General features: G+C 36.0%; 4 protein-coding genes across 11 annotated transcripts; 1 reads left to right on the top strand and 3 right to left on the bottom strand.

The window, feature by feature from the left end:
* Positions 1-5,430: 5,430 nt before the first annotated feature.
* On the bottom strand, positions 5,431-49,016 carry LOC120624973 (paired amphipathic helix protein Sin3a). Of its 8 annotated transcripts, none has more exons than XM_039891832.1 (31): positions 48,815-49,016; positions 37,313-37,409; positions 27,641-27,707; positions 26,480-26,616; positions 25,646-25,851; positions 24,748-24,883; positions 24,065-24,228; positions 23,544-23,662; positions 22,815-22,906; positions 22,569-22,697; positions 22,241-22,360; positions 21,422-21,544; positions 20,845-20,935; positions 19,807-20,002; positions 19,114-19,268; positions 18,055-18,237; positions 17,533-17,630; positions 16,804-16,920; positions 16,203-16,379; positions 14,500-14,604; positions 13,716-13,914; positions 12,973-13,140; positions 12,431-12,522; positions 12,099-12,195; positions 11,391-11,503; positions 10,688-10,853; positions 9,977-10,158; positions 9,336-9,473; positions 8,891-8,992; positions 7,930-8,189; positions 5,431-7,371 (listed from the first exon to the last, which is right to left on the bottom strand). In XM_039891832.1, exons 2-31 carry the CDS (start codon positions 37,379-37,381, stop codon positions 7,236-7,238), a joined length of 4,137 nt encoding a protein of 1,378 aa, XP_039747766.1. In that variant the 5' UTR covers positions 37,382-37,409; positions 48,815-49,016; the 3' UTR covers positions 5,431-7,235. The 8 variants fall into 8 exon arrangements, with proteins under 8 accessions (XP_039747766.1, XP_039747760.1, XP_039747762.1 ...); XM_039891826.1 differs by lacking the exon at positions 48,815-49,016 and adding an exon at positions 47,610-47,765; XM_039891828.1 differs by lacking the exon at positions 48,815-49,016 and adding an exon at positions 47,610-47,765 and having other exon boundaries at positions 16,206-16,379.
* A 715-nt stretch (positions 49,017-49,731) lies between these two features.
* Positions 49,732-57,464, top strand: LOC120624975 (protein seele). The gene is made up of 7 exons (XM_039891835.1): positions 49,732-49,929; positions 50,015-50,082; positions 50,499-50,598; positions 54,200-54,354; positions 54,746-54,838; positions 55,028-55,123; positions 56,001-57,464. Exons 1-7 carry the CDS (start codon positions 49,833-49,835, stop codon positions 56,181-56,183), a joined length of 792 nt encoding a protein of 263 aa, XP_039747769.1. The 5' UTR covers positions 49,732-49,832; the 3' UTR covers positions 56,184-57,464.
* Positions 57,465-59,371: 1,907 nt separating this feature from the next.
* Positions 59,372-73,700, bottom strand: LOC120625307 (ras-related protein Rab-31). Its single transcript, XM_039892330.1, has 6 exons — positions 73,469-73,700; positions 68,224-68,351; positions 67,391-67,533; positions 66,685-66,829; positions 64,168-64,285; positions 59,372-62,360 (listed from the first exon to the last, which is right to left on the bottom strand). Exons 1-6 carry the CDS (start codon positions 73,509-73,511, stop codon positions 62,257-62,259), a joined length of 681 nt encoding a protein of 226 aa, XP_039748264.1. The 5' UTR covers positions 73,512-73,700; the 3' UTR covers positions 59,372-62,256.
* Positions 73,701-89,750: 16,050 nt separating this feature from the next.
* LOC120625299 (homeobox protein Hox-A4) lies at positions 89,751-116,986 on the bottom strand. The gene is made up of 4 exons (XM_039892323.1): positions 116,479-116,986; positions 116,172-116,366; positions 92,638-92,795; positions 89,751-90,095 (listed from the first exon to the last, which is right to left on the bottom strand). Exons 1-4 carry the CDS (start codon positions 116,984-116,986, stop codon positions 89,751-89,753), a joined length of 1,206 nt encoding a protein of 401 aa, XP_039748257.1.
* Positions 116,987-126,534: the final 9,548 nt, after the last annotated feature.

Below are 126,534 nucleotides of genomic sequence, written 5' to 3'. Positions count from 1 at the left end.
AATTGGAAATTTCGAAATCCTGAAACATTGGTGCGAGTCTTTAGCCGTGGCTCTGTAGCATCCCTCCGTGTCGTCAAGCGATTTAGTGTTGACAAAACGTTGCGTGGAAAACGATCACGTGTAGTTAGAATTATAACTGTCAGTCTCCAGCAGATTATCCCGTTTATTTTATATATAAAAAACTTAAGGATATGCATTGAAAGCCAACCCCTGAGTTTTGAGTTTTCATAACTCGTACTGGAGATTTAGTTCATTTTATATAATCTGCATAACCTGCGCATACCCTACATGCACGCCACTGCAGTCGAGGGCTTACTTGTAGTTTTGGTATAAAAAAAAGAATTGCCCTTTTTTCTCCTTTACCTCTCCTTCCATAGCTTGCAGCGGATGTGCTGTTTAATCATTATATTAAAATAAGTAGATACTATGTTTGTATTTGTATACGATAACGCGCAGGCAACGAATGAATACTAAAATTATGCGTAGTGCGTAATGTAATAAAATAAACCTTTGTTGCATAACAAAAGAAAACTCGACACGTAAGCATTAGCATATAAAAGATAATGCAGAGCTGCCTCGTTGGTTCAGTGGTAGGCACGTAAGCATTTTCAAGAACTGATGACTAGTCCCTGCAGGTTCTGTTCTCGGATTATAAATAGATCCGGCAGGTTCTATTCCCGGGTCGGTTCATAAATTGTCAAGTATTGTATTTTGGCTTAAAACAGTTAGCTTGCATACCATCTAATATTGGATAGAAGCAGGCGTTAGGAACTTTGCGGAAATCCATGATATATTTTCAAAATTAAGCTTAATTTGCTATACTCCGCGAAAAGCAGGAGAATCTGTGTGGTGTAATTTATAATTTCTTCAATCCTTATACTCCAGACAAAACAGATCTTCGGCAATATACCCTTTACGCACGTTTCGCTCCGAAACCGGAGCATCCTCAGATCACAGATGTTGACTTTACAATGAATAATTGTTACACTTTTGAAACGTCAAGTATGCACGTTTGTGTGACTCTACCACCGGTTCGGAAAGCAGATTCTACAGAGAAGAGCCGGCAAGAAACTTAGTAGTTGCTCCTTTCCAACATCAACATTTACAATCATTTTGCTATCTTGCGGGAGATGAGAGCGAGGCTGGCTGCTTCCATTCTACCTTGTCATTGAGGAATTCATCAAATGTATAGTAACCTCGCTGTACTAGATGCGTTTTTACACATTTTTTAAATGTATGCATTGGTAGGTCAAGAATTTCCTTAGGAATCATGTTGTAAAAGCGTATACTCAACCCCACAAAGGAGTTCTGCACCTTTCGCAGACGATATGCAGATATCACTAATTTATGACCGTTTCGGGTAAGTCGATTGTTAATTTCAGCTTTTGATTTATAAAGAGTAATATTTTGCCTCACAAAGACTATATTATTATAAATGTATTGCGAAGCTACTGTAAGAATACCTATTTGTTAAAATTTTTCACGAAGCGATTCGCGTGATCCAAGTTTATATATTGATCGTACGGCTCTTTTCTGTAGTATAAATAAACTTTTAATATCTGCAGCTTTTCCCCACAGCAAGATCCCATAGGACATAATACTGTGAAAGTATGCGAAATAAACAAGCCTAGCTGTTTCAACATCGGTAAGCTGTCTAATTTTCCTGATTGCATATGCAGCTGAGCTGAGTTTACTCGCTAGGCTTTCTATATGGGTACCCCACTGTAGCTTACAATCTAAGGTCACTCCTAGAAAAACAGTGGAGTTTTCTATTTCAAGTGTTTCTCCATTTATTATGATGTTTTTATCAATTTTTTTTACGTTAGGCAAAACAAATTCCAAACACTTGGTTTTTTTTGCATTTAAAAGTAAGTTATTAACAGTAAACCAGTCTGACACATGTGACAAAGCACGGTTTACGTCGTCAAAATTATCTTTGTTTCTATCAGTCTTAAAAATGAGAGATGTATCATCTGCGAACAGTACAATCTCACAAGTGCCCCTGACATGGTGTGGCAGATCATTTATATACACCAGAAACAATAAGGGACCCAAAATTGAGCCTTGTGGGACACCCATTAAGGCAGATGATAGTTTAGACTTTATGTCTTTTACGCATACCCTTTGAACTCTATCACTTAGATAAGAGGCAATTAAATATACACTCTGGTGCGGTGGTAAGCGCTTTGGTCTTATAAGTTGAGGTCTCGGACTCGATCCGCTGAAGGGCCAATTTGGGAATTAATTATTTTTAAATTCTTAGGTTTGCTCTGAGTGCAGGCTTCGGCCCAAATTCTGGTTAAATAAATATATATACTTACTACGACAATACACACATCTCCATCTAGTAACAAAGTAAGCTTAACATATGTTATGGGTACTAAGATGACTGATGAATATTTTTATGAATAATAAACAAGAATACTTATAATATACAGATAAACACCCAGATACTGAAAAACATTCATGCTCATCACAAAAACATTTTTCCAGTAGCGGGAATCGAACCCACAGCCGTGGACTCAGAAAGCAGGGTCGCTGCCCACTGCGTCAATCGCTCGTCTAAGTTATCACCCTGCTAAATAAATAGGTACTACCAATAGATTTTACTAATAATAACACTTTATTATTTATTAATAATAACACAGAATTAAGAACATACCGATTCCTTATTCAGTCATTATTATATGCAGTGTCCAAAAATTGTGAATTTAAAACGAGCACTTTACACCCACGGAATGTTGTTAGCTCACAGAATTTTTCTCATTTTCCCATTTTATGGTAAACGTTTAGAGCTTTAGAGATAAAAAAATTACTTTCAACTGCTGCTATGGTATAAGGTGACTAACCGTTTGATCGAGAAACAACTCTAAAGTAGAGTGGTTTTGGATGCTTCAATTTTAGTCCGGTACACGGTTTCTGTATATTGTTAATTCTGTGTATAATAATAGTTAAATATAGGATAGACGACGTCGTCAACTATTCAACCATAAACCGGCTCCAGCTAGGTTTCTCTCCAGGCGAGGCTTCCTACGTTTAGTACAGCCTCTATCAGATTTCTGACGCTGTGTCACCCTGTGGAAGTCCTGAAGGAGAGACTAGCCGCCTTAAGGACACAACCTCAGCTGGCCTAGTCTTAATCGATTATCCGTCATGGGGGTAGGGAGGTGCAATGCAAATCTTGCAGTGGGGTTTTATATCGAAACACGATATGCATCTTCGACGCGCACATTACCGGATGTCCCGCGTGCCTGACAACCTGTTTCTATCCGATTAAGTTTTGGAAATATACATGGACAAAAATTTGTGCCAAATTGTTGTACACAAATCCTAAATTGGTGTGGGTTTAGCAGAGCTACTAGTTATTTGGTTGACTGTTCTTTTTGACTAAGTATAGCTTCGTTATAAAGGCACAGCATACAAATATAACTTTTTTTAGTCCAGCCCAAAAGTAATAGTCAGGATTAATTTTGTATCATTTTATTCAAATCACACTATCCCCATGAATAGTGAATAGATATCGCGCAATTTTTTTTAGTAATTATATTGAAATCCCGCTGTACCCGTTAAGATTGACAACTGGGGCAGATGAACTAAATCCTATTTTTAGACCTTAAGAGATTTGTAAAAGGCACCATTGTATATTTGTTTGAATAACATAAAAAAAAAGGCACATTACCTATGAATTTTTAGATGCTTCATTTATATTATATTCTAACTTATTGAATAACCATTTTTGAAATCCAGTGGGGGTGTAAAAATAAAAGTACAATTTTTTATTATAAATATAATAATATTTATTCCTTTCGACAAGTCATCATTTTTTCATACCAATCAACAACATTGGTTCATCAACAAGTAAACTATGAATCACTGTCACACTCACTATTTACAACTGTACTTTTACACAAGAGATCTTTATACTACCAGATTAATTATTTCAGAGGTATTATCATATTTACAAGGGGGGAAGAAGGGGGGTTTGGAGACTCTGAAAAGCATTAATCCTGTAGTTAGGGTCTGAGAGACCCTATTCTGAGCCCCTAAAACGTTGCCCAGAGATTTAAGACCGAGAGCTGCCGGGAGAATTCGTACTTCGTGCTTGAAAAAAGCCTTTACTTTATAGATTACGAAGGTTTCGCAGTAAGACGAACTAAACCTGCCATTAGGAATGTTGCTCTAAAACCGCTGTAATAGTTACAAAAAATAAACTAGAACATTTACATCCTTTCTCATTTCATAAATATACTAGAATAATTACATTCCTTCTGAGCTTACCTCTATTATTGAATTTTATTTAATAGTTTCTGATTCTTTGTGACATGACTGGATTTTAAGTTCCTCCAAATGGGACATACAAAAGCAATTTAAAAAAGATTTAACATCATCTCTCTAAATTAATAATGATTGCCTTATGGAATCGCAAACCAACAAAAACCTTTGATTAATTTTTTTCATGTAACATTTTAGGCACCAATTCACTTGTTTATATTTTTAGTGACAAATATCCTGACTGTTTAACCTAAAAATTCACAAACCCTGCCACCTAATTCATCTCTGCCTAGTGGCAAGTACTAACTTTCTATACTACGGTTAAGTAAGATTTTATCATACCTATCAGCCTTTGTTGAAGCACCTGTCTGAAACTTCCCATGAGCTCTCGGACTATATTTGAGATGAAATCGGTCCAAAATTTTGAGCGGCGCATTCAAAAAATCCTCACAAGACCATTCTTTATTCGAGACTATACAAGTTAAATACCCTGTATTTCCTTTTAGGACCGATCCCATTTATACGCTCCGTTTTCCCACCAAAATACTGTTAACGGCTCTTACAAAACAAAGCGAAAAAAAATACATATTTACAATAACGTTGTCTTACATAATAGAGAATATAGAGAAATAATTGCAATGGCGAACAAATTTAGCAACTTTTGCCTACTGACTTCCCTCGCGTGGCACACACGCATAAACGACTGAAAGTAGTGAAATGAGATTTTTTTACCATAGGTAGATAGATCAAATCTTTGATCAACAAAGGAAACTTTTCCAGGGACAAAATTTTCTCAGACGTTGGTGTAAGTCAATCTATGCGTTAGTCGCAGTATAGTATTTCATATTTTACAGAAAATTGTGTTATTTAAAAAAAAATAAGGTCACAAAATCAATTTTAACGCAGTTACATTTTATGTAACACAAATAAATAATATATTTTATGCATAAATTGGACGAAGTAGTCAAAAAAAATAAAATCAAAGGCAACAATTAACAATTTTCAGTTAAGTTATGAACATAACAAATAGTTTCAATCAAATTGAGTTCACTGAGACAGAAAATTTCTTATCCTATATAATTAAGAAAATATGTTTGTTTCTATATTTATCGAATTAGAATAAATTTATGTATTTTTGGACACAAAGCCAAAATATTTCATATAAAATGTAACAGGGCGAACGAAGCGTATTATATACATATACTATATTTAACCATATAAAAGATATAATATATTATTAAAGGTGACCGTCTATTAAAAACAGAAGCACAACTCATTGTTGACTCATCATAATCGTCAGCCTGTCCCATAGCTGGGGCAAAGATCTCCGATAACAGAAGGAATTAAAAGCTTAGACCCACCGCGCTGCTCAAATGCGGGTTGGCGGGCTACAGCTGACTAGTCACTTATATTAAATCTGACGTCTCTGCTTGTGATCGACGATCAACCTAAACCGTATACATTCTAATACATGCGCGACTGTCCATTCGTACTAAAATTAGCAAACATTTATTTTTTCTATTCTACTCTTATTTATTTCTGGTATCAATTTACTTTATAAATCATAGAGTATTAGTACAGAGCAAATTTAATAATATAATAAATTATATAACTCAAATATGGTTGAAATTTATTATTTCTAGTATTATAACGTACTATTTCGTAAGTTTCTTCTCTACATTTATATAGTTCCATACTAATATAATGTGTCTGTTTATTTGTTAACTATGTTCGACTAAACTAAAGCAGCACTGACCTTGATTAATTTAAGCACATATTCGCTTGCTTATTGGTGGTAGGCATAGAATACTTTTTAATCCCAGAACTACAATATAAGATCATTTATGCAATGGACAGAGACATGACACTACTGACTCTAGTAAACAGTCGCGCAGATATATATAGGTAGGTATTTTAAATTCTTCGATGTATAAACTTTGACCTTACACTTAAAAAAAAAAACCACGCACCACACGTGGCAAACTGACGTATCATTGATAGTTATACAAATCAGAACTTTCATTTGTAACCCACAGTAACTTCTGAGAAATACATCTTCCGCGGATTCTTTAGTTTGCCTTAGATGTGTCAGTAAACGCGGTTTTAATGTCTAAGGCCTATCTATAAACATCGACGACAAAAATCTTAGTTTCGGATATTTAATGTTTTAGCTTGTGCTTAAATAAGTTAAGACTGTATCACTCGAATATCGAAACACTAACGAGTAAAATGGATCTACTATCCCTCCCTTTAAAGTGGATTTATGTACTGATATTCATTACATATAATGTACCGCTAAAAGAGCTGGCTGAAGATTCGTGCAGTTTTTTTTTGTTTTTGGGTTAAGATGGAGGTCTAAGCAGGAAGAGCAATTTTGGGTAAATGATCGCAATCAGTATATAAACATTCTATTTAAATAATTTGTAGTAGTAAATTTTCTTCAAAAAAATTGTTTTATATTAAAACCTTATACTTAGCTGACCTACTTTCTAAATTCTTCACAAGTCACGTAGATTTTGATATTTCGTGTTAAATCAGTCAGTGTCTTTAATGTATTTAATGTACATACATATAATATAGTATATTTTGATCAATGTTAAAAAAATAGATCTATTTTACTCAGCTGCTTGATGCTTACATTCTACTACTGATACATTCTTTATTATAATTATTATTATTGAGATTTCAACGAACTTCTTTTTGGAATTAGTTTGGTCGCGCGACACACGTTCCACAGTCAAATTTGAACGACAATATACGCATTTTTGTTACAAATTTCATGACTTAAAATAGCGCATTTTGCTATATTTTGGCAAACTATACATTCACTGATGACTAATTCGCATAGATACCACGTCTCGCTTCTCTTTGCAGAATCACGTCGGTATCACGAGCGCGCACGTTCCTGAGCAGTACATAACTAACTAACACAGCGGGGCCCTATCGGGGTGCTTCGGTGTCATTTAGGTGCGGTGCGGAGTCCTCGCGAGCCAGGCGCGGAACCTCGCCTGCCGCGCTGCCGATAGGCGCTGGTGGGAGGCACGCGCGCCCGCAAGGCAGCCCGCGCGGTACAGCTGCTGGGGGCGACACGCGACTAACCTGCAATAATGACAATTATTTATGAAAAAAGGCTGCAATTAGGGGGCGGTTAGAGATAAACTTGTTTCCTATGACCTATTACCGAGAATATCCAGAGAGTGACTCTGCCAGAAAAGAGGTGATAGATACCATATGCTAATATGGTATCTATCTATCACCTATCTATCACCTATGGGATGGGAGAAGGGCTTGGGTTAGAAAGTTAAAAGTATATAAGGAGGGACACCGCGTATAATGCGTAATATACCACGTATGACCGACTGACGCGAAAAAGAGAGATCGTTTCTTCACTGCAAACCAAAGTGGGTCGCACAGGCTGGGGGGTCTTTCCGTCTTCGTCAGTAAGCACAGTCACAGGATTGCGTTGGATTTTTTTAATTTTACTATAAGTTAGCCCTTGACTGCAATATCACCTGCTAGTAAGAGATGAAGCAGTCTAAGGTGATAATGGCCTAATCTGTTAGAGGTATATATAGCGTTTAAGAGGTATAGCGTTCATATTCTTTGCCGAGCATTTTGATTTTGCCGGGTTTGATATGGGCGCAGTGCTTCACTCACCGTATGCTGTTAGCGAGCGTACACTCCGAATGGTCGTGCAGGCGCGGTGGCTTACGGCGCCGCACGCTGGGCGCGCAATCTGCGGGCGTGGAGGCCGTGCTAGCGCCCGCCACAGCGCCCGCGCGCCGCACGTTCCGCCGTAGGAACACGGGCTTGTTGCGCGGCGCTAACGCACCCGAGTCCGGCCGCGCGTACTGCTCCGTGTACAATGACCAAGCTGCAAGCCGGGATACCGCCTCGCCGTTGGTCTCGCGGCGCGACTGTAACAACAAAACCGTATGTTAGCTGGCCAAGAGACATGATTTAACAACGAACAGTCGAGGATTCTCAGTCTGTCTTATTTATACTCTTTTTTCGTACATCAAAAAATTAGGAAATTATTTATACTCTTTTTTCAGACACCAAAAAATTAGGAAAACAAAATATAGAAAACAAAGTAGAAGATTGAAGTAGGACACAAAAAGCGGCATTATCACTAAGTAGTGATCTCTCTCCCAGGAAACCTTAGGATTACGTTATGTTAGATAGAAGCAGGCGTTATTTAACATCATTTGTAAAATAAAGTTTGTTTTAACATTTTCGGCACGCAGCACGCCATAAAAGCGGCGACGCTTCCAATGTCAAGTTGCTCTGTCCCCCTGTACGCAGCCATCACGCTTATAGAAGCGTGCGACGGGATGGAGGGACGTGGATTTCAACACCGTTGGCATATTATGACTTCACTTTATAGAGACATATGCCATAAGGCCCATCGTGACGTACAACAACAGATGGTTCCGGTCAACTAAGTATAGAGATAGGCCCAGTATGAAGAAGAAGAAGACTCATCATCTTCAGCCAATTTAACTCACTCCTCTATCAGTTAGTTATTTTGTAAGTTAATCAATGCTTATTAACTATTTCCTCATCCTCATTCCCTTTAGTCGAAGATATTTAATCCTGTTGCGGATTTTATATTTACCTGATTGGTTGGAGATAGTCTCGAGTCGTTGTGCGGTGAAGTCCGACCCTCAGCCGCCGCCTCTAACAGTTCGAACGTTGTCTTCACTTCGTCACCGCCGTACTGCAACAAAAAATAATTTATAATTTTTATGACGTTCCCTGGCGTAGTGGAGGCGAAAATCTTCAGCAGGAGCAATTTAGGAAAATATAATTTGTTTTTTTTTAGTGGGAGGCTTCAGCTGTAGCTAGCTATACCCAACTGTGTCGCAAAGCAAGCGTTCTGGTACAATACCGTTTAGAAACCCATAAAATGTATGGGTCCCTGATCAGACTAAAATATACTCAAGATTGCAGGATTTATATAATTATTTGCAGGATATATTCTACTGCAAGTTAGTCCTTGATATAAGGCATTTGTATGAAACGCGTTGTATATACAATAGAACGCATGTCCGTCCACTCACCAGTTTGACGAGGAACGTGGTGTAATGGCTGAGAGCCCTGAGCGCGCGCCGCACGTACGACGCTGGGCCGCGCATGCCGCCTCGCGCTGCCATTTCCGCCGCGCGCACTGACCAGCTCTCTGACACGCAGCGTTGGAGCTGTTTGAGGAGATATATATATACATTTATTTAGCAATCAACTGACAATCATAAATCAAAAGACACTTAACAATACAAAAAGTATGTCTCAACGAAGCTAAATTGTTATGTTTAACATATTTGTATTGACATTTTCGGCACGCCGCATACCATGGAGGCAACGACGCTTCCAATGTCAATTTGCTTTGTCCCCCTGTACGCAGCCATCACGCTTATAGAAGCGAGCGACGGGATGGGGGGATTTGGATTCCACTCCCATTAAATCCTCATTCGATAATCAGACGTTGACATTAGATCATAAATATTGTCGACCGCGCACTTTTGTATACATGTTACTTTTATGCCAGAAAAACACCAGGATAAAATCAATTGCCTGATGCGATGACTGTTGGAGAAGATAAAATGTTTCTTGTTAGCTGTGCTGTGGGATTACAAAAAATCCGAAACAAAAGTAGTTGTAAGTAGCGTAGCGAGCAACAGCTTTATCCAATATGTGTATTCACCTGTCTGACGGCGATGGACACGAGCTTGTCCAGCGTGTAGGCGGGATAGGCCTTGATGCCCAGCATCTCGCGCGCGGCGTCCTCGTACGCACCCGCCTCCACGTTCCCGTCTAGCACGCCCTTCACCAGCTCCAGAAGCGCGTTGTAGTACTCAGCCGGTGACGACGCGTCGGCCGGCAGGTCTAAGGGTTTTTTAACCTTTAGTATCACCATCATCATCAGCCACAGCTTACCCTTCACAAACATCATAAGCCTACCAAAATTCCAATGCTGCACATAAAAAAAGAGTTTCGAGGGCATTAAGATCCACCAAGTTGCTCCAAAGGGGGTTGGCAGTAAGTTTTACAGAAAAACATCATAAGTTATTGCCCTGACCAGGGAACCCAGTACAGTGATTCATAGTTAAAAACTGCCTACACAAACTTTGTACAGACAGTGATTTCTTTATAATTTTTGGATCTCGAGAATATGCATATTTTTTTCATTACAATAAAAACTGTAACATTCCATCTGGTTTTTTATAGTCCAAAGCAAACTGCATAACTGCCCTCGAAAGTCGTGGGTTTTGATGCGCAGAATTCAATATTTGTTATTGGCCAATCAGCAGGGCGGGCTACACTCGCAGCTTACTGCTGAGACGTTTGAACTATACTCCATTTCCGAAAAGTCATATTGTACGTGTATATATCAATAAATGAATTTAAAACTTACTGTTGGGCCTGAGCCGTAGAGCGGCAGCCACGCTAGCAGGGCGCTGGCGGTCGTCGGCTCGCGCCAACGCCAACGCCGCTCGTCTTGCCGCGCCCAACCGCTGGCACAGGATAGCGTGCAGGCGCAGGAACAGGTACCACGAGTCAGTGCACACAAATCGCGCTTCCTGTCAGGGATTAAACACTCATGATTATTGGTTAAATCTATACTTATATAATAAATACGAAAGTTTCTGTTCGTATGTTTGTAATTTTTTTTTTATTTTTACTATTTTGTACACCACATTCAGTTTAAGTATATAAATATAACAGTAAAGAAAAAAATAGAGTACGCAAGTCTGCCTACCGCTTAGTAGCGATCTCAGTTAGGCAACCTTATCATGAGGAAAAAAAAATGTGCTTCTTTCTTTAAGAAAAATTATGGATTTAGGTGAAATTCAGCACAGAGATAGATTCCACACTGAAACGGACGGTTTAACCCGAAAGATCACACGGATAACCCTTCTAGGGCGATTTTCAAAAGCCATCTTTGCATCAGCTAAAGCGACCTTGGCAAAATTTTGAGAAGAGATAGCTCGCATCCCAGAGACATAATATATAGGATATTTTTTGGCACGGTTGTTAAACAGTTCACGCGATATAAATTACCCGAAAATAAAACGCATTCTAATGCAAATATAAATAAATAAACAACGTCAACTCACATTGGGCGAATGATCTCGGTAGTCATCTTCAAGGTCGTGTTCGCTCTTCACCTCCACCTTCATGCTGAGCGAGTCTTCATTGCTACTGCTGCGCTTTATGGAGTTTGCGCTGTCTGTTGAACGAAAGCAATAAACTATGTTTAAATCTCTCTCATATCACGCAATGTGCGTTTGAACGTACATTAATTATGCCTTAAATGTACGTGTAACAGAATTACGAAGTGCATATTTCATAAAAATATTAAACAAAAAGAAGCTTATTTATTCTTAACTAATTAAAAACATAAATGTTTACATATAAACCCCTTCTATTATTTCATTTAAATGTAGTATAGTCTGAGGGATTATATCAGGATAAATATTAAACTAGATAAGTAAATGATTTTTTCCTCATCTCTTTTTTAAACACAAAATTGTTTCCTATTTATAAAAAACTAACAAGTAATTTTTAGGTTGATGATACCCAAAGTGTTCAGTATCGTCCTGTAATACCATTATTTCCGACTTTTCTGGTGAAAGAATTATTGGGTTTACTATCAAACAAATCTATCCTATACATGTCATTTATATTATATTCCGAGACATCAGAAGGAAGGCAGCATGCTTGTATCAACACTGACATTCTGTTGTATGCACATCGCATTGGTTTCATCACAAGTCTCTCTAGCACAAAGTACAAACAGAATATTGTTGTGGAAGCTAACATACCTTTACTGTCAGTGTTGTTGTTGTTCTTAGGTTTGTTCTCCTTATCGTTTTTGTTGTGACGAATGCTCTTGTCCGATGCGTTGTCAGATTCAGATGACTGCAACGGCAAAAAAAAAAAACTGTTAAAAAGCTAATGATAATAACATATTTCGGTAGCACCCCTTTTAATCCTTATATAAATGAAACATGGGTTACTAAAATGGTAAATCATCGTAACACAGGACGAACCATTTTTGGCCACAAGGCATGTTAATTTTTCCCACGCTCGAATAAATATCGGATGGGCCTTAGATGGAGTTCTACAGGTCAGGGGTCATCAAAGCAAAGTGTACCTCTTGTTTTTCTTGTTTCACAGAGCTGCTCTTCTCCTCCGGTGTTTGGTCAGCACTTGGACTGCCTGGGCTAGTAGGCTCCTCTTTTTCTTCTGTAACAATGCACATACATTTTGAAACTTTTGTACTTTCAACAGTGTCTTATAGTCTTAATAATTATTAATACTAGAATACTCCATCAGCTTAATATCTCCATTACTAGCCTGTGTAAGCATGATAGCCATAATTTGTACAGGATTATTGTCTGTTGTTCTTAGTTAAGAGTATACTAGAGGTAGTAATCGTTTTAATGGTGCCGTAATCTATACTAATTATCAAGCTTGAAGAGTTTTGTAAAGTTGAGAGCGAAAATCAAGAATTATTGAACCGATTTTATTGAAGACGGCCGGTCCAATTTGGGAGAAATTCTTTTGTATGTTTGTGTGGATCTCTAGATGGTTTAGGTTTACAAATAAAACCAGAAAGTGAGCTGAGAGATTTCCCGGTTTTTTTTTCAGGGCCCTTTAACATCTGGCATTGAGTTATAAGAGAAATCTATTTACCTTCATCTCTCTCGTCGTCGGAGAGCGGTTGCCTGGGGTGCGCGAACAGGTCAGGGAGGAAGTGACGCAGCAACTGTTTAATTCTCCTCTTCTCGGCCTTTTGGATGCCGGTCTGGCGCCGAGCGTGATGTATCAACAGCTCGGCCGCGTCACGCACGATTTTGATCGCTGTAGATAAAAAAATGTTATGTGGTAAAGCTGAGATGGTCAACGCAGCGTAGGTTACGTATTAGCTATTTATGCAACTATTACGTATTGAAGTCATTTTAACATGCACTATTTTTTAAATAGAACAGCAACATAAAATCAAATTATTAAGAAAATATTAAAATAAAATTAGAGGTATGGTAAAAATGAATAATTTGCATGAAGCAAGTATTGATGCCAGTTGTAGTTTTTATCAATTTGCTGTCATCACAATGTAGATTTAGACTTTGTTCAAAATAAATCAATACAATAACAGTTTTGTAACTATTTGTATAGAAACAAAAAAAATATATGGGTAAAAACATTAGACCCACACAACTTCCATTATAATAATAAAACTAATACTGTTTTATTGCATAAGGTTGCAGATGAGCTTCTGACGATGGAAGGTATAGATATCGAAACCTTGCCTTTCCTTTCTTTATCTTACTTCCTTACTTACGAACATTCGTATTTCGATATACTGTGAATGCTCAATTGGATAATTAATTGGATTTCTATAGCCAAGTAGTTTCACAATGTCATAGTATAGGTACCTTCGTGCCGTGTGCGCAGCCCGTAGTCGGCCACGAGGTGCGGGCCGGGGCGGCGTGCCGCGTACGCACTCTCTACTTCGTTGAACAGGCACTTGGAGCGCAGCGCCTTGAGATCGTTCTGCTTGAAGTTGATGCCCTGGTGGTCCAGCGACTTTAGGTAGTACTTCTCGTTCTGCTCGCGCCACTGCTTGTTGAAGCCCTTTGGGAGAAAACAATGAATTAATAATCGAATGAATGAAGGAATAGATATACATCAACAATCAATGGACAATAGTAAATAATATAGAACTTCCACACGAAAGGTTCCCTACAAATGGAAATATCAAAATATTTGCGGTATCGTTACGAAAATACTTAAATGATTAAAATTATTAAGATATAAAAAACTAAACGAACTTGCATGGAGATCACTTTTGCGTTTTCTTTCTTTTTTTTTTTTTTTGTTTTATCGCCAAGTCAAATACTCATAAAAAACCCAACTCTCTACCTATATCAGTTTGTGAGAAAGCCCGCTGTCATTCGGTTGACGGGCAAAAAGAGTGATAACTAAAAATTTTGTTTTCCGGTACGCTAGCTATAGCAAGCAATACAATAGATAAAATTAGGTGGACTTAGCGCTACTAAATTTTCGATCTCGATCACTAATCTATGGAATGGATTCGATCAAATTCGATTCTATAGATTAGTGCTTTCAAACGGAATGTCAAGGTCTTCAACATTCTTATAATAATTAGTTATAAGACAGCTGAAGACCTTCAACCATAGCCTAAAAAGGATTAATTACCTTCTGGGCCTCCCTCCACTCCTCTTCCTTGGCCTTTAACCTCCGCAGCACCACGGGAACTGCCACCACTGGGTTCTTCTTTAGTCCAGCTATGATGTCCACCGCCTGACAAGCACAATTGAACATTTGAACATTTGAACATTTTGACGCTTTGTACAAACAATTGGCAAAACTATTTACAAGGATAGTTTGGAGAGTAGTACTAGGACACCCCCCTTAAGTTACTAATATTCGATTTAGAAGAATAATGTTAATTCAAATAACGTTAACTTAACCTACAAAAGTAACCAAAAAAAATTAATTGACAACCCTAACTTATTGTAATTACTTGAAATTTACACATGGAAATGTGTGCATATGATTAAGGGTGTTAATTATTAACTAGGGCCCCTTTACTTTTTGTTGTTGCTTTAGTAATCTGTGTAACCCCTCCCTTTTGACCTTACACGTTGTCACTGCGTAACTTTTTTATAACCCGTTTAGTTATTTCTCTAAGAGTATTGATATAGTAATTTGTAGTTTTCCTTTATTATGAATACTTTAATACCCCATCGGCTACCCTACCCCCTCACCAACTAGTCTGGATATATTTATTTGGCTGTTATTGCAAAAGTCTATATAGACGTGCTACCCATTACTCGTATTTTTTCTATGGAGATTGACGAATAAAACGTGTGCCAAGTCTATTCTATATAGTCTGTACTCTCTCATAGGAGGGGGAGGCCTGTGCCTAGAATTAGGATATTAAGCTGACCATAAAAATAATCTGTTAAACTGTGTACCTATTTTACTGTACAACCACACTAGCACCATTATGCCACTAAAATATTATATATAAACTACTATGCACAATAACTGCGAAAAATACAAGCTTAGACTTTTCCCTTTCAAAGGCACAAGTAAATAGGCATCTTCCAAACAAGCGCGCTGCAAAATAGTCGACATTATCAATTACCACTGGATTTTGTTAAATTGTTGGCCTTTTTTCTTTTACCAAAGAGTAACTTTTTATTTCTTTTATACAGAATACATACCGGACTTTATCCATTTAGAAATTTAAAATTCAATGAGCTCATGATTCGAACCCAGGACTTCTCACTTAAAAGCCGTAGCGCCCACCACTATAAATGTTATTACCCAATAGGATAAAGCCATGCTTGCGAAGGATACATGTCTTTCTACTGTACTATAATTCTAAATTTATTCTACAACTACAGCATGCACAACTGTAGTTTTTTCTGTGTTTTAGGCTTGTGCTGTGTTTGTGTACCTAAGATGCAACTATATGTATATCAGAGTTGTATTTTTTTTTACTTTGAGTAGAATATCAGTGTATTCTTTCAGAGTGTCAAAATATTTTAGTGCAGCATTCTAGGTTTACAGTAGCGCAGTCTGGTGTATAGTATCAGATCATTCTACAGTGATATTTTATTAATCATGTTGGTGTATGGCACAGCGCCTTCTATTGCTGCAGTGGCCTCCTTCAGGTGCTTCAGTGTTGTTGTGTGTATGTGTATTTCTTGTGCCACTATGTTTTAGTATTCAGTGTGTTCTTGCTAGATATGCCCATGTGTACAGTCGCAGCGCTCTGTTTCAGTATAGTGTGGTCATTATAGTTCTGTTATGGCGGTGAATTGTACCACAACGAAGGTGTGTGCAATTGTGTAATGTTGTGCGCATGCGTAGAGCGCGTGGTGCCGTACCACCTTGTCGCCGTAGATGCGCCGCAGAGCCCTCTGGTGTATGGTAGGCGAGTGGCCTCCAAGGCACTCGTCGAGACGATACTTCGCCACGTCCTCTGCGGTCATTCGCGACAGCTTCTTCTGAACGCCTTCCAAGACGCGGATGGTCGCCGCGTTAGTTTCAATGACGACGTCCAGCTGGAAAATTTGGATTCGTTAGATTCTGCCATAAATTAAAAAAATTATATAAATATTGAAAACAAAATAAATATTATAAAGAGGAAAGATTTCTTTGTAGCTGCAAGTACTCGACCGATTTTAACCATTCTTTTACTAAAAGAAAGCTAAGTTATCAAATAGCATATGTTTCTTCTTGCCAACTTAGTACTACGGATGTAATTTATTTAAAAAATAATTAGAGATCTTCAAGAAAAGCATTAATGTAACCCTTGGGTACATGTTATATGGACTCACCAGCACTGTCAACAAGTGTAATAAAAAGTTATTGATCTGCAAAATTTTTAGATTATGTATTAAAAAATCCCAGAATCTTCATTGCACAGGACAGGACGTTCGTGGGAGTCTATAACCTTAAAATAAAGAATATTTGTATTGTACTAACCTCAAATCGTTCGTCTTCACAGCGGTAGATGTACTCTTCATATTGAGTCTTCCGTGACGTCACGAAAGTTGAGTCTTCGCTCCAAGTTGGTATAGATACCCATGTGTCGTTTAGCACCTGTTTTAAACAAATTGAACACTTCTTTATTTAACCTTTCCTGATTCAGTAATTCCTTACTACTTTGTAACTTAGGTGGTTATTTTTATAATATGCAGTTGTGGTATCATCATCATCATTTCAATCCATAACCGGGCCAATACAAGGTACCGATCGCCTCTCAGAATGAGAACGATTTAAGCTGTTTTAGGGATCAATCTCGGTCCCATCGAAAGAGAAGCCGAAGTCCATCGCTTTTTTTTAATACCTGTATGTATGGAATGATATGGAGTTGTTGGAAACTAACACTAGTTATTAGACTTATATATACAATATTTATAAATAAGATATGACACCTATATTCGAGACATCAGAAGGAAGGCAGCATGCTTGTATCAACACAGACATTCTGTTGTATGCACATCGCATGGGTTTCATCACATGTCTCATATATGCATAGTTATTGTAATTAAACATAATATGTACTGACCGCGCAATCTAACTTGGCAGAACTAGCACACTACATAAATAAAATAGTAAAAAAAGCAAGAAAGTCTTTAGAAACAAAGTTCATGCCGGCCAAGTAAGACCGTGATATTAGTAGATTTGACGGTGTATTACACCGTTCCTTACCTCTTTGCACAGCGGCGTGCGACCAGAGCAACGGCGGGCGGCCGCATCCCGGGGCAAGGCGCAATAAGACGTACCCAACCGTTTGCACGTTGTCAAATCTGTGCAGAACATTAAAAAAAACTGTTGTATTTTTATAATAAGACAGTTTTGTACGTCATAATTTTTACACCGTCGTGAGATATTATGGGCTATTATACTTCATTTGCATTCTTTACGATTGATTTTTTGAGTTCAAAGGAGAACATTTTCTATTCGTTGGAATATTTTTTAGTTCTCCTGCATCTGCATTTGAATAAATTAATTAATAGATGACAATTTAATATATTATACGATAAATATAAACTATAAGTAACTAACCCTTTGATTTAATACAATAATCATCTTAATATAACCATTCTTGTGTCCTTTCTTGGAGTACTGTACATAGGATACTTTTATCTCGGAAAAACTAAGGGTTGCTTCCGAAGTTCAAAAAACCGAATATACTTTTATTGTATGAAATCTGCATGGATGATAACTTACCTATATCCATAGCGGTGTCACCAGTCGGGCGGTCATACCGCAACTGAGCAGCCATAGGCGGAAGCGGTTCGTATCGCGCCTCTCCGGTACCGGTGCTGACAGTTGCCGTGCCGGTGCCTAGCCGGGAACGCTCCGTGCTCAGCACCGGAGCAGCGCCGACGGAGCCACCGAAACTGTTGTAACCTGTACAAGTTTAACGCTCAGTTACAACTAAGGCGAACCGTCGCGTCGCGTAAGTATTTTGTGTATGATATTGTTCAAACTGACGCAAATAGCGGGACACCATCTCGCGGGTTCAACTCTTTTTAACGAATGCATACTACTCGTCTCGAATCTTGCGACTCTTCTTTTGCTACTTCTATCAACTGCTGTTTGTAGCTGTATACATCCTGACCACTGAATGTAGCTGTATACATTATGATTTCTGAATGTAGTGTTATACATCACTGTCTGCACAGCTAAATGTATTTATTTTAAAATTTGTACCACCGGCAGTCTATTCTCCTCTTCTTTTTTTTCCTAATTCAAACGTTACCTAGCAGACATCGCTATTAAGCGATAAGGCAGCCTTTTGTATTCTACTTCTTTCTATGAGTCTGTTTTTATTATATTTTGTATATGTTAATGTTGTGGTATACAAATAAAGAGTTTCATCATAATTATCTTTTTATGTATTTATTTTGAACACGGGCGTGAGAGTAAATCTCGAATAATAATAAATGTAGCTGTATGCGTCGTGACCACCAAATGTAGCTACACCTTATGCCCACTTTTTATACATTATACTGCTGAATGTAGTCTTATACAACAAGACCGCTAAAGTTAGCTGTAAAGACCATGATCACTGGATGAAGCCATATACATCATGACCGCTGATGACATGATCTGTATACATCATGACCGATAAATGTCATATATTATGACCTCTGTATATAGCCATATACATTATAATAACTGAATGCAGACGAATACATACATATTCCTGTTTCAAAGTCCTACTTTAGACAGAGTCTGCATGTTTCCTACAGCTTTCAGTGAATCCAATTTTTGCAAGCCTACCTGGATGAGTGCTGGTAGGTGTGTGCGGTGGTGACACAGGGCCTACAAAGTCCTGCAGCCATTTCTGGAGCTCTGGATGCCGGCAGAGGAACGGAGACGTCACACAGAGGAGTTCAGATGAGGATATTATCTCATTGGTGAATAGCATCAGGCATCTGTTGAACAGGTGTGGAGTTAGAAAGATAAGGACTCCTGTAGTAATTGTTGCGACGATTGTAGTCTTTTCATCACTGGTTTGGAATATTATTGGAATAATTTACAGTATACACATATAATGTATGTTTCAGGCCAACCAAGTATGGAGACAGGCCCAGGAAAAGAAAGACAGAAATATATACATAGATTGTTATCACTGCAACTGCAGGGTAAAGTTGTATTCAGAATGTAGTATAAAATATACATAACTTAATTATCTCAAATTAAAATAGTCAATAAAAAAAACTAGACTCAGCTATTGTATTTAATATTACAAAAAAAATGTTAAATCATAAACTTAAATACCCAAAATGTATTTATAATTTTCAGCTATAAATCACGATTGTCCACAATTAATTTCAGCATTAGACGCACGCACTGCAATACATTTTAATTGTTTAATATTAAAAATTTATAAATTTAGTGTGGGTCTTTCGAAAAGAAATATTTCTAGCAATTAAAGTATATTGGTTGAAATAATGACGATGAAGTATTTACCTCAGAAAGTTGTCGTAGACATGTTGCGGACGGAGCTCTTTTCGCGCCCTGTCGAAGAATTTGTAGTCGTGCGCGGTGGCTAGTTTGGCCGCATCGGCGTATGATACGTCGCGGAGGGACGACGGCGGTGGCACCGGCGCAGGAGACGGTACCACCGCTGAGCGGGGTTTCTTCGCCGGGGGGGCTCCGGAGGCTGCTGGAATTATTCTTGTTAATGGAGCTCAACATGTGCTTATTGTTTGTTTCTTTGTGACTCATAGTCATACATATTCGAAAATTTAATGACAAACACATTGTAACTATCAAAATATATATTATTATTATAGCTAAGCTTTTTAATAGTTTTAAGTTACGTGGGATGGTGATGAAAATGAATCTCCAGCTTAGTGTGTTAATAATAATCATATTTATTTATTAGCCAAATTGTGGGTGGGTTGTGAGCTTCTTAGATCTATAGACTAGGTTGCGGTAGAACCCTCGTAAATGCGATAAATATTTGAGACATCAGAAGGAAGGCAGCATGCTTGTATCAACACTGACATTCTGTTGTATGCACAACGCATGGGTTTCATCACATGTCTCAATATTGTTTATAGGCCGATGATTTAATTGGATTGTTCCAATACACATAAATACACGAAATCTGTACATATCTACTTCATAGCGCGGTTTAATTGTGTATGGAAAAGTTGCGGTTACCCTATATGTTAGTTATTTTCAAAAATATATTTTTTTTGCTTCTTTGTCTAACTACGTATCACGAGGTCCCGGGATTGATTTTTTTAAGTCGTTTCAACAATTTGTATTGAGATATTGACGACCGCGTAGAGGTAGCACTGTGGTCTTAAGAGTCAACTCGGCCGACCAACAGCACAATGAATGCATGCAGTGCGGAGATGTGCGCTTCCCTACGCGCGACAATTGCGGTATGCCAAATCGGCACTTGTAGGTACAGGACAGCTGGATACTAAATTATTACCGTAGTAAAACTTGATTCACTGCAATTATGCTGATTACACTTATATTAATAAAACTCACCAATCTGTGTAGAAGATCCGAAACTGGGCGATCTTTTGAGGTGATGATGCTGCGGCGGTTGTACACTAGTGCTAGTGTGCTTCGGCACTTGCTGTTGACAATGAGAAACGTTACCAACTGGTGGAAGACTTCGGCCGTGGCTAGTAACCACCCCGTTGACAGAGACGTGCCGCCAAGTGTACTCTAAGTATAAAACGTATAGTATACTGATATGAATGATATATATATACATATACTATACGTTTTATATATATATTTATATATATATATTGCTTCCAGCAGTTTCCAGAGACGGTGGGGTCTAACCGGGTACGGTGTCTTCATTCTAGAGCCTTGGAACATCAGCATCCATCGGTTCTTCGACCCAAGTATATAGGGCGATTAAAAATTTAAAAAATACATTTTTTTTGTGTGTATATTTCTTTCGATTTATCTCATAAATGGGTCCCACCACTCATCAATTATAAAAGAACTTTCACAGGTAGTTAGAAAATTACATGGGATGACAGGAGGCAACAAAAAAAGGCTATTTTTTATTTTGGTACTCTCAATGGGTATACAAAATGAAATCACGTACCTGTACGTGATGATGGATTGAGTGCGTCGCCGGAGTGGAGTGCGCCGTATGGGAGATCAGCGGCACGTGTGGGGGAGATGCGCTCGGGAACCGCTCCGTCTCGCTCTCTCTCTCCGTGCGGGGCTGTACGGACACAAGAACCTCGTTAGGAATACAGTTCTTTACGCCTTTCATTTAAATCCCCAGACAAATTACTTGATTTTTGTTAATTGTAATTTTCGAGTTGTTTCCCGATATTTCAATTATTTTGCGTGTGGACTATATTCAATGTCTCTTTAGAATAAAGATCATACTATTTATAAATCTCATAAATAGCCCAATCTTATTAATTTTTACCCAACCGCGGCAGTTGTAAACATAAGTCAATAAACCTCTTATATTCTCTTGTTATATTGCATTTTTGGTATTACTCTTTAGCAATAATAATAGTAAATACCAAAAGGTGTATATAAAAAATTATGTTTGCAATGATGGAAAACAAGTTGGTTTCACATCCCACATTTCAGCCGGTCCAAGTCAAGGTCTCTGGAAAAGGGTTAGAAATCCAGTACTATTTATAAATAAGATTACACACTAATACACACACAATTTATAAATAAGATTATACACTTATTTCCAGCGGCTCCCAGCGACTAATTTGATGTCTTTCGACATCGTTTCACTCCTCATAAAAAAATCAGCGTCAGCCTATTAAGAGTCCTGATGAACACTGGCTTTTCTCAGTGGAGATATAGAGCTTTTGATTTAAGCTATGAAGACTAACAAATTAACTGTCCATGAAACCTAGTTTGTTAATTAAAGATAATTAACTAATCTTACCTGTGGCGGCGGAGACCTGGTGTGCGGCATGTGGGTTGGCTTGGTCACCGCCTTGGCGTCTGGCAGGAATTGGCCAAACTCCGCCAACAGATCGTCTTGGTTCTCAAACAGTTTAGCCACCTGGCGGTAATAAAATGGGATTTTAATAAAACTAGCAGTACGTATTAAAACTTGCACGTGGAGGATTGCATACCAAAGTGTAATATGAATTGCCTACATTACATTAACATTATTTTAGATTGAGCAAAAAACTGTTACAAAATGCATTTTTTGTATGGGGACCCCCTTTAGATGATATGACCTGAAGCTGGTTGAATGGATGAGTTACCTGCGAGTAGACCTCTTGTTCGGTCTGCTGTTTAGCTTGTGGTTCCTTGACATCGCGATGTCCGCGTTGGTACGCGTGTAGGATCTCCAGAAATCTCTTGTATTTGTCCGGCTGGCGTGAGAAGCGAGACTGTTTGAAAACAAAACGTTTCATTAGATATTATGCCTTATTTCTTATACAATCGCATTGTTTTCGTGTTTGATTGCGATAATGTTACAGAGTGATAGATTTTTAAATAGGAGTTACCTTTATCTTGTTGACATATTCGATAGCGTGGTTGAACTCAACGGGCTGTCCCGCAGCCGCTGTGTGACCGCCGCCTGTACTTGGTATGCTTCCTGGTGACAACATAATATTATCCTTTAGTTTTGTCATCATCCTTAGAACATTAATGTCCTGCTGGGCACAGGCCTCCTGCCTTAAATTCCAAGGTTTCCCTCCCTCTATGTGATCTAACCCGTAAACGTAGTTAGACAATAATTCTATAGTTTATGTATCTTCCATTTTACCTATATAAATCATAAATTTTTGGACGATACGCAAGTCTGCTTTAACTGGTTCTATCTACTACGAAAAAAAATAAAAAAATATATGTATAATATTTATTAATAATAAACAGGCAATAAATAAAATATTCGTTGGTACCAAAACTACGTAAGTTCTAACTTTTCGCTCGGTTACCGTAGGTCTTTTCACAATTAATTTATTTACGATAAAGCCGTTTTTATGTTCAATTTTACATTATTACTTCTTATCATCGACCGCTGAGACAATTGCAATAGCAGACTTGGGCACCTGAATTTTCTTAAATCTGTTAGTCCTACGATATACGATAAGTATCTTTATACAGCGCAGTTACCGACTGTAATTTCCACATTTTCTCACAGGCCCAATTTTTCCACAATCGCTTATCAACAAAATTATGGGCGGGAAAAGGTGCCGGTATTTTCGGTCGGTATTCCGATCGGAACTTACCTGGTGGATGGTGTATGGCAGCTGCTTCGATTTGTTGGTGCGCCTGTGATATGTGATGCAGCGTATTAGCCGGTGCCGCGTTCACAGAGAGGTTGTGAACGATCGCCGTACTGACGGACCTGCCAGTTGTAAAGGCTATTTGTAAATTTCTTAATGAAGGCAGGTAGATATCCATGCTGGATGTATATAAGTCAGAACTCAAATAGAGCAGCCGTTAAGTTTTTATCACTGGCATATCAATCGGTAATTAATGTCATCATAATGAATAACTATTGTATTAATAAATAATTTCACCGTCGGTCTCGATAAATGGTGTCAGCAGCGTCATACGCAAGTTAGGCATGCATGGCGCATGCGCAAGTTATCCTATTATATTACTTAATAATAGGATGACTTAAAGGGAAACCATTACGACGAGAGTTCAGATTGGTGTTTTACTCCGTTACGAGGGCATGAACAAAAACCCAAAGAAATTGGTATGATATACTATTTTGATATAAATCTGAAAGTAGTAAACTCACGGAGGCACCGGCAACAAGTGCACCATTTGAGACTGCTGGGGGGGATGATGGACACCCATCATGACGCCACCGCCACCCACGCCGCCTACGCCTGAACCCATGCTGCTCACAACGCCTACGCCTGCGCAACCGGCGCCCGTTGGTGATGGCATGGATACTGACACCTGTGTACATAAATATTCTTATTTTATCTGGTGTTATGAGTGAGTATTTTACTATATTTTATCGTTTCTCTCTTGTATTTTTAATATATTCGTATGTATATATATGTATTGAATTTATTATTTATGGTTGTATAATATGTACTATATTATTATAACAATTAAAATAAGCAGTATACGCGTACACTTATAGTTACTAGCGACTCGGTCCGGCTTTACACGGTTCCAATGTAGATACTTATTGTAGGGCAGCTTGGAGTGATTAATAATATAATGATTATGATTAGTCTATACTGTGCAATGCAGGCGCACAAAACTACGTTTGTTGCGACATCACATAACTATTCTTCGGTTTTCTCTCATATAATATGCATACAACTAACTATGAATTAAAATTCCTCGTAATCACTATCCATAGCTGAAAACTGCATTAAAATACGTGGCGTAGTTTTAAAGATCTAAGCGTACTAAAGGCGGGAGCCATTTTGTTTATAAGATGTAAAGATAAAGAACTTTTCTCACCTGCCCGTTACTCTGCACCTCAATCTTATACCCTGGTGGCAGGAATGTGTTGAATCCGACGATCAACTCCGGGTGCCCCTTGAACAGGTTCGATACCCGGGTGATGACACCCGGTGTGTCGATCCTGTAACCGACACTGTTGTTCAATGAGGGGCTATGCGTTGGCGTCTGCTGCTTGCGATGTTCACATGACATCAGTTAAAAATACAGCCATTGTTGTTTTTCATTTGTCTCAAACGGTAATTAATATCATCATTTAGAAATAGGAGCCTTTAATCGTAATTAACATTCACAAGTCTCGTTTAATTAAGGGATAATTCAAAAACTATAACAGTCAGTGTTGCAACTAAATCTAAAGAATGGTATGAAATGCTCTAACTTCATAACTTATTATTATTAGACTAAGAAAGATGGTGATAGAAAAAAAAAACCGGCTAAGTTTGTTGTTGGCTCTTAGACCAGGGCGCGTAGGGTAGAGCCCTCCTAGCTTTATTTTCAAGTTAACAAGTGCATTTATCACCATCATCCCACAATAATGGTTACATATATTACGTATGAACGCTACATCAGGTCCTATGATAGGGTCTACCTGAATAAAAAAATTTTGAATTTAAATTTTAATCAATAAATTCCGATTCGGAATCTACAGTGATTACCAACCTACCTATTATTGTGATTACAGGCAAACTGGTCTTTATGGGCAAAATAATGCAGCAGTGAACTGTTACAGACTATTAATTACTTATTTTTTTTTTATACCTAACACTAGAAAGGGCTGACAAGATCGTTTACATAATAAGACATGTTCCGATAAAAATGATACGATAAGACCTTCATTGAGGAATATTTTTGTAACGGACAAAGTGGACAAATAGTATGAAACTTGTGTGAAACTCACGTCTGACTCTTGAACTCCTTCATGATGTCCAGGAAGTCGTTGTAGACTTGTGGCATCGTGTTGAACTTGTATTTGACCTGGTCGAGATACGATAAAGCATCTTCCACCTTCAGTCGCTGGAATTGGCCGGCTGGAGGTGCGGCCAGGGGTGCTGCTAGCCCTGGGGACTGGCGCCCCGACATGGGTAGTGTTGGCTGGCTTACAATCTGTAACAATTTGACTTTGAAAATATCTCTTTACTTCTCTTTAGTGATAATTTAACTTCCTGCCAGCCAGACAGAGCAGCCCAAATTTTGTAGTGGCAACTTCTTCAGGCACTTTGAGCACTTTTTGGGTTAACAAAAAGCGTCACCGAACACTTCCCATGAGCTATAATCATCATGATATCAACTCACTACTGGCCTACTACAGGGCACGGGTTGCCTCCCACAAAGAGAAGGGGTTAAGGCTGTGGCACTTCATACATGCGCAAAAGCACTGCCTACCCTAAAATTAATTATATAACCGTATAGAAGGAGATTTTTTGCCGTTTTATGCAGTTTTCCTGCTGCATGCATACCCTAGTAAGAAACCCAGTGCACGTCACTGGGTTAAGGTTGTTGTCCACCCTACACAACTTTGAGAACATTATGAAGAACATCTCAGGCATGCAGGTTTTCCTTCACCTTTGAAGCAAGTTATATTTTAATTGCTTAAAACGCACATAAGCAATTAGCAAAGTCGAACTCGGCCCCCCGAAATTGAAGTCGAAGTCCTACCCACTGGGCTCTCACTGCTTTTGTATGAGCTATGTGTATAGTCAAAAGGACTATATTAGTATAGAAAGATATATACCTTAAGCCTCGGCGGCACGTTGGGCGGTTGTTTCGCCGAGTACGGCACCGGATTACTCTTCAAATAGTTGATGACGGCGGGCGTGCTGGCGCGGGCGGGGCCGCGACCGAATCCACCACCCATCATTGTTGTCGTTCCTAATACACAAAATGGTGAAGATTAGAGCTTGTATATCAACGATAAGGACATTGCAGGGTCGCCTTGCTTATCTGCATTCTAATGGTGGTAAAATGGTGGAAATTTTTGATTTTAAAGTTAAAAATATGTTTGGTTTGGACGTCGTCCCAACAAAGCCTAAGCCTTTGGGCTGAACTTCAATAACTCATATAAGGTTAATAAGAGGAACTATTCTAAAAGTAAGACATTCCTTTTTTATTTGTACAGATGTAGATGAATTATTGTTTTAATGCCTAAAAATACAAGCTGAGACATCAGAAGGAAGGCAGCATGCTTGTATCAACACTGACATTCTGTTGTATGCACATCGCATGGGTTTCATCACGTGTCTCATATGGCGCATATTTCTTGACATAAAACTCAATAACCTCCTAACCTAACAATTTTTGTCCTTTACAGTAATATTTAAGTCTTTTAATATACCAGAACATCTCAGTATATAACTGCATATAATACGACAGGTTCATTGTACACAAAAAATTAACCACAGATTGGTGCTGAAACGTAAAAAGACCACTAAGCGGGCGCATGTGATATTATAATACGAGGTATTGCCGATTTGACTGCACGATTAAACAAACTATTTTCGTACAACTGTTCTAACAAGGATAAGCCAGACTAAAATATGACTCAGTTATATGGTCCAGAGCACTTTATCAGTATTATTGAGATGGCACTGATATTATGAGGTGGCACTGGTTTATTTGTGGGTCGAATTAGTGTTACATATTTGTCCGCAAGACAATATCGGCACATTTGATATAGATGTTAATATTACTGCCATAATAATAACACGTGAGCGCGCTACCTTTTCACGACTGCAACACTTCTTATCACCAGGTTATATTGCAGCTCAACACCTTGTAAAGAAAGATAAAAAAAAGTATCCAAAAATCACTTATTGAGTGGAACAACTCCTTTAAGTGTTTTCTATGAAATAAACAAGTTAATAATTAGAAATATTTCTTAGATTATTGTACTTACCTAACATTTGTGGCTGTGATGACTGCTGGGCTAGTGTGTGCATGTTGCTAGACCCTTGCTGCTGGATCTACGACAAAAACAAAACAATTTGTGTCAAGAGTACGGATAGTCTGAGTTCAACGACTCAATGAACGTGGAGCCTTACCATTTTTTTATCGAGCGACCATTTTGTAAAAACGGTTCAATGTTCACACTTAATTTGCTATAAAAGCCCTCTGCTATGAGAGAGCACATCAGTGGGACGTTAAATCTCATGAAGTAGGTTCAAAAATGCTTAAAATAGTTGGGATAGGTTTTCTAGCGTATAGCGTAGGTGCTCAAGTAGATATTTCTTCAATTCTGTCAACGTTCGCAATTAAACTGAGTTATGGCCCCATTACTAGTGGAGTGATGCACTCACTAGAGGTCCCGGCACGCCCACCCCTTAAACAATACCAAAATATCGTGTAGTGTAATAAGGGTCGACCTACTGTATCTCTTTATACTGTCGTTATACGTACCGGTCCTTTGTTCCGATCTACAAGTCCTATAAATGGGACGTCTATGAAAATCAATAGATAGACATTTCGTTTCGGAGTGTAAAATTCATATATTGATTGCGGGGCGGCGCCGGTTGTTACACGCTTTTTTAATATTATAGATGCCCGTCCTTTGCTCCGGCCAGGGTTACATTTTTAATTTATTTATTGAGCAATGAAGCGAGGTCTCTGAGATAACTGACGATGGAATCGCAAGGAACTTAAGCTAAGCTTTCTCATCCAGCCGCTTCCAGCTACCTTTTGAAGGTCATCTCGACTGGAGATCGTCCCACATTGCTCCTACCGGTCCGCGGTCTCCACTCCACAACACATCTGCCCCAACGGCCATCGGTTCTACGACAGACATAAATCGCCCACTGTCACTTCAGCCTGGTTATTGTTTGGGCTATTGCGGTGACTTTAATTCTCCTACGTATTTCTCCATTACGAATTCTGTCCCACAAAGGGCAACGCTTAGTGACAAGAAATAAGTATTTAACATATTTTTAACTTATTTTCTAATTGTTTTATTAGAATCCTATTCCATAATATGCAATTAACGTAATCAATTGTTGTTTGTTCTACAGTGTTTTCATTGCAATTTACAGTGACCAATAAATACTTATTGTAATGAACATCCACGTAACATGTTTCGTGCAAAATAAACATATGCAATGTTTCTATGTATTTATTTTAACTTTGCTTATACATTCAAGTTTATTTAAAAAAAGTTCAGAAGGGAAACTATAATCATTGAATAGAGATTTCTCCTTCAATGATAGTGGTATAGGTCTAGGACAGATAATAAAGGTTGCACAGATATCAATGCACGCCCAACGTGAACTATGCATGAAATAATTTATCCGATGAAGCTTAGTTTGCTATAATCCGCGTACACAAAACAAACAAACACGCTAACTAATATACCAACGAGGCATTTTAAAAATTTATTTCAGTCAATATAAACAACATCATCATCATTTCAACCCATTACCGGTCCACTACAGAACAGCGGTCTCCTCCCACTATGAGAAGGGGTTAAGCACCTCGCTGGCCCACGCGGAATAGTGGAATCTACACACCTTTAGTACGAAAGAATTATTGAGAGCTGATCTGGTTTCCTCTCGATGTTTTCCTTCACCGTTGAAGCATGTGATATTTTATTTGCTTAAAACGCAAATAACTTAAAAAAGTTAGAGGTACGTGCTGGCATTCAATCTCCGCCCCCCAAAAGTGAAGTCCTACCCACTGAGCTATCACAGCTTCATAAATAAGATATTCTTTCTTAATCATAGTCGTTAACTTTAAAGTCACTTTCTATTCCATAGCATAAATATAATTGCTATTTGTTATCATTTCAAAAAGTCAACAACCTATAAACAACGAACAATGTAAATTAAGCCATTTTTATTTTTAAAAAAAATGTATTGACATTTTCGGCACGCCGCAAGCCATAGAGGCGGCGACGCTTCCAATGTCAAGTTGCTCTGTCCCCCTGTACGCAGCCATCACGCTTATAGAAGCGAGCGACGGGATGGGGGGAAGTGGGGTTCGATTCCCACAGATTATTCGTACATCCTTCCGGTATCGATATTATATAATTTTTTTCACATGACCGGTTGAGATAGCTGTCGCTTTGTTTTTTTGTTCTCCTAAAGGTTGAAATGATTAATTGCTATAACGAATGCATGGCGATAACAAAAAAATATATATTAAAGAATATCATCCTAAATAAAATAATGGAAAAATTCAATAGGTGAAAATTATACAAGAATTAAGGCCGACTGGCAAGTGGGCAGCGACCCTGCTTTCGGAGTCCAAGGCCCAAAGAAAATGTTTGTGTGATGAACATGAATGTTTTTCAGTGTCTGGGTATATCTGTATGTTATAAGTATTTATGTGTATTATTCATAAAAATACTCATCAGTCATCTTAGTACCCATAATACAAGCTACGCTTACTTTGGCGATGTGTGTATTGTCGTAGTATATTTATTAATTTCCATTATTATTTGCTACAGGCTACAGAAGAATTTGACAACCTACAAAAACAAACATCTAAAACCGTATGATTTTTGCTCTGCCTTAAGACCGGTAAAAAACTTTTGTATGCTCACTATGGTCGACCGAATTAAAATAGAGGAGGGGAACGACTAGTCGGTAGGGACAAGTTTGTGTGGACGATGGCAAACCAGTTCGCGTGAGTCAGCCTAGCGGACTTGCAATATGAAGGGCCCAAATTAAATGGCGATCCGTAGCAGCGACCGGTTGCACGCACATCGTAAGGATCCATCAGTTCAAAATTACCGTCCACACTTCATCAATCCATTAACGGCCCACTACAAGTCATGAGAATGGTTTAGGCCATAGTCCACCACGCTGGCCAAGCTATGACCCGACCAAGAAGTTACTTACGCAAACTTCATGTGCATATATACCGTTTACATCTGTAACTTGTGTAACTGATCAGTAACACTTCTATAAGTTACTGATGCAAACCATTTATGTAGCTTGCACCAGTAGCTTGTGCGAGTAACTCGGGCCAGTAGCCAGAGCCTGTGTTTGCACGACTTAAGCTAAGCGCGTGTTAGGAAATAGGGAATTGCAGCACTTTATCTAAGATAAACCCCATGGATTATATTAAATATATCAACAAATCATAGTTTGTATATTCATTGATAATGTATTGAAAATAGAATAATGGACTTTAGTAGACTGTCAAATAAAAGTATAGTATCTATGGCGGGAGACGCGAGTTTGACAAGATAGTAAGCGGGAAAGAAATGTTAGCACGGATTTAGATTAATGAATTGAGAAAAGAAGAAAAAATAAAGTATTGTTGATAGAACGTTACAAATTGTGAATAGGTGATTTATAATGGAAACGATAAACGTAACGAAATATTGTTGTGGCGGAACAAGAGTCGTATATACTGGTGATGGTGTTGAGATAAGTTGTTAAAAGTTGTTGGTACTATGGTTGTACCTGATGTTGCATCAGATAAGTATATCTCTTATATCCTTTGGGTTATTTAGGTATCATAAATGGAGCCCTAGCATTATTTAATACAGATAGCTTATGTGGCAAAGGTTGCTCTATAAAAACAATTTGTTCCAGTCCTGATGTTATGAGTGATAATAGTAGTTATGTTTGACCTGTCTTAAAATATGTCTTGTATCAAAGGGCCTAGCGTTATTACATAGGACAATGTTGTAATCGTGTTTATAAGTTGTTTTAATTGATTGAATAAAAGAGCAACGGTAGAGTTTCTTGCCAGTGGTCTTCTCTGCCTAAGACAGCATTCCGAACTGGTAGTAGAGTCATTTGAAGGTAAAAAGTAATATGAATTATAGAGAAGCTTAATATAGAGTATTAGAGTCAGTCCAGTTGTTTTATTTCACTCCTGGGGAAGTCAGGTTTATAGTGTACAGACCCACAACACTGCTCTAATACAGGTTGGTGGGCTTTAATTATGTCTTTTATAAAATGAATACTTTAATAGGAAGGAAGAATAATAGTCATGAGAATAAATGATTACTGCTAAGAAACTAGGTATTTAGCTTCAATAATACTGTTAATTAATGAAAGATTTAAGTGCCATCCTGAACATTGTGGGTATTGCAGTGAATATCTGAATACCATGTCTACGCGCACCACGATTTATTTTCGCATCACCAAAGACGGGGCCGAAATCAGTGAATACTGTACAACTACGAAGTGAATACTGGTACCACTATGAAAACCAGACGTTGGACGAACATTTAATAAATTATGTCAAATAGATTGAACATTTAAATATGGAATCAAAAAAGAAATTATACATACTTTACTACTTAATATTACATAAAAGAAATTTGAAGGAAATACATGCAACGTGTCTGAGTCCATCCTATAACGGCAGTAAGACCTCTAAAACGCTTTTTTTTACCTACGATGTAAAGATCTTCGTGCTTATAACATAACAGGAAGTTCTTTGATTATTATCGGATGAGTATTCAAAACTATTTGGTAATCTTCGCACCGCAATTGCGAATATTAATTAAAATCTAGTTTTATTTTAAGGAAAATATATGTAAAACTAACAGAGTAATAGAAGAGACACTGCTTTTCGCTTTTATCTAAAAAGAATCACTTCTACTCTATTTCGAGAAATAATCATTATTTCAAGTAACTTAATATATCCATTTGAAAATAAATATTTGACAACCCTAACGAATTGCAATGTATCGAAATAGCACGTGTATGTGCGTGTGTGAATTATTATTATATAGGACCTTATCCTTTTTTTTGTTGCCATAGTGATCCGTGACCCCATTTGACCTTAATTGTAAACACAGCTGATGTTATGGTTGTCAGCGGGTATTTCATAATGAAAACGTATGTAGGCACAGTTTTTATAATAACTAAGATTATTGCAACAGCAAAGTTACTCATTTTCAACTAGCTTTGTATATTGCACACTCGACTAATCTTACTTATTTTGTCTGAAGAAGAAAATCTTACAATTTAAAGTTTTATCAGTAGTCTATGCTTTAGACTTCTCAACTTGTGGGGCGTAGAGAGATCTTAAGGGTGGCATTAAGTGTTCGTATATTATAATTTAAGTTGCTTGTCATTGTTTTGGATTTTCAGCATTGGTGCAGATTTTATGATAACTATCAAAAAATTAACCAGATATCGACTAACTGTTTCATCAAATGCAGGCGCAAACATCGCATGTACATACATACACCAAACAAATAATAAATTTTATTTTCCTGTGAAAATGTCGTTAGATAATTTGTGTTTTTTACTAAAGCAATAAAATTTTTTTTTTTTTAAATCCGTCCGGCACTATGAAAATAAGGTTGATAAACCCTGCTTGTATAATATGCAAAAGAGACTCCTAAATTGCGGGCAAATCTTTAACTAAGGCCACAGGATGAGAGACGCAAGATAGGTAATAATACCACATTAAATCGAAATCAGTTCAACAATTTAGGTATGAAGAGGTATAATCCCTAAAAAAAATAATTTATTAGCTATAGCTATCTAGATACTCATATTAATTTACATTTACCGGATTTAATGTAATCCCCAACCAAGGACGTATTAGTGTGTACGGAAAAGCTTTTTTTACGCCGCGTGGCGCGCCTATAAATAGCTCGAAGTTGAATCACTGTTGGCACAGTGCAGCGTGGTGTCCATTATACATACATCCACCTGTAAATCTTTGTTGAGCACATCAAAGGTGTGGTTTTTTTAGTTACTGCCATACAGAACGTCGCAAATGTATTATATAAATTGTCCCTTTGTTGTGTTGTCAGTATCCGTTATAAATGAGTGAAATTGTCGTTGCCTATATTATAAAAAGTGTTCGGTGGTCCTTCTTTCACGCAGACATGGATTGAGGTTATGTTTTTTGTATTGAGATTTGAGATATTATGTTAATGAGCAAGAGAACTGCTAAAGTTACTTATTAAATCTATAATTTAAAGAAATGGGAACACTATTTTTTTGTGTTTTTTCTCAGGCCGGGATTGCCAGAGAGTTGCAGTGAACCTGCAGTTTCGAAATTTGTTATGTTTTTTGTATTGAGATTTGAGATATTATGTTAATGAGCAAGAGAACTGCTAAAGTTACTTATTAAATCTATAATTTAAAGAAATGGGAACACTATTTTTTTGTGTTTTTTCTCAGGCCGGGATTGCCAGAGAGTTGCAGTGAACCTGCAGTTTTGAATTTTTTTTATGCATTTTATATTTATAAAAATGGGAATACTATTTCAAACTGCTCTATAACCGGTTCTAATTTTATGTGGGATCGAACACGAGCGGTCAGTTAACCCTCTCAACCCAAGAAAGCCACAAATTTGCTGGTTATTACATTTCATTCCCTGATTCCGTTATCAAACACCCGGTTAGAGATTTTTTCATGAACGACACTTATTTTTTTTTAACATATACTCACCCTTACTAGTGCAAAAACCGAAACCATTGATAACAATATAAGACAAAACCACGGGCAAGAAAGTGTATCTGTCTATTTTGACACCAATAAGTCTCACAACCGCTGATAACTATTCGATAACCCGTTGTTGTTTACAGAACGTGATATCTCTATAATTGCAATTGTAATTATTTATCAATGTATTTACGTATAGGTAAGTACTTATTCTTGTTTACATATAGTATGTACTTATCGGAGCGGTGGACAGAACAGTTACATAGGGGCTGATGGAAAGAACTACATGTTTAAATTTGGCAAAACTTGTGAAAGATTAAAGCTACTTACTATGCCTTTCACAGGAATCAATTATCATTCTTCTTATCATGCAATATGCAATTTGACCTGACCTCGCATCGGTCGGTCAATTATTTCAGTGAGCGTTTGAATTGTTTATTTATTTTCACAAATCTTACAATATCACGACAAGGCTGGGTTTTTGGGCGACAACAATTACTTTCTAATAATAATAATGGATGGGACCGAGAAGATGGTCCACCATAACGGCTAGCATAGGCAGGAGAGAATAATCTCCCTGAAGAAAGAAGGAGAGAATAATCTCCCCGAGGAAAGAATAAAAAATTATCTTCTTCCACAGCTTTAGCAACTCTTTAGAGGACTGGGGCACAAGTGGAAATAATATGCAAATAGTATGTGTATTAATAAACGGGGGTAAAAATTCCATGTTCCCGTGCTTTAGCAGGTGGACATGTTAATCATATACCTTGTCAGGGGATATAATCCCTGCCTGCTAATGGCAAGTGAAAAACCATCTCCCAAAACCAGAGCAACACTTAGCAGGGCGTGCAAGGAACACGTCCTTCATCATAGTAACATTTTAAATCAATGTCATACATAGTGTAGATGCCACCCCATCAACGTGAGGTTTATTTATTTCAAATAGGCCTAATATAAGCACTACTAACGTCAAGTCTGCCTGTGTGTAGTGACTACCACCGGTTCCGAAGGCAGATTCTACCAAGAAGAAGCCGGCAAGAAACTCAGCATTTGCTCTTTTCCAATATCAACTATTTACATTTTAATTCATTTTTCTTTCTTATGAGAGATGAAAGCGGAGCTTCCAAGCAACCTTGTCATTAAGAAATTAATCAATTGTATAATAACCTTGCTGTAATAAATGTGTTTAACTTCTTTAAACTTATGTGTTGGTAGGTCCAAAATTACCTTAGGAATCATATAATAAAAGCGTATATACTCAATCCCGCAAATGACTTCTTCACCTTTCACAGACAATATGCAGATTGCACTAATTTATGACCATTTCTTGTAAGTCAACTGTTTATATCCAATTTTTGTTTATATTGACTAATATGTTGTCTTACAAATACTATATTGTTATAAATATATTGTGAGGCTACCGTAAGTATACGTAAGCCCCATATGCGTGGAATTAAACTGCCAACCACACCCTTCAGACTGGAACACAGCATTGCAACAATGCTGATTGGTGACAAAATTAGCATGGTGGTAAGTAGAACAAATACAATTAAGTTACCAATATAATCCTTTTTAGAATTCAATGGTGTCCATATGCATTAGTAACCAACTAAGTATGTATCTCCAAGAGCAAACATAGGACCAGTAAAGTAAGACCGTGAGATCCGTAAGTGTAACTTCATTGATTGTTGATACGTAAGGAGTATTACTTCCTTTGCATTATGACAGAGTGTCATTGCACTCACTTGAGCGCTGGCCAAAGGATGCATCATACGCCCGCGTTCAAACTCTGTATGCGTGAATTGGTGATTTTCCAATATATTATCTACACCATCCATACATAGTATTAATAATCCGAAAGGATGTTTTTTTGTTTCTTAATTTGGTTACAAGGCGCAGTGGGATCGCGGGGTTTTATCCACGGTAGGGTAATTTGGGAATTTGTATTTTCCGATTTTTTTTGGTCAGGTCTAGACAAAGACTAGTGGGTTAGTGCCCGCCAGGTTTTTAAACGTTCCGGTGCGATGCCACCGCACAGATCTTTATTAAATTATGCATAGAGATAACTTGTATAATGAAGACATTAATAAATACTTCTTATCTCGAGAAAACGGTTTCAGAGTTTAAAAAATAACACATTGCGGGCATCAGCTAGTTCTATAATAAAATTAAATATGTGGCTCCTTTTTTTCAATTTAGTTATTTATTTTTTATGGTATTAATGCAAATTTCTTGTTTTTTCTCACACACCCATTTCCGTGAACATAATAATTCGTTTTAAACATATTGAAAAAAGAATGTGGGAAAAATTAATTGTGAATGGAATTGCATGAAAATTCTTTTTCCAATCGACCTGTCATTCGAGTTTCAGCAGAATCATAGCAGATGTTTAAAGCCAAATTTTTTTTCCTTAAAGAACATTAATTTTAATGATCTTTGTTATTTATTTCTTGATTGTGGTTATTCTTGATGTAAAATATTTTTGTTAAGCGTTTCCTAGGTTTAGTGAAAACGGGCATAAACCAGCAAAGTACATTTTATTTATTTTATCCAGTCAGGCCTTTATAAGTCTTCTTTTCCAGACTTTTTATAGGGTATTTTTAAGACTGACTGCTTGCCTTATGTGAACCTTTCTTGGCAAATCTTTTTAGTAAACTTATTTCAACAGTTTGCATTGTACTGCAACACACGAACAAGATCATGAATAATGAACCATAACAGGTTCAGAAATTCAAATATTCTATTTTATGGAGCAGTGGATGTCCACATCTGGACATTAAGTATTTTGAAGAGAAATCCACTTGTTGAGTATTAAGTCCAGTGCCATAACAGAATTGGCAGCATTTATACATTGTTTATGTTATCACAAATCCTTTGTGCAGACAAAGGATTTGTGATATAAGATCTTATTTGTCTTCATCTTATAATTTATAGGCATTTTATGTCACTATCCATACTGATATTATATAATGTGAAAGTGCTGGTTGTTTCTTTAATTTGTAGTCTATTATCAAACTTCAGCTTAAAAACATATTACTGATATTTATAAGCGTTTATTGAAGAGGGTGTTTTGTTTCACTTATTGGTGTAATATAATTAATCATTTACATTTTATTGTTACATTAAGATTCACAAATCAACTGTAAAATAAATATCCTGTCGAACTGGAAAGCCAATTCAATGTCAAATTTGCACAATATATGGACACTTACCTGAGCAGGATTGGGGGGCAGCGGCGAGGGCTCCTCAGGCCCCAGACGAGGACCGGAGCGTTTCATCATGGTGCTCAGCCGCCCATTACACACCAACCTGGAATTACAACGAGAATAACATCAATAGAGAAATTAGGCTTGATGTTCACTGTTTATATCATGGCCTTCAGCAAATTCATAGCAAACATATAATTAAATATGGATAAGACTTGTGCAACTCATAATATAAAAGACTATTTTAAAACTATAGCAAACCTAAAAAAATGATTGGCTAGTCTATATACAGGGAGTTGAAGTAAAACATTGTTTTAGAACATTAATGTTTATGTATTATTGTATTATTGTTATATATAGTAGATGTAGTTTATGTTATATATTTTTAAAATTGCACTATCCCGTTTCCATACTCCTGTTCTTCTTTCATTAAGGGTTGTCTGGAGGAGATCGCTTAAAGCGATAAGACCGCCTTTGCGCATTGTTATTCTTCTTGTATTTATGTTTTCAATTTATATTATAAATTGTGTGCAATAAACAATTTATCTATCTATCTATCTATCTATTAATCACAGTGAATATGTTTATTCAAGTAGGCCCATAGGTGGCACTTTTGATACATACATAAGAATTACACGGGAGTGAGATGATGGCGATAACCACATTCGTAAACTTAAAACCAAAGAGGGTTCCAAACACGTCCTGGTCTAAGAAGAAGCCCACAACAAACTTAGCCGGTTGTTTTTTTTTTGTTATCATCATCTCACAAGAGCAACCTGGTTAGAGTAATAATTCACACCCAAGCTTTTATATCGCTTACGTTTAATACAAACTTTGAACTTTTTAAGAGACATCTCCAAGATGTCAATGGGTAGTTTATTGTAGAATTATATGCAATTTCCTTTAAACGAATTATGAATTTTATGTAACCTAGTATATTGCACTGTAAGATTATTCTTACTTCTAATGTTTAAATTATTGCAGTCACATTTTTTCCAGTAACATTTTTTCTTAAATTTAGAATTTTTTTTATGAACTTACATTAAATCTTCAAACATGTACCGACTGTACACTGTCATTATTTTAAAATCTTTAAATTTATCCCTCAAAGAATTTATTTTTCTTTAAACATTCAGTATAGTACCCCCCTTATCAATTATTATTTTTGTACGTATATCCATTTTGAGAAGCAAATCCAGAGTATGTGTATGAAGTTTTTAAATAAGAGTGTTAAATTAAATTAAAACAGTACTGAAGATCCATCAATAACTTGTGGCATGTGACACCCCCAGTCACGCGGTCCTTACTTGACCGCATGGTTCAGAATGTGGAACGACAAAATACTACCTACAATGATGAAACTTACATTGATAACGCGAATAAAGCAATACATTTTATCAATATACTTCCCAATATGGTCAAAAACGTGGTCAATTTTCTGTCAAGTCTGCTTTATTGAGACTAATGACAGTGCAAAGCAGATAACTCTTACCAATGTTATATTGTTACGTAATACGAGTAGTTAGGTAGAAAAGACGCTTTGTATCAAAGCAACGTACCTACACAACAAAACCTCTATTTATCGACTATTTTCCCGGGATGACGTCACCCCCAGATGCGTGGGTAGGCAATGCTAAATAAAGGAACAAAACTGTCAATGCACGGTGCATTCACTTAAGTCATTTGCCCAAGCTTACAAACATATTTAGGTATATTACGCAACTAAATATCGAAATCTACAAGGTTCGTGCACTCGATACCACTTAGAAAATTCCGAGCGGCCCGCGGCACTCACACATTTAGACAAAACCGGTCCCCAGTCCCAACGGCAAAGGCGATGACACAAACTCGCACTTATTTATAGCGGAAAACGTATACAAATCGATAACACTCCGTATACATCCACAATTACTATGGAGTCACAACGCAAAGTACTTTTTCAGTTTAATTAACTTTCGCGTTTTCCAATTAAATTAATATTACACATGTAATTACGATTTTAACAAAGAGCCCCAATAAACAATTGACATACGACATAGACATATATCCCGCCTTATATTAACATTTCGTAATGGCGCGCAACGTTCAGAAATCGAAATTATAAAATGTCTTTCACTGTACGTATGCCGCGGAGCACGTAAGAAAATTTTATTATTTCTACAATGAATCATTGCATAGTGGTGTTGTTGTAGATTGTTAACTGTAATAGACTTTCGGAATAGAGCGGTAAAGTCCGGTTTACTGTGGGCTGAAGGAAACGAGGACGGCGCGGTGGTATTCGTCACCGACGTAGAAAATGGCGATTAAATACCAACAATAATTACAAAGCGCTACCTGAACGCGAATGTCGATTTTGGTAGATTACATGATCACTGAAGTTGATTCGATTAGTTTAGAAATCAAGATGTTGGTAGTTTGGTATCAATCTACATCGGCAGCAGAGATAACGCGTCGCCTTGGGACGATACATGAATTCAATCAAATATTTATACATACCGATTGATTTTCTTCTAGATATCGTTGAAATCTTCAATATTCCGCTGAATTCACTTTGAATAACTCAAAAATTGTTTTTAAGACAAGGGTTTATGATAATAACGCGTCACTGAACGCTCGGAGCGGGTACATTCGTGCGCCTCCAAATAGCGCAACGGCGCAACTTTTTCGAGCGCGGCCGCGGCGTCAACACGGTCAGGTGGGCGAGGTTGCGACACTGCCATAGCGTTGTCTCACTCTATCACCGTCTCCTCTCTCTGCGAGGTGCCGTCCCGCTCACTCTCGCGGCTAGGTCGGGCCGAGGTCGTGATGGACGCAAACGAGACCCTCCGCGCACGAACGTCGCGCACCGAGCTGCGCGGCCGACTGACTAGCCAGGCCCGCGGTCGACCGAGCGATCGAGCCGGAGTACTGCCCGGAGCGGCAACGCCGCACCACTTCGAATAATAGCAAGCGAAACGGACGTGCTCCGCCGCGGTATGAAATGCCACGATCAACGAATCTCTACGAAGGTGGTGGACCAAAACAAATCTCCTTTCTCTAAAATTATACAACATACGGCTGCAATCGAGGGCGCTGCCGTATCTATTTCCCGCCAAATGTTAATTTTCAATATGAAAGTTTAAATAAATAATAACCTAAAAATAATCTATATAATAAATAACATGACAGTACAATGATAAATAAAAAGCAAACAGGTAATAAGTTTAGATATTTTTGTTAGGTTTAAAATTTGCTATGACATCTTTGAAGGGGACAAGATTGCAATAAAGCTACGGAGAAAATAAAAGCAAATAGATAGCAGTTGCAAAAAAAAGTCCACTGACACGAAAAGAAAATTTTTCATGTTTTACTTACCTACGTTCAAAAAAAACAAAGGAAATTAGATTTCGTAAGAGGAGCTCTTTTTATTGAAACTGTGAATCTATAACTTATTAAGCTATTAACTAAGTGATTATTAACTCTCAGAAAACAAAACAAAATATACCCTCAGATGGATATGGACTTATATTACAAGTCCATTTATAATGTCTTATTTTGTTTTGTTCAGACTTTAGTACTTCAGCCTTAAATGCCCTTTATTGGAGTCTGTATACAAATATATTTTCAAAATCTTGGTGTACTTCTCGAAACTGTACAATATTTAACTATTTAATCAGCATGTGCTTATTTTTAAACAAAAATATAATAGTTCTACATTTTGTTCAAATGACTAAATGAAGATCTTTAATTCAGCATTCCATTTATAAAAAAATGTATACATGCTTACCATTTATGTATTTTGGCTAATTATAACATAACAAAATATTTAAAAAAGTAATATTCATTTTTTAAACAAACTTTAGTTGAAGGCCTTGAAAAAGGTTGCGATAACCTCGATCGCTTACAATAGTACTTAGGTGGCGCTGCTTATAACATGCTTGCATTAAATAAGGACAAGGAAAAACCAAACAAGCGTTAATCGTTTCTTTTATATTTTTTGTAATACAACCACTTATAAGCTAATATACTTTAATAAGATGAAATCAGAGCTCGATTATGATCAAAACTTAAGTATGACTATATGTATTTCCGTATTATAAGTATTCCCTATACGTAACGCCTACTTGATTAGTGCTTTAAACAAAAAAACCTTCAATACCTCCATGGATATGGAAAAACTTGAAACAAACAACAGAAAAAAAACTTCGTCAATTAAACAATTGACGAAGTTTTGGCAACTCTAGTTATGAAAATGCACAAAAAATAGTTTGACAGTTATTTGATGGCAAGTTTTTAGTTACTTTTATTATCAGGGTAATGCTGAAAAATAATGCGAAACCATTTATCTCCGTTCAATCAGGGATGGGGGAATTTGTACGCGGTAGTTTACAGCAAAGCATGCTCGACCTTTATTGTAACTGAGCATGTCCGTGCTGATCGATTTTTAGACACCTTGGAAGATGCAAAACACAAACTATGTAAACTCCAAAATAAAAACACAGAGGCCAAATTCAATTTGAAGAGGGATAACTTTCAAGTTTGCGGTAAGTCGTATATATAAAAGACACCTTACTTGATATTTCTGAAGACGCATTAGCAGGACTGACGTTGTAATTTTTTCCACAAAATGACATTGCAAAATGTGTGGTACAAAAAAATGACTTAAATACTATATAAGAAAGAGGGAATATTCGGCTATCATATACAAATATTTCCATGGATTGTAACTGATAGGAAACTAATTTTTTTTTACAGCCAGAAGAAAAATTACAATGGAAAAGATATGAAAACTTTCTATCGATGTCTGTAAGCTGCTGAATATCTTGCTGTAAAGCAATATACTTCGTCATTCAAATTAAACGATCATCATTTTGTTAACAATGAGAAAAATAAATAAACTGCATAATAAAATAATGTTTTTTATAAAAATAATTACATTAATTTTTTTGGTCAAAATTAATACAATCTAAAAAATTTCAATCTGTACATTAAAACAATTTAAAAAGGAATACTTATTATTTCAAAGATACCACAATTAGAAAACTTAAAGCAAAACCAACCGATACATAAAAAGGTTCCTTAATTGATTATTGTTATGCATGGTTTTAAATTCAAACATACAAAATGTACAGTAAAATGCTAGGTAGCGATTGTAAAATGCAATGACTAGATACATCTTTTAATCGGCAATAAACAAATTAGTTAATTAACAAATAAGTTCTGTGAAGCAACTATATTATTAATCGCAGATAAAAATTTTGTATGATCGTTCCTACAACTGCCAAAATTGGCAACGTTACACACCAAATTAGACTTTAAAATAAATAAATTTTCAGTAGGCCTACTTTTGAAATGTCAAAATCAATTTACATACCATTACTTAAATTTATTTATTTGTATAGAATATAGTTATAACTTAATTCAAGGCACTGGATGGGAATGAATCCTTCAACCTACTCTCAGTTAAACGAAAGAATCAAGAAACCATGTAAATGTTTTTTTCCATCCTAAAAAAGGTTATATGCGAAATTTCCGAGCCGTTCCGCAAACCGATAAATCCGACACTCCTGGAAGACTACGGTTTTACATGAAATCATTGAAAAATCATTTAAATAAATAATTATGCATACTCCACTTCAAACTACACTTGGATCAATTTAAAAAGAATTGACCATGGCACCTGCGCAACGTTTGTACAGTTTTAGGTAATTATGAGTTTAAGATGACAACTAAATTTCTTTTAAGATTAAATTACGAGCTATGGTCTCGAGAAGCGCACAAAAAATTTAGGACAGTTTTTCGCTGTGTTTTGTGTCACTTTATATTTAGTTCAATTCATACATAAGTTTTTTGGTCGTTTGTGTAATTATTTGTTTTTAAACTTTTTCGCAAGAAATACTAAGCAAAATTTCATTGTGCATTAGAATATGAAATTACAAGAAAGATTGAACCCAAGAAGATTCCAAAATTGTAAATTGTTTGTCGGGTGCCCATCACAGGAGATCAATTCATTTAGACTTTTCAAATGGCAGGGCTCAGGATTACTTTTTTTGCAGGGAAAAGCAGAATGAAGGGTACTCGATGATTCTATCAAATCATATTTACACTCAGACAACGAATAAGTGGCTTACAAGCTAAGTTATAAAGTTTGTTATATAACAACAATGGTCTGAAACCTAACAACTATGTTTAGCTATTTTAGTCCTCATTACGTGATACAAATTAGTTCTTTTAACAAATATTTATAAGTAGTTATTATTAATCAGAGAAGTTATTGAGCTTAGATCATCGTGAACAGAAAGCAATTAGATTTGTTGTAAACTGGAATGCCTCCAGACAGTCATCATCAACATCGTCTTACCAACTAATGGACGAGCTTGATGTCGTCTGTCTGCGTAATTGGGGGACTAACAAACTTTTGTATTCATGATAAATTGGTACCCTTGAAATGTTTGATCGTAGATCTCCATTACAAAAGGTAACGGATTTTTTAACGTATTGTAAATACGACAACTATTTTTTTTAAATGATTTGGATGCAAACAATCTTCGTAACTCTTTAGTTATACGACAAACTAACAATCAAGACTAGTAAAAGGACTAGCGGTTGAAAGTATAGTTTAAGCACCCAGAACTACGACCATTTCCCAACTCCAGGATTATACCGATATACCTAACCACTCTTGGCTTGATTAGGGAATTAAACCCAGGAACTCCATATCTGGACCCACCAAACAGTACAGTATGAAAAAATCATGCACATCCAATTTATGGCCTCGTAAGTATTCCATTGCTGCTATACTTGCCTACCTATTTAAAAATTGTATTTCATCATGTACTACCTTGTTAACTTCATCAGCGAAGTCATTTTTTTTCAAAATATATAAAAAATAAATGATGTATAAAATCACGTAAATAACATTTCTATGAGGTGATGTGACTCGGGCCAATCATGTTCGAGCCTTTTTTGCGGCATCTTGTGAAAGTAGCCTTCAAGATTGCTACTCCAAGGCCAAATGTTACTTTAGTAGTTTTAATAGTATACTAAAAATGTTATTTCATTATTTTTAAAGCTCCTTTGTTTAGTCAAGTCTGTATCCATACTTCCATGCTAAAATAATAAATTCATAAGACTTATGAATAGTAGTTACTTATTAGTAACTGTTTGTCTTTCACATTTTCGCGCATAGCTTTAAACAGATTTCAATAAAATTAGGAAAGAATTTAAATTATATCTTAAGAATGGATATTGGTTTACTTTGTTGCCTGGAAAAACAGATGTGAACGGAATTGAATAAGAATTAACAAAATGTCTATTTATCTATCAAGAACAAGTATCTGATTATTAAGATTGGTTAAACAAGAATATTTTAAACAGAAAATGATTAAATTATTTATTTCATTTATCGTGATTGAATAAAATGGAAAATAAAGAAAATTCTAGTACTTCATCCAGTGCATTGAATAACAATAATTTTAGTTACATTCTGAAAAAGTGTATCGTGAATGCACTCTTATTTGAGTAAACTTACAATGCAGTTTGATATTACAAGCTAGAAAAATCAAAATGATCACACCATGAAAATTACTTTTCACAATTTATGCAATTTTAGACCTTGTTAGATTACACTAATATGACTTAATTTGCTCTTATAAGTCTTGTCATAAGTAATCTCAAATATATATAGCTTTAGAAACATCTCATTTTGTCATAGATTTGATGTTCGTGGTTTTACGTCATTTGAACGAAGTTGGCACAAGGTGGCATTTCAATATTGTACCTTTTCAAGATTACCATTTTTTAGAAAGTTCTATGCCTATTTTGATTTTATTTCTTCCACTATGCAGATATATTCGCAGAGCAGATTATTTAATATGTTTTAAGGTTAAAGGGTAATAGAGGGCGCTATGAGTTAAGTCCCTATTCACCTTGGATTTTGGTACAAAAAGTAGTATTAGACCCGTTTTCACAAACGACGGATGGACAAGGAAATTGCTCAAGTAGCGCTTAATCAAAGAAGATTCGTAAGGCATACATTTTCCTTTCACTAGGCAACTTAAATAAACTAACATGTCTATGGTTCTTGCCGCATACTGTAGTGGTATTTTGTGTTTATATTATCATAGTTTTCATTTTTCTGAAACTCCAGGGGTCAATTTTTAACTCTGGAATTTCTTTTAAAAAAAACTTCGTGATCTAAGCTTAGTAAAATATAATATTAGCATTCAGAAAACGTTAGCTATTTGTTTGTATTTACTTATATAAAATAAAAAAAAACATCTACAAAAATATCTGCTGAATAATGTCCGTCCTCTATATTCAGTTTATCTGTATCTGTTGACAATAATTGAATGGATATTTATTGACAATAACAATTAACAACGTTGCTAAATAATAGAAAAGATTATGGATAGATTGAATATTGAAAGTGGACATAAGACTCCCTAACATGCTTTTTTTTACACATTACATTACAACATTATTTTTAAAGTTCTTGTTTTGAATTAATTAGAAATAATGTTCTTTTATTTATTTTAGCAGATCGGCAAACGATTTCTCAATATAGCCAACTAGCCAAACCTTCCTATTTATGCGTTGGTAATTTAAAATAGCAACAGTTATGGATTGCTATAACTGTTGAACATAATTAAGGTATGAATGGGGATGTGAAATTTTAAACAATGGATCCGAAATATAATTTTAAAAAATAGGCTATGAGCTCTGAATTACTGAAGAGCTTAGAGTTACTGAAGCGATGGAGAGCTCAGTTTTTCTTACGTGAGGATATCTGTAAACAACCAGAGTTACCGAAATAACTCTTTCGAGAGAATTTCGAAACAGAAGTTAGTGGGCGGGACACAAAGTTTGGAGGATTGATAAGACGATAGGGTCCCAAGTTGCAGTAATGGTGACCAGGCACCGGAAAGCGTAGCGTATCTTATGGGAGAGTACCCATAAGGTTGACACGCGATAAAAATAAGACTTAGATACATTAGCAGCATAAAACCGTTACGGTAGAAATCCCTACAAAAGGAGTACTATGTCCTACTGTGGACGATCTGCGGTTGAGATGATGATGGCTAAGATTCACATTGAGGTCTGTCGTCTGTTTGGTGTTCAGCTAGTGTATAATATGTCATAGCTGTAATTTTTGATAGCGCACTTAAGGTTTTCTGTGAACGTAGGACTTCGTTTAAATTCCAATATCAGTGAAACGTATATACATAGTGCCTATCAGTGACATGTAAATTTTGAGTCATTCGTTTTGAACTTACTTCGTCACTTTATATGGCAATGCCAGCAAAGCAAGAGCAAATTCACGGAGCAAACGGATAACATTAGGTATAACTTTTGCTAGACTTCAAAAGATATTTTCAACTTTCGCATTGGTATTTTAATGCATTTTTAAATATTTTTATCAGTAGTAACTTTAAGACTATAGTGTTAAATTGGTACAAAATTGTTATTTCCAGTTCTTTAAAAGCTTAATTAAATTGTTTCGCTATCTTAACAAAAAAAAGTCGATAACTGGCCTAGCCTAGACAAATATAAAAACGCCGAAAGATATCCTGACAAACACGAAGTACCTACCCATAATGTTTACAAGCGAAATTCTAATGACGTAATAGCCAGAGATAATAATATAGTATTAGGTATATGCAGCTTCGATGTTTATATGTGTGCGACTTGAAGTATTAGAGTGAGAGTTGGTTATAACGTACCTATATGTTTTTGTGTCCAAGACCTAGCTATAGAGTATTAAAAAAATGATTGCATCGAAACGTTTTAGAAAATACTTCACTATAAATATAGAGAGCCCCAATTTGTTTATCACGCATATTTTATCCATTGTTATTATGAATGTAGGATACGAAACTGTTAGCCTTGAAACGTTGTTATCGGGTAGCACAAGTGACTGTGCGACGTTGCCAGCGTTCCGAGCGCGCAACTGCGTCTTAATTTTACAATTACGCCCGCCATCTTGTCAAGATTTATCAGATGCAACTTTACATGATGAGTTGTTTTTTTATGTTAAATTGGATGACGTTCTTTAGTTGTTTTGCTAGTGTAAGTACGCCTTGACTTAGTCAAAAAAAGGCTAGGAATTTTGTACGTGTGTAGCTACTTAAGAGCGAAAAAGTTGTTACGTAACACCTGAAAAAAAGACGCATCCGATATTTCATTTAACATATTAACATTTTCAATTTGAGTGTTAGTTATGGATAAGCGAGCGGGGCGTCTTCGGTCTAGACTATGTTACTCGAGGGACGCTGAGCGTATCCATAGCTCTAAGTGTCGGCGCAATATGGTTGGAGATACGTACATTGAGGTCGGACACCGGCTTGCGGGGCGCTGGCCCCGCGGTCACAGGGCACAGTTCGGGCCGACCAACAACCAAAAACATCACAAATACGGACATTTTTAACCAGAATAACACGGTATCGATCACGCACAGCCGCCATTTTGAACCGACACTGAGCGCACCGCGGCGGTGTTGCCACGTCGCTCGTTTCCAATCCGCGCTTCTATTTCGAGCGCTCCCCCTTCCCCCTCCCTCCGCGCGACGCTCCGCAAACAGAGCGGCCGCTCGACAAAACATTCACGACTATCACCCACTTCAAGCCAACTATACCATGTATAAATATGAAATCGAGTTGGCCGCGAGCGGACAAAGCGAGCTCTGTAACAGCGTCCAACGTGATAAGATAGTAGTAGGTACATATAGTATACATGAGAGCGTGATACATAGGTATTGCCGGCTTTCACCGGGGCGGGCGAGGCACGGCCGCGCAGGACATGTGCCATTGGCCACCGCACTGATCGATAGACAAACATCGACGAGGACGCCGACCTACATACCATTATGCGCCTTGCGCACCACCCATACGAGTTACATCCGCGTAGCCGGCACTATAAACAAACTACCGCACGCGCACACCGATGTACTTTGCGTAGGTACACACTAACACAACTGGCGTGGAAACGACGCGGGGAACGGCAGAACGCGGCCCAACGATGAATGTATACCATCATGTATTATGGCACTTTTCTAGAGTCGAAATTCCTATAGCCCGGCGCACCCAACGCTGTGTGAAGGACAAAGGGCCGATTTCACACGGAAAACAAAGGGAAACGCCGGCAGGACTCTAGTACTTGCTTGTTTACGATGATTAAATTTTTTCTACGCAATCAACTGTACTAGCGAACGTCTCACTGCCAAGTCGTCTGAGCGCGAGGTGTATCATTATGAAATTAACCATTCTTTTAAACAGTACTTTCGATTCGTGGTTACGTTTGCACGAAATTTCACGGACTTTTGTGAGATTCAGTTGAAATTCACGTTATAATAGCTAGACCGTATGGGAAGGGCACAGGTGTGAAAATAAACTAGCAACAATATGGCACTAAAATATTACTTTCTGACTACAGCAGTGTTGTTTTTGGTGGAAAAAGCAATTAGTATCGATCCAAAATGTAATTAATAAGCATTCAATGGGATGAGACGCAGTGTGACTACTATTCACTTACCTGTATTTTTACTTGAAACAGTCTTCTTTCTTCGTAATATTCACGCGAACGTCACTTCTCGACGAAATAAACGCGTTGACTATGGTATTTTGAGATTTTGTGAGGATTTTATATGCACAAAAAATATATACATTCCGTCAAGCAAACGTCCTACGCGCATAGAGACTAACTGCGAACTGTTGGTTTTTTAGTTTGGGTCGGTTGATGATGGAGGGCGGCGGGCGGAAAACGGAGAATGGGTGAGTGAGGGAGCAAGTAAGAACAGCTTCTTTTTTGATATTACGCGATAAACATGATTTCTAATGGCCAAATTCTATAAAAAAAAATCAAATACTATATTTATAAATCACTTTCTACTTATTTTTTGCGTCAGCAAATGTAATATAACGTTTATTCGATAAAATAGTTTTTCTTTTGACGTCCGTTTACATTTTGATTGACGGCTGAGCTACGCACACTATCATCTTATTAAGGACTTGACAATTACAGACTTTTTATTCGCAGCAAGATTGTTAAATCAATGGAATCACATATTATTATTAGATATTCAATTTTACAGATAACTTCTATATTGAATAATAAAACAAAATTGAATGAATACAAAATATAAAAGAGTTTGTAAATATGGCATACAACACAATGACAAAATCAAATTGGCAATAGTCGTTGCTACTGTGTATTTGGACTAAAATATCTGAAAATGTTGCATGTCTTTTCTGTCTGATAATGGATACAATCAACATAAGTCTGTTCAGTATACTTAATTAGTTAGAAGTTATGGAATCTATTTCTTACATGCTTCTTGTAATTTTATTCGTGCGAATAATTCCAATTATTGTGTATGGTAAGGAATTCCACCGCTGCTAAAGCCAAATCTTGTAGATTTAAAAAAGTAAAAAAGGGACCAATCAGAAACGGGTGCGTGGTTTTGACAGATTGATAAACCATTTTCCACGTATATTAAATTGTTAGATCTCATTTTCAGAATTTTCCTTGAATACGCACAATAATAGTGAAAATGCTAAACATAAATATTCAAACGGCAATTTTTACCTTTGCGCTTTTGATGGTTGGAGTTTCAGCGAAGATAGATGCCAAGAATTTGAAATGTTTAGGTTTGTTTATGTAAAGTTTTGTTCGGATTTTTACTCAAATTTCTTAAATTAAAATTAATTTCATAAATTTAATTGCTGTTTCTAGTATGCCGTCAGACCTTCGAGGAGTTAAATAAAGCAATAAAAGGGGTCGAAAAATGGAAAAAAGTCGATGTAAGTTTTTGTAACTATTTTCCTCAAAACGTACTTAGAGGTCACAAAAAAGTGATTTATTGCAATTAATATAATCATCATCCATAGCTAATAAACATGCCACTGCTGAGCACCTACCTGCTCATGGGAAAGACAAATTTAAAATTTATAGCCTCCATGCTGCTCCAGTGAGGATTGGGTCGGATTAATATTTTTACTTTTAATTTAGTTAAATTATTTTTTTACAACCGGAATCAAAAAATCTTGAATGCAAACAGCATTCAAGATTTTTTGATAACTGTATTCGGACCTGCTGTGATAACTGTATTCGGACTAGACAATTTTTTGTGACATTGTTAGTGACCATGCAGTATATTTTATAAAATAAATCAAACATTCACATCAATGGCAATGTAATATTTTGATGATTTGCTTAGGTTGGAAATTTCCGAATGGACGCAGATGGCAACACTATGCAAGATAAGGTTCCAGCTCATCGCTCTGCTGTGTACATATCTGAAGTTATTGATGATATATGTGAGTACACTCTGATCCATCAGACATTGCACAGATGGTTCTGCCACTAAAACACAATATTTTAAGTATGGTTTAGTGTGATTCCTAGGTTTAGTGAAAATAAACATAAATCTATTATTTAAATTGATGGATATTTAAAAAAAAAAAACAATAATTTGTTACACCAGTGCGTTTAGTAATCCATCCTGTGCCATCCTCTTGGCAGGTTGCCCTCACATGTTTTTTTGGCTGTCCTTTTTTCCTCCTCCCAATTCTGGGGTACCAAGATATGATCTCTTTTGTCAGTTTTTCTTTCAAAGATCTAATCACATGGCCAGTCCAGCACCATTTTAGCCTTTAAATCTTACTGGGGACATCTGTGACTCCTGTGGCTTTCTATTCTGCTTTTTATTATACTACAAGTTAGCCCTTGACTGCAATCACACCTGGTGGCAGGTGATGATGCAGTCTAAGATCGAAGAGGGCGAATCTGTAATCATATTGTCATAACCCTAATTGTTTTTTATGCAACATCACACTGGTTTTTCAGCCTAATATTCAACATGCTCCTTTCCATTCCATTCTACGTAGGCATACCTTGAGCTTCTGTTGGTCAGCTTTTGTCAGTTCCCAGGTTTAACACCCACAAATAAAGATTAAGAGAATGCACATGCTACATACCTAGCATTTGGTCGGCATTGGAATATCTTTGCTTTTTAGTATTTCTTTAAGTGACTAGTAACAAGCCCAGCTGTTGTTTACTTGCCTTTGCCCATATGCATGTTTGGTATAATTATTTGTCTTATAGAGTTATGTATCCTATCACTTTTGCTTGTTTAATTTTATAGCTTGTTTATGTCCATTTGTTGGTTTAACCTTGGATATTAACATCAATAAACATCTTCTGGTTTAATATATTGGCCATATCCTTTACCCTTAACAGGCTAGACAGATCAAGATGCTAGGATCTTATACTGCATCATTAATTGACACCTTGTACTGGAATAAAAACAACTATTCTGTTTTGAAACTTTGACAAGTATGTAAAAAATCCTTGTTTAGGCCATAGACCTTGAAACCCTGATTCTGGTGCAACCCAAATTTTTCGAACGAAATAGCATCGAGACAATTTGTTTTGGAGTTTTTTTATGTTTGCGTTCTTAAACCCACCTTTAAGGCAGCTAATTTCGAAGAGACTAGATACCTTAAGGGTTGTAACAGCGGCATCGGGGGTGAGGGCGACTGGGAAAGTTCGCCAGGTGCTGGGCTCTGAGGCACGACAGCTTATTGGCGGAAGAAAGATACATCATCTGCAAGCGTGCTTCCTGTGCATCTTGGCTTGGGGTGACGTGTGGACAGTGTGGGAGTTTGGACTAGTGGTTTGTAGTCTGAAGGCCTCCTGACTTTGACTCAGATCCACGTTTGTATGTCGTTAGAAATCAGGAACTTCTTCATGGCCGTTAGTCATTATTTGAGCATCGGGGTCATGACTGAAATATTTGGCGCATCTTCTGATGAAATTAATGTTAAGATCACTATTAGCATATTAGTTGTAATCCTTAAAAAATCCTTCAAATCAATCAAATAAAATATCTTGCAAATATCGAGTTATTCTCACCAAATATTTTATTATTTACCTTTACAAAATAACTGAAACATAGATAAAGCCATGCGGGTATGACCTACATAAAAAAGTTTATCGATTTTAAATGCTATATTTAAATGCATTCTGTTTTCGACCGAATGAAAAAACGGAGGAGGTTCTCAATTCAACTACATGTTTTATTGTCCGCGTGTACCTTTGACGTGTAAAAAGTCTACCTATGTCATACAATAGTCCCTACAAAAGTCTACCTATGCTCACGGCTACATTTTGTAGGAAGTTCCAATATCCGCGGTCCTACTGATGCCATTTTCACTCCATATGCAATCTTACCTGGTGGTAATTTGTAATGCAGTCAAAGATGATAGCAGACTAACCTGTTAGGAGTATGGCAGTTTTATCAAACCATAAACCTAGTCGCTAGGTCGCTAAATCCCTTAGCGGAACGTTTTTTCTACACAAAAGCTAGATATAGCCTGCGTCAAATCATAATCATCATCATCATATCAGTAGGGAGTTCCAAAGTAGATGGTCTTAGGCCGCTGGTTTCCAACGACTAGTTTGGTATTTTCTACCTCGTTGGGTGTCGAGTCCGCCATTCCGGCACAATGTCCATCACTTCTCCAAGCTGTGTACCTCGCCCATTACCACTTATTCTCCTACTGATCTTCTTATATCTCGATTTGATCACGGACTCCAAGAATAGGTCTATCAAACATTACATGTCTTAATTATCCCGCCCATTACCACTTCACACAAGTTCGCCTCGTTAAGATATGATGGTAACTCTTGTTCTTCTACTGATCTTCTTATATCTCGATTTGATCACGTACTCCAAGAATAGGTCTATCAAACATTACATGTCTTGTTTATGCTAAATGATGAAAACAGTACATCAAAAGTTAGGTGGTGGGATTTAAATATACGTCGTCATTTCAGTTTACATGTTATAAATTGTTTATTTCTTTTTGGGTTTGTATAAGAGTACATAAGTCAAATGTAATCTCCATAAATGATGTAAATATTATATGAATCTTACCATTTATACTCGTATGTCCCTAAACTATAATCTTATCTTGGAACAATATATATAATTTTTTTGTAATCAGATAGATTCTTAATCCCTTCTTAGTGGTAAGCAGTATTCCGACGGTAATTTTGGGCCTGCCAATGTTTAAATAATTTGTTTTAAATTTATTATCACGTATTTAAAATATAGTTACTTTGCAATCGATAAATGGAATAGAAACCAGTAACCTACTATTATAGCATCGTGGCTTTTAACCTGCACCCACACACTAGTTGATAGCCGTCCATCCTTTGATAGCTCCGTCACCCTATTTTTTTCTTACTATTTTTTTCCGCGCTGGGAAATGAGTTTATGCATCCTTCCCGGAAATTAAGTAGGCACAATATCCCGAGTCAATTCTAAGATGTTACGTGGGATGTTATGTAGGATGTCTGCACTGATCTCATAGAAGCGGTTGGAATACCAAAAGTTTATTAGCAGAATTCTTATATCTATTAAATAGTCTTATTTCTGCAGCCAAGTAACATTTCTGTGTTGCGGTCTGTATTGGCGGTGTTATGATAGGCACATGAGGTTTAACACCTACGCCTTAGGTTGATGGCGACATGACAGCCCTTTGAAGGAATGTATGAATGAATTCCTCGTATGCTCTGTGAAGTATTGCTTTGGCTATAGGCGATACGTTTGGTTTACCATCGGGTGGGTCATAGTTCGTCACTTTACATAATAATAAAAAAAGAACTAAAACCCAGCGCAACACTGCGTTGTATGCCAAGTAACAACGGACCGGTTGTGGCAGTCGATAATTGCGTAATTTATATTCTTCACCTAACTTTAGTTTTTAGTATAAAACTACAGAAAGTAATGCAAAATCTTTCTTACTTTCCAAGTTATCTTTCCCACGTTTTCCGTTAACACCTGAGCAACATCAAGAATTATTCCAGCAATATTAAGCTGGTAGAGTTAATCCTTAAAATCTTTCTTTCCAGGTAAGAAAATGGATGATTACGTCCGTGTGCACTATAAGTCTACAGGTAAACTGGCCATAATGCTTCTAGTAACCCGGGAGGGACACATGAATCCAGAATTTTCCAAGACCAAGTTTGTCACAGATGATGATCTTAACAAGAGCTTGGAGTACTATGTGAGTATATTTTAATATTATAATAAAGCTGAAGATTTTGTTATTTTGTTTGAACGCGCTCATCTCAGTATACAATGCACATTTGCATCTCCTAAAGATGCTTTGGTATCGTAGCTAAACGTGCGTAGATACTGCATTTTGGAAGATATTTGTTTTTTGTTATAGAGAAGTTTGGGCGCGCTTGACTATAAATTGCCTATTGAAACCTGAGTGCCTTGAAGGCTTCAATAGGCAGTAAAACCTAATTACTGGGCGGAAACACTGGAAAAAAGTTTTCTGTAGTGGTGTAAGAATTTATAAATTGCAAGATGTAAATTTGCCTGATTTTCGCTGATTGAAGCCAATTTATCTCGATGTTCTTTGTTGCTAAAAACATTTTTAATTATTCCAGTGCGAGCGGATGTTCGAAGACAATGAGGACGAAATCACGGATCTGTATAAGACGAGGCCCGATGACGATATCATGCCTGACGCAGAGAGAGAGGTATACATATTTTTCTAACACAGTAAAAGAAAGCCGGAAGTTTAATTTTGTAAGACGGGGTTCAATTAATATTATTCGCGGTCAGAATGACTTTTGTTGAAGGATAGAAAATAATGATAATGGTATGGTAATAGAAATGATAGTCTTTTGAACCCGTGTGTTGTGTGATGACGATGTTATCGTTTGCAGATCTGTTTCAACCACGCGAAATACTGCGAGGAGTGGATGTTGCCCGACGAGAAAGACACCACGTGGACGCCTGAGATGGAAGCCGAATATGTGAAGGTGAGCAAAAGCAATAAGAAATTCATAGTTTCAGGGTTTTTTTTTGTCAGGTCTGTTGGGAGACTTCGGCCGTGGCCAGTAACAAACCTGCCCATAAAAACTAAACGTCCAGCGATTTAGCGCTGCGGTACGACGCCGCGTAGGAACCGATTTGGGCAGTTAACTAAAACCCATGTTTAATAAAACTGCTAACTTTTCAGTCTTATATGCATTTGTTCATTATGCAATACATTGTCAGTTGCTTGAATGGTCAAAGAAAACAACGTAAGGAAACCTGCACACCTGACACCTGATATATTCCATAATATACACAAAAGCGTGTGAAGTCCACCAATCCGTACTTTTTTTATTCCGCTACAAGTTAGCTTGACTGCAATCTCACCTGGTGGTAAGTTGTGGTGCAGTCTAAGATGGTAGCGGGCCAGCCTGTTACGGAGTATGGTAGTCATACCCCTAATAGGTTTCTAAGGGACATCTCACCGGAACACTAAATCGCTTAGCGGCATGTCTTTGTCGCTAGGGTGGTAACAAGCCACGGCCAAAGCCTACCACTGGCGTGCCCTTCATACATGCACAAAAGCACTGCATACCCAAATTATTTTATATAACTAGTATTGAAGGGGAAATTTTTCCATTTTATGCCATCTAGCTGCATTATGCAAACCCTGTGCACGCCACCGCTACCACCTGACCGGACCAGAGAAAAATCAGAAAGAAATTGTAAATTCCCAAATGCCGGGAATCGGACCCGGTACCGCCTTCTTAAATTCATAGCGCTCAATATTTGTCCAACGTGCTATACTAGGGCACTTCTCATTCTGATGGAAGTTTCGTGCCCTGTAGGCCGGTAATTGTGTAATGATGATGATGTTTGCAGGTCCACGGTCCAGATCCCTACGGCTTCGGGGGTGGAATGCAACAGCAAATGCACTCCGAAGTGGCCGATTCCGAGGGCTATGATGACTCTGATGACGTCGACGAAGATGTTGAGGAGTTGGCTGCCGAGGAGGAGGGTAAACCTGACGAGGATTATGTCGACCGGGGTAAAGATGAGTTGTAAACTAGGTAAGTATAAAGCTAAAGCTCTTGACCATTCCCACAAGATTTCGTATCTGATGAGATCAAGTTTACCCTCATCAGGATTACCTAATGTAAAAATTAAACGTAATATAGGTTTAAGTTGTTGAAGCTTCTCACAGATTTTTTTTAATGTTGTCATATTTTTTTAAACATTATTGTATCTATCAGAGGTAATTTTACTTAAATGAACTGGAAGATGAAATGTATACAGTAATTGATATTGGCGCCTACTACAACTGTGATTGAACAAATCTATTGTCTAGACAATGAAGATGTACTTAAATTGTAAAGAAAGATTTACCTTATATATCTGTGCCTTTAATAAAAGTTATCCTAGGAATTGTGGTAAACATGACTCTGTATATGAAGGTAGAATAGATTTGAATACACGTAAATATGACTCGTATATTAGTATTTTAAATTTCATATTTATTTACTAATTGTCGAAAATGTTAACCACATGATTAACAAAAAAAAGAAAGTTTTCGAAAATACTCTCACTTTTTAATACGTACATAACCTCAAATACTCAGGAACATGAAAAATCTGTGAGGATCAAATGTTTAATAGTAACTAGTATGGTTAAAAACCAAGATGACATTAAGCTTGGGACTATGGAAATTTCTATGTCTCGGGATGCTTTAAGAAATTACAGTGGGTTGACCTATTGAAATTACAAATAACATTGGTTAAGATTTGACTGAGAAATAGATATTTTTCACCAACAGAGTCAACAAGCATAATTTTTTGTCCTTTGCACACCATGTCAACTCAAAAATTCCACACTGACTCTGCTGAATGAAATTAAAGAACAGAAATGTGAGCTTTATGGTGTGGGACATAAATCAAATCACTCTTTACCCACCTGTAGCACGCTTCAAACAGCAATTTATGTCATATGACGTAAAAGCTTACATTTCCATGGTTTGTTGTAAGTTGATACAGTGTGCTAAAGCCGTATTTAGACCTGCCAAGTTTCTCGTCACAGAGTTTTGTGTTTTAATTCTGTTTGTGTCTATTTCTGATATTGTCAAGACTTGACAAGATTGTCTTTAACCAAATGTATAAGGTGGTGATTAAATCTTTAAAAACTATATGTGTAGATTATGTTGTGAATTTTTGTATATCAGATTTTATATTAATTAAAATGTATTTTATTTTTATATATTTCTATTGTATAGAATTGCTTAATATATAATTTGACAATTTTAGTCAATAAATAGTGCCTTACCGTAATTTAATAATTTTTTATGCTGTACTTATATTCATACATTAAATTTATAAATTTTAAAATGCATATAAAAAGGCCGCAATTACAGAGAGTATCAGGTTCAAATCCTGTCTGTTCCGAAATTTATATAAATAAAGAATATGCATTAAAACTTCGTATATTTTATATTTCCTTCAAGTGTACATACACTTGACAAAACACATTAATGAAAATGATAAAAATATAATTTGAAATTCGGAAACATTCTGCCTAATGTAAGTGCAAGAAAACTAGAACTAATAATGAAATGGTTATAGGACAATCATTTATAGTTAAATTTAAAAGTGTGCCAATTATTTGAAATTAAAATGAATTTTCAATAAATTATTGATACTAATTTCACCTGTTATTAATACAATCAATAACTAAATATTTTTACAGAACCAAGTATATATTTTAATGGAATTTATTATATAAAACTATAAGCAGACTGTATATGTATAAACGATAGTTATATCTCATTTCTAAAACGCATCAGAATTTATTTTTAGTCATTGCGGATTATCTCGGTATTATTTATTTATTTCAATAGATTATTTTTTTAACTTAAAGTGCCAATGTTTTTTCAATACACAAAGAGAAAGGCCATTACGGTTATTCTATAGTGTGAATGATTCTTTTACAATTTGATAACGAGATTCTTTCCATGAAATTCTATAGATAAACTTTTTTGTAGTTGTGTGATAATAATTAATTATGTTAGTAATGAAATACAATGGTTGTTATTTTATTTAGTGTTTTATTTCATACTATAAGAAATTATGTTTGTTTAGTGGTAACTCGTGAGCAATATTTACTTAAGATCCGAAAGTCCTAGGTTCGATTCCTAAGTCGGGTTAAAATAGTTCAGTATTGGTATTACATAAAGATATTTTAATACCAGTCAGGTTTGTGGCGTGGGCCAGCCTCGTGCCTCGAGAGCAAGGTTTAGCTGACGATTATTTATTATTTTTATTTTATAACTAACACGTGAAAATATTCGCTACCTATGTACCTACATTCGTTAATAAAACCAACCTACGCGTATTAAAAAAGTAAAGTGTGGTAGACCTAGATCTTAATCTATTCTTTTTTACATGATATTACCCGGAGTGTTCTCAAGAACGCTTTGACAGAATTTCTCTCCATTCCTTTACCATTTTACTAACAATTTGCTTCGTCGACGCATCGTAAACATCTGCAATGACCTTCTGGCTTCCGACTTCCGTTTTCCCCACTGTAAGTCAACATTCAAGTTCAAATCGCGACTTCTAGGCAAGAGCGCTTCATCTTAGGTTGTAAATCGAAGGTTTTTTTTACATATTATGTAAAAAATACATTGCACACACACACACACACAAATGTGGGGGGAGCCAAGGCGACTGCCGATAGAAGTGAAAACTTACATATTTATACACATAGCTACAAGCGCACGGTGACGATAACGGGTTCCATGATTTTTGTTGACTATAACAAGTGCTCAACAGCCCCAAGAAGTTTTCACTTAAAAAATGTATGTATGTATTTGTGAGTGTGAACGCTGTATTAGTTTTTGTCTTAATTGATATTATTTTTACTATACATCCGCAACCCACTCATGATGAGTGACAAGTGGTTAAGTAAAACTCAATAGTTAAAAATATAATTTTATTCCTTTATTATCACATGGTATCCAAGAAATGTAAAAATGTAATCAATATTATTAAAAAATATTATTAATAAACAAGACATTATGCAATTAAAAACAAATAAATTCGATGTATCGAACGAGAGATTTCGCTAATAATAATAATGACATAAAATAAAACTAGATTATTCCGCTCGAATAAAACTATAATACATTTTTTTCTAATTGTAAACACTCTTTTCATTACTAGTTCAAAAAATATAAAAAAATAAACATTCAAAAAACCTTTCAATTTACTTGATTTATTATTATATTTATTGATATTTGGAAGAAAAACTAAAACATCGAAAAGACTGTTTACATTACAAGACAATATGTGTACCGAAAAGAAAAAAAAAGCGGTCAAGTGCGTGTAAGACCACGCAGAGTCGGGTTCCGTAATAATAAATTTCACACCCACTTAAAACACGCAATATTTTTGCAAGATTTATTTTTGAACAGAAACAATAAGCATGCTGGATGACGTTTCGCCAACTGGTAAAAAATAATACAAGATTTTAATTTACCAGTTGGCGTGCTTCATATGTACCCCAATTACAGTTTTTTAGTACTTCGTCTCTGGACTAAGACGCTGACGGACGGACAGACGGTCATGGCGAAACTTTAGGCCGCTCATACGTGGTATTAGTATAGAATAATAATGCAGTATTTTGACAGGTTCTGTCATTTAAAAAGCGCTGTCAGTTGAAGTGTGACAAAACACCGCACAACTATTCAGACGTTACGCCACGTTTATAGATAAGGGGGCAAGGGTTCTTTATTGACTACGGAACCCTAAAAAGTTGAAGAGTTACTGTCCTAATGTCTAAAATAAAGTATTTATGAGTATTTATAATCAAAAAGTTACTAAATAAAATTTTTTCAACAAATTCACAATGCATCCTATTTTAAATGAATAATCAATATTTCAATTAAACTATTGTAAATGACAAAAAAAAATTGCAAGAGGAGATGCAGATCAAGATATAATATCAACCACTTAAATATCAACGTTAAAATTAAAGATAAAAAAGGTTTAAAAACAATTAATTAAAATCTTCAGTTAGTATAAAAATGGCGTAAGGGTGAGCGCGGAGGTCTGAGGTTCGATTCCCGTCAGGTGCAATTTGTGAATTTATAATTTCTTCTGGTCTTTTCTGGTATGTTTACCCACCTATTCACGCGGACCGGATTAATCAGGAAGCCTTTAATAAGTGACCATTTGCTGAAGGCGCTTTAAACGAAATTGCTGTCCTGTCATTGCTAGTTAGCCGTTCACTGCACAGAATTGTTCGCACTAAGCCGCTTCCAGCGACGCCAATTTCCGAATTGCCACTAGTGGGTTGGTAAATGCTAAACCAGTCTAGGATGGACGGTAAGTAAGTATAACCTGTTGTGTGGCAGTTATATTTAACCTATACGCCTAATCGGCTTCTACGCGGCATTGAACCGGATGCATAAATCTTTTATTGGCCTAAATTAAAATATATAAAAAAGAATCCTCACCTATTCTTACATGTAAAATACATCATTGAAAACAAGAATGGAACAATGCACTTTGGTGTATCTACAACTAATCAAACAAATAAAGGAATGAGGCTTACTACCGTAAAAAGATACAGTTTATTTTCAAACAAGTCAACAATATTATTATAATACTGATTTAAGCGGTGGTAGTAACGGAAACAGAAAACAGAGAAACAATCACGAAGCAGCTAGAGAAAATTCATGGCTAAGAAAGAAGAATATTTTACAAAGTTATTAAGTAAATACAATTTTAAAAATAAATACAGTTAATAATCTTTAACTGTATTTATTTTATATATTGTTTTACTGATTACATTGGCATTAATTAATAACTATATTATAATTTGAGATAATAAGATTGATTTGTCTATCGACTAAACTTAATCATTTGTGATATATAAATTTTACTCTTCTGTTAATAAACCTTTACCCTACAGTTACTATAATTTAAGCCGAATAGTCTTTAGGTATAACTGGACCCGCCTTTAAGTGTTTATTACATTAAATATAATAATTGAATAAAGCGAAAAATTAACAAATAAGTTATTAACAATCCGTTGCATAATGTCCACTTAAATTATAAAAACTGTAAAAAAAACAAAGAATATCTAGCAATCTCTATATATATTCTTTAAATTTAGCTTAGAATATCTAAAAAGGAATGTTTTAAATTTTTTTTTTGTTAACTACACTAAGGCAAGTTCTTTAGGGATCCTTAGTCAAACAGGGAACTGTTTGACTAAGGATTTTGTCAGTCTGTGTGTCACTTCCATTTTCTTTAGAAAATATTATAAAAATCACCTCGTTGGTCCAGTGCGATTTGGTAGTTTGGTAGATTACGAGTGCCATTGGTTTGATTTCCGCGTCAGGCACACAATTTCTGGATATTGCGTTTTTATTTCAAAAAGTTGTCAGTGCCATCCCGGAGTTAGGAAATTGGTGTCGTTTGTACCCGTGCCTTGGAGAGCACGTTGAGCTGGTCACCGTAATTATCACTCGAAGCCTCACCGCATTTGGGCATCGAGGTGGGTCTATGCTCTACAACTTACTCTGCCTAGACCGTTAGACGTTAATAAGGCTAACGATGATGAAAGTTTCAAGTAATTGAGTGAAATTCAATGCAAGAAATTGTGATATCAAAAATAATACCCTTGGAACCCTCGTAACTTTATCTTAATAATATAATAACGCTTTAAAATTGTCTGTAAATTGACCGGTTACAATAAGGCACTTTGTAAAGGAATATCGCAGCAAGCATCAGAAAATCACTGATGCACTCGCAGCACTCAAAGATTTACATAAAGGAACTTTAATATTGTAGTCCGAAAAAGGTTACATAATAGACAATATTCCCACGTTTAGGGGACTATTGTCTAGCAACATATTATATTTTAGGTATACTCCGTTTTTTCTAAACTGTGCAATGTATATTTAAACATAATTTAAACAAAACATACACACGTTAGAAAATCTCTTTCTATTACTTTAAAATATTTGTATTATATATATTTACACTTGTTTTTTTTTGTAACATACTTTAGTTTAGAAATAATGGAGTATTATAGGTGTTAAGATTATTTTCCCACCGTTTAGGGAGTTTTATTTTTCGCGCTAGCAACACATACTCTTCTGTAATTCACCAAGTTTGACATCAGCGTTCCACGCAGGCAGTTCCACTTTTCCTGTATGAGTCGCTTTTTCCTCGGTGGGTGTTCCTGAAATACAGAGTTAAGAAATTATTTACTTGTTTGAATGAGCATGGGCAATAATATGAATCTACACTCTTACATGTCTTATTATGTAAACAATCTTTCCATTTATTTTTAGTGTAAAGATAGATATAGCGAAGAAAGTAATAAATATACATGCATACATTCATAAAGATCATCTCTTTTTATTTATTTCAACATATAACACTTTCTTCTATTTTTAAAACATACTTTACACTAAAAAGTAATGAAATGATTGATTACATAATAAGACACGTTAGAAAACACAGAGTACTTATATTATAAATATTGCTATCACAGAGTAGGGATATTCCAGAGGTACGACGAAGCTTACCAGCCATCAGGTGACTTTGGGAGTTTCATTTTTAACTTTGTATGTGTATACAAATTAAAATATTTATATTTATAGTTTACATAAAGAAGGAGTGCAGAATGCTAATATTTTTTTTTAAATTACGCATATAACATACAAAACATTACACACGCTACCATATATTTGACACATACAAACATAAACACTCTTTTAAAGTAAATCTTAGAATGAGTTCAATAAGTTTAGGCTTGTTCTTAAATAAGTATGTTTTTAGACAAGAGAATCTCATTCATGTTAAACTAATATAAAATAATTATGGTAGAATTTCGACTAGTAGGCGACCACTCGTATATTATAGATTGATATCGCAGAGTAAGGATAGTACAGAGGTACGACGAAGTTTACTATCCACGAGGTGACCTTAGGAATTTTATTTTAATATACACCTTTAAAAGAAACCCTAAATAATACTTCAGAGGTTTTAGATGTACATTATGTACTGTCTCTGAGACTTATCTGTGAAACTAAAACGCTAATAGTTTTTGAGTAAACTATTGCAATAGTGCTTAATGCAGAAGTAAAATCAAGTGACTCATGTCACTTTATTAGGTATGTCGCGTAGCATAGTGCACGTGTCAGTCTTTCATCTCCAATAGGGTTGTCATAAGCAAACATTGAGAATGTTTTGAATTAGTTTGTATGGAAAAATAAATATGTCAAAGTCAAAGTCAAATATTTCTTTATTGAAATAGGCTCATAGATGGCACTTTTGATGCGTTATTATATACAAAATGTGTACATAGCAGTGAGTAGTGATGGCGATAACTACAATCGTAAACTTAAAACTAAAGCTACGAGGGTTCCAATCGCGCCCTGGTCTAAGAAGAAGCCCACAACAAACTTAGCCGGGTGTTCTTTTTGTTATCACCATCTCACATTGTCATTATAAAATATTTAAGAAGCAACCTGGTTAGAGCAATTGTTTACACCCAAGCTTTTTTATCGTTTACGTAATCCTTTATACTATAATAGGACTTTTTTATAAGCTTTCGCTTAATACAAACTTTGAACTTCTTTAGTGACATCCCCAAGATATCAACCGGTAATTTATTGTAAAATTGTATACAATTTCCTTTAAATGAATTGCTTATTTTGTGTAGTCTAGTGTACTGCACTGCAAGTTTATTTTTGCTTCTAACGTTCAAATCATTGCAGTCACATTTTCTTTTAAATTTTGATATATTTTTGTGAACATACATTAAATTTTCAAATATGTATTGGCTATAGAGTGTCATTATTTTAACATCTTTATGCTTCTTTTGATTTAATGTTTTAACAGGGTGACTCCTTATGAAATAAACTTATGCACCCTTCAACAGTATTTCATAATTCCGTTACACGTTGTATAAAAGTGTCATATCTGGTTCAAAAATTAAAGATGTCTTGGTTATCTGGTTATCTTGGAGTTTTTATTCTTACCTATGGGTAGCCTTTCATCCGCATCCGTAGAGTCGTAAGATCTGAGAGAGGAGACCAGGCTAGATGTAGACATTTTCAACAGTTCCGTTGCTGTGTTCAGGAAAACTTGGTCTATGCCCTGGGAAAATGGGGAACGTCAATGATTTAATGAAATGCAATGTTTATTTCATCAATTTATATCTATCTTAATATATATAAATCTCCTGTCACGATGTTTGTCCGTGATGGACTACTAAACTACTTAACCGATTTAAAATTAAATTGGTACACCGTGAGCAGTCTGGTCCAACTTAAGAGATAGGATAGCTTAGATCTTTAATTATAGTCGCAATTTTATTTTATTTCAAATTATTTGTCTATAATTAATTGGCAGTCACATGTTATATATATATATACTACTATAATCATTTAAAGCTTAGCGATACTGAATACTTTAAAAACAAAATCAAACGCAGACGAAGTCGCGGGCAACAGCTAGTATATATATAAAAGAAAGTTATGTTAGTTACACTATTTATAGCTCAAGATCGGCTGGACCAATTTTTATGATATTTGTTTTTTGGATTCCTCTTAGACCGGAATAGGATAATAAGTATTAAAATATAACATTCATAAAAAAAAAAATATCCGCGGTACGAAGTTTAATATTATGAAGAGGTTTTTTTGTTTGTTTTGCCTAATAGGCTTCGAAAGTACTGCACCGATTTAACCATTTCTTCGCCAAAAGCAAAGCTAAACTATCACGAAGTAGCTGAGGCTAAAATTTGTTTTCAAGAAAATTGGAGATCCTTAAGAAAATAGCAACAATGTAACCCAAAGTAGCAAAATTATGCCTATGAAATTCATTACTTGGCGTGCGCTGACAAAACTATTGACGATACATAAAAAATATGTATTTATTATGTTTTATTATGTATTTATTTTATTATGTTTTTACATGGTAAAAGTTCTCATTATTACCTATGTAACTAAACCAACTGGCTCTTCACAAAGATCTCTCCGTAAGGTTTCATAATTTGTTAAATAATACTGGCACATGATCATCCAGAGGGTAAGACCCCCAATCTTGCTGTACCATAATAACTCAAGACTTCTAGAACGTCAGAAGCAACGAGTTCACTAGACTAGATTTCCTTAAATGGCATAAAAATAGGACCTAGATAACCACTAGATCCCATTATCAACATAATGTCTTCTTCACCTCATCATAGCATATTCTACTTCATTTCTTCATTCTCCCTACTCCAGGCATTCATATATCCGTTAAACGGCATAGTGGATTCACTATGTATCACTCCTTCCTCTTAGTAAAGGAAGAAGTCTTTATGGTACCATTCTCTCTTTTTGAAATAATGGTAGTTGCGAGCGCACTCATGCATCGCAACGGTGGACTCCTACCCGAGCTCGGACTAGAAACAAGTCGATTGTGAGTTTGAGAATGAGAAATGAACTGTAACATTTTTTTAACAACGGTTACATTAATATTGCGATATTAATGTATGTATTCTTATTGATATAAATAGTTTTATCAAGATTGTTAATATGGCAGTAAACTACTTTTTAATTCATTCATATCGGACATTTAATGTAGAATTTATAGCGAGTTAACAAAAATTAAGGAGTACACCCCAAAACGGTTCTTTTTAGAGAAAGCTTAGAAGAAAGTTACTTTTAAAAACCACACATTTTTGTTTACAAGAATATACAACTTAAAAATATGCTTTAAAACAATCGCGTTGAAAGTCGTGGGCAACAGCTAGTCACCATAAGATACCATATGATAAGGAAGAGGAATAGATTATTTATCATAATAAAAAGTGACATTGTATATGCAAATGTAAAAAAAAAGAATATATATTTATAGAATAATAACATATTATGACTCTATGTACAATTTATGGAAACAAACCAAAAAATACGATGTATATAATATATGGGTTGTCACACTTTAAATAATCAAAAAATGTAATGTAATATTATATTAACGAATATTTTTGTGAGATTTCTTAGTTAGTGGCTAAAGTTTAAAATTTTAAGTGTTTACAGTAATTTGTAATATAAACTCTAAATATGTAAGAAAATTGCACGCCAGAAAGTGGCAAACTGTTGGAACTATTCCCACTTACGACACCAAAAAAATGTACACAGTTAAAAAACGCAACAGTACACGACAAACGTACGCAATAAAATTTATTCTATTCTATTCTAATGTTATCACCAAGTTAAACTTAATTCATGAACATAATTCAAAGTTACCTGTAACGTTGATGTTTCACAATTATTGGGATAAAATATAAAAATATATATAACAATGTGATATGTACAGCACTAATTGGTATTTTGCTTGTATACGGTTAATATGCTGATGATTATGCAGATTATTTTAAATTTGCGTGCAATTGTGAACTTCTTCTTACTTAATAGGTTTCTACGCGGCACCGGTTCAACTCAAAATATATATATATAAAATATAAACGTTATTTTATATATATATATATTTTAATCTCTCGACTTTACCTGATCGTGCAGCGCGGACGTTTCGCAGTACGCAGCGCCAATAGACGCCGCAAACTGGGCAGCCTCGCTTTGTGCCACCGCCCGGCTCTCCTCGAGGTCGCACTTATTACCCACTAGGGAGAGCACCATTGGCTCTGGGACATTACTGGAAATAAACATTAGATGGAAGCAGACGTTATAAGCATAATCAAAACTTCAATACTTATATTAATAATGCGAAAGTATGATAGTTTGTTTGTCCTTCCTTCACGCCCTAACCAAGCAATCAATCAACTTGATTTTAAGCAAACACTTTGTTAAAAGGACGGAAAGTAACAGGCTTTTCATCCTTGCAAAATAAACAGTTCCCAAGGGATTAGTAAAAAAACCGTTATGAACGCGTAACGCGTAACACGCAGGTCACAGTTATTTTGTTATAATTTTCGTCGGAGCCGCCAAGTAGCATTGCTGTGTGAAGGGCACAGTTCAGTTGAGCTAACTGTTTGGTTTGGCAATTATTGCTGTTTAAAGAAGAAACCGAAAAACTCTGGCACATCTGTATGTTACGATTTATATTTTTCAAAATATTCTCCACGCATATTTCCCGTGATCATCCCATGATGTCACATACTTTAGAATGCACAATTACTAACAAAGTAATTGACGTTTTCGTCGACTCATGAATCGGTCAAAGACAAATTTGGGCATCATCAATCTAGATGCTCACCTCTGCAGTTCTTTGACCCAGCCCTTGATGGCCGCGAAGCTGCCAGCGCTGGTGATGTCGTACACTAGCAGAGCAGCGTTGGCGTTCCTGTAGTACATGGGCGCCATCGACCGGAACCTCTCCTGCCCAGCTGTGTCCCATACCTGGTAAATACATGGGGAACTCTGACAAACGTTAGAAATAAATCTCGATAGTTTGGTCAACAGAACTTTACAGCAGACAACTAGGAATAAACGGTCGCACATGTCAAATATTGCGATATTTTTTAGTCTTGTGACTCTTTGATAAACCAGACATCATTACCAGTAGCCTCGGCCCATTAATCTACCACTGCTGAGCAGTACAGGTATATTTATAATGGGTACTGAACAGTTTTACGTCCAGTAAAGGAACTGCTGCTGTTCTTGGCGGCAACCAATACTTGCCAGGAGATATAAGCGGTGTCACAAAAGATCGCAACCTCGGTCGACATCACACCAGGTTCAAGCAGACGAAGAACGACGAAGAAAGGTTACAGTGAGTCTACTCGCAATGAACCTCCTCTGCCCACCGCGACGCCTGCGGTTGTTCGGTTCGGTTTTGCTTGCGAACCGGTACTGTCCATGAGTATACAAAGTTGATTTACTACACAGGCTACCTCTCCGTTCTGCTCTAGCGTTACGGAACGATCCCGTGTAGAAACCGATTAGGAGAATAAACGATTAGGAGGTTTAATATAACTGCTATACCTCTAACATGTTAGCACTATAGTTAGCTTAGACTGCATCATCGTCAGGTGAGATTGTAGTCAAGGGCTAACTTGTAGTGGAATAACAAAAAAAGATGGTTCTAACCTGGAGTTTAATCCTAGCGTCCTCGAGGTTGATGTTGCAGGTAAAAAAGGACGCACCTATGGTGGGGGAGATGTGCTTTGAAAACATCTTGCCGATGTAGCGCACTACCAGGCTGGTTTTGCCTACACCTGGAACAAAATGCACACACTTTAAAGTCTTGTGACTTGGAGAGATGTTTTGGTGCGTTGTGAGGTGGTGCGTCGCGAAGTGTTGCTTTTTTAAGAAGTCAGATGTGGATTGGTGCGTTGTGAAGTTGTGCGGTGTTAATCATCGGTTGTGTAGTTTTGCGTTGTTAAAAATAACGTAATAGAATATTGATAAAAGTAGTTTGAGAAATTTATGCTTAGGGAACGGGGCCGTCAAGGTTTTGTCGGTAGGATGATATCAGATTTAATTTAATTCTAAATAAAAACGAATCCCGATAAATTCGAAAGTTACCTTCAGGAACTACAATTAAATTCATTCCTATAAACTTAAGAGGAAAGTATTGGTGGGATTCTCCACACAAATGTGTTTCACTATTTTCTCTAGTCTAGAGCAATAAAAATAAAATCAAAACAAACAAACAAAAAACACAACAACACACACATGTCGCTATCATTTCTTTTTTTTGAAAACAAACACTTTGAATGACCAATAATTCACCTTTTTTCCGTGACTTTTAGACAAATTGAAAAAAATAGTTTCTTCAAATTGCTTCATTCGATTTATCACATTTGCCCCAACTATACCCATGTCTTAACTCCACGCTTGCTTGCACGTGGAAGCTTGTATGCTAATAACAATACATATTTACTAGTATTAAAAGTCTAAGAAATACATCGATCATCCCGCATCCGTCAGCGTGTTATCAAAGCGCTGTATCAATTTTGATGTAATAAATCACAATAAAACATTAGGATTATGAATTATGACATATGTTATCTCCAAACTATGTTCTAGCTGACGTTAGATAAAACCACATTAAGACACTATTGATAAATAGAGATTTATTACAGTTTTATTGCTTTAGATTACAATGTACGAAACGGAAAAATAAATTGAAAAGTAGGTGTTCAAAAAAGTGTCTGTTATCCATACGAATGTTATAAATGCGAGAGTCTGATTGTTACTTATGTTCTGCTCAAAATTTCCTGCTACATTTTATAAATACTAAATGATTTGGATGAATTCAAAGGCAACAGTTATGCCCGTTTTCACTAACGACGATACCTTATCTACGCAGATTCCTGAGCATACATAAGACAGTTCACCAATAGTTGTCACAAAAGGGTTGGTGAAATGTTTTTTTTCTATAGACATAGCCTAAATCATAAGGCATTCATTAATTCAATTTTTATACCCTTCTTCATAATTTCTTCATCATACATGTTTCTTTCTATATGGATAACATCATCATCAGCATATTTACGCCCAACTGCTGGCTAAAGGCATACTTTCGTATAGGAAGGAAATTTGTAGAGCATGGATCCACCATTCTGTTTCAATACAGATTAACTATTATTATCATTGTAAGTGATAATAATAACCGGGACCGACCGAGGCAAGGAGACGGACATATTTTAAAGCTCAATACTGAATTATTTTGAGACTGACTCAGGAATCGAACCAGGGACGTCGTGATCCGTAGTTGTACACTTTAACCGATCAACGAGGCAGTTATATCAATAGGCCACTCATATAGATGACTCACAAGAACCCTTAAAATGCAGGCGAAACCACTAAACAATAGCAGGCATACTGTTTACGTGTGAATCAGAGCACATAGAGCCGGTTTACATTACAAAGTGTTCGTTGGAGCATGAACAGCAAAGTATAAAACGAATAATTTACTAATTTTCCGAATAATTTTTTAATTTACGGGCCCACAGCTCAGCAAAGCTGGGCAAAGCAGCCCAATACTGGGCTCGTTGTATCAAATGGGGGAAATAATAAATGCATGATTACATTTATTATTTCTACGACTTCCCTGGCGCAGTGCTAAACGCTGTGGTTTTGGGTCCGTGGGAAAGTAAAAGGTTTCAGGTCCGTTCCCCAGCCGTGGCAGTTTGGAAATTTATAATTTCTGAATCTAGTCTCGTCTCAGGGCTACTCCGAAAAAGACGTGGGCGGGGGCAAGCGTTCCGCTACGATGTCTGAAACCGATTAGGGTTAAGAGTTTAATATAATTGCCATACCCATAGCACGTTAGCCCGCTACTGTACTGCATCATCATTTACCATAAGGTGAGATTACAATCAAGGGCTAACTTAGTGGTTGAATAAAAACTTCTGAGGTACGAGTACGTATAAAAAACCTCTGAGGTTACTCGAAATTGATAAATTTCTTAACAAGTTTGCTTGGAAACGTCCTGCTTCGCTTACACCTGTTAAAAGATACCAAAATGAATGTTAAATAGTAAATTGTTGATGTTGGAAAAGAGCAGTTTCTTGCCGGCTACTTTTCGGTAGAATCTGACTTCCGAACCGGTGCGCGGTGGTAGAATCTCTACAAACAGACAATTGACGTTTCGGGGGCGGAAAAATTCGATTCCCGACATGCACCTGTTGAGTTCAGTTCAAATTACTTATGAAGGAAAGCATCATGAGGAAACATGCATACCTGAAAGTTTTCTATAGTGTTCTCATAAATGTGTTAAGTCTATCAATCCGCCTCAGCGTGGTGACGACTACCATATTTTTGTTTCTATGATTACGAAAATATAATTAATGTTTTCATTTTTAAACTACATTTTATCAAGTTAAAACTTCTACGCAGAATTTGTTTCAAGAGAAACGGCCAAATTTGGTCATCAAAACATACTTTACTATTACTGAGTTATTAAAACCTTGAAAACTACAACTATCAAAAAAACCTGTAGGTAGCTAATACAATTGTAGTCGTCAACCTATATTTAATGAATTATATCTATACAAAAATATTAAATTGATTTGTCTGTTTGTAATGTTAAAATAACAGCTTAGTTTTAGCATTTGTAATTAAAAAAAAATTAAAACCAAGAAATGGAATACATAATCAGATTTAAGCAGGGAAGTATGTAATGTACTCAATCCATAGTACTGGCCCTATTTTAACCATGTCTTCGCTAAAAGAGATCTCAACTATCGCAAAGTAACAAAGGCTATAACTATTTTTCAAGAAATTTGGAGATCCTTAAAAAAATTACAATAATGGGTTAGATTAATAAAGTAGGAAAATTTTGCCTACAAAATTTATACTTGGCGTGCGCTGAGTAAACTACTGACGGGCATAAAAGGTATCTACTACATGATTAAAGTACTCATTATTACCTACAAAAAGTCCATGAGGGAGTATATCTAACTATTACAGTGAGTCATAGCTTATGTGTTCTAAAATATTATTACATCACAGGTTTGTACCAAAGGAGAGTAACATTAGTTGATACAGTATTTATTCTTATTCGAAAAACTAGATACGATTAGTAAAGCATAACCCAAACACAAATATTGAAAAACTTTGCCTTTCTGAAAGGAAAGGTCAAGGCCAAGATTATGCGTCCAAAGATTCATTTGCCCAGATTTTGTCTTAGGTAAACCTTTCCAATTTCCTACCCAATGCAAAAGATTGATTTTTGTTATTGCATCAAAAATGTAACATATATGTATTTTTTTTAACCTTAAGAAAATATAACATAATTTTTTTTATTAATTATAAATTCTAAAATTAACTTCTATGTTTCTCATCTGCCAGCCTTCCAGTGATGACTTAATTAATATTTTAGATGCAAAAGTATGTTTCTTTGTTGGTCTTTCCTTCTAGCACAAACAAAGCAACCAATCAACTTGATTTTTGGCATAGACTTAGTTGAACGGAAGGATACACTCCTTCCGTTCAACGAAGGCTAACTAAGGCTACTTTTTAACCTGGGAAAACAAACGGTTCCCAATAGATATGTGGAAAACCGTAATAAACACAGGGAACCAGGGAGGATGGCTTGTGAAATTATAAATGTGAGAAATTGTTTGTCATTTCAGCATTCTTTCACAGGTATGGGTTAATATTATGAGTTTGCATTGAGCTACGTTAGAGCTCTAGAAGTAACATATCTGTCACCCACAAATAACATTGGTGCCTTTCACTAATGATAGCCAGATTTGACTGGTTTATAACTGTTTCACTGTTTTTTCTGCTACTATCACCTATGCAAACAATATACCTATCAATTATAGACCAAAACGGCTAAACATGTAAATTGACAAATTACATGCTTCATCTCCCTGCTGATCAACATCCATGGGCAATATATTGGTATTCAATTTCATGGTTTTAGGCCAAGTTATGGGCCATACAATTTCTTTTTAATTAATCCTTATTATCCTTACTAATACTATAAATGCGAAAGTGTGTTTGTTTGTCCTTGCTTAGCGCTCTTATTTTGCAACCAATCTATTTGATTTTTATATGATTGGCATATACTTAGTTGAAAGGACGGAGAGTAACATAGGTTTTTTATCCCTGGCAAACGGTTCCCACAGGATTTAAAATAGCAGTAGAAATAGCAATAGAAATTTTTATAAAATAATCGTGGATGGAGAAGAATACAAAGAACATGGGCAAATGCTAGTATGTTTATAATTGTATGTAATTGTTTGTTTGTTTAATTAATTTATTTGTTATGCACAAATCAAATCACTGGGAAAACATTGACTAGCTGTTCCAGCAGGATTTAAATAATAATTTTATAAACAGTGTAAATTTTAAACAAGCCTGCGTTTGGAGACATGAAAAGGATATTTCTTAAGGCTAGAAAACCAATGCATTCACTTGGATTTAGAAAATCAGAAACAAACAAACTCGCAAGCAAAGCTAGTATAAAAAGAAAATAAGGGTTAAAATTAGTGTAAGGTAATAAAGCAAAAATAAATGAATCATGTGTAGCAAGTATTTACTAACCCAGAATTTTTTCTAATGTTAATTATAGTAATCATTAATTAAATTTGTCTTACTTTCTAAACTAAAAGAATTAGGTATATTTAATTTTTTTTCAATACTAGTCAGGTATACAGCTTTTTAAGTTTTTTAAAAAATAATATAAAACTATGGTAACTTAGATTTGTTAGTTTGAAAGAAATATGATATCATGTTTACATAATTACATTCCTTACTATTGCTATATGATTTCATAATGTTGTTCATCGCAAAAACTAGTTTAAGGTACTTGTAAACCGTTGTACATACTTTTCAATATAAATAAGTGATTAATTGTATATTCAAATTCTTTTACCTTGCGAACCTAATACAACAATTTTTGCTTCAACAACTTTCATTTTATAGCACCTGTACTACACTAAAACAACAATATTTATTAAATATCGAAAGTTTACATTCTTTTGTTTAGTTTCAATCGATTTTCAAAGAGAAAAACATTTTACAACCTCCTATCCATACTCCTATCACAACCAAATAAAATACAATCCACAGATAGAATATGAAAAGATACAATCAGCCAACCGTCCGTCAACCACTGTATTTGGCTTATGGAGGGTAGAGGTAAGGAGAGTCATCTGTGTATATGAAAAAGTGTCGTCAAAATGTATTAAATTAGGATGGCGCCACATTTGCATCAGGGTAACTCTTAAAAGAAGCGCCAAATATAAATATTGTTAGAGTAGGCTTGAAAAATAAACAAGGAAGTATGGAGATACAAGGAAGTAAGGTTATATTTACCACAATATTTTGTACAACGTAAGTTGTTGAAATTCTCAATAATGAACTACTTTAGTCGATAATGACATTAAATTTTTTAACTCGGCATACTTCAATTCATCTACGATTGCTACATTCATACCATACCCTGTGCATCCACCAGCGCCATTGTGGAGGATTTTTGAACTGTTATTTAGCGCAACAACTGGACACTTTTTCAACTTTTCTCCCATATTAGATGACTCTCCTTACCTCTACCCTCCATAATTTGGCTTTTATAGGCCTTTGACATTGATTCGTTTTTTTCTTTATTCATTCCCTTAGGGAAAAGGCAAAGGTATATCACCGTAAAGCCATGTCTTCAAACTTGACGTTGGTTCAATTAATTTTCTAAGGTTTCAATGGTTCTTAGGTTTGCATCAATGACTACACGAGGGGCTGCTTTATAAAATTAAATGTTAGTCAAAAGCATTCTAATCATTTAATCATAAAATAATTCCGACCTATTTTTGAGCTATTTTGTCAGAGTGGTGAAAGCTATTTTTCTAATTTTGCCAACACGATTGCAATTTTACTTATTCATTTTTCTTATCTGAATTAAATTCATGTGGTTTTAAATCTTTGGAAGTATTTTGTTAATTTGTGACTAGCGCCATCTCTGGTACGTAGTGTGGGCTACGCAGTGCCCCAGACTTGAACAGCACGTCATATAGTTTTAACACTAATTGTTGTAAGATGGCAGCACTTAATTTAAAGATGATCTAAAAAAAAGCTTTGGTTATTTGTAAATATTTCAATCTTAAATTATTGTTCACATAAAATTTAGATTTATGGATTATTTTTTAATATTTTGCAACTTTATATGAAACACTATACATCCATATCAAATTAAAATGGTGATCATTAATCGTCAATCACTATTAAATGTTGCCATAAACCATAGTTATGTTCCGCACTTATGAGCTATTAATGCGTTTTATGAGAAGCTATAAATTGGATATCAATATTTCATTACAATAAAATCGATAGTGAGGTTATTGCATAACAATTTAAATGCAACATGAGTACCAAAACCGCTTTAAAGAGTGATATTTTAAATGTATGCTTAAAGAACGGTTTGCATTTTGAATGAAAATAATAATTCAAATGATAGGTACCCATACAAACAAACAACGATAGGTTATTTGCAAATTTGAAAATCAATACAGATAAGGCGGGAAAGTAATCCAAATAGCCGATTTTCTCCCGCTTTGGCTGGGATTCGGGACGCCAAATTACAATATTTGAGAAAACTGATTTACAAAGTTGTAAATGCAGCTTAAATACCTTTATCAATGGGAGCTAAAGTTTGTTTTCGTTTGAAACCCGTTGCAAACAGAATGGTGAATGTAAAAACATCCAGCCACAAGTCAAGTTCCGAATCGAAAACATTATACAGATTAAATTCTAAAGGATTATCATAGAGTTGTTAGTTTTCAAGGCAAAACTTTCAACCTCTAACGCAGAGGGTGTAAAAGATTATTGTGCGTGTCATCGTAGCCTTCAAAAGGTTGTGCAGGTCTATATATACTTTGGAGCTTTAAGCTCTAACAATAGCGGCTCCGTAGATGAAGCTTATGGTGATCATAAGACAATGGATAGTTTATAAAAAATGGAATAACAGAAAAATTACCATAGCAAACAAAGAGCCGGCTCGTACTATTCTTGGGTTTCATTGATGCTTCCCTCCTATTGTTTATAGCGCTATGACATATTATAGGCTATAGGCTTCCTCAATAAATCCAACAAAAAAAAATCAATTAGAACCAGGTTTCCTGAGATTAGCGTGTTCAACTAAAGCAAACTCTTCAGCTCTATAATATTAGTTTAGTTTTTAATTAAATTTGAAACTAGATTGTAGTTACAACATTTTCAGTGCCGAATTTTGAAATGCGGTTATAACAACTCTAGATAAATACTTCAGAAAACGTACCCCCACAAATAGCTCTTTGTATCTACACAGTACATAGGCACTTTCACGATCACAAAATGCGATTCGTTTACATAAAAAAGCAATTCAGCTAACATATATCGCAGTTACAGAGACCAAATGGCTGTTCACCGTAAATTAACTATTTGGGCGAATCCCGAATCTGATTTAATCTTACTTACTGGTAACTTTTTAAATAGTGATTTTTACTACAAAAGATTTCACTATCAAAAATACAAAATGTACATAAATGTGATCTGAATGGATTTTGTTGAAGTGAACTCTGTGTCGATATTTATATATTTATTGTAATTTTTTTAAGTTTACTGCTCAAAATTAATAGTGTTCCGCTCTCCTTCACTATTGTTTGAACAAATAGTACCTACATTCATTCGATTTTTAAATTAGACAACCGACATTCAAACCAATTTTTTTGCAGAAAAGCTTAAAACCTCGTGTTCGCTATGAAATGGCGCATATTTTGTTATATTTAGGTTTCATCTAATTAACAAGAAAGTGAAAATACCTTTTACAGGTTTACGTAGTTACGCCAAACCAACCCAATAGTTACGCCAGGAAAAAAAATAAAAACGTTGGCTAGGAATGTCTGCATTTTCTGTAGGCATCCTACTTTCGATTAGTGTTTATTCGTTAACATTAAATCAAAAGTTCCTTTTCAACTTTTAAATAATTTTAACCTGGCCAGGAATTTTTTAGCCCATAAACTAGCGATACATTTTTAATTTGCGATACATACTAAATTTTGGTGAAGAAAACTCATCATCAACAAAACAGATGATCGTTTTTAATTCGGTACCTCTACTATTTTTACAGCATATTTATTACAGACTACGAAGATCACTTCATCAGGCCAAAATGTATGGCAGTAATTCATAGTTTGCCATAAGATTATATAGCTTTCTCGTGTCCATTGAATAATATATTAATCGCCCAAAGACCGAGTAACAAAGAAATTGCTGTAATTTAGGTAAGTGCCTGCGAAAATCGGGCAAAGTGGTCGTAACAATAAACTGGGCAATAAATTCCGCGCAGCGCCATCTGTTAGGCGGGTATTCATGTTGAATTCATGAGAATTGCTAATAGGTGGCGTTAGTGGTGATTTAATTCTGGAATTACAATTTTGCCTTCCTCTGGCTTTGATTATCTATTCTTTGCTTCTTTTAAGATGCTTGAGTATTCAAAAAATGAGGTTTTGGGTTTTATTAAACAAAACTATCATGATATAAGTAGAAGAAGAAGAATTAAAAACTTAGTATAATCTTGATCATAAAAAAGTGATATACCTAGTGTAGGTTAAGTACAACTTTTTCGATGGAAAAAGTTTAAGTTTAACGTAAATTTGCGGTAAGGTTTCCTTAGATGTTTAGTTTCGGGATGAAATAAAATATAGGTACTATGTGTTAAATTTTGTTAAGGTTAATCATCACAAAAAATAAATTAGATAATAGAAAATATGTTTCTAAAGTGGCAATAGAAATACGTACTTATTTTGTTAGAATTTCAAATCTCTGACTCTTACGTTCTATAAAATACAGACCGCTGACAGATAAACGGACGGACCGGACGGTCGGACGGACGTTCGGGCAGACGGCGATGGAAGATGGGCCTCTCTGTTCTAGCTATATGAATTTTGCTGGCCAGTTCTACTTTGACGATATTTTAACAATCTGGCATAGTTACTGGCGTAGTTTTTATTTCCCAAATAAAAAGTAGCCTAGGCAACCTAGGCTAGGCAACCTAGGCTACTTTTTTCTACACGGGTGAAAGTGCAGTAATAAGACTTCGTTAGAATGTTCTGCTTGAACATGGTAGGCTTTTAACACTTTTTGATCACTGACATTACGGTAGATCCATATTATTTATTGAAGTAAAATCGCCACAATCTTGAAGTGCAAATCTAAATAGAAATCCAATACTTATTCTATAATGTAACTCTTCTTCTGGAGTAATAAAAATGGTTTTTGTAAAGTCCATCGCAATTTTCACGCCAGTAAATTTAAGTTTAGTTTAAAGTTTGTGTAGGTGCCTACAACAGAATCTGCAACACCATATTAGACTGCATTATTACTTACCACTTGGTAAAATTACAGTGAAGTTGAAACTAACTAATAGTTGAAAAAGAAAACTAAGTATCGGTATAAGTTTCAAAAATTGTTTCAATATGTTGTTATATGTACCAACCCACGCTACCTAAAGATCTATGTAATGTGAGTACATAAAGTATGTGTGTTTGTGTTGCGGTATAATTTTGTCTTTGTCTGTCGTTGTACGGTGATTGTCGCGCACAATGCGGTGTTGCTCGCCTCGTCACACTGGCAACACTGGCCTGTATCATAACATGGATATACCAACTTTATGAGAAACACTTACATGAAACTGGCGCAGTATCTAGTGCTTGTTGGCACACATAAAGCGGAGTGCTGAGTTTCTTGCAGGCTCCTCTCAGTAATCTGCCTTCTAAACCGGTAGAGATACTACAAACAGACCGACTTGACGTTTGAAAACGGCTTATAAACTAGCGCTACTTGAAATAAACGAATTTCAAATTTAAATTTGAATAAAAGTCGTAGAAAATAATTGAATTGAGAATCATTCTCTCTCTGGCCTATACTTAATATTAACACACTGAATTGGCTGCCCATGTACAATTGGTTACGGTTTAAACACGATTCATTGTGCAATTAAGGAACACGCAAGTGCTGCTGGTACAGTTGAAAATAGTAGTATATATAAGTTAAAAAGAAAACTCCCACAGTTAAGTAGTCTTAATAGCCTTAACAAGTTAATGAGTAATTGACTAACTTTTAAAATGTTAGTACTCGGAGCCGGTACAGGGTAACTCTTATAATTAGCCAATCGAATTCACACGCAGCAACGACGCGACGGGCCGCAACGTAGCTTACACATTTCGCTGTAAATGTAATTAGGTAACCTCGTGCCACAGAAGTGAGAACACACAGAACCCTCATGCAGCAGTTTTCAAGCAGTTCATTGTGCCAAAAACAGTGAAAATGCACCGGGCACGTCTTACCTCACTCGCGGAATGTTGCTCTCTCAGAAACCTTTTCCCATTTCCCCATTTTATGGTAAACATTTAGAACATTAAAGGTAAAATAATTACTGTCAAGTGCTAAATGGAATAAAATAACTAACCGCCTGTTCGAGGAACACTATAACTAAGTGGAGTGGTTTTTGATGATTCAATATTAGTCGTGTAGGTACATCGTGTCTGTATGTTCTGAATTATGTGCCTCGTGCACAGATTTATTTGTAAGGATTGTTATACCGATATACCTCGCCCAGTTTTGAGCTATGTCGGTAGCCTTGGTAATTCTGTGGAGGAAATTGAAATGAAATTTATTGTTATACCTACTTAGTTATTTAATGTAATAAATTCCGAAAAACAATAGAATATTGGCTTTTTTGCTTTTTCGGAAGGACACTTGCCGATAACCACCTAAGGGGTTGCTACGGCGTCACCGGGGGAGTGGGGCGAGCGCGAAAGCTCGCCATGAGAAGAGCCCCAGGGCTCGACGACATCGGGGGGAGTATGGGAGACGTCGACCCGAGGGTGCCTCCTGCGAGGACTCGGACCTCGGCTCGGTTCGACGTTAATCTGACTGTTGGTGGACTTTTGGACTAATCATTGTTTAGTCCGAACGAGTCCCCCGTGACCGTGGTAAGGATCCACGTCCGGATGACGTCAGAAATCGCGGCCCTCGTCTTCGCCGGCGAAGACGCTGTGTATGTTGCGTGTGTGTGTGTTGTTGGGACACGTTGTCGGTAGTTATTTTGTCGTCAGGGTCGTCAAGGACATGCTACGGACGTCGCCGCTTTGGTTCGACGTCGGGGACGGGGGTATAAGTGGACGCCTCGACCACTAGGGGGTTGGGGTGTCGGACTGCATTTTCAAAGTAGGTCTTTGATAATGTTTTCATGTACTGGGCTATGGTGGGAAGATCGAGGTCTCGGTGGAGATCTACGTTGCGCATGAACCACGGACTGTCCGTGGTCATACGCATAAATTTGAAAAACAATAGAATATTGGGCGGCTATTTAAAATAATATTGGTCGTATCCACATAAAGCCCGTCGCACCACAAACGAGCAATCAGCCAGCGATCGCCAACACGACAATACCCCCCTTCCCGCTTCCAAATTCAATTTGCACCAATCAACGGGCGCCGTCTTCCCGCCTTCTGCGCTGTTAGTCCGGACGTGAGCGTTCCTTTTTTAAATTACATCTTTATTCTTTTTAAATTGTTCGCTTTGTTTGTTTTAGCTTCTCTTTTTTTTGGTTGTTTTTGTAATTCGGGACAGACTGTATTTTTAAGCAGCGCGGCGGATGGATACGAAAGTCACCTTCGTCAAAGATTTTTACTTGAATGGAATAAAATAAAAATGTTTTATTGGAATGATACACATTTGAATTTATCTACTCACTGAGTATCATGTGTGCTCTATGGTAAGTAGTTATTTTCCGGTTTTTTTTTTAATGGACTAGACTATACCTACAGTGATAAAAATTTACCTAGATATCATTTTTATACCTAGTATTAAAATTATCTTTTTAAACCATGTTTTGTAAAAGGATAGTTTTTGACCAACTTTCAAGTAACTAGGAAATTCAAAGTAAAATATTTGTCTTCACCGACACATTTTTGGCCAGGTTTTTTGGAAATAATTTAATGTGTACATTAGGTAGAAAAAGTAGGTGCCCCTATTTTGGTAACTTTATATTTTTATAGTTGATTTTGAAGCCATTTCTTAGATAATCAAATCCATGATAAATATAATTATGTAATGTCAATGGATTATTTATGTATTAACTAGGTAGGTATACAGATAACAAAATAACTCATAGCTAAACCGCCATATTGGTCGGTACGAGGTGTCAATTTTATATGCAAATAGTTTATTCACAAGAATAACAATGAACAGGGACATCGAAACGCGAAATTGCAAATAGTATCTCGAACACCTCAAACAGAATACAGAATCGGGAATATCAATATTTGATATTTGATTTTGTAACGAAAGCGCCGCCATGTTGTTTCCCTTCCCGCGTTAACTTTTACTTTTTTCTTTTTTTATTAGTTGCAAGTAGAGGATAAAATGGATATATTTTAAACAGTTTATTAAAGTAGTACACTTCAAAGTTTCAATTGGAGCACACGGCATTGTGCCGCAATAAGTTCTGGCTAAACGCACGCAGAGTGATCTTGATCTCACCAGATTGCTCTTCTAATAACTTTAAAATAACAATGTGAGGTGGTGATAACGAAAAAAAACCAGCAGGTTCTTTTTGTTGTCAGTTTTTTCGTAGCTTGAGTAATTTTTTATGTTTACGAATGAGGTTTTAACCATCATCTCACTCAGTGGCGTGCACAGGGTCTTCGGACCTATAAGCAGATATATAGCGTAAAATAAAAATATTCCCCTCCAGTACGAACTATATAAAATAATTTGGCTATGCAGTGCTTTTGTGCATGTATGAAATGCACGTCACTGATCTCACTGCCATTTTCACATAATGTACGCATCAAAAGTGCAATCTATGGGTCTATTTGAATAATAATTTTTGACTTTGACTATAGGGTAGGGTAGTGGCGTGCATTTCATACATACACAAAAGCACTGCATACCCTAAAATTGAAATATAGCTCGTATAGAAAGGGGTTTTTTCTATTTTATGCAATTATATTTTACTACTGAATGCATACCCTGGTAGGAAACCCAGTGCACGCCACTGAGGGTACCCAATAGCATTGGCAAACGTGTAGAGGATTGTAATGATATAAGTACACATACAATGGCTTTGTTTAAGACCTATAATAAAAAAAGTGAAAAAAAACGAAAATTACAAAATTAATTAATTTAACTTTATATTTCTATACCACATCATAAACATATACAAAAAAAACACTAACATGAAGAAAGATGAAGAATACAAGAAGCGGCCTTACCGCTTAATATTAATTTATATCTTTAAATTATATACTTAAATAACCTTTCCCAAAAATTTAACTTCCCTTTTATGCCAATAACTCAACACTGGACTTGAACTAATAGTTTTTTAAAACTTTGAAAATCAACAAGGGGTTTAACGCCGAAGTAAGTACTATTTGAAAGTCAAAAATAATAGCAACAAATTGTAAGGTTCCTTCTATAGACGACAAAAAAGAAACGATTTGTTGTGAATCTTGGCAAATGTTAAAAGAAATCGTAATTCAAATCGACTCTATCAATATTTCGGGATCGCTGTGTCCGTCTGTGTGTTGATTCTTGAGCGGATCGCAACGGAACGCGCTGCGAGTTGTTTAAACAAAGGGCATCAATCACGACGGGCGCCGCCCCGCGCCGGTATCTATAGTCTGAGATCATTGTCTTTGGGTTTTCGTGAGTGTAATTCTATGTTTTGTGGATAAAAATTGTTTAGTTGCTTCGCGGGGTGTTTGGACGGACGGATGGACCGACAAAACTTGAAGATCCTGCTTTGGTAGGTAAAAAAGTACTCTTTGTTAATTGAATCTAAGGCCGTCTACCAAGGCAGCAGGGAAGTATGTTTTGTGACCATTCAGCACGCACTGTTGATGTCAGCGACTTATTAGATACCTAATTCGGCTGTTGCCGAGACGTCCCCTGGTTGGCCGAGAGCCAGCACTCACCAGAAACGATAGGCCGGCGCGGCAGGCGACTTTGCCGCGGCATACGCTGCCAACTAGCATACGCTTGCCAATAGTAACGCTTGCAGTATACCATCATGATCGAGTGGATTCCAGAGCGTACCTTCACCATGCTTTGGTGTCCCTGAGCATGTCGTAGCATGCCTTCGCGACCGCAAGCATACTGCTGACAGTTGCCGTTACCTCGACGTGAAGCATACCGCTGAAGCATACCGCTGAAGCATACCGCTGAAGCATCCTCTATGGCGCCTTGGTGTCGATCTCTAAACACTTGAATTTGTATACGATTGGTAGTATAGAAAAACTGCTTCTTGCTTTCTTCGGTGTACACTGGTATCTAGTGTTTATGTTGGTATGTAGTGCTTTCCTAAGGCAGTTTAAAAACTTATATGGTGAGAAGTTAGTCAAAATATCCTATATCTATAGGGAGGTTTCTTCAGATATTTTGTTTTAAATATATAATTTCCATCTACCTAAATGCAAAAACTGCTGCTTGAAAGAAAGACTAACTCTTTTTTCACATTGTCCCTCGCTAAGTGAAGACGGCAAAATATGTGTTCCCCTTCTACTCACTTCTATTTACCCGTCATCTCAATCTCTACTTCTTTTACTCGCATATTCTTTTTCACACAATACTGAATGTATTTATTATATCTCTTCCTTGGTCTTCTTCTACGTCTTTCACAAAATTGAAATATGCTCTTCTAATAATCTTAAATGACTACTAAGTACTTACTGCGCGATCATTTCAAAAAATGTATATTAGTTCTGATAATTAATGTAAGGATTCTTACACCACCTAGGATTCTCGCAATCGCTTAACTGATCGATGACAATAGTGAAATAAAGAGAAGTGGAGTAGAACCTTCAAAAGATTGCTGTTTTGGACAAAAGATGAAGAAGAGTTAAACATATTAACGGTTCTATGAATACAGCACATCAAGTAACAAGATACTGACGGAGAGGTCGGATCGCCCGTCCCACTCGCGGACGCGCCGCGAATGCTAACGGCGGAGTTTTTCCTACGTAATTTATACCCCCGCGAATATGCGTGGTGACTACGACTTGGGGAAAATTGGGGACAGCCTTCTAAGGATTTTTGGGACAACTGCAACAGCATGCTTCCATCTTCACCAAAGTAATGTCCTTGCCTTCAACAACTACTTCTTTTGGATTTCGTATACTTTTACGACCTGCGTGACTTTTACCTTTCACACACTTTCGTCTTAGTTAATGTTGAGAGGCACACTAGCCACACCAAGTAGAGTGAGAATCAAAAGGCATCCCAACTTGTACGTACATATTTGTTTTTATCAGACTGGTGTGCATACCATTCGTTCAAAGGTCGATAGGACAATGTCTTAAGTCATAGCTCTTATATCTTTTGCATGAGTGCAAATAATTTTTAAAGCCGTACAATTTGCATCATCATCACTAACCTACTTTCCATATATACATTCATTAGTGTACAACTAACTATCGCTATAATAACACGCTTGTCACTCATAAATTTACCATAGGACTTATACATTTTTGTACGGGAACATACCATACAAAAATTTAAAGTTGGAAAGTGAAACTTAGGGTAGGTATATATATAAGGTTAAATAATGACGGACATTAATTTTGGGTGCACTAGCTTCACATTCAATCTAAAGATGTAAGAACGAAAGAAATAAAGTATAAGGTAGGTAAGTACTGTACACCAGTAAATACATATCTACAACATTTAATAAAACAATAATGTACAATTATATGCGGCCTAATCGCACAAAAGCGATCTCTGTGAGACAACAACAAGCAAACAAACTGCAGTGGTTGAGATGAGTGGAAAGTGGCTAATAGGTGTTGTATTAGATGTGATACATAAAAACTGAAAAAAGAATAGTCACCCTACATATCGGTGGCTTCTTCCCCTTAATTTTCCCTTGTAAACGATCGCTTGCCGCTGGATTTCCTGCCATCTTGATATTTAACGTTGTACTGTACTTGACGCGCTTTATTTCTAACTAGCGGTTACGTGCGACAATCGTTTGCGTATAACTGGTCATCATCATTTTCCTGAGCCTTATAATATCCTGCTGGGCAAAAGTCTGCTCTCTCACAGGAGAGATGGTTTGCGACCAGAGACCTACCAAGCTGCTTCAATGCGGCTTGGTGGGCTTAACCGATTGTTATCATATTATGATCATCACACGACCTTAACGTCCCATTAACGTCCTACTGGTGGGTACAGGCCTCCTCTTTTATAGGAAAGAGGTTTTGAGAGCATAGACCCACCTTACCATTTCAGGCCGGCTTGGTCGATCTTATTATTATCATTTTAGTTAGTGTGACATACCGGGGCCGACGGTTTAACCTGCTTTCCGAGGCACAGCAGCTATTACCGCACACACTGATAAATACTTACGACTAACCTCATGGTCTGTACATGTGTACAGACATAGGATAACTAGATCCATAGACCGATACCGAAACTGAACTGAATATTATAAAGTATTTATGAACTGCGCCATTAAAGAATAGGTTTATAAAGGCTTCTCATACCGTGATTATATCTGATACGCACAATGTACCGTTATTGTGCTACCCAATCTTTTTTCTGTCATTATCTTCGGCTTGGAGTGCTAGTCCGGTATTTCGAAATTGGTGCTGGGGTTGGCCCTTGCGTCGTGGAATAGGTATGCACAAGAATATTAACTACGAGAATCGACTCAGTTGTCATTAGAAAGGATCACAAATACACTTGGTTTCGTAGGCAGACAGCGCGTTCCGTTTGTTACCAACTACTAAACAGTACTAAATTATTAAAACAGCTGCACCGGTCATGATGATTTGGTATATTGTATAGCTGGTATTTCGGAGACGGGCAAAGGATGCTTTTAAACTTATGTATTTTAAATAATGATCAATGGCCCGCGGTCCCACCGATTAACCTAGCCTTTGTTAAGGTTTTAAAAACTATTCTGTCTTTCATATCCCAATTTTTGAGGCTTTTAAAGCTACGATCTCGAGGATAGGGCGAGAGATGTGATACAGTGGGTCATACGAAGAAAATTTTTCACCATAAGTAAGTAGGACCTATATTAGGTAGTAAATAAAGGTTACTAAGTAAAACAACAACATCGGAACATACTTATATTTTACATGTTTACATTATTTTTTTATCGTTGTAAATTATGTGTTGATAGTTATTTTACGTTAGGAGAACTTTACAATACAAATTCTTAAGGTTATAATCTATTTTTTACAATCATAGTGTAGCAGTAACCGCCATTTATCAGTAAATATATTTTCTATTTACAGTAATAAAAATAAGCTTACCTTCAACTACTTCGAGTTATCGCTGGTAATGCGTAGATAGATCTTATTATTCTGTTAGAGATAGGGATACTTTGTATGATAGTTTCTTACATCCATGACTCAGAATTAAGAACATACAAAAAAGACTAAAGCATCAAAAACCACGCGTCTTAGTAGTTTTTCTCTAACAGTCACTTCATGCCATTTATCAGTTGACAATAATTATTTTACCTTTAATGTTCTAAACGTTTACCATAACATGGGAAAATGGGAAAAAGTTTGTGATGAAATATTTCATTTAGGGTTCTTAATGTTCTTAATTCTGCGATCCATAGCTCACAACCAGTTCTGGTTGAAAAAGAACTGGTTCCCAACCAGTTATATTTCAGAAAACTTTTAGAGAAATCTTTTATAAGTATACACTAAAATCATTCTCATGAGTCACGTTGCCTATTAGTAAAATACCGTATAAAATCCGTTCGGTAAAATTTCAGTTTTTCGCGCCCATACCGATAGACAAACGCGGAGGGGGACTTTGTTTTATAAAGTGTAAAAAAAAAAGGTAGAGAAGATAGATACTTGTGCAAGCTAAATGCACAAGCCGACAACATGTCGATGTTATAAGATTTATTATTTACCCATAAACATGGTTGTCATCGGCACCAATGAGGATACAAAATCACATCAAATCTTGCTACATCGGTACCAGAATTAGGTCAAACCGTGCCTACTGATAGTTAGTTTAGTAGGAAAATAAGAAAAAAAATTTAATCGAGCATACTAAAAACTACATTATAATACTGACTTAAGATGTCGACAACTTATTATTAAAAAAAAAAACGCATAAATATTTTTATACTAATTACATAATAGGACTACTACCGTTTAGGAATAACTTTTTACATATTTTTGTATTGTAAATTATCAATTAATCTACTTTGTTTTTTTTTTATATACCTACGTATGTCCTTATAATCTAAGGCATAAATTACATTTCTTACATATCATATTAATATTACACTATATTTGGCCTGCATCAGTTCGTATTAATTATGGAGACAATAAACATAAAACTAAGTAACTAACTATATACCTATTTAATTAAAAAAATATAGCTTAAATTTGTGAAAATTGAGGTAAGCTAACTAATGATATCGTAAGTGAAAATTAAAATTAAACCATAAAAATTAATCACTGTATTTTTAATGAATACATTGATCTAACTTCTTATATAATATCTAAAGGCCTACACGGTAGGTGTATAGCCTGAGTTTAAATGCGCTATTGCGCATGCACGCGTGTTGTTTTGATTTCTGCTCTCTTTCTCAGTTTCTCTATGTTATATCTTTCTTCTCAGTCATGTATCTGCCCTTGACGCGGCCTTTAATTTTCACTCTTAATTCTCGTAAAACAAGAATCACCGACTCGCCGCTTTAGAAGTTAAGTTACGAGTAGTACAAGTAATTTCAAAAACACGACACTTTTAAAATCATGAACATATTTTTATTGGTATAACGCATCAGACCATGAACACCACATATTAAACAAACCACGAGCCCAAACCAAAGTTTAATCAGATGGCAGCAAGTATTAAATATAAAAATGGATTATTTCAACAGGGATTTAAGTTAGCCTGTATGGTATACAGGCTGCATAAAAAAAATACCAGAAAGCTCTCGGCCTTAACGTTCCTATTATTATTAATATATAAAATAATATATTTATTTTGATAAATAAATATATTATTCAACAGGGTTGAATAAAAAAATCCAGAAAGTTCTCGGCATGTAGTTGTTTTCATTACAACTAATAACTTTTAATCTACGATTTTTCAAAATTTAGTATTAATTTATTTCAACAAAAAAAGTCATGATGTATCTGTAAAGTGACATTACACCGTGAAATCGAATACCTACATGTCATAAAAGTTATGGTTCGCGCGCTGTTGTCGAGTTTATTTACAGAGCAGTAAAACGTAGATTATGTATTTAAAATAATGAATATTGAATATTTCACAAACTATAGAGTTGGAACAACAACAACAACAAAAGCATAATACCTTCCTATGTAGTACCAGTAGTCTGAGTCTTAATCTAACTGCTCGTGAGATGTCGCGTAGTTCACAATTAAGTTATAAAAACAGCGTCATTGAATTCCAGCGAGATGGTTAACGGAAAAATTGTGCCAAAATAATGAGATACTAGCGTTCGCCTCGACCGCCGACCCCGGCGCCGCGAGGATGGCGAGCGAAGAGGTGCCTGGGAGTGGAGTTGTGAAACGAGTGTAAATATTAGAGCTAAGTGTTTATAACGCCGAGACCGCTCGCCGCGTGTATCGGGATCAGTATTATATAATGTATTAGTTTTTTCTATCTATTTAAAATATTGAATATTTCACAAACTATAGAGTTGGAAATAGTCGTAGAAGAAAAAAATTTGTTAGTTTTAATGTAAACAACTACAGGCCGAGAGCATTCATTTATTTTATTCAGCCCTGTATATAAAAATATATTTATTTTTAAATGATCCCTTTGTGGATCCTCTAACACAAGTGACATTGGCAAACTACAAAATGCTGATTTGTCCTAAAAGCCAAAAAAGCAAGAGAAGAATAATATAACACAAAACTAAAATTACAGCCATGAAAAGTAGTAAATCCTTCTTGATCAAAGAAACATCATTAAATGTTTAAGGATTTCATTTTGGGCTTATTTTTAAATCACTAATGAATCAAACTGAAATAAAGAGAAGTACCATCCCTGTCCGCAAAAACTGCAGTCGTTAATAAAAGAACCTCATTATCCAGAACTACTGTGTCTAAATTAAAGTTGGCAAATTGATTGCCGTCATACATTAGAACCGGTTCTTTAAACATAAAAGTTTAGTTTAGTTTAAAGTCTGTTGTGGCTCAGAATCGTGGAGTGGAAGTCCTTGGGACTTGTTTTACTGGGATTACATTGTGTAGGATACTCTAGCCCACAGAAGATTTTCATCGCAATATTTTTAGGTTTATTCAATTGAAATCGAATATGTGGACGCAAATCCATGTAGCTATTGCTGAATTTCGAATGAAGTTTGCTCAGTTGGGTCCGTACTCTTATATCATATAATGCATACATGAATTTAGTCTATACTCTATAGAAGACAAAAGACCAAATATTGTCTTGAAGTGGGCATGCATAAACATCAATTGAAATTAGCTTTTTATGCATTTACTCTATTGTCATAACTGAATAGACCAAAAGTGTTTATTTACATTCATAATAATTATTAACCTCAGAGCTGATTTTGAAGGCGTCTCTTCGATCACAACTTGTGATAGGTATTCTAAAAGCAGAAGTATAAGAATGTTGTTATTGGCACTTTTGCTCAAAGTGCGAATGTAGCAAGGATAGAGGGTCTTTTATCAGTCAATCAGAGAACATTGCGATCTAGACAATGTCGCTGGCATTTACAAACCATGTTTCCTGCCCTACATTGTTCTTAGGTCCTGCCTAAAGAATAATTTTGGCAGATTTCTTAAGTAAAAACAGCCAGTTATAAATTTTACTCCTAGGTGAAATATTATTTGGTGGTTGAAAAATCGGCCTTTTATTGTGTCTTAATAGATCCTAATAACTATTTAGTATAAATATTTAACGACTAATTGTAACGCACTATATATTATTGCAGTAGCAAATCTAAAGATTCCTATTGTCTGTTTATAAAAACTAAGGATTTCATGTTTAATATTTTTACATTATTTAAACAATTTGTTTCTTTTTAACTAAGACTAGATATTTAAAAGGCTTTGGGTATTTGAAATCAATCTAAATCTGTTAATTTCAGTATCTTTGCTAAAATCCTGTAGGAAATGCTTTAAGAAATAAAAATAAATTTACTTTCATACTACATACGGCCTGAACATATCTGATCGGCCATCTTGGCCCATGATCAATCCGCGTCGATTGTTTTCCAAATTTGAATTAAAGTTTGCCGCCGCCATAGCTCTTTCTCTTTCTAGTGCGATAATTCGATCCCTGTCCAACAGCGGGGCTGGTTTAACAGATGTCAGATCCGCCGCCATGTTTTGCTGGGTAGGTTGTTTATCGTGGTCAGGCACCGGTATGTCTTTGGGCTTTTTCTCGTCGCTGGAATGGGTGATATGAGGTTCTTTGCTCTTTGTGTCCTGTTGAGCCTTTTTTGAACGTTTCCACTTCATTCTTCTATTTTGAAACCATATTTTAACCTGTGGACAATAGAACATCCTTTTTTAAGAAATGTTGTCATAATCATCAAGCTAATTAATGTCCTAATGCTGCGAAACGGCCTACTTCTTCTATTACCACACTATACATACGAGTAAACCAAATTCGATATGGAGTTTTTACCAAAAAAACGCTGCTCAGCAACAAATGACATGCAGATGTTATGAACCAATTGAAAATTTTGACATTATTTTTAAGAATACCTGAAATAAATAAATCAGACTTAGAAATATTTAAAAAACATTTTCTACCATTATCTTTATTTTTTAAATTCAAGCTTATTCGTGTTAATTAAGGAAGTTTTAAGTCGAATTCATCGCAGATTTAGGGGTTCTCTCTTTTCCTTTGCTAAGAAGATTTCAATACGCTTCCAAACCCACTCGAGCCGTATAAATTAGGATTTCTCATCGTTGTCAAGTTCGTGAATCGACAAAAAAATATCATCATTTCATACGGTAGTCAATTTGACGATTGGTCATAAAAATCCAAATGTTACTAATCCGCGATATTCTATGACGAGTACTATAATATAGGGTCGTTAGACATTTACTTAGTGGGAATTAAAAATAAGCAAATTTAACTTTTAAGACTTTTTTTCTTACGCACTGGGCGGTTATGTTATTTTTCAGAAAACGGTGTTAAACTAAAAGAAATACGAGTATGTTACACTTGGAAATTGTGATAAAAAATTAATTATTGTTCAATAAAAGTGTGACAACCCTATATATCTATCTAATAAACATCGCGATTTTTGGTTTGTTTACATAAATTCCACATCGAGTTTGGCTATAGTATAGGCTGCTTATTGTTTTGGCAGCCCCAAAATGGCGTCTATCAAGTGAAATCCTTCACGCTGCTCCATGTCGTGTATGCATAACGATTATCCTCTGGGTGTGTGTCAGTGGTGAAGTAGGTACAATGTGCTGATTTGGCACACCTTAAAAGTAAAAAAGAGAAAAAGAAGATCATCTGGGGAAGTTAAGCCACTTCCTACCTACCTACTTGAAAGCCTTTTCGGCTTTCGTTTTATCCGCTAAAATTTTGTTTGGCGTTGCCTTTAAATAGCCTTTTATTAAAACTAAATTTTCTTAGTTTTGTAGGTACCAAGTTGAGTTCCTAGATAAACTATTAAAAACTTTTATTATATATTATTATAGACTTATGGTAGCACTTTGTTTTTAAACAAATGCATAGTTCAGCTATCGATTCTGTTCTCATTCGTGCCATCTAGTGGCAAATTGTAAAAACTAGATCTGTTACAAAAGTTAATTACTTTTGGTACGTCCAATCCAGGTGGACGGTATCCTCCAGAGGCTGGCATTGCAATACTAGGGATGTACTTGTAGATAACAATCAAGTGCGTTGCAATGCTACAAAAAAATGAATGTTCGAAAACGCACTCCCCATGTTTCAGTTGATTGAAATCGGCCAAATAACAAAAAAAAGGGGTGAAATTAAAATGGCAGGCCTCAAACCGAAAACTGAGTACATATACAAGCTTAACATGAAGATTAGCACGGATGTTATTATTACGGAGTTAAGTTTGGAAACTTCCGTTATTTTTGAAAGAGTATGTCATCACAATACTATTAAAAATCTTTTCTAATGTAAATCGAAAAAATAGTTACAGATTCAAAGAACTCAGAGCCGTAAAGCTCCGTTAAAAACCCCTGTTTTAAGTAATTCCTATGAAGATACAAACATTGAAACTTAAGAATAGATAATTTACATTATGAAAAAATAGAATAACGTTGTTGTGTTGATGGAAAAAATAAGGACATAAAGGTTAGATTATAAAACATCTAGTTATATTTGTTAAAAAAAACATACTTTTTCTTAGATTAATCTAGGTAAACAACACCACCATATATCATAACCTGACACGGGCGCAGAGATTAATCTTTAAACCCACATAAAACGCCCCAAGCAATAACGTTTATTGCGTACGTTTTACCGCCCCCATAATCTTGTTCCAAGCATTTGTAAGCTCAAATCCGGGCATCGTTCAACTTGACAGCCGGTTCGCGCCATTTCACAACTGTCAAAATAGGGTTGTTTTTGGTGTCGCGATCGTAGTGCCGTAAAAAGGTTTCCTTGCGAAGTGTTTTCAATGGAGTAAAGCTGTGATGTTTGGGTTATGAATCTAAGAATGTTTTAGTGCAGTCCCAAGATAATATTAATATTGAAAACGTTTGCATCACACTATTTACTGTCATAAGTAGGTGTGAGAATTACCAAATTTTTGTTTACTTACATTTTAATGGGTGTTTATCTCATGCATATTTATATGAAGAAATAAATTAAAGAATACCACAAAAGTAATCTATAAAACCACCGTATTTTTTTCTTACTTAAGTACGATTACCAACTTTGTAGTTAGTAAGAAAGAAAAAAATAATAAGTAGGTAGATACCTAATTTATTATATACAGCAAGAAAAACAAAAAATGTATATGCGGTTTAATTGAGCCAAATTCTAACTATATCATTTAAACTAAGGTTTTTAAGTCGCAAACAGCCTCACCTGTGTCTCAGTGAGCATCAGACTGGTGGCGACTTCGAACCTCTTGGGCCTGGACAGGTATTTGTTCATTCGGAACTGCTTCTCTAGTTCCAACAGTTGCTGGGAGGTGAATGCCGTGCGCGGACGCCGGGTCTTCCCAAGCAAAGGATGTGGCGCTCCTGAGGACAACATTATGACAATTATTATATTGTTAACTATTATTATAAAAAATTACACCAAGATTGATTTAGCAAATAGGTAACAAAGGTATTTTTTTTTAATTTCGATCGTACTTTTCCTGGTCCACGTGATAAAAGCAATCGTTAAGCCGAACATATACAACAATTAAACCATAACTTTTCTGCCGAATTAGCGCATTCGACAAATAATTCGAATTTTAGAAAAGGAGATTTATTTGTATAATTTAATAAAGCTTCTTTACGAAATAATATTTATTATTTGGTTACGCTAATTCAACGGTAAAACATATACTCGATTTACATTTATAATATTATTTTGGATCTTTTCTTATTGTATTAAAATGAAACCTTTATCCATAAGTGAAGCAACAACTTTGTACCCCTTTTTACGAATATTTGGCAGACTATATAAATGATGAAATTTCCACACTTATAGTTCACATAGAGGCGTTCAGAATGTTATTTTTTTAAAATAAATACACGAAATCAATAATTATATTCTCCTAAAATAATCCGGTATGAAAAATATTTTATTTTCAGTTCGTTGCTTTTGTTTTGTGTACAATAAAGTAAGTAATTAGTTGATTGATGAATATCTACCTTCCGCGTGTTTAGATACGCACTATCCAGTCAGTTATTTTAATTAATATAATTCGCCTATGTTTCTCTATCGTCAAGATAAGCAGTAGGCAATTTTACTGCACCAATTAGTGAGATAATCAAATCAAATATTTTTTATCTGTTCGTTAATAATTGAAACGCCTCTCTTGTCATACCTATCAAGATTTTGACTTCTAGCTAAATAATATTAACTGACTAGTGATTAGGATAGTTTACGGTAGATTAGAATTTGTTAATTGTTACTAAGTTAGCTGTCGTATTTACAAGCCTAGTTCAAAAAGAGTACTAGGAAACCATACATTAAAAGGGTCACTGTATTATAATGAAAAAAAAAATAATAATACAAAAGTAACATAAAATATAGTTTTGAAATTATATTCGTATGTGTGTGTATGAATATTTGTGTTATTATTGACGTTGAAATAGCTAGGCTTGTTTATTTTGCGTACTTTCGTATTGTGATGTCCTACGGCATCTTGTTATGGGGCAAACCTACTGATGTCGACACTATATTTAAAGTACAGAAAAGAGCTATATGATCAATGTATGAAGTTAAATCACGCGACTCCCTTCGTGACATATTTCAATAAATAAGTATACCTGCTGTAGCTATTGTTTCTTTAAAATATAAATATAACCTAAAATAAACTATTTAAAACTAAATAAAATCTAAAACGTCCTCGAAACCACCGCAGCGAGGCACAGTTCCTAAGATGCTGGCAGCATTGCCCCTTTGGATGGCCAAACTAATTCGTTGGCCAAGGTTACTGCCCGCTCTAGGATCACCGGTAGACTCGATAACCCTCTTCGATAATTCTTTGAAAAGGGCTCTTGCTTCCGGACCCCACGGTCCCAAAGTCTCTACTCCAAAAGGCACAAAAATGAAGCTGCTATCCAGGTTTTCATATTTACGCCTCTTGGCCTGCTTGGCACTGGAAGCAGCCGCACCTACCATTGACGAGGTGGCCTGGATGTGTGATGCAGCTAGGGTATCAACACAAGTTGCATCCCACAGAAGTGACCTTCCAAGCCTCTAAGGTATGAGCGTCATACCATCAGGTCTCTTGCCATCGCTCCGCGCCAAACCAATAGGTTCAAATACAGCTGTAGCTTGATAATATATTTATAATAATATCGTATTTGTATGACAAAATGTTAGTTCTTTTTAACAAAAAATGGCTATAAACAATCGATTTACAAGAAATGTGCATATGTATCGTTCATATCGTTTGAAGAAGACATTTGTGTGATTGAGTATCCCTACGCTTTTATAATATGATTCCTAAGCTAATTTTGGACCTTACAATGCATAAGTTTAAACATTATGTTAAAACACAATAATTACAGCGAGGTTAATATACAAAAGATGAATTCCGGAATGACAAGTTTGCTTGGAAGCATCTATCTACGCTTTCGCTTCTCTTACTAAATAAAAAGTAACTGCTAAGCTGCTTGCCGGCTTCTGTCGGTAGAATCTGCTTTCCGAACCTGAAGTAGAGTCACTACAAACAGACTTGACGTTTCAAAAGTGCTTATAGAGTAGCCTACTTGAAATAATTGAATTTTGAATTTTAATAAGCAAGTAACTGCTGCCTTTCTTCCTCGGTAGAGTCTGCCTTTTGAACAGACTTGTCATAGTAATCCGTGATTACAAAATTACAATGCAAATTTTACTTTGCGCCGGCTATCACTGCATTTTTATTTTTAATCATTCTAAAGTTAGTTCTCTAAAATTATTTGTCAGAAAATAGGTGCGGAAAAAAGATTTTTATTAATATGTATTTATTAATACTCTACAAACATTTGATGTTAGAAAAACGTGTGACACTCTGTGGGAACACGATAATGTTGCTCCGTATAAGGGCGGACGTTTTCCACTTAACATCAGGTGGGCCTTTTAGACATGATTCCCACTACTGGGTCAAGACCCTGACCGAGGTAGTTGGAGTTTACACCGGCAATATTTCAACACTGGGTTGGCACGGACAGTTTTTTCAGTAAAACCCCGTATAATTATTTAAAAGTATTTATATTGTAGGGTATAGGGCCCCAATTGAATTTGTGCCCCAGAGCTCTTATAGCTCTTATTACATAGTTACGTCATTGATCACAGCCGTGGCTGGGATTAAGGGCCTTACGCGCTCTCCGAAGCATGAGGTTTGATAACGCCGATTTCCAAACTACAAGCTCCTACTGAGAATTTCTTCAACATAATGGTACAACCATGTCCACCTCATTGTCGTCTCTATCCATTCTCGGGATAATATCCTAGTTGTTAGGACTTCGGCTTCACCTTTGGGGAGCCAAGTTCGAATCATATAACGCACCTATAACTTTTCTGAATTATGTGCGTTTGAAGCGAAAAATTACTTGCTTTAACGGTGAAGGAAAACATAGTTAGTAAACCTGCATGCCTGAGAGTTCGCCAGCATCGTGGACTACGGCCTAAACCCATCCCATTATGGGAGGAGATCGGAGACATGTAATGGTGCTCCGAAGGGGACCAACGCGACCTAAATCTCATAGTAAGCCTAAATTGTCCGTCTGTCTTTCAGCGGGCAATAAGAAATATATATTATTACTAGCCGTTTCCCGCCCGCTTCGCTGGGCGAATTGAAAAAGGAAATAAATTACATTTTATGTTTCATTTTTATTTATTTTTTTCATATTTTTATTATTCTCCTTTTTTTTTATTTTTGTATGAACATAAATAGGCCCCGCGGATAGAACTGTAAGCATCGATATTGTTTAGACTTACTCAAATTCCAAATTCCATCGATTTAGCCTGTATCTTTCATCCAGGTGATTTTTCTCACTAATATTCATTGTAACTTTCAATGTGCAATCATTATAACATTTCCGTGCCTTTCTTCCAAAAATTAATAATAATTGACATGAAGAAAAAAATTTGAAATGAGCATTGAAAGTTTAAGTTAAAGTCATTGCAAGTCTCATATGTGAAGTTGAAATCTGTCTAGGTTCAAGTGCGACGAATTTTCTGTTAACTAAAATTTTCTCCGTGACATCAATTTTTTATAGAAAATTAATTGTGCATGTTTTTTATGAATTCTATTGGAATAAGTAACTAAATTTCTTTTCCACATCTCATGTGCTTGGAAAATGCATTCATTTTAATCTGTTACATTTCCGCGATCCCGCAATAAAAGAATTCGTCGGTTATGTAGTCTGCAAAAGTAAAATGAATGTAAAATTCTTAGTCCGTTGATGGGATAGCTACATGTAAAGTTAAGTTTTTGAAACCTCTCAATGACTTTTTCTCCGCTGCCAAAAAGACGATTGTTGTAAGGAAATACACGAATATCCCTACATACACGAAGATCCCCACCAAATTTGGAGTCTGTAGAAGTTACAGGTTAGAAATAAAAATTTTAGATTTTAACACCCACCCCCGCAATTCCTGTCGGAAGTAGACTTTATTGAAATCCATTTTGAGATGTTCTTTATGTGAATAATAAAAGATTCATACCATATTTAGAATTTTTAGAAGCTATATTTCGAAATTGAAATTTTTTATTGTTAACACCCACCCCCGCGAAACTTATTGGAGGTGATTCATTGTAAAATCCGCTCGAAGATCATTTTTATATTACATAATATAGAACACTCTCACTAAATTTGGAGTCTATAGGAGCTATCGCTTGGAAATTGAAAATTGTCATTGTTAACGCCCAATCTTCTTTGGGGTGGGATATCGTAACATTTGTTCATAAATCATTTTTACATCACTTATAGAAAATTCCTACAAAATTTGGAGCCTGTAGGAGCTTTAGCTGGAAAATTAAAAATATTAATTGTTAATACCCACCCCCGCAACCCCCTGTGGGGTGAGCTATCGTAAAATTCGTTCATAGCCTATTTCTACACCTCTTACAGAAGATTCCTACCAAATTTGAAGTCTATAGGAGCTATAGTTTAAAAACGGGAATTGTTCATTGTTAACGCCCCCGCAATCCCCTTTGGGGAAATCTATTCATAGCTGACCTCTACATAGCAAAAGTAATATTCCTACCAAGTTTCACGTTTCTAAGTCTTATGGTTCCCGAGATTACGTGGTGAGTGACTATATAGATGGGAATTCTTCGATTATCATCGAAATTTTTAACTTTTTATCGGGCTTTTTTAAAATTTTCTTACATACAAAACTTTCTCCTGACAATTCTGAAGATAAAAAAAAAGCCCAATTGGTCCAGCCGTTCTCCACTACCGTGAATAGATTCTTAGCTGAATGTAAAAAACCATAATCCCTTTAATACACTCTGTTGAAATCCATGAAAACAAAAGAATCAAGAGAAAATGCGTATCTTTTGTTTTTATTAGCGGGATAAATGTTCATAAAAGTAAAACAGCAATAAAAAAATGAAGGAATGTTGGAATTCAAAAAATAGATAGCCATAAACCATCTAGGAAAAATTTCGCATCGAATGGTGGTAGTTTCATGTCGATACGATCAGTGGTTGAGTGATTGAGCCTCAAACGAAGACCATTTTCATTATATATATATACTAGCTGTTGCCCGCGACTTCGTCTGCGTTTGATTTTGTTTTTATAGTATATATCGCTAAGCTTTAAATGAGTATAGTAGTATATATATATAACATGTGACTGCCAATTAATTATAGACAAATAATTTGAAATAAAATAAAATTGCGACTATAATTAAAGATCTAAGCTATCCTATCTCTTAAGTTGGACCAGACTGCTCACGGTGTACCAATTTAATTTTAAATCGGTTGAGTAGTTTAGGAGTCCATCGCGGACAAACATCGTGACAGGAGATTTATATATATTAAAGATTGCGGCCTTAACAACAAATAATATAAAGTAAAAAAATATAGGTTTCCTTTACTCGATCGTAAAAATGTTAATAATATAAAGTATTTCATATTGCATCTTGGTACGAAACCGTTCCTTTACAACTCAAACTCTGTTAATATTTATATTTCGTAATTTCGAAAGCTTGTCCACAGCAAATTAAACATTCGAAAGATATTTAAAAGTAAATTAAACATGGCGCGCGTTGGAAAATAAACATGCGATCGTGCTTAAGGGTCGAAGTTACGAATCCATAACAGAAATAGAGTTATTGACTGTACGTGACCTCTCTATCACGTGAATGGGTCCAGAATAGGACAGTTTATTTGTTGAAGGTACATTAAAATTACGATAAATTATGCCTTTAAATGTATATTTTTGAAGTTATACTTCTTTTGGCGCGTTAGGGAAAAGTTATGAGAGTAAATTTTTAAGATGCGCGCGCACACCGTCACGAAAAACCGACACCCTGAATTTAGCTATAGTCAACAATTTTGTTTTACAATAAAAGGTTTGTCACTGTACACTTTGAATTGTCAAAGTCTGCGGGCTTATTCCGGCGATTTAATTGATTCAATTACACAAACAAAAATCGGAACATTTAGACGGCTTATATTTATTGTATTTATTAATTTTAGTTTGTAATTATTATTACCCTACAAAAATATATTTATCGTTGATTTAATCAAAAATTGCCACTTTTAACAAAAATCTCATATTTTAATGATGAAACTTGGTTTTCCGATAATGACATAACTAGATAATGCGTTATAATAAATCTTTCAATGTATTAAATACCTTTTGCTATTGTTATAGTAGTTTTTTACAAACACAGAATAAGGCAAAAGATAAAATTTATTAAACGATTTGTATCCTGTTACGCCAAAGAAGTATAACGTCTCTTACGTGTACATAAGTACACACACGTTTTTTTTTGTTTTATTGCTCCTTTGGCACAACTATGGAGGGTAGAGGTAAGGAGAGTCATCTTATATGGGAGAAAAGTTGAAAAAGTGTCCAGTTGTTGCGCTAAATAACAGTTCAAAAATCCTCCACAATGGCGTTGGTGGATGCACAGTGTATGGTATGAATGTAGCAATCGTAGATGACTTGAAGTATGCCGAGTTAAAAAATTTAATGTCATTATCGACTAAAGTAGTTAATTATTGAGAATTTCAACAACTTACGTTGTACAAAATATTGTGGTAAATATAACCTTACTTCCTTGTATCTCCATACTTCCTTGTTTATTTTTCAAGCCTACTCTAACAATATTTATATTTCGCTTCTTTTAATAGTTACCCTGATGCAAATGTGGCGCCATCCTAATTTAATACATTTTGACGACACTTTTTCATATACACAGATGACTCTCCTTACCTCTACCCTCCATAGGCACAACATTTACTTAAGCACAAATGCTAAATGTCACTGTCATTTAAAGATCTTTGCAGTAAAAATTATAAGAAAATGAGAATGGGCTAGTTTATTTCATGAAGGGGCTTTTAAATAACGAAAAATAATGCCCTTGAAATTAATACCTATTTGAGTTTATTATTGCTCGACTCTAAAAAGTAGTAACGGTTAAAATCTCCCACCATACCAGACCAGAGAAAATACAGAAATCTTTAATTTTCTGGTATATAACTTTGTTTCTTAATAATAGCTAGCTGCGCCCCGCGGTTTTACTTGCGGTAAATAAGTGGCTTAATTGCTTTGTCATGACGTGAAGGAAACTCGATATTTGTCGTAAAAATAGGAATGTTCCAGGTCCCTTGTTGTATGTCCAGGACCAAAAATACCTGTATGTTTCTCTCCGTCTTTTCAAAATTCTTGCCGAAAAATCAAGTCGATTGGTTGTTTTGTTAGGGTTTGAAGTAAGGACAAACAAACAAATTTCCGCATTTTAATATAATTACCAAAACCTGGGACTTCAAAAGTTTGTTTTTAGGAGTTTTAACCCATCTAGATATTAACATGGGTAAATGGTTGATTACCCGGTGCAATTGTGCTGATTTGTGCTATTTCAGCTAAGCCAGAGTCTCCACCCTCACTCAGAAAATTATAGCGTTTAATCTAAACTGTACACAAAAAGAACCTCGCAGTCACAATGACATTTTCGCCCGGTCTCCCGCGCAAACTTTGACAGATGCGTTCAGGAATTACATCGCCATTTATCGGTTGTGCAAACACGGCCAAATGTCGCTTGGCGCTTCAATCCTGTTACACTAATTGATAATTATCATTTTTATGGAATTATCGTTGCTCTTTAGTCGTAGAAATAATTTATGTTATTGCTAATTTATCAATAAAGGTAATTGGATTCATTTCTGAAAGGTTTCTGTTTGTTTTTTTTTTACGCAATGAAAGTAGGTTAGGTTTGCGGTTTAACAAGAAAAACCTAAGACAAATTGTTTGACGATAAATATTTTCCAGACTAGCACTTTAAGACGGAGTGCGATAAGGGTATAATCATTATTATTACCGGCCTACTTCACGGCACTTGTCTCCTCTCAACATTAGAAGAGTTGAGGTTTAGTCCGTCATCCTGGCCAAGTGCGTATTGGTACTTGGTAGACATCACACACCTAAGCGATTATTATGGAGAATGGCACTGGCACGTAGGTTTCCTCATGTTTTCCTTCATCGTTTAAGGCAGATGAAAATCGTTTAAAATAAACTCCGAAAAGTTAGAGATACGTGCCGGGGCTCGAACTCGGTCCCGCCGAGGAGACTGAAGCCCTAACCTACTAACTATCGCTTATAAAGGTAGCTTTGACATTATTTTGCAGATAAAAATCCTTTCATAGTCAGACTTAAAAGACGCCGGTACAGACTACGTAATGTTATATCGCCCGTTATAACTAGAGGCAGGGATCGTCTTGATGGCTGGAGGCGTAAATCGAATCAGGTTGATTGGGAGCCCCGTTCAGCCGAGCGTCTTAACGCCGTTGTTACGGAACCCTAATCAAACTCTCTGTATATTATATTGTAGACTAGATGATCAGGGGAACTTTGTACTTCGATTTGAATGTAACTATTATTATCATTCATAACTAACGCTTGAATGCTTTAACCTAAATGATAAGCAACCTACAGCCTGTGCAGCTGAATATAGGTCCTACTTTGATATTTTGAAAGAAGATTCTTTCTCACCCCTTGGACAGAACCGATACTAAAAAAGGATTTTTGAGATAGGTAACCTGATAGTTAGTGAAAAATCATCCTATAAATATTACAACACTTCACAGAGCATGCAAGGATCACATACTACCTCCGACGTGTCGCCCTGTTTCCATCAAAACAGGACTTACACGGGCATGTAGAGTTAAATACGGAATGAGTTACGGACAGCAAAACTTAGAAGGTAGTTAGGTTCTTAGGAAAAAATTTTTTTTAATCTACCACTAAAGGGTCGAAAGAGGGTTTGGAAGTTTGCAAAAGTCCCACGTATTTGAAGAAAATCGTTAGGTTTTTCATCATAGGTACAGCACAGAAAAGGTCGCGACCTACCGGGTCCAATTGTGATTACAACCAATCCAGGAATCCGTTGAAATATACACACAAATCATCCCAATCGGTCGAGCCGATTAGGAGGAGCTGGGTTAGGTTAGGTATTATTTTAAATTAAATTACTATTAAATCATATTTTTAAATAAAAATAACCCGCAAGGGCGTTGAATATGAGATAAGATGTTGGTATTCCAAAATATTACGTTTTACAATTTGTACGCAGGCGAAGTCGCGGTAAACCGCTATTACCGGTAGCCTAAGACAATGATAAGTTTCGAGGGATCAAGAGTTAAGGTATACAAACAAACTAAAACTGCTGAAATCAAAACCATTTTGCAGTTGGATAAAAAAACCGTAGGGGTGAAATTGGATTACTATCGGGAAATAGAAAGAATTCTAATCCCTACCCCCTGAATGAATCTATTCGACCGTATAATTAGCAAAACCACCCCCTAAGCAATAAACATATGACAACTAATACTTATGTCACTTTTTCAACCAGCACTTTAGATTATAGATCTTATAACTACTGCAATAGATTATGAAATCGCTTGCGTTTTCTTAAAAGCTTACTCTACGATTATTCATTTAGTTAATATAAACTTTGTCATATGTAGCAATAAGGTATAATATGGATTGTTTTTTTTTCTATTCTTCAATATTTCATTTTATTAATACAAACTTTATGACTAATGTAAATAAGGAACAGAATTGATTGTTTTTTCGTTGTTGATTACTTTGATAGGGGACGAAAGCAAGAGTAATTTATATGTATTTATCGTTTATTTGTTTGTTTATTGTTTAAATGTGTTGATCGTTGGAATGGGGCTCAAATTAGATCGACTTTAAAGGGAGGGTAGGTTAAAATTAATTTTATTGTTTAATTTCATTCATGTTGTATATCTGACGAGCTTCCCGGTGAGCGCAGAGGTTTTAAATGCCCCGGGTTCGATTCCAGGCAAGGGCAATTTGGGAGCGTATATTTTCTGAATTTTCTATACGGTTGGTTTGTAATTTTTTTTAATTCCGCTACAAGTTAGCATCTCTCATCTGCAACCTCACCTGACGGTAAGTGATGAATAACTGAAAGAATTGAATCGCTTAGCGGCACTTCTTTGTTTTTAGGGTGGTTACTAGCCACAGCAGAAGCCCACCTGACAAGACCAGATTAAATTCAGAAATTATTAATTCTAAAATTGCCCTTGCAAGCCATCGAATCCGGGACCGCCCACTTAAAACCTCAGTGCTCACCGCTGCGCCAGGCAGGTCTTAAACGCATTCAGTAGTAAACTGTAATTTTGAAATTGCAAAATGGACACTTGTTTATTTATTTGTTCCTATAGATGAATAGATATGAATGTACGGACCGGTAGCAATTTATCACAGTAACATCGCACCGCTACTGTATAAATATATTCTTTACTGAAAATCCACTGAAAATCCACCCTTTTTCGGCCAACACACAACCGTAGGAGACTAGAGATGCGACTTTGTTATATTTATTGACCTGATTTATCGATAAAATATAGGTTTCTTGCAATCGTTCCTGATCAAGTGACAGTTATTCAAAATTCTATTTAGTAGTATATTGTATTCTATCTAGTATTTTTATAAAAATAAAATCTTGTTTCAAAGGCGGAGGAAATCGTCGAGAGGAAACCTGCATGCCTGAGAGTTCTCCATAATGTTCATATTAGTTTTTGAAGTCCACCTATCTGTACTTGGCTAGCGTGGTGGCATAATGCCTTAACCCCTTCTCACTGTGGAAGGAGACCCGTGCCCTGTAATGGGCCGGTAATGGGTTGATATGATGATGATGATTTAAGTAGTAGTATTCTTAAACAAGGAGTGCACTGCTTAGGTTAATAAACAATTAGGTTAATATCAATAACGCCTGCTTAAAATAAACCAATACATGTCGTAGTTCGTTACTATAGTCTGCCAATCATTGAGAGTTGGAATAGCCTGGAAGATTCTAAATTCCCCCCCTCCCAAATAATTTTGGACCACATAGACCTTCGCCTAATAAGTACTAAAAGACTGAGAATAAAACTTTGTAATTTGACCCTGATCTTACTTTAATGATTGACTTGAATCTAACTTTAAATATCAATAACAATATCAAAATGTATTATCGACAATAAATTTCTCGACATTCGGCTACCCTATGCGTGGATCTAATTTGTCAAGGACCGACCCTTTGTTTGCGCGAACAAATTGCTGCTCATAATTGGCTTAGGGCTCTTTAGGGAGTACGGCCTCAGTGCTAGCGGGCCGACAATTTAATTATTTATAAAAATATTTTGTTCCAAATGAACCATAATAGAACATATTATAAAAAACGCCAAATGTGTCTTCTACCTAGTAAATAATTTTCCCCGCTACTTTTTTGCATACAACTTAGTAAAAAAACTATTAGCCGCTATTCTTTGTAATATAACCCTAGACATCGCCCACTCGCGCTATTCCTACTCGGCCCGAACGGTCGCAGCGTGTTGTTAAATAGCCTATAGTTCTCCTAAACAATCGGGCTATCCATTTGATAGCCTTATTGAAAGAGATTTTCCAAATTCGACGGTTAGTTTCAGAGAATACGCTTACGCTTACATGGCTGAACAGATTTTGATTATATTTAGTACTAAGCCGTTTTAAAGTCTTGATGACTAGATTATAAATGCAAAAATGAGTTTTTGGTTGGTCCATCTTCCACGCAGCAACGTTCACTTCGTAATACTAAGAAGAGAAGTGATCCTACTTAAGAATTTGTACGCATGAAAATAGAACGTGAGGGCTGAATTTGTAAATTATAAATATAATGAAAGTGTGCTTTGTTTACCGTTCATGCAGAAAAGAAGCCAAATATTGACTTTATCATGGAAGAACACGGAACAAGTCACGGATATAATAAATATAATATAAATCTCGCTATCAGACACACCACGACGTACCTATTTACAAAATGTCGTTTCGCTAATTTTTAAATCAAGTTTCCACGCGCGCTCAAATGTTACTAATTATTTTATTAAGTTGCTAATTTACTTATTTCTTAAAATTTATGGGACCCCTGTCTAGAGCGGACATAGTAAATACACATTTATATCATTGGCTGAGTACGACACGTGAAAAAAAAGATGTATCTAATTTTCTTGGGCGGCTTTTTTTTTTCGATTCGTATTCAGATTGAAACTTCATGTTTACTTTATAATTGCACGACTCATGATGCGAAGCATCAGAGAGTGCTTTACGATCGAAAAATTTTTTTCGCTTCATTTCGGCTGCTATTTTTATTATTATAGCCTTGTTAGTTCACGGAATCAAGATATTTTGCATACTGTTGTCGAGATAATTTAATGGAGATTAATTCCATACTTTTAAAAAATTGATTTACTGCAATAGAATTGGAAAAAAACACCAAAATAGGTCAAAAAAATTTCCTGTCCGTCATGTGTGAAACCCGAAAACACTCTAACTTGTGAAAAAATCCATTATTTGAGTTAAATTTTTTTTTTAAATTCTAATCGACAATTGTAGGTCACTGAATGCGCATGATTAATTAATTCAGTGTAGTTTAATAAAAAACGAAAACTGCAAGACTGTATTTTTTTTTTCTATATTTGATAATTAAATGAGCATTATTATGAGTCGTGCACTTTTGGATTTTCCAAATTTTTTCATTTTCTTAAATGAGAGAACAGCAAAGAGAAGGAAATAAAGAGCTATACATTTTTACTGAATCTGCTACACACAATTTCCTTTACCTAAATGGCGGATCTAAAAGCTCACTCTATTATGTTATTTGTGGAAAACCATATTATTATTTTAGACTTGCCAATTTAGTTAAGATTAAACTTTTAGATACACATAGACGGCCGAGTGGAGCAGTGGGCAGCGACCCTGCTTTCTGAGAGTGTGGGAATCGAGCCCACGACCTCGTGGGTTCGATTCCCACAATTGGCAAATGTTTGTGTGATGAACATGAATGTTTTTCAGTGTCTGGCTGTTTATCTGTATATGATAAGTATTTATGTGTATTATATTCATAAAAAAATATTCATCAGCTATCTTAGTACCCATAACACAAGCTACGCTTACTTTGGGGCTAGATGGCGATGTGTGTATTGTCGTAGTATATTTATTATTATTTATTATATAGCAGCCAGTGGTGTGCATAGAGGGTATGCACAGGGTATGCAGATGAAACAAAATGTAGAAAATCTCCAGTAAGAATAATGAAAAACTTAAGAATAGGCATTGTAAGAGTTATAAAAGCCTACCCTTAAGTATTTATTACTCTTGCTGGAGATTTCCTTCATTATATATCATCTGCATACCCTGTGCATACCCTCTATGCGTGCCACTGATAGCAGCATTGGGACAGTTGCATATCTAATACAAATCGCACTTTTCAGCGTAAGAAGATGTTCTATACATCTTTCTTTGAAAAGTGCGATATGTGTGTGATGCAGAATTTTTTTGTTTCCTTTATGGTCATGATGTCATGATGATCAACGCATTGCCTGCCCGCAGAACACGGGTCTCCTCTTAGATTAAGAAGGGTTTATACATTATTATGAGATCTCTCAGGCATGTCGGTTTCCTCGCGATGTATTCCTCCACTGTTAAAGCAAGTGATATTCAATTGCTTGAATAAAATAAATTGTCTTACTGTAAGACCGTGAAAAAAAGGTTATACAATAGCTAAGCACAGCGTTGGTCGATCCCCGACGAGGTGGACAAACGATATCAAACGATCACAAGCCGCTGGAAACAAGTGGGCCATGGATTTTTGTAGTTGAGGTGACGATGATGATGAGACTATAATTGATATCTTCTTTTACTAGCCCTTATCCCACCTTAAATGGAGTAAGCACGACGTGTCTTCTTCAAACTCGATGGCAAACTTGAGGTTTTAACTTTGACAGATTTTAAACGACCGACCGCCGGTCTGACTTTAATTTCCCTCGGAATTCCTAATTATTTATACTATTTATTATTTATATACTACGACAACGCACACATCGCCATCTAGCCCCAAAGTAAGCGTAGCTTGTGTTATGGGTACTTAGATGACTGATGAATCTTTTTATGATTGATATACATAAATACTTATAATATACATATAAACAACCAGACACTGAAAAACATTCATGCTCATCACAAAAACATTTTCCAGTTGTGGGAATCGAACCCACGGCCTTTGACTCAGAAAGCAGGGTCGCTGCAAACTGCGCCAATCGGCCGTCGCCTAATAATTGACATCATTCATAAAAATAGCAGAAGCTCAGATAAATATACGTCGTAATAATAAATAGCTAAGATCACTCCCGACTCCTGACGACTAGATCCCGATGCCACGGAAAGACCCTAAGCCCCGATGCCACAGACAGACCCTAAGTCCCGATGCCACAGACAGACAGACAGACGTACACACACACATACAAACAAATAAAACTGATACCACCCCGTAGTTTTTGCGTCGGGGGTTAAAAACTGATCACACATAGGCATGGTGAGGCAGACGCTGGTGTTATTGCATTTTTCTACGCTTACAGCCATACATAGAAAATGGACCAGTTTTGTGTTACATAGAAAATTAAAACTGTGATGGTTACACACATCACAGTTTTAATTTCTTCTATGACTGATAACCATGGCCCCAATATCTCAATCTCATGTGCCTTTAATTCATACCCTATGCTATCGTTTCGATACTAAAAGTGCAGCGTCTAAGCTTTGAATCAAGATATTTCTGCAATTTTTTTTATCAACACTTTTAGGGAAACACTTAAAAACTTAAGGAATAACTTTGAGTGTACATTTGTAAAATAAACTAAATATTATTGCATAAACCAATAATTAAGAGACAACTTTATCCACATAAAAGTTAACCACAATAAGACACTACAAAGTCATAACAATTTTGGCACTAGGTATTGGACTAGCTATAAATGTTTCTAAAACCACTATTTTAAGACTGAAAACACAATATTTACAGTTCTAAGTTGCTAGAATGCGAATGGTTCTTACGAAATATTCATTTCTTGAGATATCGATAAAAGAAAACTTGTTCTAAAGACATCACAAATCACTCATAATGATGCGTCGTGATTTCGACACCAAATAGAGCATAAAATTACATTTTAAAATTGAAATATTGCTATAAAATCATTACCAAATTACCCTAAAACACATAAATTCACGCTAGATTTGCACCCATTCGCACCCTACTAAACGTTTGCACCCTACAATAAAACGGGCGATATAACAGGTGGCGTGCGGCGACATACGGTGCGGCAATAACCCTCAACACAAAGTAGTTAGGACTATCCCCATTCATTTGAATGGCGTGCTCATCGGTAAAAGTGGCTTTGGATGAGTTGCACGCGATAAAAATTATATTTGCATTTAAAACTTTTTAAACACAAGCAAAAGTCACAAGTCAAAACTTTTCTATGTCTATACTTATACTACTTCTATATTTCTATTTCTACAAAACCATAGCAATGGTATTAAAGCGAAAGTCTGCCTATTTTCGACCGATTATCAGCTTAGCCACATCATGGGCATTTATCTCAGAAACACACCAAGAACCATCTTGGCAGTTTTAAAAACAGCGTTTTTTAATTATGCACGGATCTCGGATGCGATCTTTGCGAATCTTGCATATTGATAGATATCATCCTAGCAAAGGATTAGATACTTTAGCTCAGGAAAATTTTTAAGAAAATATTACAAAAGCGGACAAAGGTACAGGCAACGGATGTAGACTCTTCCTAGACACTTTTAATGCACACTTACGAATTTCACAACAAATATATCTTTAAATAAAATATTAAACACTGTGTTAAATAACTTTCACATTTGAAAATGGTGCCATACAGCCGTCCTATTGAATTTTTGAGAAAACCACAAGCAATGGCGGCCACCGGGTTCCTTACCAGGGTATGCATTCAGCTGGTCAATTGCATAAAAAAGGCAAAATTTCTCCTTTTATACGAGTTATATTTCAATTTTAGGGTAGGCAGTGCTTTCGTGCATGTATGAAGTGCACGCCACTAACCACAAGCATATGAAGCTGAAGCCACTCGCCATGATGTAAGGATCCTAACTATACCCATAAACAGGAATAAAGAAACTCACATACATACCTAATACATGAACTTTGAAAACATTACGCTCCTTTTTGGGCACTCTCAATATTGCATGCACGATGGATATGCTGTTATTTCATTTTTTTAAGAGCACACAAGTTTCCAAAATAGTTAGTAGCACGTTTATTTAAGAAGGCTATATTATAACCAGGCCGCGCAACCAGTGATAACTTACCAGTAAATTTTGGTTACTAACCGGTGAATAAAAGTTATTTGTTTCATTGATTAATTGACGGAACAATTTATAAGAAACCGAAACGTTTCAATGTTGATTAACCTAATTTAACGGATTTTTATATTTAGATTTATCTATGCCGCGATTTAAAAAATAAAATAATGGAGTTGCTCGTGTAGAAGCAGTTAATTAAGCGAACTCTATTTAGAAACGGTATATTTATTTCAGTTTTTAAATAAACAAAACAAAAACCATGACCTAAATGATGTTGAGAAAAACCGGCTGAGTTTGTTGTAGGCTTCATAGTCCAGGGCGCGTTTGGAACCTTTTAGTTTTAAGTTAACGAATGTAGTTATCGCCATTAACTCACTTTTATGTACATATTTTACATGTAATGTACGCATCAAAAGTGCCATCTATGTGACTATTTGAATAAATAAATATTTGGCTTGGACTTAGATACCAGGTTACCGAAACCGGTTTGAAAACTTAACCGGCAAGATTTATTGTATCACAAAATCAGCGCATGTGATCAAATGTACTTTTTTTTTTACACAAATTTTATTAATTATGACATAATAAATTATTATACCTCTAAAATATTATTATTCCATAAGCTGGAATTAACTTTCAATTTTTCTTTGGAAGCGGGAATTTCGTTTACATTAGATAAACCTAAAAAAATACGCGAATGATTTAATTATCGTGGGCCTCGGTTAGTAACAATTGCAGGGCGAGTGGTATAACTGTAACTTAGTTGTTGCTTAATAAGACCACGCGCGCGCGTTCACGCGCGTGAACGTTTTGAGCAATCATTGAAAAAGGGCCAGATGTCACCCGCTGCGGTGTTGCGCTTTATATTTATCGATATCGATTACTCATTACACCACTAGTGGTTGTGATAACTTTAAATGCACTTAGTTTGTCGACCTCCATGGCGCAGTGAAGAGTGCTGTGGCCTTATGAGTGGGAAGGCAGGCATTTGGGTAATTGGACGTGGCGCCTAGCGATCTAGCGTTCCGAGACAATGCCGCGTAGAAACCGATTAATGGTAATACAAGTAGCGATCGATAGCAATAGTAGAGGTTGGGGGTGATGTTTATATTCAAAATTCTTTTTGAATATACACATCACACCTTTTCTTTAATGAGTCTTAGTTTATAAGCAGTTTTAGAAAGTTCAAGTCTGTTTGTCTGTAATAACTCTCCCACCACCAGTTCGGAAGACATATTATACTGACAAGAAGCAGATAGTAAAATCAGCAGTTGCTCTTTTCCAGCATAAACAATTCACATTTTAACATTCATTATTCCATCTTGTGATAGATGAAAGCGGAGTCTGCTGGTTCAAGCAACGATATTTATCAATTGCATAGTAACCGCTTAACAGAAAAGGCCTATAACAACTGAGTATATTGTTATTTCAATTTTAAGGAAATAAATGTGTACTGAGCTACTGACTTACTTCTTCATCAAATTTGTATCTTATATAAAAGGATTAAGGATGAAAGACTTTTTAATTATTTCACTCAATTTTATTTGTTCTTTATACCCCTTACAGGTCAGCCCGCTGCCGTCGTAGACTGCATAATAATTATCAGGCATAAATACAAAATTACGAGACGCGTCTAACATAGACAAATCTATAGACAAAGGCGCTCCATAGAATACTCATTAACAAATAAAGATCACGAATAAACTATCTCACTTTTGACAGTAACTAAAAATGGCATAACCTTGTTTAGAACGGCTATACCGAAATATCTACCGTCAGGTCATGGATTGCTTGTACTGTCTGTCAAGTCGTTAAAACAACTTTATCTCGCGCGCCTGCCGACTGCCTGGTGCACTTTTGTTGTGTTTAATGACCCAGCCCATAAGCAGGAGTAAATTCTAACAATCGAATGTTCAATGAAATTGGTATAACGCGTTCTAAATCCATTTGGAATTGAGCCTTATGAGGGAACCTTGTCCGTATGGTTAACGGTGAAGGAAAACATAGGAATGTTGCTTGCCTTATATTCTCAAAGGCTTATGGAGTCTACCAATTGGCTTTTGGTGATAAAGCTTTCTCATTTTTAGAGGAGACCCGTGCCCTATAGACATTTTGAAATATTGTGTGTTTGTTATGCCTCTGCCAGGGGAATTCCCGACGACAAAGAAAATCATTTTTCACCATATTTGTTTGTGCCTATTTTTAAACATAAATCTTAGAGAGGGACGCACAATGCACTTGCCATTTGTTTCGGCTCGGAAAAATCGTATGTGTGGTATCTATGATATCTGTGACTAAACATGTCAGGCGAAGGAAAATCGTTTCGCAACACAAAAATACCCAGTTGAAAAATACCAATTTGCGCTTATCGGGGCGAGGTTTTATTGACTATTGAGTTTGACAGATCATATTAGCGCGATAACCGCACGACTGATTTATCATCTGTCTGAACCAAAGAGATTTAATAACAAATAATATGCTTAATAGCCATACTTAGTCCACAGGCTATTTTAATAACATTCCTGAATACATGGCTTTATATATATAATAATAAAAAATAAAAAAAAATTATGAACAATTACTTTATATTATTACCTTATATAATTCATACCTTAATAAAGCTGAAATATCTTTTCAAGCCTACATTACATAGATACATGATGATGATGATGACGATTTAATATCTTTTAAGGCTTAAGATTTTTGATTTTTTCTCAATTTATTATTTGTTTGTATTTTTGTATAATAAACATAGTTCTGATTTCATTTAATGTTTATTTTAGCTTATAAAAAAATTGTTGCATTGTCCTTTCTACCAGTAATACAATGTTTAAATATCCTCTATACGTAGATACCTATTTCGAAATCCCTCGTATCGGAAATATTTTTCAGATGGGAAAAACAGTTTATTCATAACAATTTGAGATAAATTTTGCGTTCCTGACAGGTACAAGCACGTACAAGGTAGGTATAATTTATTTTCTTAATGATGTTTATCTTTAAAGATCCAAAAACAAATTTGTATGCTGTGTTTTTGTTTGTGGTATACGATTTTTCATTCCACTGCACGTTAGCCCTTGAGTGCAATCTCAACTGTGATGATGCAGTCTTAGACGGTAGCGAGCTAACTTGTTAAAGGTATGGCAGTTATATTAAACCCCTAATCGGTTTCTATTCGGCATCGAACCGCAATATCCAATCGCTTGCCGTTAGGGTGGTAACTAGCCGTAAGCGTCATCGTCGTCTTTGATTTTCGTCGCATAGGATAATTACTTATAATTTTATGTTCAGCTTCTGGGTAGACAGTTAGGAAAATTATTATTTCTTCCAAACTGTAGAATTTAGTCGCTTGTGGTGGAGAAAACACAATAAGAACACTATTTAGAGAATCAATATTTTACTCGGAAAGTATTAAGTAACATGGTTGCAATAAAGACAAGTTGACAGTAGGATGAACAAGCACAAAAAGAGAGCAGATTACGGAAGGAAGAAATGATTGTCATATAGTAATACAGTTAATGTCTGTGCCATAGACAAATCACCATACATGGGCTGCGTTCAATTACAACACAAACAATACCTTGCTTTGTTTGATCAATAAAAAATATAAACAACGAGTCAACAACAACAAAAAAATTGATTTTTTAAACCAATAAACTGTCTCACCCGTTGCAGACCCAGATCATATTTTCTTATCTTATTTTTGAACAATACGTTTTAGTATCTAACTTAAAATTAGATAAAGCTATCTCATCTTCGTATATCCAGATATGGCGGCTATAACATGATCGATTATGTTTCTATTTGCAAAGAATTGACAGATTTAGTTGTATTTTATCTTTTTATTATTCATAATTTTTCAGGAGATAAGTCTGTAAATGGTCGATACCTGGGGATTTCGTTTATATATTATCTGTACAAGCCTTGGAACGTCAGGTAGTAAACTTTTCTGGCAATAAATTATCTGTAAGCACCAGCGTGGAGTTAGAAAATTTGGATACGAAGGCCTTGCTTCGGGGAGCACGCTACGAACCCGTGGTAGAAGTCTTAAGTCCGTATTAATTGGTTATTTAAACGCGAAAATCGTTTTTTTTCATCGTGAAAGCATCCTACAATGAAATCTATTCTCATACCAGATCATACTCAAATCTATTTAATAGGTTTGTGTGTAAAATACAAAGATAATACATTGTGTGGATTAAGCTTGCGTATAGTAGAATTCGACGAACTCAAGAAGTAGAAGATGTGATGGTTCAAAATGTTTGGACTACGTTTCATTCATATTTTTGAGTGACTGGTTTTTGTCTTGAAGTTCTCATGGGAATGGGAATTAATTTGAGGCTGAGACAAACTATCTACGGAATCGTTTTAAAACCTTTTCGTTTGGACATTCAATAATATAAGAAAAACAAAAATTTAGTCTGGTATGTTTTGTTTCTTATCTTTATTTAAGAGATAAACCATTTTTAATTAATTAAATCGTTATTTATTCAAATTTCAGTAGGTATTCCGGTTTTCCTCGAATTTCTGTTACAAACGATTTTATGTTAATAAAGTCCTCCACTTATCAACTAAGAGACAAGTTTTTACAAATTGCCCTTGTTAGTGTAAGTTATTTATTTGCGAGGGGCGCGGGGGTGTTTATTATAAATATTGGGGTGGCTGAACGGGGGTGGATAATCGCTCGTCCGCACATGTACGTATTGGCTCAATTACTTAATGACAGGTTTTTCACTTGTTGTAAGCCATTAACGTTTTTATGGTTTATGGTTTGGGGTGATTAGTTTAGAGTGTATTTTTTTATTGCCAATTAGTTTTTAGGGTTCCCTCAGGGTGCCAACGGGACCGTGTTACTACGCCTCCGCTGTTCGTCTACCTATCTGTGATCGAGCCGTATCTCATGAACTGTCATAGGTAGAGAGTTAAAATTTACACGGAATGTCTATTTATCAAAAACTCATAAATTGAAACAATGGGGAGGTACACGAATCTTTTATTGGTGTTTTGTGCTCGACCTTAGTAATATTAATAGTAGTGTTTCATATTGCACCTTGGAACACGTTGGGGTATTGGTGAATTAGTATGTTCGACTACACATCAGGAGGTCCAATGTTCGATGAACGGCTAGGCATCGAAAGAGTCTGCATTATAAATTACCATTAAGTAACTTATACGTTCCAATCTAGTGCGTGTCTGCTGCCAATGCGCGCGAGAATAAGTTAAAGCTAGGTGAGTAAGTTGTAAGACGCGAGGGATGTGATGGGCGCACAAAACCCCTTGAATTCAAAGGCTAACTGCTCCTCAAGTAGTAAAATATCACCAACAAATGCTTCGTACGTGTTGATGACTTTGCTTCCTCGTTTCTCGCAACGCAAAATCTCTGGATTGCCCTTCCGGCTCCCGACTTCCCGATACCTATGATTTGTATACCTTTAAATCAAAAGTGAAGGCATCTTCTACGCAAGCATGCTATATCTTATGCCGCATCATTGTTTCCCATCAGCAGACGGTTCTGTATCTCAGTTGACACCAACTTTTGCTAGCCGCTGTGGAAAGTTGCCATGAAATAACACTCAAATCATTTTTATACATTACGGAGTTGAATATGCCAACCGACTTGAACTGAAAGTTGGAAACTCACGTTTCAGAAGCTTTCCACAGCTAGTTTGCTTACAGAGTTTGAGATACAGAACCACCCTACAGCGCATTCCAGCGCTGGGCTATATACTAGTATTTAGGAAAAAGAGTTGTTCCAATTATTAACGCAGCATTAAAAATATTAACCCATTTATGCAGATTCCGGCGTAGTAAGTATTTTGTTAGTATGTCAATTCAATTCTTCCAAGTAGGCCTACACTGTCTGTTTTTAGCGACTCTATTTCTAACGCGGCGGTCAATAGAGTCGCATTCTACAGTGAAGAGTCCACCAAGAAACTAAACAGTTGCTCTTTTTCAAGATCAGGCGTTAAATAGAGTTACATTCGACAGTAATATCAGTACCTATTAGTTATTCAGGAATGCCACATTATTATTTATATTGTTAGAAAAATTTTATAAATGACTTAGAAAAAAACACCCTTTAAATTTTCTCACTGTCATTTTTTTGCAGATTTCATCATCATAATCATCGCATCAAGCCATTACCGGCCCACTACAAGTAACGGGTCTCCTCCAAAAATGAGAATGGGTTAAGGCCGTAGTCCTTCACGCTGGCCCAGAGCGGATTGGTGGACTCCACACGCTTTTGAGAATATTAAGGAGAGATTCTCAGGCATGTAGGTTTCCTCGCAATGTTTTCCTTCACCGTTGAATTTTAATAGCTTGAAACGCACATAACTTAGGAAAATTAGAGGTGCGTGTTGGGGTTCAATACACTTATATAGAGGGTACAATTTGGTAGCCTTATTAGATAAGTTTGCACTATTGACTTATTTTAGTTCTCTAGACTAACTAGTTATTTGATAACAGGCTAGTACAACTTGCGCTAATCCCTCATAGCTCACAGATTTCCGCACCCCCAAAAACCGGGTAGTCCATATTCAGAGTGACATGTGTGGACAGCAAATAAGGGTGCACATTGTATGGGGGTAGTTGTGTAAATACTGACACTTTGTCAATGCGTTGGTTAAACTTAGCCGTTGATTTTTAGGGTTCCGTGCTTGAAGCATTTCGGATTTTCGATTACGGATCATAATGACCCGGGTTCGATATCCAGTTCGGGCAAAACTACGTCAAAGAAAAGTTTTGAATTTTTAAACTACTATGAATACACTTTTATTGTTCGCCATTGAGTTAATTAAGAGAAATATTGGGAATATTGGAAATATTCCCTGCTTTGTAAATACAATAGTCTGAGGCAGTTTTTTTAGACTAAATTAAAAAAAGAAAATCTGCCGTTCGATTGAAGCTAAGTAACAAGGTGAAATAAAAGAATGGCTCAGCGTCCCGTCGGGAGAGGCTTTTAGTCCAGCTGTGGGAAGTGGGCTTTTGATAATCAGTAACAAATTCTAACATGCAAACTATTGAGCCTAAAACTTAACCTTTTGATAAGTTTCAGTTTGTACTTACCGCCAAGCTCGGGTATCCGATGGTAAAACATCCCGGATCTGGCGAGCCATTCAAGCTGCATCTGATGAAGTACTCTGTCTCCAGGGTGGTGGAAAGCAGAAGCCTGGGGCATAGGTAGCCCGGGAGGTGGGTAGTTGAATAGTGCGGACTGGGCTACCATCGGTGGCTGGAGCAGTCCAGGTTTTGGGATTATTCCTGTGGAAAAGACTTTTCTTAAATAAGTAAAATAAAAAAAAAATACTAATACAAGGTTATCAAAGATATTCAAAGGTCACCAAGAAACAAATGAAACCTTCAAAGTCCTCACCTGGTCTATAGCTGTCGTACTCCTCGCTCCCGCCCTCAACCCCTGGAGAAATCGGTGGACTGTAGCACTCAGACCGGTTTCCATCATCAGACCCTGGGGACACACTCCTGGGCGAACTTCTCCCAGACCTCGGACTATCAAAACCCGTGCTGCTAGGTCGATTTTGACACCTCTCTATCGTATTCTGTTCGATTTGCGTGTCATAATTCTCATTTTGGTATCTAGTGATATAATTCTTGTTCTGGATTAACGCTAAGTACTTTTGCTGCGCCATTTTCTCTTGTATAGTCTGATCTGGCTCTATATGTTTGGATAGTAAAGCGTCGATACAAAAAGACTTCTTCTGCTGGTTTAATACGGTTTTTTCTTCGTCCAATTGTTTGTAGAACTTCATGTTTTTTGGACTGTTAGATCGGGAGGGATCCGGGTTCGATTCCTGGTCTATTTCTAATGGTTTTTCTGTGTCCGAGTTGCGTCGGTACATCGCTTGGCTTAGAAGTGTTGACATTTTCTGGTTTTGGATGACAGGTTACATCGTCTACCTGTAAAGTAAACTTATATTAGTTAACTGATCTGATTATCCCTATCCCTACTAATATTATAAATGTCAATGTAAGTTTGTTTGTTACGCTTTCACGCAAAAACTACTTAACCGATCCTCATGAAACTTTGTACACATATTCTTGGAAGTATTAGAATTAATATAGGATACTTTTTATCCCGACATTAAGCTCGGTTCCTTTGGGAGAGGGGATGAATGTGTTTGACGATTTTACACCATAGCTCCGACAAATTATAACCGCTTTAAGTAGTTAGGTTATAATATGTGTTTAATTTTACCCAAACTTTGTGTAGATCTGAATGTGGTCGGAGATAGAGGACAGAACTCCTCAGCAGACAGCAGCAAACCCCTCATTTACGGCTTAGCGATACTGACTACTTTAATTTTTTTTAGAACTACAACTAAATTGAATGCCACATCAAAATCAAACGCAGACGAAGTCGCGGGCAACAGCTAGTCTTAATATTCTATTATATGTGTTATATAAGTATATATATATATACTTATATTATATATAACACAAAACTTTTTTCTTATTATGTACGTTATAGATTTTGTAACCATACAACCGATGTGCCCCAAACCAGTTTCATTTTTAAGGCAATGTCGTCCATTCCAGCACATCGGGATCCTAACATCCATCGGTTTTTCCGAGCTATGTGCCCCGCGTATTGATATTTCAGCTACGCGACTCTTTTTATACATTTTTGATAATATAGAGACACTCATAGCATAGCTCGATTCGTTATAAGCTGCTGGAAACAAGCAGCTTAGGACCGTGGATTGTGGAACTCCCTACAAAATACCTAATCAGACTTGGTTGTAAGGCGTAATCTCTGGATCTATGGAACCGATTTCAATTTTTTTTCACACATATTTGTGTTTCACTTTATTTGTGAGTAACACTGGCCTGAAAGCAAAAAAGACTTTTTCGTGGTCAAAATTTTGACCACACACAAATGCAAATAGATTTTTTTTATCCCGGAAAACCACCAGGGTATCTGTTTTGGAAGCCTTTGTTACCTTTTCATGCTTTAACAAATAAACCAATCTTGGCGACATGCTGGAGATTGACAAAGGATAATATTGATCCCAGTTAATCTAACAGTTTCCACGGGTATAAAAGTGGTTACGTGGGCAATATAGCTTGTATACAAATAAATAAAATTGAAATATCTGGCAGTGATTTACTAAAATCTGCATATTATATAAATAATAGTTTTCCGCGATTGATTTGTTCAAGTTTTGGGGGAAAATAAGTCCTATTAGGTTTTATGTAAATCTTATTAGGAGGCTGGAGTTAGGAAATTGGCTTTCTCTACGCCTGTGCCTGGGAGAGCACGATAAGCCGTCGGCCCTGGTTATTTATTATCATAGCACGAAATCTATGTAAGTAAATAATTGTAACCCCCATCGACAAGCCCCATTCGAGCAGCGTGGTGGGTGTATGCTCTAAATATCTCCTTTCGTTTAAGGGCAAAGGCCTGTGCTCATCTGTGGGACATAAAAGGCTGAGAATTATGGTATCCCGAACATACAAACAAATAAGGTTCTGATACGCTTTACACGCGTTGAACTCTTTTCACGAAACCATATTTGAAATTCAAATTCATTACTCTATAGTGTAAAGTTTTTTTTAAATACTTATAAGAATAATTACGCTAAAGAGTTCGCTCTTGTCTTAATTTGAACGCTCTTATCTCTATCTGTCTGTGGTTTTGAAAAACCCAAATTTTAAAGAAAGTCACTTAGGTGATTTATATAACTTTTGAAAGATCCTTCTATTATAATTTTAAAAAGAAAAAAATCCATTATTATTTTTTGGTTTTTGATCCATGACTGAGACACAATGATTGCAATGGCACTCTTTAGACACAGACCGCTCCTCTTTCATCCTCCACAAGGTATAAAAATTAGAATGTTGGAAAAAACCAACTGCTGGGTTTTATGCTGGCTTCTTATCTTATCTCATTGCCTTGACATTACAAAAGCTCTTATAAATTAAGCCCTTTAAATAAATGAATTTGTTTGGTTCAAATTTGATTGAAGCTATGCAAGACTAAGAAGCTGTGATAGCGCATTTGGTAGGAGCTCAACTTCACTTTCGGAGGGCCGAGTTCGAATCCCAGCACGCACCGCTACCTAAGTTATGTCCGTTTCTATTAATTAAAATATCACTTGCATCACTACGTAGTTGCGGTTTTTAAATAGAAATAGATATAATGAAAAACTTACGGTCCACACCTTTTTCTTCTAAACAATTTCATCAATAGCCTATACCAGTCCACTGCGGGACTAAAGACTTCTTCCAACGGGAGAGTTTGCATATAACCACCACGCTAGGAAGCCGGGTTTGTGATCGCAGTAGATGAATGAATACACTTTTATTGTACACCAAAGAAAAAAAGTAGTTACAGAGACATAAATAAATAGTAAGAGAGTACAATTTGGTGGCCTTATCGCTACATAGCGATTTCTTTCCGGCAACCAATGCGTAAAAGGAAAAAACATAGAAAAGAGGTAGTAGGTAGTGCTATAAATAAGATTTAAAAATTATACAAATATATAAATATACCTATAATGTAGATGGTAGAAGTAGAAAAAAGAACGCTGATGATATAGGATATATTCTCAGTTATTTTTCCTTAGTCACCTCATCCGACACCCGCGGGAAGAGTAGGAGTGGTGGTCACAGTAGCTATGAACCTTGATCGGCCGTCACCACACGGCAATGATTGGTTAAGAGAAACTACATTCCAATCATCATGATCAACCTATTAAGGCTTGTGCTCAGAAGTGGGATGAGCTTCATAAGCTGAAGAAGTAGGATGAGCTTCATAAGCTCATCCCACTGAGCACAGGCTTTGTCTATCTTATGGTAAGAGTTTTAAAGACCCGCTTCGCTACTCCAGTTTGGGATAACGGGCTATGCGGGTTGATATTCCGAGCATAATCCAAATCCAATATATCATAATCAAATCCCTGATACCCTAATCAAATAGTCGTAATTGGAACTGGCTACCGTATTATGGCGGGCATGATAGATAAAATATGCAATATGAGCTTATTAGAGGCGAAAATTAATAACCCTTGCAAACGCCGATGCGCTACATTTTATCATACGTGTGCACGGCGCGTGGCCTCTCAATTATATTGATATGATTTTTCATATAAATAGCTATAAAATAGATTACAATAGTTATACTTTAACCGGACTAAGATCACCTGCGATCGGAGTTGATTACTGTAAAGCTTTTTTAAAAGATATTGTGTATTGTGCGTAAATATAGGTACACATTAATATTAACTTTAAACTAAGTACCTAATTAGAAATCAGATATAAAAGAAATGTTTAGCGTTCATACAAAGTAATGTGAGTTTCGGGATGCGAAGAAATTTTTTTGTGGAATGTTTAATAGCATAAATAAATAAATACTAAATCATATCATTAATAACTATTGAAAAGCATTTATACTAACTGAGTCACCGTACAGACAAAGATTATTTAAAATATTGAGAAAATATTCTTTGAGCACCAAGGTAGGTAAGATTTATATCAAGATTTTTTTTTTTAATTCCTCTAACTATTTATTTATTTATTTACACATCTTTATTGCGTAGTATAGGATAAATTACGAATATAGCCAAAAAAAAGTTAGAGGCGACCTTATCGCTAAAAATGATCTTTTCCAGGTAACCTAAACGATAGGAATATACATGAAAGACGGGAAATCGCAATTACAAAAAAAAAATACATAAATTTACACATTAAATTATTATGGGGAAAAAGGTGGATAAGATCTCAATTTACGGACTCTCTTGCAAAATGAGCGCAAGTAGGCTTTTTCGGAATGGATCTCTGAACGTCACAATTAAAATAGCTCTTGCGAAATAATCCGACTCTTATTGAGCCATCAGGAATAAACTGGGATGATGGCAAAAGATCAGAGGGAATGACGCTGGTTCCCTATGAACAGACACATTAGTCTCATCTCATATCAGAGAGACATAATTTAGATCGGGAGCCGTTGCTGAGATGGCTGAAACGGTAGATAATTTGCGTAAGTATTCCTGTCGAATAGTTTCATATTTTTTGCCGTTTGCCATTGAGACCCTGGGGCCTTTAAATCCAAATAAGCCTTGAGAGCCAAATATCATTACACCGCCGGTCAGTTCATCCGGTCAGTTGCTTGTTTACGTACCTACTCAATTCAATATTTTGGAGGAATGTGTGTGTGTGTGTTTTTTGTGTTGGTACTAAGGACTTTATAACTCCGCCAAATAAGATCTGATATAATCATTTTTATAGAAAGGTTGTGTTCAGCATTCACTTTTTTAAAAATTTGTTAAACGTTTTGATCATTTTTGAAGATAGAGGACTAAACTTCTCAGTGGACAAGAGTGAACCTCAAGTGATACTTAACTAGACGAAATAAGCTGTTTTTATGTCATCATCATCATTAATAAGATATTAATGTCCCAGTGCCTGAGTAAGGTCTAGGCTAGCGAGCTTAGATTAATTATGTTGAACGAAGGTTGTAACGGGCAGAATTTAACGTTTACACTAGCTGATCCCCGCGACTTCGTTCGCGTAAAACTACAGAATATACCCCGTCTATCTGCGTCGCATTACCCGTACGCGGTTTTGCTTCGTTTCTGTGCTTCTAAGAGTCGAAGCGTCATGTCAAATAGCTTTCTTCAAGTATTTAATAAGATTTCGACAAGAGACAGTTTCGATCAGAGATTAACACCTTCAAACAATTAAACTCTACTGGTATTAAACGCGCTTAACGTCTCTATGTCTTGGGGGTAGACCACAACAAATTTAACCATAACTCCGGGCTGTAAGTAGTTAAGAAAATCTTGACAGAAAACTAATAATATCACCAAAGTCTTCGTGATCCGTAGTTAAACACACTTACTAATAAGTACATCAGTGAGCCTGTTAGGTATATGATAACGATTTAAAGTATCGCAGACACCAAATATTTTTGAGAATTAAAAAATAACTTACGCGATCATGCAGATTAATTTAAAAAAAAACTAGCAAAACACGCACTAGAACACAGCTGTCAAAAAATCAAAAATAGGACATGTCACTTAACCCGCGCAAAAACAAAACACCTGCGGGTTATTTCTTTAAACGTTCAAAAACACGTGTAAAATAAAACACTATCTAGGCATTTAAAAAAAAAGCGTTCGGATACGCGCCCGTTCGAAACTCGAGTACAACTGAATTATTTTATTGGTACTATCACCATTATCGTCCCATATTATAAACGTGTGTGACAAAATACTGGGCGGTACTAACCTACCATTCCAACCCGAGCCATATCAACACCAAAAGTCAATACAACTCGGTAAACTTTGGTGGGTCTTTGTAAACTGGTTGTACACGCCCCACCTTTTGATTGTCTTTCTCTTTCTAACCTATTATTGTCTCGTTTACTCATATGGCGTGGAAATTCACGCATCGAATATTTTCTCGCAACTTAACCGCGGACTAGATTCTCGCTTTATTTAAACAATTGGTTTAACTTGAGTCACTCGATGTATCTAGATTCTCGTAGCTGGACTATTTTTGCCTAATTTGAGTCTATTACTATTCATACATTTGTAGGTAAGTAATTTATTTTATTAAATCCATACTAAGTACAATATTACAAATGATTAATTTATTTTGGTCGTTCGTCCCTCTTCCACGTATAAGCGATTTAGATTGTACTGACGTGATTCTTTTCAGCTTTAACATTTTTAACTGTGATTCGAAAATTTTGAATTTTTGTATTTCATGCCACAATTCTTAGGGAACGTTCATAACTTTACGCTACTAACAATTAGGGGCCAACCAAAAAACTAATACTTAGGCGATGCAACGCAGTGGGTCCGGGCACATTTTGAAGCAAAGTTTATGAAACTTATTAGAATAAAAAGATGCGGGGAACCGCTAATCTTTGCATGGTTTGCAATCAAGCAAGACTTTTAAATGATTCATGAAAATGAAGTAACTATGTACGTTTTATCTTTAAATAATCTATCAAATTCATCATAACAATTTAGGCCTTAATCAATCTAATCAGCAACCGCATCTGATTTTCAAATCACTGAATCTACAACAATAACTTTAAATCATTTTAATCGACCGATGAATGTGTCACGAGACTTTACGTCAGACTTTTTTAGTACTTACTACAACGTCTCAAATAAGTCTGACGTTACACATTTGAGTTGAGAGGCTTCCTTTTTTTCCAGTGCGCCTTTAACGTTGAATTATTTGGACCCAGGGCCTGCCTTATCAAGTGTCATTGGCTGGGTACTGGGTAGCGGTTGTGTTCATAAGCGTTCCCATAATCCATAACCCATTACCCAGTTACCAGGTGGTGAGTGAGAACACCGTGGGATTCTAGTCGGTAGAAGCCTGACATAACCTCTGAGCTTCCTCCATGGTGAGAGGGATCCAAAGGATTTCCCTGCGAAAAAATATGTCGACTTGAGACTCACCCCGACTTTCTTCGCGTATGCATCCTTCATTTCGTTGCAGAATTCGTCGGCCTCCCTCGCTCACCAACTTCCTCTCCAGATCTGACAGTTCCTAAAGCTAAATATGTATCTAATCATCACACACTAATACATAAGTTAAAATTGTATAAATCTAGTTGCCGAGCCTAACGTTAGTAAATTTTTGGACAGATTGCCAGCTTCATTCATTCGTCTTCATACGAAACGCATAATTTGAAATTGAGTTGTTGGTATACTCATTACAAATCCTTTCCAACTTGCCTTAAAGTTCAATTTTACTTATTAGTTAATATTATTTTAAATCGGATGGTCAGTTATTACCTTCCACATCCAAAATAACAAATTCTACCTCTTTATTATATTTGACATGATTATTTGCATAGTGAAGGATGTTCGTATTCTTACGAACAAGGTTTTGAGATAGTGACAGTTTATGGACTGTCGAATGCTACTTTCTAAGCGACTTCTAATAAAGAGGAGGAGGTTCTCAATTCCTCGGAATCTTTTAGCTCGTGAGGTTAATTTGTTTGTGATGAAATCAGGCTATTCCGATATAACAATATTATCTTAGTATATAATACGCAGGGCGTTTTTTATCCCGAACAATCTGCTGACTTTATAAATGTTAAATTCAGCTTGCTTATGTTTGTTGGTCCTATTTTCACAAAGCAACGACCTCGTTGGTTAGCCTGTTCAACCACGGATCACGAGGTCCCAAGTTGCATTCCCGTGTTGTGCCAAGAAAATTTATCGGATCTGTAAATAAATCACAAAACTAGAAGCTAGAAATTTGCACGGTCCCGGTTGTTTAATCAATAATAAATTACTACTTATCTATGTAATTGAGTATTATATAAGTTTATAATATAACATAAATATATATAATATATATCTATTATAGTATAAGTATATAAATTTATGTCGGTATTTGTTTAAGTAGTTAATGTAAATGTATTATGTTTGTTCATGTAAGTCTTTTTTTTTGTAACATTTTAACACCTTTTAACACTTTTTTATCGGCTTCGTACGCTCAGGTGGCCTTTAAAAGATCACTTTTAGTGATAAGGCCGCCTTTGCACCCTAGCACTAAGTACTATTACTGTTTTCTTTGTATTTTTCCTATTGTGTTGTGTTGCAATAAAGTTTTTCTATTCTATTCTATGTTATTCTAATATAATTTTTTGAACCCATCAACCACCACTGCTTTGGAGCAACGTGGTAGGTCTTTGCTCCAAAACACTCTACTATGAAAAACAAGGCCTAACGACTTTTCGTTTCATTTATTACCGAAGTAGGGGTGCAGTGCAGGCGGCCGAAACCACGGGAAAATAAAATACACAAGTTCGTTGCGTCGTCAGATAGGTTAATAGTAACCCCCCCCCTTTTATACCCCCTACTTAAAATCTCAAATCAAATTTTCACGAAAATCACGTAATTAAATTGAACCAAAGGAAATTCTACTTAAAACAACGTTTGCCCACTTTTCCGTTTTCCCCACATTGGAGAGAGATGGATATAGTTTTTTTTTCTTTTTTCCCCGCACCATTGTCTCGTGATAAAGGGGCGGGACTTCAAGTTTTCGACGAATCAGGGGCGAGTAGATAGAGACGGGTTATTGTTTTGTGTAAGAATAAGAAAGAGTAGGAAATTCGGAGTTTTCTTTGACATATTTATAGTAGATTAGGAGCTGGTGCATGTTTATTTTGCCTTATTTGGACGACATATAGTTTCCTGGGCTTATGTCACGTCGTATAAGTCAGACGTCCCGCGTTGCCGGTATATTAAAGTTCCCGGTATGGGAATTCTTGTTACTGAAATTCATGATATTTGCAGGGCATGCAAGAAACTCGTCCTGCAACGTACTACCCTGTGTCCATTAACTTGAGGCGTAGCTGTTAAGCCTCACGTGCCTGTAAATACACCGGTAACCACGCCTTTAGAACTGAACACAATATTGCAACAATGCTGCTTTACGGCAGAAATAAGTATGGTAGTACTTCCCCGGGAGAGCTCTGTGACTAAAGGCTCTTTTACAAAATGTAACCTACATCCTGAAGACAATTTTATCCTATTTCACTAAGAGTTAAGGCTATGGCAGTAATATTAAACCGATAACGCTAATATATGTTACGCATTATCGTACTAAACGCTTAATCGCTTTGCGGCACGATTTTGTTGGTAGATTGATAGTTAGCCACGGACCTTCCCAAGATTAGACAGGAGAAAATTCTAAAACTATAAATTAAATTCAATTAATATTTTTGCTGTTATTGTGAGGTGACTTATATTCGTTAAGTTAAAACAAAGCAACGAAGACTTCAAACGCGCCAGTGTGACGAGATAATTATCTCTAACCGTTACTCGTATGCTTTCGTATGCTTATAGCGATAGATGAGATATTCGGTAGACAAAATTTTCTTAGGTGCACATGCTAGCCCCACTAATCTAGGAAGAAGCCCACAACAAACTTAGCCATAAAGTGGCTGATCATATAGGACTTTATTATAAATTTAGTTGTTAGATTGGTGTTAAATTTCTGTCCACTGCCTCTCAGCCTATAAGTGATTGTTGACAGCATGAGTTGCGAGGCACTTATGGGAGCCAGCAAATTAAATTGATTGCTTGCTCACTGCTTTATAATGTTTTATTTCCGAAATCTCCACTTATCCATCATATTATTTACTTTATTGGGGGTTAAGGGGGTGTTTCACCCGCCCATCCACATTCGACCAGCATGGTGGGTCTGAGTTATGAATGTGTATAGTCCATTATTTTTTTCTCTTTACAATTAAAAAATAAATAGAAATTAAGAAAATCTCCTTTAATTTAATTGTAGCCCGCCAATGGACTTATACAATGATCATCATAATTTTTTTTCAGTGGGTTTTAATCTGTATATTATAAGTATATATGTGTATTATATTAATAAAAATATTCAACAGCTATCTCAGTACCCATAACACAAGCTACGCTTA

The sequence above is a fragment of the Pararge aegeria genome, chromosome 7, assembly GCF_905163445.1.
Source record: "Pararge aegeria chromosome 7, ilParAegt1.1, whole genome shotgun sequence".
Classification (NCBI taxonomy): domain Eukaryota; kingdom Metazoa; phylum Arthropoda; class Insecta; order Lepidoptera; family Nymphalidae; genus Pararge; species Pararge aegeria.
Note: the sequence above shows the minus strand (reverse complement) of the source record. Positions and strands in the feature narration are given on the sequence as shown.

Excerpts from the sequence above, each read along its gene's own strand:
- LOC120624973 (XM_039891826.1), bottom strand. Across the intron at positions 18,238-19,113 it reads ACCTACCAGCACTCATCCAG|GTTACAACAGTTTCGGTGGC; the intron begins GTAGGCTTGCAA and ends AAACTTGTACAG. Across the intron at positions 14,605-16,202 it reads GCATCTACGGCGACAAGGTG|GCGGTGGACATCATAGCTGG; the intron begins GTACGGCACCAC and ends TGTGCTTGTCAG.
- LOC120625307 (XM_039892330.1), bottom strand. The coding sequence starts at position 73,511 with ATGAAAGTTGTTGAAGCAAAAATTGTTGTATTAGGTTCGCAAG. Across the intron at positions 68,352-73,468 it reads TGTTGTATTAGGTTCGCAAG|GTGTAGGCAAAACCAGCCTG; the intron begins GTAAAAGAATTT and ends ATTTTGTTCCAG. Across the intron at positions 67,534-68,223 it reads ACGCTAGGATTAAACTCCAG|GTATGGGACACAGCTGGGCA; the intron begins GTTAGAACCATC and ends TGTATTTACCAG.
- LOC120625299 (XM_039892323.1), bottom strand. The coding sequence starts at position 116,986 with ATGTCAACACTTCTAAGCCAAGCGATGTACCGACGCAACTCGGACACA. Across the intron at positions 92,796-116,171 it reads TCGGATACCCGAGCTTGGCG|GAGCGCCACATCCTTTGCTT; the intron begins GTAAGTACAAAC and ends TGTTGTCCTCAG. Across the intron at positions 90,096-92,637 it reads TGATGCTCACTGAGACACAG|GTTAAAATATGGTTTCAAAA; the intron begins GTGAGGCTGTTT and ends TATTGTCCACAG.
- LOC120624975 (XM_039891835.1), top strand. The coding sequence starts at position 49,833 with ATGCTAAACATAAATATTCAAACGGCAATTTTTACCTTTGCGCTTTTG. Across the intron at positions 54,355-54,745 it reads ACAAGAGCTTGGAGTACTAT|TGCGAGCGGATGTTCGAAGA; the intron begins GTGAGTATATTT and ends TAATTATTCCAG. Across the intron at positions 55,124-56,000 it reads TGGAAGCCGAATATGTGAAG|GTCCACGGTCCAGATCCCTA; the intron begins GTGAGCAAAAGC and ends TGATGTTTGCAG.